Here is a 122,139-nt window from a genome sequence, read left to right on the forward strand (position 1 = left end):
ACTCCGTTGGAGAAAGTGAAAGTACTCTTCGTCTGAACCAACCGTGGTAGGGGCAAGAAAAAGATGGCGCGTAACAGAAAAATGTGACGCGTAACCGAAAAATGTGACGGTAAATTTTTTTCCAACGCCGATAAAGAAGTTTCACTTCAATAACAATACGTAACAAAACTATGTAAACAAAGAGTACCTACAACTTTAGTAGACGCAAGCGTAATCAGGAGCGAATAGAACGTAGACGCGGTGCGGGAGGGGAGGGTCGACTGACGCACCAATCGCGCGCTCGGAACGGTGCTACGTCTTTCCACGCGTCCCGCTTGACAACCAAAGAGACCTAAAAAACGACTTGTGCGCATCGAGCGACTCTTGCCAAGTTACGTTCCGGGGACTATACTGACGAGTTAATTCTGTAAAACCAATTCAATCCAAGAAAACAAAAAAGAAACGTGCGGTCGGGGGAACTCCCATTAGGAACGAAGTTGTTTTTGTGTCTGACGGCGAATATATTCCGTTGGGCTCACCATAAATATCTCGCTCGTACATTTTTGAGTATCGTAATTTGCTTTCGATTTTTTCACATCTTTTTATACTTACATATCTACTAACTTACGCAAAATGTGATTGTGCTTTACTGTGCAAGTACTGAATTGTATTCGATTTTAAAATATCGTTTTTAACACAGGTACTGTTAGAGAGATTTTTAAATATAATTTTACAGTAAGTACTTAATAGTACTAAATTGTATTAGATATTTTTATTTCGTCTTAATACACCGAAATTTATAAATATAAGTTTACAATACGACTTTATAGTAAACAATGCCTCGGATTTTAGTTTTTTATTTATTTATTGTATAGCTATCATCGTGAAAGTTGAAATTGGTGAATATGAGCTAAGTACGTATCATCTCAATCATCTTTAGAATAATTGGTACCTGCATGTGGCATTTGAACACTGGCATAGTTGCATCGCTCGATATGAGCACAATAGGCGTTATATACATTAGGCCTTCACTTCGCGACTTTAAATTTTGGTATTTGAAGATCTAAAGTCAAATTTTATGTTAAAGTCAAACCAGAGGCATCGTGGTCATCCGCCCGGTTCTCTCGGGCTGGGTGAATCACGACCGAGAACGTTTCACCTTCCGGGTGACGCAGGTGCTTAGAAAATTGTTGATTCGACCGCTATCTGCACCTCGTCGCGAGGGGATAATACGGACCCGTAGCAACGATGCTCGGCAGCAGTGAGTTCTACTCTGCTTCTGCGTGTCTGCCATCTCACAGAAGACGGCGGCATAACGGGAGAGGGAGAGCTGTTTTTTCGTCTCGGCGCTGTACCGTCGCCGCCGAGCCTGGGATCAGAGGAGGGCGTTCGCTCAGCTCTGGCTGCTAACTTGTTTACCAGATTTAAAATAGTCTTCTATTACTATGTCAAACCTCACGCCAAATTTGATTCTCTATCTGTAGGTATGTTCCTCGAAAGGTAAAGGTTTTGGTTAATCTTATATTGGGACCGAGTTCTATTAATCAGAGTTGAAATTCCGTATTTTTAGGTCTAAATTGAACATTATGTTCGCATTACCTATAACTGCGTGAATTTTTGCAAACTTGGCCAGATAAGATATTCCCCCAGCAGCAGATGGTGTTATTTACTACGACCATAGAATTTGGAGCTAGTATTATTTATCAATTTGTGGCTTACCTAATTGTGTAATAAAATATGAGTGAAAGTTCTGAAAATTGTTAAGGAACCAACAGCTATTCTGTCTCGACCATAGATAATACACATAAATTTCTCCACTAGCTATCACTAAACCATTTTTACGAATATCTGTATACATTCCCAATAACGAATTATTGCAATTATTTATTACGATCCTAAGGGTTGCTTGACAAGTTTCGTTTAAAATATAGCTTTCAGTTTGGTTCCTGCATCGCTTTTAAATATACCATATACCTTCTACTCATTACGCAATACTGTCTCAGTTAAAATGCGACTTAGAATTCTACTTTTACATGAAATATCTATATTATGAGACCTTTTAACCGCAGCTAGCCTTCGTTTAAAACTGCAAGTTTACAAACATTTGGCATTTATTATCAACCATTTATAACATCTTTTGTTTTCGTTTGACTATTACTTAGTGTTATGTCGGACTCATCAATGGGGAATTTTTCTCGATCTTACGGACCGATCGGTAAATAGTCGACGTCGCCCAAAGCAGCCCATTGAGTTTCTCGTCGGATCTTCTTAATGAGTCGCGTTTCCAATCCGGTGGTTCAACAACGTCAAGTTTGAGCCCCGCGAGCTCACCTATTAGTTCGGTGAATCTAGAACCTTTCGAGGTTACTAGAAAAGGAAGGAAAAAAGTGGATTCTTTAGGACTCTAGTTTCATTTAGCCGCATACAATAATAAAACTAAGATGGCAGTTTAAAAGTAAGATAACTTTATTAGCGCACCCGAATAGATTGAGAATATACTACTTTTATTAGTGAACCCGCCTTTAAAAATAGTGACCAAGAGTGTAATTTATAGAATTTTAGATCTCAAATCTGAAAATCAAACACGGCGCTTTTACTGAAAATCACTTTGAAAGTGGAACTTGATTGAAAAATAAAACGAAAGTAATCCAGATGGAACAATAATATATATCACATTCCTTGATATAACTGTACAACTACACTACAGACAAAAAACTATTACATACATTACATGTATAGACATTTAAATAAATTCATGTAAAACCCATTTACACATATTAAAAACAAGTCATATTCACTTGCTCACAAATGTAATCGTCATCATACTTAATTTGACTACGCCGTAGCAGTCTTTCAATAATGAGTACATACACGTGTAGACAGACATTTTCCACGCGACTACGTACCTTAAATAAGCAGCACAACAATTAATGTAACATAGATAACAGATCAGTTTTCCAAAAGAGAAAAATAATTTTATTACAATAGACATACAATCAATTGAGCCACATATATATATTTATATATTATAGTTTTATGATGTGTTGGAGTCCCATTCAATGAGGTAGGCAGGAGGCGCGCCCGGACAGAGTCGTCTGGCCAGTACACGGAAAGTCTGCTCTGCGCGGAAGTATGACTGGACACTCGACTTCAGAGCAGATAATTGTTCAGCGTTCACTTCATTTGCACTACTGTTCGATTTGTGAGGGCTCAGCTGCAGACTTTTCACACTGTTGTTATTACCCGTGTTATTACTATTCGTGTTCCGTCTAGCATTCTCGTAATAGTTTTTTTCCTGTCTTTGTCTCAGTCTTCTACCGTGAAATTTCACGTTATTGATGTGCCCTGTTTGAGATGGTGCTTCGACATTGTCTGTTGGCATCGGCGTTGGTGCAGTCTTATTACTGTCATCAGGCAGGGGGCATGATTTGTTTAACTGAAATTATACAGAAATAATACAATTTTACTAAGGGTACTGTTATTTTGTCAAGAGAGATAATCCGGTATGAATAGTCACAATAGTAATAAATAAATATAATTGGAATTATCAGTCCGACGAGCTGGGCCCTTGGAGGCATAGCTTCTCAGGAAGTGAAAATAACACAATTGAAGTTGTTGAAATCAAGATGAATCCAACAATCAACTTTCTCTTACTGGATCAAAGTTAGCTGACCCTTGTTCATTGTGGCTTAGAAGAAAGGAAGGAAATGTCAATGGAAATGAAGAATAATCTGGCAAAGAATACTAGGAAAATTATATGATAAAAGTATTTTGAAACCACAATCAAAAATAATAATAATAAGCAATAAGCTTAGAATCCTAATGAGGACTTTGATTCTTATTATTTATACAATGATAAAGGAAAGAATTACAGTTATTGGCAGATTTGGCCTACACTTAAACGAAATGGACTACTTTCGTGGGACAGATATTCTTGGCCTTCATTGTACAAAAAATATGTTCTTTGATTACTTACATGGCCTAGTTTATTCTTTTAATCTATTTATATTATTAGTTCCAAAAGTTATCAGATTTAAAGTATATTTGTTAATGATATAATAATTACATTACTTTAAACAGGTTAGAAAAATAAGAATATGCATTAAAAATATAACACTCACCTGCATTTGTAAATACTTTCTTGGTCGTCGATATTTTCTTCGCTTCACCTCTCCATTTGGTCCAATAACAATATCCTTTTCACTAAGTTTTCTTTTCGTAGGTCTTATTAATGGTCCCATTGTGGGATTGAACAGTACTGGCAAAGAAAACCTTGAGTGAAAATTGTTCACTTTTTTATTTGGTTTAAGGTAAATATTCGTCATTGACGAAAATGGTTTTTTTGATGATGTATTTTGCATCAAAAAAGGATTATTTCTTCCCTGAAAATTCTTCAGGGGCGGTATAATAGCATCCAAAGTTCCTCTACTTGAAGTTTCATCTCCAGACGATTCTAGGTCATGGTTAAAGCTAGTGTATGATGGTACAGTTTCCATATGTTGCAGTGACATTATTTTGGAATGTTCAATTATGTTTTTTGTGGACAGCTTGGATACTTCCAAATTCATTGTAGCTATTCTTGTTGTATGGGCATTGTAATTTAAATGAGTTTCTTCACTTTTAGAGATACTAGTCTGATCAACATTCTCTTTGGATATTTTATCTAACTTTACTGAACACGGAACTACTGATGGCACTGATATCGGAGGGTCTTCTTCATAGCTTAGTTTATCATTGGATCGGGTTTCTTTTATATTTTCTACATTATCAACTTTGGCTTCAGATTTTCTATTAGTTGTAGACACGGACGGTGAGTTTTGTTCATCAGCCTCAATAAGCTTGATGGACTCGTAGGAACTGGCAGAATCGTTTTCTGAATTTGAGTTTGAGTTAAGGTTCTCATGGAACCGTTTGCCCATCATTAAATTTAACCAGTGGCCATCAACGGGAACAATCATTCGTTGATGGTTACTTTTATAGGAACATTTTACAGGATTGCTGCTAGAGGGCTGAGAACTGAAAAAAAGAAAGTAAAATATTTAAACTGTTGGACATCACTCATTGTTATTAAATTAGTGGTAATTGGTGAATGACAGTTCTAAAATAACAATTCTATTAATAACAAATTACTATGCTGGTCTGCTTGTATGTATTCTATAAATCAGAAAAAAAAAATTGCATTATTGTCGTTTTCCAAGTAAGTTGGTGGCTTTGCTGTGTTCTTTGTATTACTGATGTCTTTCAGGGGTGGCAATGATTTACAATATAGTAGAAGAATTACCATCACGAATAGAAACTAAAAAAAATATTTACTTACCCTTCTGTATTATTATTTAACAACAAAAATGAATCATATCAAGGGGTGAAAGGCTATTTGGCTTAAGCGACATTTACCTTTGTAATTAAAAGTGCGTTTTATTTGGTATTAGCACCAACAATTCTATGTTTTTAATTGAACTTCAACTAAGTTTACTCCATCCAAGTATCTGGAGAAGTTTTTTTGTCATGATATTTTTTCCAAACTTTAAATAGTTCTCGCTGAATAATTGTAAAAATGTCGCTTAAGCCAAATAGTCTTTCAGCCGTCGATATAGAAAGAAAAATGTAGTACTACTTTAATATAGAAGGTGACTTATATGAACGTGAATATCTTATGGTAGACCACATAATTCAGGAAATGAAAGAAATAAAGTATATAATACCTATCATCAACAACAGATTTCGGTGTAGGAGCACGAGGTAGAAACCGGAGTCTGGGAGCGTGTTGTTGCACCAAGTCGTCCGTCAATGGTTCTCCCTTCTTTATCTAGGATTAAAGAAAACAATACGGTTGAACGGAAAAAAGTATGGAACAGCAAGTCCATGCTCACAATAAATATTATAAGGTCGCGGCGGCGACCAACATTAGGGTTACCATTAAGCGTTAATGAGTAATGGCTATAGTTGATGTTGTATTCAAGTTTCAGGCAGGCGATGGTCGTTTTTTGTGAGTGCACTATGACGTAGGAGCGGAGCGTGAGAGCTCTTCTGTTTCCGCACCGATCCGCATTCACCGCGGCGGGGGCAAAGAGCCCGAGATGCCGACACGTTGTCGCACTGCAAAAGATCAATCGAGTGACGGAAGGCCGCGCTCCCCGACCTAGGTTTTTATAGACCTAGTAGTAGTAGTATACTTTGGGTATGCACGTGCACCGTCTGTGCCACATCACCACTGAAGCTTGGTTCAGATTGATCGGTCTAAGTTGTACGTACGCATGTAGTTCGTATTTTTATTGACACTGAATTCGAGCAAAGGAAAGTAAAAAAGGATGACTTTTGGCGAAAACATCTCCATATGTTATCCTAAGCCTCAGCACATAGCAGTATTTTGAGCTCTGCCACTGTATAGCCAATTGCAATCAGACTTTGTAAGTTTGTGAGAAGGTTATAGGCATAGAACCATCAATCCGTTGTAGAGCTTTAAAAATACTTGTGTCAATATCGCAGACAGATACCATTTTTATTTACTTGCATACATAATTAATTACCTGTTCTAAAGCTGAAAGTTGCATCGGAGGTGGTGGAGGTCGACGGAGACGGAGACCCCAGATTGTAGCTCGTTTTTTCATCTCTCGACCACATTTGAATCTTTTTCGAGACGAAGTGAGTGCTGTTAGAATTTTCTCCCGTCGTTCATTTACGGGAGTTCGCCACATCTGTTTCACAACGTAAACGTTCAAAAAGTAAACAATTTCGCTAATACATCTTTGCATTTAAAATGTAAAGGAATTTTTTAAAGTTACGTACAGCATACTTAGCCTGTTAGCTGAGCACATGAACATCACACATAAGAAAGTCTCATTATATTGGAATAATTGGAGGTATGGCTTTTCTACCCTTCATACAACATGCTTGAATTGAAGTACGGACTGCTCTACAGAATTGTGTGTGGTTTAATGATAATTTTTTTAATAACGCATGTAAACATTTGACCATATGGCATACCTGATGGAAATACCATGGTGTGAAGTTTATTTTATAGCTGGATAGAAAATATCAAAAAAGATCTAAAAATGCACTACGAATGAATCCAGGGCGTCAATTTGCATTACGGCCCGGTGGTAAAAATTAAATTTTAAACTTACTTTCTCGGGTAACTGCAGGGCGTGCCAGTTGTCCATAATGTACGGCATGATTACATTATCGAGATCAAAGTAGTTGGGCGCGTTGTAGGCGGTGAGGTTGTATAGCGCAAGATGCGCCAGGTCCAGCCAGCATAACTCGAGCCGCCGTAGATACTCCGAACCACCGTTACAGCTAGCACAAGCGAATATATACAACCTGGAAGCCACTATAACATTTCACTACTTATACTACTATCACATTATATTAAATTTGTCGTCATGGCCTAAATAGGATAAGACGTCGGGTGCATTCGTATCTAGCGATGCACCGGTGTTCGAATCTCAGGCGGGTACCAATTTTTCTAATGAAATACGTACTTAACAAATGTTCACGATCACTTCCACGGTGAAGGAATAACATATTGTAATAAAAATCAAAACCCGCAAATTTATAATTAATAATAAATTAGTGGTGGTAAGACCTCTTGTGTGTCTGCACGGGTAGGTACCACCACCCCGGCTATTTTTGCCGTGCGTTTCGGTTTGAAGGGCGGAGTAGCCATTGTAGGTATACCGAGACCTTAAAACTTATATCTCAAGGTGGGTGGAGCATTTACATGTAGATCTCTATGGGCTCCAGTAACCACTTAACACCAGGTGGGCTGTGAGCTCGTTCACCCATCAAAGCAATAAATAAAGAAAAACATTTGTATAGTCACCAATTTTTCTCATAATCATTACTTTCTACTTTACAATTCTACTTATTCTTTTATGAAATATTCTAGTGATCAATTCTATTTAAAATAAATTGTGACTAATACAAAACATTAAAAAACCCATGTAACTATTTGTTTTGGTAATGAAAATTACTTTAAGTACATACTTATCTCCTGCATAGAGAGGATATTGTAGACTTGAAACACATCTTTGGTGAAACCAACGGCTGCAACGACAGCACAGCAACATCTGTAAGATACGACTATGCTTTTATTATGTGATTTTAAGGATTTCAGTGTTCGGTATGCATGTTGTAAAGTATAACAGCCTAATAATAATATATAAATAATATTTTTAACATGATTACGCCTAAGACGCTGCGGAATCGTCGGCGGTAGCAATTGTTATTTGTGTGCTTAGTGCGAGTTTTTTAACGTTCTCGATAGCGTAAAAGTTAAGTCGAATTTGTATGCAGTTGGAACAGCACCAGACAAGCGTAGGCAAACGTTCCAACTGCATACAAATTTGAATTAACTTTTACGCTATCGAGAACGTTAAAAAACTCACACTAAGCACACTGTAGTTAAAACATGGTCAGACTGTATTGTTACGATTGAGGCATTTTCTTGACTTTTTTATGGTTAGCACCATGGAGAAAAATAATTATTATGATGAGAATTTAGAGCTGAGTGATAGTGAATACGTATTTGATGTTCCAAGAGCTAAAAAAAATTGTAAAAGATAATGTTGATTTTAATTCTGACACTATAAAACGACTAATGGGAATGATTAAAAGTGAAAGCAAAGATTTGCTGGCAAACTTAGATAAATGGGAATATAGCAAATATCCAATATTAATCTATTTTGTACTAATGAAACCTGATCATGGTTGGAATAACAAACCTGAGCAAGCCAATCACTCTTTTCGCCACAATAACAATGTGCTTCATTTTGATCTTTTCCAGCTTCAGATGCGGTTGATGAAGTAGTGGATGCAGTCTGTCAGTCAGAGAAGTTAAACTCTGGTCAGTTTCTTAATTATGTATTATTTTGTTATGTATAAAATATCATACATAACATAACTAGGTAGGTTGTAGGACAACCACAAACCATTTCCTACATAGTGTTCGTCTAATCGCATTTTTCTTTCTTTCTTTACTTTCCTAGTAGTCTTTAGGGTTACATAAAGTCGTAATCAATTAATTACTTAAATTCAGATAAATACAATTTTTAGTATTATTAAGTGATAATTGGAACGGCAATAAACCTACATCACAAGGTGGAGTGAGCTCCTGCTGTTGCCTTCGTTGTTGTCCTCCTTTGAACCTGAATAGATCTGAGCGTTTCAATGCCCGGTTTTCTGCTGCTGCTACTCTGTATCTTTGGTCAACACACCTTTTACAATGCCATGATGCACCTGTAATATTAATTTTATTAAGTACACAATTATAACACATATTCTTGTAAATTATACTCCTAAATTCTTAGTTAGGAATGAATATCTAGATGTTTTAATTAAATGCTTAGGTGATGTAGGTTGTAAGCAATCATGGTTAATATCGCCTCAGCTGTGCGTGTCGTAATGATGATGATATGGGCAATGGTTACTACCAAAGCATGCTTATAGCCTTCGTGAAGTCTATGCAAAATATCCACCACATTCAGTTAAATATTTTTTTATTTGTTTGCGTTGAGACTAACCATTGATCCAGGCATCGACGGGGGGCGAGTGACATTTGGCGTGGTAGCCCCTGCCACACATGTCGCACGCGATGATAGCGTTGGTGGCCGGTCCAGTGGCAGGCCCCTCGCGTCGCTTGCACACCACGCACATGATGCGACCGTCATCGGCGGGCGGTACGCTGAGCAGCTTTAGCGACGACACTGGCGCCCATGAGTGCGTGCCGTCGCCGAACTTGACTAAGCATCGGGCCACGCTTGCGCCCACCTCACACAAGTCGTTGTCATTACTCGTACTTAACTCTATTATTGTTCCTGGACGAAGACGACATACGTGTTGATGTTGCTCAGTAAATAGGTTGCCCTTGCAATTAGGGTCTTTTCTTCAAACATTAAGATAATATTATAGGAAATTACTGTCCTAATATAACTTACTTTCCGTTTATCTTAAGTTATATATCTTAGCATGCAAATTGAATTAACCCAGTAATAGATCAGTTTATGAATATACAGCATCAGTTGTAATTTAAAAATCACCATTTTCAACAAAAGCATAGTGCAGTTATTTATAAATGGTTTTGGTTAATTCAAGATCAATGATTGTTAGCTTATTTTATTACTTTAATATACTGTAAGGTGGACCAAATGATGTAAGCCATGACAATTTAAAAAATTCTTTAGGATAGACCTTCTATTTGATTAAAAACATTTTAACTTTGTATGAATTTGAATCTTAGCTTAAAAGTAGCCCCTGTGTAGAAATAGTGTGGTAATGAATTTGAAATGATGTAAAAATTTTAACTTTACAAGAATATGCAATTGCAATTTAAACAAATGCAATTTAAACAGTACTATAATATTATCTACTACATTATTTACTAAGGGTTGAAACAAGATGCATACACACATACATAAATTGGGGCAGCCTAAAAGAAATTAGCAGTTTCAGATAAACACCTTAAAATAATCAATATGACATCCTGTAATATTTTAAAATATAGAAAACTAAAGATGAAAATAAATAAACTGAAAGCAATAGGTATCAAACGTATACTAAAACAATTTGCTTGCACTGTGAAGTGGCATTTTAACTCTTTTCTTAATCCCAAATTGACCCTCAAACCAGTATACAAGAATTGGCATCATAGAGTGGAATAAATACATTACAAATGGACATAAGTAGTCATTTTAATGAGGCTATACATAGTTTATACTACATTTATTTCTATATAGTATACTCAGCCACATAATGTAAGTTTTTAAAGTGAAGCATTTTCAAAAAAATTTATCATTTGATTTCATATTATTAAAGTTACATGTTTTAGATATACAATTTAAATTGTTTTCGCTTATAGTTCTGTTAATTTAAGTGTAGCCCATTATTTTGTTTTGTATGACAAATACAACTTACCTAAATAATATCTTCCATCCTTATTGGCCACAAGTACATCATCTCCGCAGTGGAATGGGTTAGCATTGTTTTTCTCGGTGCTAGTTGTTGAGTCTGGCATTGCATCCTGTGTTTCTTCTTCTTTTTTTTCATTCTTTTTACTTGCACATGGTGTAATCGTTTTGTCAAGGTCCCTTAGGAGTTCGTCTATTAGTGACAGTTGTTTTGAGACCTCTGTTGACAAAAGATATCCACTTATTCCAATATAATATTAAGTTACACATATGATTGTGTTTCAAAGTGACTTTTAGTGTTACTTGTGAATAATGAATGCTAATTTTCATAGTTATAATAAACTTCTTATTTTATTATAATGTTTAAAGAATTCAACTGATTATATTTTGTTGTTAACATCCAGTTTAAAATATTTAATTGTCTTAATTTCGTATGAGTGACTTCAGTTTCTCTTGAACTTTTGTATTTACGTCATCAGCAGCCTTTAAAAAATAAGTTTTTACATAGTTTAAATACTCACATGAAAATTACCATATCCATTTGATAGCCAAAATAAAAAATGAAGTTAAATTTTTGGTTTATAAATCTTGCAGTTAACACAGTAATATACTTATTAGGAGCATCATTTCAAAATTTTATACTTAAAATGATAGTTAGGTACAATAATTTAGTGGGGAAAGCAATTGAAATGCATTTTTAAGAAAACAAAAACATATAAGACCTTTATGAAAATATTAGTTAGCTATCACAATAGATCAAGAGGCTTTCAAATTAGCAATGCAAACAAGCAATGATACAAGTTCAGACATCACTATTGATGTTGTCAATAAGGATTTTTTTCCTGAAGTAAACAATTACATAAATACTTGTTAATTTGGTAATTTCATTTTGCAAAGCTGTAACCTAACAAGTGCAGTAGGAATTACCTCCTGTGTGATAAATGAGGCAGCAGATTTTACAAGTTCACTTATTCCTCTCATACGTATCAGAAAAAAACATTAATGAATATAGGTTTAGATTGCGATTTTCTGACACTTAAAGTGTTAGGGAATAACAGCATGATCACTTGCTTATTTTCATGGATAACTATTATCATGGAAAACTCTAAATTCAAGACACAAGTTGGGGCATTTTAATGAAAATGTGTGATGAATATGATTGACATAAATAGTAACTAAGATTAAACTGGACAGATAAATCACAAAGCTCAAATGTCACCACAAATGAAACTGCTCAAAAGAGGATAAAAATTATAAAAGGCATTCTTATTTGGAAGGCCGTAACACTCTTGCCAGATGCTAAGTGACTACAAATCTGCTAATATTTCATTAGAAATGTTATTCTTCAATTAAATAACTTTATATGCGAGCTGATTAAGCTAGTGCTTTACCTAATATGTTAGTTTCTAGTTTCACCAACTGTTACAAGTTTTTACTTTACTATATTTTTAACATTTTGAGACCTATATGTATTTTTCTCTTGTTTATAGCCAATCTTCAGGATCTTTACTGAAAGATGTAATAATATCTTTCAGTAAAGATCCTCCAGTTTCAAAGTAAATTTTGAACACGCTAAGTTATATTTCCTGAAAATTTTGTAACAGACTTCTGTATGATAGTACCTCTACTTAATTACTAGATTGTTTAGTCTTGAATTTCCTTGTTGTGATGCTAATGTCAATAAGTGATATTGATAACTCAGATTAAGTGTATGGATTATTTATATCCATAAAATTGAAATATGTAACTGCTATGATTTAAAATGAAATTTAACATTTTTCTTAAGCTGATGAATGAGAAGAATTAAAGATATTTATAGCTTGTTTCAATTACACAAACCCTTATTTTTGTTTGATATTTTGATAACAAAGTGGAAATGTTAAGAAGAATCATTAGCATAATATAAAGCATGAAAAACAAAAATAAATAAATTACTGAATATAGAGAGATGACTTAGTAGTTTATAATAAAGAATGAATATTTTTAATTGGTACACAATACATTGTTTTCAATTAATCACTTATTTTTGACAATTTCACTTTGTCAATTTTGTACATTAATTCTAAGCCCTCATAGACAGTTTGAAAACCTATTTTTAAAGATATGTATTGGTTTGGTATTATCGTGGCGTTTAATTTAGTAATAAAGATTAAAATATTTTAAGAATTCAGTTTAATCCGTAATAAATTCATCGACAATAAAGGAGTTGTCTTGGATCAAACCATATCCCATATCTTCGTAAGTACTTCGATTCATGTAGTTAATCCTTATGATTTTAATTTCAAAATGTAGTAATAGATTTTTCAACGTCCTTTAGAATAGCATACAAGTTAATAATCGGATAATATTTAATACTTTTATCTTTGCATCTCACTACACTTTATCCTTTGAAATTATTTAGATACACGTTAGGAACAGAAGGTGAAGCTATCGTATTCGTCCATGTAAGCATTCAATGGAAATTGCTCATAGTATTAACATAAAAGTTTGTTACGTACCAGCCTTGATGTCCATCTCAAGTATTGTCTTAATAATTCACACACAACACGGTAATAACATAATTAAATTTCAATATTTATAAGTTAAATCAAACTCTAACACTGGCGCTTCAGCGGCCATTAAGGTAGTCAAACGTTGCACAGTTTTCCCGCGGTTATGATATTTATCAAAAAAAAGGTAAACTTCATTGATAATGTTTAAATTAGATAATGTAATTAACGTGAATTCCTTAAGAATAAGTAAACCGACAAATTTAACAATTGACTATTCATTTTCTATAAATTGTATCTACAACAAATTAACCTAAAGAAAGACTATTTTGGACTTTCTTTCTTGGTTCTAAGAGTTCTAACATTCATTCAATTTCATTCGACAGTAGACAGAGACATTTTTCGATAGGTATTCGTTCAACAATCGACATAAACATTTTCGGAAGATCGAAAAAACTAATTTGATCGATTTTTTCAAGATTTAATTAATTTTAGCTTGAATAAAGCCGATATAACCGATTTTTGGTGCCTTTGAAGTCGATTTGATCGATTTTCAGATTTAAGTCACGACATCAATCCTTCAATTCATTTAAATTTAAAAATTAAAACGCTGCAATTAAATTTTTGTTGTAACGGTTGAGATAAGGTTTTACAAGGGACTTCATCTACCGAGCACCATGATACGACTTTCTGATGGCAAGCGTTTGTCAAACAAAAGTGTACGTGTTCCTTAATTTTATTTTATTTTGCGGTTTAATGGTAAAATGAAACTTCTTCTTTTTTATTATTATTGCAATCGGTTTTTTTAATGTCCTATGTGTAGCTGAACTATTGATCCGATTGTGATGAAACATAGTATTGTTGTGCTTGGCACTCCAGGATATATTTTGTTTACTATCCAATCAAAGTATTATCAACGTACGATATACAGTGCATGCATAGTTTAAAGAAATCGATGTTTTCATTTAATAAGGCAATGTCACAACGAAGTTTCCTTCGTCAAAGGTCCTTGGTGTAAGCCACGCGTCTGGTTATAGTTTTGACCGCGGTCACCCAGGAGGGATCATCATTCTCGAGTTCTATTTTGGGCAATAACGTAGGGGAATCGTGTAGTGGGTGGCTACAATAGTGTCTCATACCATGTGCGAGCCCACGGCGGGGGATCTCGAGGGGAGATTTAGTTCGCGGACCGAAAAAGGCTTTTTGGTTTAATATTGGATTAGGTCTCATTGAAATCTTAATAATTTCAACTGTTTTCCATCATATAATTTCACCTTGATTCCTTCCGTTTCAATTCAATTAACTTTTTATTGAACAGATTGGACTGATTAATACAATACAATATTAATTATTTGGTTTAAATGTCTCTTCTGTCTGTCGACAAACTGAAACCACTGTATTAGCATCTATGAAAGTACCTACATAAGTTTAGAAATGTCATAAAAACTTCCTGAACATGGCTTCTAGCCTTCTAGAGTAATTCCAAAAAGGTTCCGTCGAACTATTAAAAATCTCATCTTTTACAGAGATATTATTTCATTTTATCTCATCCAATACCTACGACGTTATTTTATCTCGCCTCATAAACATAACTCTATGGCATTTCAAAAAATCGGAATTGACTGTATGGGCTTTATTTTCTTGAACGAATGAATCTAAAAAAAATTACATGTGTCTGTCTGACATGTTGTGACAGTACATTAATAAATAGAAAGTGTCTACTTATAATTTATATTGATTTATATTCCTTTAAAAGTCTATCTTTTAGTGTTGATTAGAAAAGACCTTTCTTGCTAGCCCACTGAAAATACGCCAGAGCTAACGGAATTTTTCTTTTTTTGTTTATTACCCACTAAAAGCCGTGCTGTGAACGAAATCTTGAAACATAAGGGTCCAGGATGGGGAACGCTGGTTTAAAACAACATTATGAAACTGCATCGAAAACTGGTGTATTGCAAATAGCTGATTGTAAGCTTAAAGAAATTCCCATCGACGTATTCAGTTTATGTGATGTGCTACGAAATCTAGATCTGTCAAAAAACAAACTTTCTGTTTTACCTGACGATTTAAGCAAATTAAAACACCTGAAACAATTAAATTTAGATAGTAATAAACTTCAAGCTTTACCTGAATCACTCATAAACTTAAAAAAACTTGAAGTTTTAAATATATCAAACAACTTTGTACAAACACTCCCAGTTTGTTTGAAGAATTTAAATAATTTAAAACAGGTTTATGCAAGCAATAATAAATTACAGGCTTTTCCGAAACAAATACTTGGATTACAGAGCTTAGATGTTTTAGATCTGTCACATAATAAGATTACAGAGATTCCATATGGAATGTCAGAATTATATGTGATAGAGTTAAATCTGAGTCAAAATGAAATATCTTTGATTGGAGAAGACTTACACCAAGCTCCAAGATTAAAGATATTGCGATTGGATGAGAACTGTTTGAGTTTGGATGAAATCAAACCAAGTTTGCTTCGAGATTCCAAGATACACACTGTTAGTGTAGATGGTAATTTATTTGAGCCTAAACAGTTAGCATCACTTGAGGGCTATAATGAATACAGTGAAAGATATACTGCAATGAAGAAAAAAATGTTTTGATTTCTTATTAGTTTACCTTAGTTTTTTAACCTTAGTTTAAATAATAATGTGTATATATAGACTGTTATGTATAAATGTTTCACAAATTAAAGTACATTTTGTTTATTTTGATGAATTTAATTAAGTCTATTCATGTGTGTGCTGTAATAATGACAGATACTAAAAGTGTAAGAAGAATTGCAAAATGCGTTAGCAATCTTGTCTGACCATTTTACTGATAGAAAGTACACTTTTAGGATTAAAAAGTACTTCTCAACACAAAGTACTCTGTCTGGAAATTATATAAATGATACTGTAATGTAGTTCTGCACTCTTGATTTATTACCTCATAGTTTGTCTATTGTAATTGCTGTATTATCGGCATTGCAGAGCTTCCTTTAGGCTTTGTTGATTATCTCAAAACAAAGTAAGAAATTGGTTACTCCTGTAGACTCACTAGCAATCTCATTCTGCACCGAATATTTAGTTTAAAATTCATCTATCATTACTAAGATATAATAGGTTAATCAGTGTAATTTGCAGTAAGCACACTTGCACACGCATTAACTAAACTTTTGATTGCTAACTATGTTGAAACCAATAAACCTGCTGTTCCCTGTAGACTCAGTGCTGTTCTCTAAAGAGAAGGTGTAAAGAATCCAGGCTATATCAAGCAACAACATGGGCTACCTGAGATTTGTGTGCTTCAGTTTAGTTGATTAGTTGTATGTACCTTAATCAATATTGCTGTAGGTCTGCTTGTTGTGTTGTGTCTGGTGAGTGGGTCAATGAGCTCACAGCTCACATGGTGTCAATTGGTTACCAGAGCTCATAGATATCAACAACTCAAATGCCATCGTCAACTTGATTTATGACTTGTCTCAGTTCTATAGAAAAACGGCTGCCCCACCCTTCACACCGGAACGCATTACTGCTTCACGGCAGAAATAGTCAGGGTGGTACCTAACCGTGCGCGCTCACAAGACGTCACAAGAAGTCAGGCTCGCAAAATTTGGTTTCTGTCTGCGGGATTCGACCACTGGTGCAGTAGTTGCTCTGGATACGAATGCACCGGGCATCCTATGCTTTAGGGCATGACGCCTTCAATAATTGCCTCCATGCCTTTTGTTTCAAGCTACTAGTAAACGCAATTAAGGCAAAGGCAACGGTACACGTCGAACTCGGCCAAGAGTTTGACGTTAAAGGCATTAGCCCGCTATAGATGCATTTGTAGACAGTTGCTCTGTTAGGCCTCCTCTAGGGGTGCTCTCGTATTTATCGTCCCCTCTTGGGGATGGTAAATATGCCAAGATGCAAATGGTGAATAATGCATGGGTGAAGGCGAGACCTTGTGTTCACCCATGCATCTTGGCTAAGTGGCAATGGCTTCCATGATGAATGGATAACCAATCGCAATCCTCCTATTTCAAAAAAAACAACATAAAAAGCCTTGAAATATTACATATTGAAAACTCCTACCTAAATGCGTAAATAGACGCATTACTTGTGTTCGAATTCTAAACTCATTGTTGAGAACAGCTACAAAAATCAATTAAGCAAAATATCGGTTACCTACGCATAATTTTCGGTCATTGGTTAATGATCATAGACTCATAGTCATAGATTATACACTTAATATATTTGAATCATAGTTGTTATTGCTTATGTACTTCGTCCAGAACAAGTTAGGTACTTATTGAGTTGCAATTAAAAATGTTATGTGGACCCGCTTAAGTACTTTTTAATGATGTTAGAGCTTATAAATAGGGACACAGATAATTATATCACCATAGTTTAGATCCCAAAGAATATGGACAGTAAATCGTTTTTTTATTACCTATTTTCGATGGACAGTGACGCTCATGGTCCACCATGGTGTTAAACTGTTAAGTGGTTAACAGAGTGTAATTACATTACAATGTGAGTGCTGCCAGCCCCCTTGAGATATAAGGTGTTCAGCATTAATTTCTCAAAAGTTTGAATTATATTGCAACGGCTGTTTCATCCATAGATTATAACACTTAATTTAAGTTTCATCCTTCAAGTTTTTTTTTTATATTTTATGGCTTGGTAAAGCTTCAAAGAGTGAATGTTTGAAATAGAAGAAACACGCAAAATAATTCCAAATCAAAAATATTTTTGGCTCGTAACTCCAAAAAAATCAAACTACAATCGAAAATATTTCACATCCTAATTTTTGGGTTTCTCGATTTAACATTAATGTTTGTTAAAACCAATATAAATACTTCTAACGTTGAGTCTAGACTCTAGTCAACGTCATAGTATAGATACACTCTCTAGACCACTGAAGTAGGAAACCTACTATATAGGTCTATGCTCTAGACTCTAGAGTGTATCTATACTATGATGTTGATTTGAGTCTCTTTTTAGAGTTCTTAGTTCTTAATGTGATTCGTCCTTTGGACTGGTAATAGGAACGTAGCTCATACAGCCAAATCTTTTAATAACAAAGGTGGAAACCATTTCTGTTGTAAAAAAAATGAAATGTAAAGGAATAAAATGAAGTGTAACTGAATTAGAATGAAATTGAATGAAACGAAATCAAAAACGAAAAACAACGTAATATAGATACATAATTGACAGGTTTTGCCTGTACAGACCGAACTACAGACCCCACATGGGACTAAGCCCTAACTCTAATTTATAGATCATAAAATATATAGTTCTGTATGAATATGTCCGTCGCTCAACTTTCCAAATATTTATTCATCAAAAATGGAATACTGTTGAATGTGTGAACTATATTCTCAAACTCGTGAAGGTCGCGGTATAAGAATGTGCGAAATGGTAACTAGATAGGAGGATGGACTAATTTACATTTTAAAGTTTACATCATCGCTTACTCTATCGTACATATCATCTATCATTCATCTATCATATTACCAATATCACAAAGTAAAGCATTGGTAGGCAACTAGGCAGTATTTGCGAGTAGCCATATATATACATTTGAATAGGCAGTATTTAATTGGGAGTTTGGCAGCTTGTGAGTTTGTGAGTCAGGAGTCAGGAGAGTGGCGACGCGCTTGGATTGTGACTTGTAAATTTGTGGAACCACCTATCTACATATTTTGTGTTTAGGCGTCGTTCCCTAGCTCCATCGTCCATCGGTCGCCGTTCGACTCATTTTGAATTCATGAGCAGACCCAGTGTTAATGTAGATCGCTTTAGAGCCGGACGCGCGATCGAAATTCGAATGCGTTTTGTTTAATTCATTCTGATATTTACCCATTTCGGGTGTTTAGCGAGTGACAAACTTATGTTAAAGTTGAAGTTGTTGGAGTTTGAAACATCATTTAATAATTTTTTTTAGGTATGTGTTTAAATTACATCTTTCAATATCTGAAATTTTAGTTCAGTTTCATTATGGAATGTTAAGCGTTAAATTTGCCGCGTTTTCAGTCTATTAAGTTTTTATTATGTCGTCTTCCGAAATAATAGCTGAACTAAAGATTTTTATGCATTAGCTGATACATAATGTTCTTTTAAAATTCAATATATCAATAAAAAATATATCTACTATGTTTTAAAACGAAGTTAAAGACGGATAAAATATTTTCTCCACATTTTCTTGCATTGTCAACAGATTATGTTCAAATTTTCAAGTTCATCAGGAAGTTAGCTCTAAATAAACAAACGAACAAAATTCCATTCGACTATATTATGCACCCGAGGGAATTTCTGAGTTACAAGTTTTTGAAAATGATAAGCGTCCCACCACATTTAAAAAATAATAATACTCTTATAAAGGCTTAGATTATTTGCGGCTTCTTTTTATTACTTAACTAGCGACCCGCCCTCGCTTCGCTTCGGAAACATTAAAACACACATGAAACCAAAAAAAAAAAAGTAGCCTATGTTCATCAGGGACAATGTCGGCTTCTAATGGAAAAAGAATTTTTCAAATCGGTCCAGTAGTTTCGGAGCCTATTCGAAACAAACAAACAAACAAACAAATCTTTCCTCTTTATAATATTAGTATAGATAGGTAGATAGGTCCACCTGATGGTGAGTGTTGGTGACCACTATGTTCACGGATATCGGCAATCTTAGGGGCACAAATCAGTCGTTTCCTATCGCTTGGGGCTCTTTTCAAACTACGTTTGAAGAAGGACATGTCATAACGCTCAGAAAATAGTGTGGCAATAAAATAATAATCTGGAAATAAACGGTAAATGAGCGCATTATTTTCAAGCAAGGACGCACTCTTCAACAGAGCACTCCACATGACGATACAAAAAGTCGAAAGAAAAGTTTTTTTGCAACGAGTTTCCGAAAAAGGTTAAATTCTCAGGTTCGACTAAGTACTACCTGTTGATAGATTAACTTACGACGAGTCAACTACGTACGTACGAACAACGTATAAGTTATTACTCTGCCTATTTGTTTAGATTTTTTTAAGTAATATATTCACATAGAATGTTTCCCGGCTGCGAAAACTACAAATTTCAGCAGTACCGAAATTAAATATACAAAGGAATATTTTTAACCTACCTATTTTTAACCTTTTTTTGCCTACGCGTGAAACCCCTTTTTTTTTCATTACTTAGGTGCGTGATCCATTCCACGGTCCCACGGTTCACCTAATTTCAAATGGGTACCGGAGCCAATAGACATCACATTGTGAATGCCACCACCCACCTTGAGACTTGAGGCCTAGTTATTACGCAAATTATAATTTTTGGGTGAAAGTCATTCGTGAACATTTGTTAATAACGTCACTAGAAAATGACGACCTGCCCGCTCGATATCCCGATATGCAATGCCCGCAACGCTCCAGAAGAATGCACCTTATCCTTTAGACCACCATGACTTTTTCCAAGTATGGCATATGGATTGATGGAAAATAATTTTTTTGAAGCTTTTAGTTGTTTATGCACGACACTAAAAACATGAGAGTGAATTTTTAGGAACGGCGCGCAAAATTTATTTATTGAATTATCATTGAAATATCAAATTGCTTATTGATATTTCAAGATTACATAAAAAATACTGGATAAACAATAACAAAATTTACAAACTTATTAGCAGACAAAGTCCAAGGGGGTCCAAAAAAGGGCATCCTGGTGTGCGTAGTAGTAGCAACCCTTCTGGTCATCTGAAATAAACAAAAATAAACTTTTTTTTTCCTACCTCAGCTGATAGCCTTGAGAGGCTATTTCAGCGTAGAAAAAATCAAACTAACTCTTCATTAGTATAGATGTAGTTATAGCACGAACCTTGGTCGACAAAAAAAATATATTTACAAAATCGTAGCCACTTGAAAAAAAAAACACATTTAGCTTGCTTTTACAGCCAATTCCAAATTTTTTTGAATAGTAAAATTCAAAAATTTAATTTTTTTGACACCAACTCGATAAAGTAGTTTCGAGAAAAACACGTTTAAAGCTTCGAGAGAAGTTTTAGGCAATTTTATTCATAGAATGTTCTCGATGCGTACAGCATACTTACGTATTTTTAATCGGCGATCCCTGTTCCATTCAAAAAATCTTTCTTTACTTCAAAATTCTGATTCACCAAAGTTCTTTCGTCCTGCCTTCCTGCCTTCCTGCCTTCCTGCCTTCCTTTGATGTCTATGAAGCTTGAAGTTGAGAGCGCTCGATACGATACGATCATCGTCTTGCCTCACTGAGGACGCATGAGCTTTAGGGCCAATCCTGATTCCCTTAACACTCAACATTTTTAATATGGGTTTAAAACTTTCAATAAAAATGCACGCTGCGAGGAAAGAAGCAAGTTCAATAGTCCGGTTTCGAGCGTGAATGAGCTTCGGAGCAAAAGTTCATATAAGAATAATATAAAATGTTGTGATTCGTTGTTTGAGTTTTTGAACCCAAACAACGTTCCAATAAGGTTCCAATAAAGTATCACTATATAAAGTTTCATAAATTTGTTTTTATAACTTTTAAAACATTGTTAAATTAGGGAAGATTAGCAGATGCATTAGTGGAAGAGGTTTCTTCGTCGATATTTTATGTTGATTACCGAAAAATGTTCTTTTCCTCGGTATGCATGCCCGTTGTGAAGTTGATCTTGAATGTTGTTTAAAATCTGAATTTATAAAACAATTTTTACTTTATTTATAAATTTATAAATGTTTATTATACTTATGCAGAGTTACTAATTTAAAATAAATACGAAATATTTTGAAAAAATACGTTTTTATGACCTTGAATGGAATATGTAGGAATATATTATACGGGATACGATACAAAACAAATTTTATGAGAGGTTCATCCGCAGGTACTCAGAAAGGGTCTACCGTCTATTGTTTGTTCATTTATTCTGGGCAGGCCGGAACAGACGCCACGTCACAAAAATGGCTATAATTCATTAAGTTATTGAAATTATGAAAAATTATTTTAAGGACACATACCCTTGAATGTCTAAAGCTTAGAAATATGAAGGAAAAAAATCATTTTTTCCAATTTTTAGACTAGAATACCTCCTTATGGTATTGCAGGCGGGGACCAGCTAATAAACATTGAAATTATAAATAAATACCTATACTTTATTGTTTATCTGGTGTGAGCTACAGTTTCACTCTCATTCAAATTTGATTGTTTATGATTAATTTTGATGAATGTAACAAATAGTATTAAATTTTTTCGCTATTATCCATATTACAAAACGTACTAGAAAGAAACAGAATTTTCTACTTCTAATAGCTTACCCGCACTCTTCATTATTTTTCTCCCTAACTATCGCCGGTAGCCTAGGAGACTATTCTAGCTACGCCCGGATGGATAGGTCAGCTCACGAGCTCAACCTGAGGGAATTTTCTAATACTAGCCTAACAAGAGCAGTGCTTTGCAGAATCTACCACCGGTTCTAAATCGCGACCCACTGAGAAGATCCGGCAAGAAACTTAGTGGGCTCTTCGTTCTACACGTGCTTTTGTGGACACTTGTAGCAGCGTTGAAATATCGGAAACTCATTAAAATGTTATGTCTTCTTCTTCTTATTTGACGTTATTTTTATAGCTGAATATCATGTCTAGATAAAAAAGTCCAAATCGATTCATGCATCAAGCTTTACATATATCCATGTCTTTTTTAATGCCTGAGGTATAGGTAGATAGATTTGTCAGGGGAATAATTCAAATGCCCAGTGCATTGGCGGTCACCCGTATAATCGTTACCACCGAACCTGTCCACTACAATAATCCTTTATAGGCTATCGGAATATTCATGAGTAGCACAACCAAAATTGCTCAATTCATTGCAAAAAGATAGTTGAGAGGAAAATCGTGGTAGGATCTCATTAAATAAAATTCGTTTAAAATGAATAATAATAAACTTATTTATCCTGCATCCCTTTACTGTGTGTTGTCTGACACGCACTTGTCCGGATTTATTGTTCCTTTCGAAGGCTGCAGCTGAGTTGAGACTTTTTTTAGGAAGTTTGACGCTGTAAGATCTGATATCTCGAAGGTTCAGATATTTTTATTGTCATCAAAGACCGGCGATCGTATTCCCCTTTGGATAGGTGTGACGGTCATTGACGTAACTGATTTTAGACGCATAGATCACTGCGAACCGCTAAGTTTCGGATTGTACCTAATGTTTCCAAAATGTAAAGTAGGCAGGGGTGAAACTTGCGTCGGAGACGGGCGGTAAGATACTTAATAATAATAACGGGCTAATCTTGACTCAGCAGGAACATCCTTAAGGAACGCACGCCAAAGAATACATACAATGAAACAAAGACAAAGGGTTCTAAAAGTGTCTAAGCTAAAATATTGCGTAAATGCATTGTAAGTCACCTCCCATCTTGAGTCATTACGTTGATATCACTGGAAGAATCAACTATTCATTGTCATTTCTGTGGAGCTAAGCCCGTTGAATTTAGTTCATTGAGAAATTAGATTCCCGTTTTCAGAAGAGAGTAAAAATCGAAATCAATAGATTCTCAATTTTAATGTTAGTCATATAACAATTAACTTTAGTTAAGAACAAAGAACAGAAAATGATTACGCACATTCGCACTGGAGGAATCGTGTGTGAAGATATAATTAAATTAACATAGCAAATTGTTTGCATATGTATTTTAATTGATGTATGATTGCAACGTGCTCCTTATCTACTGTTGTCGTAGTTTGTTGTCGTAATATTATTATGGTCACTGGGTTATCAAATGTTATCAATTTTTATCTAACCATATCCCATGCAAAGAAAAATATAATATTATAAAAAGTGTATAGTTTATTCTTTAAGAGGAATTACTTTATACGGCGTCTAATTTAACTGAACTTGTCTTATAACTCACGGAGAATGGAAACTATTACTCATTTTATTAGAAGAAATTCAAATTTTGTGTATCCCCAATGTACTAAAATTGACAATGAATGAACTATTCATGTATATAGAGGTTTTTGTGATTAGTATAACTTATTTTAAAGACTAGGCATGCAAATTTATTCCTGATTCGGTTTCGGAAACGACCTGTTAAATTTATTATACTTATTTACAGGTGCACCCTATCCATATACGCATATTATTCGTAATAAAACATTACGAATAATATGCGTATATGAATCTAAAATACTATTCTTTTTAGTTTATTATGTAGCTTAAGAAAGACAATAATTAATATTTTTAATTAGGGGCCATCCATAAAGTACGTCACACGTTAATGGGGAGGGGGGGTATCACCGAAGTGTGACATCGTGTGACAAGGGGCATGGGGGGGTCAATACTTTTGTGACGTCACATGTTAAAATTTAAAATACTAAAACGCAAAGTTTGTATGTGAATTAAAATTTTAAAAATTTACAAACTTGATCTATATTTATTAATAATTTAGCATTCTTGCTATGCGATAATCTCTCATGCAACGTCATTTAACTTCTAGAGCGGCGTTGTAATGCAAGTGAGACACTCAAATTAGGATGTTCCTGACGACTTTATGTTGATTTTATTAGATTATTATTTAATAAAAATAAGTAAAAAATGAAAATAGCTGTTTTCTCTCGATTATTTTTAAATACATACATAAATTTAAAAAATGTGTGACGTCACATCAGGAGGGGGGGTTATAAAAATGTGACAACCTGTGACAAGGAGGGGGGGAGGGGTTCAAAAGTCCTAAAATTCGTGTGACGTACTTTATGGATGCCCCCTTAGGTGTAATATGAATACCTAAAACATATTTAACTTATAGTAAACGGTTCTGCAGTGAAAATTAATGTTCAAGGTTTATTTCCAAAGTAAATACTTAATAGTAATGGGTGAAGTCTAAATTATCTAATGACTAAACTATCTAATGACTCAAAAGCTACACAAACAAGTCTTGTTCAGACTGCTTTTGAAAATTGATTTACTGATAACCCAATTTATTTACTGATGGTAGGGCGTTTCGAGAGCCTACACGTGTAGATACCACCACTCTGCCTATGTCTGCCATGAAGCAGTAATTCGTTTCGGTTTGAAGGGAGGAGCAGTCGTTGTACTTGCCGCCACCCACCATGACCCATGACTTAGAACTCATGTGTCAAGGTGGGTAGCGGCATTTACGTTGTTGATGTCTACGGGCACCGGTTACTACTTAATACCAGATGGGTCCTGAGCTCGTCCACCCATCTTAGTAACAGAAAAATATTTATTGTCTACTGAGTAGCCTAAAAGTTATAGCAAAGGACATTTTTATTATTACTTAAAAGAGCAACTACGTGTACTCACCAACTATTTAAATAAATAAAAACCGTATTGTCACCACGATTCCATATTGACTGTCTAATAATCCACATCCTTGTTGAACCCTGGTATAGCTACGTCATACTAATATGGGGTCTTATCTATTAGGCCACGGATGTTTCCTATAGCATCTCATTTTTATTTTGAATTTTAAAACGTTATCTACCCTCAAACTTTAATTTATATGTTTAGTCACATACGAATGGTCTCAGAAGAGGTTGATGAAGTTATAATGGCTGCAGAACCTTAAAATAACAGGCTTTTTAAGAAACCAGTTTATTTCACGGCTAATGGGTTATTTCTAAATAAAATTTAAACGCTGTTTTTAAGCACAAAATGTTAAAACGACTTTAGTTTTGATTCTCACTGCGTAATTAAAATTTTGTCCCAAAAAATAAAATTGTTACTTGTGGCCGAACGTTGCCCATGGTGTTTTCGACTTCCTAAATCCAAAATAAATTAGTTTTGCGTTACATACGTGACGGCTATGTAATATTTAAGTTATGCAACAAATGGTCTATTTTTATTTACTTTTTATTATGCATATTATATTTCCTTACGAGTCTTTATGTATATAGTGTAGACAGATGAACTACCTCACGGTCTACTTGGGGGATTACGTGGTTACCGGAGTCCATAACGTGAATGCCACCTTGAGACTTGAGGTATATGTCTCAATAGTTTCGTTTTTGCTATAAGATATTGTTCGTTCAACTCGGAAGGAGATCCGGCGAGAAACTCAGTGAGCTGTGTCTATGGGTTAATTTACTCGTCGAGCCCTTCGTGCGCAAGTGACGGGTTCGGCGAGGACGGTGACCGGTTGGTACTTGAGGTACCTAAAAGCACCGTTAATAGATCAGGAGGATCCGTAATGACGTGTTTAGGGCGACGTCGACTGTTTACCATTCGGTCCACAGGATCGAGTATGATATGGTTCTACGAGTATGTACAATGTATGTGTCACTATTCATACGATAAGACGTATACTGCAAATAAACGTGCAGGACAATGCCGTGTGAACCCGGCCTCAGGCTAGAACAAATTTAATTATGAGAAACATGCCCTGAGAAATAAACAGTGGCTCGGCTATACCCTTAACATTGCTGATGAATATGAGCGAAGGTGATCATTCACTGTTAGACGGGCCGTTCCGTTGTTTTGGAAGCCAGATTAAAGCCAGAGTTTAAAAAATTGCTAGGTCTATTTCTGTGAGTCAAAGGAACACAATGCGGATTTAAAAAAAAAAAAGCGAGTTATTAGTTAATGTAACTAGTTGTTTCACTTTTAGCTAGTTATTTTGGTGTGCAAAGAAACATAAAGATCATCAGGTTATTCAATCCCATCGCAGGTTTTTTTATTAATTACAGATTTAACGAGACTACAACAGTTAAGATTATTAATATATTGCTAGGTTTAGGTGCGTACTGCAGTGTTATCTGTAGTCAGCGGATAACCCATTGGTAAGAAAACCGGTTCACGATAATACTGTAGTAATTTTGGACCCTTATCGCTTTACACATAATAGGAACTTAGTCATCAGAAATTATGTTACTTAGGAATGTTGGGTAATGATTATGGAACGCTGAAAAAAGCTACACATCAAATGAATTATGTAAAATGGCCTTATTTAAAAGTGCTAAACGACAGGAGAGAATGCAATGTTACTGACTGGTGTAGAAGACAGAGCGAAACGGAGAAGAAAATTAAAGAAAGCTGACCCCACCATCATGTGGGATGAATAGCTAGGAAAAGAGAGAGAGAGAGAGGCCTTAACTATAAATTTTATTTCCAAAACTTACATCGTAGATTATTTTGTCTTTTATTCACATGTTAAACTAAACACAATGCGTGATATGCGGATTAAGGTTGTGTATTAGAGTGTCGTCTAAGATTTCCTTCCTGTGACATTTTGGCCCCAAATGACGTAACGATTATTGAAGTTATGTTCGGCTGAGATTCACAGAATAAAAAAAAAATACTGTTCCCTATTGCTATTACAGTAAATATACAATATTATCCTTATATTACGTTCGATCATCAATGACACCGTTAGTCATGTTAAAACACTAAAGCTGGACGTAAAATGTGACCTAAAATCGTAAATGTGCATCGTGTTTCTGCGAGTCATGCGTAGGAGTGGGTGATATAAATCGTATCTAGATTCAATATCTATATATCGCAGCAATATCGTTGAATCCGATATCGCCCCGCACGAAATTTATATATCGATATCAGCCGATACACGATATTGCTCGATGTGATGCGCATCGGCATATCGTACCGATTCGTGTATCAGCGATATTCGTTTGGTTCGTATCGAATCGGCCAGAGTGAGTGAGCGCACGATAGGGATATCATGTGATGAATGAAACAGAAACAGGCATTATCCATACAATTGTAAACCTTATATTTAAGTACATATGTCTGTAGATTATTCTTAGCGTATCAGCAGGATACAATTTAGGAAAGAAGTTTCAACTTTCGACCCTAACTTGAATGCAGTATAGCCTATTTGCATCGTTGAATTTAATTTCACGCGCTTTGACCTTGAACTAGAATTTTTGGACAAGTGTTTATAAATACTTAAAAGTTTTATGTGTTTGATTTTTAAAGTACACATTTTTCTATTTTTAGTTGAATCCAAATAATTGAGTTTATTTCTTGTGTTTGTATTAAACTTTTGAAATCTACACTCTTTTGGTATATTTTGTAATTTTAAATTAAGACACAAAATACTAAAAACTGAAAATAATGTAGCCAGTCCTAAGCCTGATAAAAGCATGAAGGAAAGTTTTTTGATATTTTTATTTTCATGTTCTTTTTATTACTTTAAAATCATATTATAAATTGATATCAGAAAACCAACCGTATAACGTTGACTTAAATCTATATCTACTACGATATTATATCAGCGTATTGTTTCAAATCTCAAATATCATGAATCGAGAAAATCTACTAGCATCCATCAATATATAGATTCAGAAAATATATAGATTCAATATCCGATATTGATACTCGATATATAGATACGATTCGATACACGGCAAAACCGATATAACCCACTCCTAGTCATGCGTATTCAATTTAAATCCAACAAAACATCACTAACTACTCGTAATAACTTTTATATCAGTCATACATTTGTCTTTCAGAGGTATTCGAAAATGGCGGCTTTTAATGTTGTGTTGGGATGTATTATGGTCCTACTACTCATTCTCTTCGGGATCAGTTCTGCGGCAAGGTATTATATTAAGGTAAATTTCTTTTTTTTATATAAACCACACACTTAAATACTATTTATTACGCGATAGTGTAATTTTAAATAAGAATTTAGTATAAAATTTTATTAAAATTTACAGTTTTAAGAATTGTTCATATTTGCTTACGTCAATATATCACTTGAACGCGCCAAAGAGAATGAAAAATATTACCTAAACCTATTTGTTTTTGCAGTTCACGTTGTTCATCGTGCTGTGTTTGACATTTGCGACCGCACCTGTTCCGCTTATGTTACTGAAGCCGTTCGATCCTAGAAATGCACTGTAAGTAAAAGTATTGTGCAGAAAAATTATTATTAGAGATATGAGAAAAAATGGAATTTTATACGAATGTAAATCGAGCTCGATGTTGGGATCCTTTTTTTATTACATGAAAGCCAATAGTTTTTAAATCGATTTTTTGTCTTTTCTCATATTTAGTGTCATCTCCAGGATTAAATTGTCCACCATACTCCCGTTATTCCCCCACACACGGTATGGGGTCACTCTCTATGGAGACACATTCTTTCCGCCCACTGTGGGTGGTCCACTCCCCCGTCTGGTAAGTGCACTTGTTCCCTCCCCGCATCGGGTCGGGTGAGTGTCAAAGGACATGGGCCACTCTCCATACATTGCACGGCCCACTAAACGAAGTTCAAGGACAGTAATGAAATTAAGTTTAAAACCAGACTATAGGTATATCCCTTTTATTATAAACAAATTAAACTCATTATTGTTCATTGGGATACAGAGATATTTAAAAAATAAGATAAGAATTTTAGGTTATATCATATGATTTGGCTGTCAATACACTTACAATTGTACATTATTATCAGCTTAAATATTATTTATATTATACTATACTTTATGACACAGACCTAATTCAATGAACGCCAAGACTCAATTTTATGCACAACTAATTATAATACGCAGGTATATCGCAACGAAGCACTTAATATAATATCCACAATTCACACGAGTGCGAAAACGAATGATCAAATGTAAAACGTCAATAAACATTAAACAAGCGTAGTTTTTTTTTTTGCTTAAGCTCATTAATTATTCATCAATGTAATGATTTATTCTACGGATTTAAAAGTATAAAAATAGATTTTTGCTTAGATTTAATATTCTATATTAATTTTAAAATCCATTAATTAAATATTTTAATATAGTTTGCTAGTTTTTTGCAATACAATGTTTTTTTAGGAAAATTTTATGTGAATTGTTTAAAATATAAATATATTTTACCTATGGCAACTCCTTCAATATTATTAATGTACCTAGTTTAATCACGTAATTATTTTATTTATTTATGATTTTAATTATCCAACCATGAAAATACCCTTATATTTTAAAATAAGTATGTAAAAATGAAATGTTTTTTTTATAGATATTTCATTCATGTCCTTGAGTGCACGAGTAGCTGAGCCGAAAATGGCCTATGTCCTTTAGTGCAGTTGCCGTTCCCTCTTTGGGGCTACGAGGACCCCTTCTTCTTCTTTTTTTGTTATTGTTAATATTCTGTATCATTTTAATAGCCAATAAACCGCCGCATAAAGATTTTTGATTATGAAACTGTCACATTATGCTTACTCGGTGAACGAAAATGACTAGCACAGCGGTAATGATTAAAATGCAAAGATTATGAATAATTTACAATTTCTTTAATTGGGTTTCAGTGTTGTAATATGTTTTATTGTCTACTAGTGATGTCTGGGCACGCCCCGTTGTGATAACTAAATGCATGTAATACAGCGATTTGTTGAAACGACACATGCATCACTAATTTTGCTTTGATGGTAATGTCATAGAAACTTGAAGTGTCAACAACAACTATACGAAATTTCATCATAAGTGGCCTAAGAGTGCATAGAGACAAACGTAGAAAGAAACATTTATTTTATAGATGTACTAGCTGACCCGGCAGACTTCGTAGTGCCTCAATCGATAAATAAAAGACCTAAACTTTTGTTTAAGATAAACTTAAAACAAACAAAAGGAATCCGTCCGACGGGGGACACATCAAAGGAAAAACAAAATTGTTATTTTTATTTAATTCCGAATATTTTTATATTTATCTAACCTTTTAAACCTTCTCTGGACTTCAACAAATAATTCAAGACCAAAGTTAGCCAAATCGATCAAGCCGTTTTCATGTTATGTCGTGACAACGGAAAACGGCTTTCATTTTTATATATATAGATTGAACGTTGATCAGTTAGTCACATATTGGCTTAAATTGGTATGCTACTCCGCTACTCGATGATTACAGTGGACTTAACTCTTTTTATAACTTCGTTGTCTTTTAGACATGGCATGAAGGTCATGATGACGCATGGTGAATTGTTATGTCTGAGCACTATCCAATTGATTTTTTTGATTTCTGTACGTCGATTTATTGATCATTAGGCTGCTATTCGGATTCGTTCAACACTCTACTTTCAAATTGGGCCAATCGAGGGTTCAGTGCCAATATTCGTTTTAGAGAATTATTATTATTAGTATTTTTTTTTTATTGCTTAAGCGGATGGACTAGCTCACAGCCCACCTGGTGTTAAGTGGTTACCGGAGCCCAAAGACATCTACAACGTAAATGCCACTACCTACATTGTGTTAGTAAACTACGTACCTTGAGATATACGTTCTAAGGTCTCAGTACAGTTACAACGGCTGCCTCACCCTTAAAAACTTCAAACCGTTTTAGCGTTCAAAACGTATTAGCGTTATTAGTATTGGTGAACCCGACTTGTATATATACAATCGGGGTATCTTTTTTCGATACCCCGAATTCCTTCAATAGGTCGTCATGTCTGTTTATATTGTTCGATTTTTACTATTGCTAGCCGATCGATGTTGTATTTATTACAACTTGTAAAATTAGTGACCACTACCTACTATAAATTGATAATTACCATAGCAAAAATCCCTTTAACGTTTTTTTTGTACGTTCTTCATTTTCCGTCCCTGTTCCCATTATCTGGGGTCGGGTCCCCTCACTCTACGGCGCCAGATTGATCTGTACTGGGTTGTCGGTTTTAGCAATTGGGCTTTCTTAAGGTCTCTTTCGATGTTTGACCACCAGGTCGATGGCGGGCGGCCTCTACCTCTCTTTTGTTCTGGCAAGTTTAATGCGATTTTTACTACATGGTTTTCGTCCCGTCTCATGATATGACCATACCATCTAAGGCGATTTTCCGTCATTTTGTCTGTGATTGACGCGACTTTAAAGCTTTAAAGTTTTTTCTTGTACGTTATAGTTAATTTTTTTTAAATAATTTAAATGGCTAATAAAGCTGAGACATTAACGTTTCAAGTATTGTTAACGTGAGTCAAAATTACACAGATATTTTTTACACATAGATAATTACACATAGATATTACAAAATAATATTTTGTAATATCTATGTGTAATATTATACAAATATTCGTGTAAAACGTTTATAATGTATTCATTTCTAACTAAGTTTCAATTTTATCGGCTCTTTGTCGTTAACTTTTTATGTGGCAATAAAAAATCAGTCAACATAAGTCTTTATATATTAAGCCGCGATTACGTCGCAACAGGAAGAAGCAGAACTTTGTTACAAATAGTATAATACCAGACTTTGCTATGGGCGGCGTTCACGTTGTGTCTTCTACGGGCTTTTGTAACTAAATTTTTTTTTTGTCAGGAGGAATCACCGGACTTCCGGCCTTCACTGGGGATGGAGGGCGGGGCATGTCGGAGTTGAACCGACTAAAACCTCCTGTCGCTCAACAACCAGCATCCAAACCTCGCATGAGACAGAACTCATGAAAAAGCAAAAGGGGGGAAAGTGAAGCATTTAGTGCGGAGCACATCTCTCCCATCACCCTCCCCCTCGGGACGCCGGACTGGCGGTCGTCGGCACCACGACCACCAGCCCTCTCGGTCGGCAGGCTATCCGAAGCCCGCCTAGATGGCGTCGGTTAGAATGGTCTACCCTACGGAATACCCCGCTGGGTCAGAACCAGTGTGGATAGCCGGCCTTCCATCACCCGGATGCTCTTGCATAAAACGCGTGCAGAGCAGATTGCACGTCGTCTTCTTAGGTCCCCTTCGCCGGTCCCCAGGCCGACATGTGAGGGAGACCCGAAATACTTAGAGGGCCAGGCAGGGGAAGCAACCATGCCCAGTGAGCACCTGCCTGAGCCGGAAAGCGAGGCGTCCTCTGTCACGATTCACCCAATTCACAAAAACACTGGGGCTGGGACGTGCCACGCCCCGGGCACGAAGGTCAGTCCGCCACTGATAGTCAGCGGCGAGCGCCTCGGCTTCGAGAACCCAAGGCGGCATCCCAGCCAGTACACACGCCGGCTCGAAGGAGATGGTGCGATAGCCGCGGATGACCCTAACCGCGATGGTGCGTTGCGGCCGTTGCAGCAGCTTCGCTACCCCCACGGCCAGGGACTGGCCCCACACGGGCGCCCCGTATAAGGCCATTGATCGCACCACCCCTGTATAGAGACGGTGCGTCACCTGGTTTTGTAACTACATAACATAAAAGGGGCTGCCGATCCTCTGCCTAACTACTTTATTAGGGAGGTTATACCTCGTCGCTACTTATGTCTAAAATAAGGTTGTTACTTTCCTAAGACTAGAACTAAGAGGAGTACTTTCGAATTTAAAAACCGCATCTATCTGCCTGTTGTTCATAATACATAGAGTACACAAAGAAAATAAGTGCAGCTTTGATTTGGGTGTAGTATGTTCGTATTACAGATCAAGAGATACTGCGAGAGAAAGTGTGCTCGATTTTATATTGTGCACTCTATTGTTGCAGCCGTTATTAGGGTAAAGTCTACAGTAATCGACGGTATGAATAATATTATGAAGCTGAAAAAATCCGTTGAAATCTCAGTGAATTTACTCCATATTACTAACTAGCTTCACGTTATTACATTACTCTTTGGCCTCACAAGGGCTGTCTGGACTACGTTCTCTGGACACGGTAGTTAAATTTTAGGTTTATTGGGGAGGGTTCATTTAAATGATACCATCTCCATATTGTGCGTACTAACCACGACGTGTCTTCGTATATTCTGTGTACCGGACATTAAAGTTGACTGTAGCCGCCCTGCAATGTGTAATGGAAAAGGCTTTTTCTTTATTGTTGTATGCATAGACAAATAATGAAACAAAAAAAAGTTCAGATAATAAACGCAACCGGCATAATACTCAAAACATATCTTATATTATATGATAAAATCGATTATTTAATTTAATTCTAATTCATTTTTATTGAAAACATAACGCTTTTGTAAAGGTTCCATATTACTACCCATGAGAATTTTTCGTATAAGGATCTCTAAATGAAATCTATTCTTATTAAAGTCATAAATATAAAGTAGGTGATATTTTATCTAATGTTATTAGTTAATAAAAAATATTAGAACTGCATGATGTATTATTTATTTTATTTGGGGGTAGTTCGATATTTATTTTGAAGAATTTCAACCACTATTGTTGCATACTGATAAATATAGTTTCACTTCGATAGTAAAATAATTACGACGTAATATGGTAATTATGCAATGAATTCTAAGTAACACTGAAATTTAAACAAAATCGAATCATGTCAAGTATAGTCGTCGGGATAGATTATATTATTTAACCTTGTTAAGTATGTTTGGTTACTGCGTTGTTGAATTTAAAAGTGGTAGATCTAGTTACAACTATGATCCTCGGTCTGAATAGTCTATGTTGTGGATGACGGTAGATCAGATAAAATAACGTTGTCCGCTTCCGCAATTATTTCCATTGTAGGTACATAGTTTACATCGTATCGTTCGAAACAAAATCATTATAATCGCGTTACCTTGTAATATAAACTGCTTGATGCCGCTCCAGGCCCTGTTTGTCGCGTCGACCTTAAAATTAGAATAAATTTTATTAATTTTGATCGAACAGTTTTATTTTAAAAGTTAAAATAACTTTATATATTTTTTATAAAAATTACTCGGATCTCATTTTCGAAGGCGGCTTTCTTTTCATTTTATATCGTCTCTGAAATTATTGAATTTCAAAAAATTTTCCGCTCCTCAAATCATGCCGCCTTAGGCCCGGGCCTTGCAGGTCTAGGCGCAAATCCATGACTGGATGCACGTGGTATATGTTTGTATTTTCCCCAATTTGCCCTTATTTTCCTCTGCTATTCTTGTTTTATCATCATTACTAGCGACCCGCCCTCGCTTCGCTTCGGAAACATGAAATTTTATTATTGATTATTTACGACATCACATCAGAAACCTCAAAAATAACAGTATTTTTCCACTATTTAACGGATGTTATTATGCATATAAACTTTCCTCTTCAATCACTGTATCAATTAAAAAAAAAACCGCATCAAAATCCATTACGTAGTTTTAAAGATTTAAGTATACATAGGGACAGACAGATATAGGGACAGAGAAAGCGACTTTATTTTATACTATGTAGTGATATTGTAACGGATACATATACAGATACGTTGAAGTTATTTATAAAGGACATTATAATGTTGACGTCAGATGAATCTGGGTAGTTCGATGCCACATTATCGCGTTATATATACACATATAATTGGTTCTGAACACACGATTATAATTTGATTTATTTTTGTAGGATACCGGCGGCGCTGTTACGACTGTCAGCGCGAATGTTGGGTATCCGTTGGGAAGTTCGGGGTCTAGAGAATGTGGACAACTCACGTGGAGCTGTCATATTGCTCAATCATCAGAGCGCATTGGATTTGTATGGTACGTATTCTACAGTCTTCTCAATTTTTAAGCTATTGCATAGCTTTGAAATTCCGTAACAAAAAAAACCTTACACCCCTCACTCCGCCTACCATGTAGCTCGCGTTCAACACATTCACACGTTACGCTTGTGTAGTGTTTGTGAATAAGCGCGTGGCGTGACGTCACACTGCATGCGCATCATGAAAAGTCTGCCCATCTCTCTCTCGCGCGGTCTAGCTTATGAGTGTGAAGGGGACAGTTAAGTTAGTGTGAAGGGGACGCAGTTAAGGTTTTGCTTTTATTAATGTTTAATATAGCGTGGTCTTGTTTTATTATTGTTTTAATATTAAATTATCATTGTCTAATTATAATTCCATAAGTTGATAAAAAATGCTATGCAATAGCTTTACCGCGGCAGTTCCCAAGTGCCACACGTTTGTTTTTATTTTTTATTTATTGCTTATATGCGTGGACGAGCTCCCGGCCCACCTGGTGTTGGGTGGTTACCGGAGCCCATTGACTTTTACAACGTAAATGCCACCACCCACTATGAGACGAGTTTTAAGTTTTCACTTGTAACAGTACAACGGCTGCCTCACTCTTTACACCGAAACGCATTACTGCTTCACGGCAGAAATGGGCAGGGTGGTGGTACCTAAACGTGCGGACTCACAAGACGTCCTACCACCAGTAATAGCCATCCACCATCGTGCCCATATCCCAAATTATGTGGGGTCGGCGCGGCATGACCTCTTAACGTGCTGCATAGGGGTTTGGCATGAGTTTTACGACCGACCGCCTGCCTTGAAGTCAACCCTATTTGGATTGTACATAAGTATATTCATTGCATATATCCATTGCAACGTGCCAAAGGAAAACGACTTTTTCTATTTCGTCTTTATTTTTTTTACTTCACCCGTTTTTGTTTGGTTCTAATCATTTAGGTACATTTCATTATTATGAATATTTAAAGTAAGACTCACAAATACCAAAAAAAAAAATATTACGAAACTAAAATTCCCACTAATTCATATTCTACCTAGTCTGTTATCTTATAGCAAAACTAAAACTATAAACTTCCTTCCCTTTCCTTTTAAAGCTATGCTAAACTAAAATATCATGTTTCCTGTTTAAATTGGATACTTGAGGTCAGTAAAGGCGTGCGCTGTTTACAGTACTTGAGCTAAGTACTCTTTTCGTTTCTATTTACAATTAGCGACCCGCCTTCGCTTCGCTTCGGAAACATTAAATTTTATTATTGATAGGCTAGTCCCGCCATGTTGCGCGCGGTACGACAATAACTGAGGGTGACGCCGCGGGGCGAAGCTAGTCTAAAAAGCCTAGTGGCCTAAGTTACTCCTTATATCATTAGCTACCTATCAGTGAAAATCCCGTCAAAATTGGTTCAGCCGTTCCAGAGATTAGCCGGAACAAACAGACAGACAGACAGACAGACAAAAATTGTAAAAAATGTTATTTTGGCGTATGTACCGTATGCATGTAGTAAAAAGAGGCTATTTCAATATTACAAACAGACACTCCAATTTTATTTATATGTATAGATGTCCAAAGGTCAAAAATGTACTCCGCACTTGCCTCGAACTTTCTGTATCCGTTTCAAAAACCAAATCTCTAACTTAATTGGTACAAGTCTTGTTTCTTTACTATGTATTTCTTAGAATAAATACACGAAGTTTTCATTTCTATACGTTACGATCGATAACGCTTTAAAATATATGATTTTCGTACTTATCTTGTTTATTCTTTATCTGGTTTATTTATTGAGTATACATAGCGTATCACAAAGCTAAGATAAAAAATTTATTAGTGTATTTGCTATTCGATATTTGCCGAGATTAAAAATAGTCCGAAATGAACTTGTATGTAGGTAATACAGGGTTTAGCAACTAAGGGGGAAGTCGAAACAGGAATAACTCACTATAGCGGCCGAAGATATTAATTGACTAAGCACGGGTACATACATATCCGTGTTATTTATTTAATATTTATTATGTTTGTTGTTATGTTTATTAATTTAATGTTTTCTTGTAACTACACGCTGCTGGCAGATATCTCGACGTTTCCTATAGAGCGTAGATTCCGCGCGTCCACATAGTTTCAAGTAGATACATTGCGTATAATGCTTTACTGGATTTCCTGCGTTCCGGTTAGAGGATAACATAGTCGTGATATAATTTAATTGAGATATCGACTTTATCGACTCATCCGCAGAACAAAGTCCGATGTGATCATAGAGCAAAAACGAGTTATATAGCTAGGCGAAATAAGGGATACGAACTCTACGGACTTGTGTTTTTGGAATTTTTGTATCTCATTTAGTTTCGGAAATATATAATTGAATAACGTTCTATCTGTCGTTAGCTCCGCATAAAAACGTACGGAGTGATCAAGCGCCGGCCCGCACGGAGCGGCCGCACTGTTCGTTCGTCAGTCCGGCCGCTGTTCGTTGGACTTGTTGGAGAGAGGGCGTCTTTGTGACAAGCGCTTAGGTTTTTACTGTTTGATTTTAAATTAATAATGTAACACGTATTTTGCTCGATAAAAGATATTTTTAGACATGTCACGATCACGGAAAATGTTGAATATGCTTAAGGCTGACACAGAAGACCCTGACCTTAGTTCATCATTTTTTAATGTAGCCGCTGTTCAAATGGAGAAAAATGTAAATAATATTAAGTTGCCAACTTTTCAGTTGTATTATTTCATAATTCACACGCTATTAAGTTCTAAATTAAAAAAATATTATCTATATTGCTTTTTTGTTTCAATAAGTGCTTGTAGTCGACCGATGTTTTTATAAGACGTTTTTTGACGAATAGGTAATGAAACGCATTTTTAATGCAAAAACACAATTGGCGTAATGCATATTCACAGGAGTAATCAATCTTTCTATAATAATTAACTGTTAAAAATAAAAGCGTTATGAAATATTAGGACGATATTTTACGAACACTATTGAACCTCTAAGCGTTCTATGTGAATATGGGACATTTTTTTACGAACTCTGTGACGCGATTTGTTGGTTCGTTAGTAAGATGAGACGTTGTTACTGGGATAATGAAATCAGTTAGGACGTTAATCGTGTAAAAGTTGTTAAATATAACGATTTTTTATTTAAATTTTGTTAAATTATTTCTGTATAATTAAATTGTTTTGCAAAACACATAAATATAAATAGTATTTTATAAATTGTCATAAAAATATGAGTTTTTTTTAAATTTTCAGTTGTAAATGATGATAATACCTGTAAGACATACAAACGTCACCTTTACCTCCTAGACCAGTAGAAATCAGTCAGGAACTAGCTGATGTATTGGAAAAATGCTACATGAAGATAGTGGGACCAAGGAAATTACCTGCGACAGCTCAGTACCTAATCTCGTGCCTGATGTATCTGCCTTGGATGCTTACAGCAACCAACCTAGTATATTTTCTTTGAAAGTGCCTTTAAGTTACGAAAATTTACCACATATACAGCTTGAAGATTTAGAAGATCACCACAGATGTACTCCGTTCAATTTGGAACTGTCAGTACCAGCACTCATGCAATCTCCTACTAATATCCATTCGATCTGCAACACCGTATTCTGCCCTAATCATGTATCATGACCCTGAAAAATACAACACTAAAGCCATAAAAGAACGCCAGTATCGTGACATTGTCAACTCAAACTTCAATCTAGGTTTTCATACTCCCAAAAAGGATTAGTGCGAGGAATGTCACGTTTTTCGATTGAATAAAAATCCAACTGACCAAGAGAAAGAAGCTTTTCAATAACACCAGACAAATAAGAAGGCAAGGCATTTAAAAAGCCTAGATAAAAAAGATGCTGAGGAGTCAAACGGAAACATGGTTACTGCTGTTTGATTTTGAAAAGTTTTACAGTGTCCTCTAAGCAATATAAATATATTTTACTATAACAGAAAGCTATCTTCTTTTAACTTTACGGTTTTTGATATGGGTAAAAAGAAGGCCATTTGCTATTTGTGGGATGAATCTGTGGAAAAACGTGGAGCAAACGAGGTAAGCAGTTGCCTCTTAAATTTTATACAGACTAATGTTGAACAAGGGACCAAGGAGTTCCGCTTTTGGTCAGACAATTGTGCTGGCCAAAATTGTAATCGCTTCGTATATTCATTATACATTTATGCCGCAAAAAAGTTCAACATATACATTACACACCGGTTTTTACAGAAAGGGCATACCCAAAATGAGGGGGACAGTATCCACTCTGTCATCAAGAGAGCTTCTCAAATCAAAACTATATAGGTATATACCCCTCATTAATGGCGTTTATTAGTAAAATGGGCCAAGAATGAAGGAGAACCCTATGTTGTTCGAAACGTAGCCCAGGATGACGTATTCGACTTTAAGACTAAAAGACTTTAAGACGACTAAAAGTCTTGTTAATAATAAGGTTTGGATCAAAGACATTAAGGGCAAGAAGATTAACTGGAATAACATCCCAACAAATTTGTTTTTTAAATAATGATCTAACTCAACCTGATTATGATATTTTAGTAATTCGTAGTAATACGAGGAACTCGGTACAAGCTGAACTAAAAGCTGCATATTCTGGACCTATTATGATTCCTGCTGCGAAGTATAAAGATTTAATGGATATGTGCCGCTCAGAACTTATTCCCTTAGAGGAACTCCATACTTTAACTCTTTGCCACATCACATAACTGTTACTGCTTCTGAAGAATCGGATGATAATCTATCGGAATAATTTTATCTAGTGTCTGCTTCCTCTTTTTAGAGCTGAATTCTTCCTACTAATTTAGCGAAGCAATGTTAATTATAATATTTAATGTTTGTCTACATGCCATTTCATTGCTATTAAGTATGTGCACCAGTTATAAGTCTAGGTTACTATGTAAGACTGATTGATTAATTATGAAGGCTGATTATTATAGATTAGTGATTAGTAGATTAGTTCTACTATTAGTGAGTAGATAGTTTACTGGTGGTACTCTTGTGAGTCCGCACGGGTAGGTACCACCACCTCGCTTATTTCTGTCGTGAAGCAGTAATGCTTTTCGGTTTGAAGGGTGGGGCAGCCGTTGTAACTATACTGAGATCTTAGAACTTATAACTCAAGGTGGGTGGCGCATTTACGTTGTAGATGTCTATGGGCTCCAGTAATCACTTAACACCAGGTGGGCTGTGAGCTCGTCCACCCATCTTAGCAATAAAAAAAAGCTTTGAGACTGCTGATTTTAATGTTGTTATTATAAAAAAAAATAGTTTTATTATCTTCGTCCGCGTCTGCGTCCTGCAATGTTCTAATTGATACATGAACCTGTAAGTGTTTTGTAATTTTTAGTGTTATGATTGCTGTTTATGATGATTCTTTATACCAGTTTTGAGATTTTTTCACTTAATAAACGATTTTAAATAATTACTATCTTTTTTATTTAGTTATATAGGAGGGCAGTGATGATATGAGGAACGTTATGTTTAAATATTTCAAGGTTGTTATTTACGTAGGACTCATTAGTAGTTAGTAATTCCAAAGAAAACCGACTCATGTTAATATAGAACGTCATTTAATTTACATGTGTCCATAAAACAACGTGTAACGTTCACTAAGGACCCTCGCTGTTTTGCCATAAAACGTCTTATGTTAATATAGAACTCACTATCTCCAGAAATAAAAGAATAACAGTTATAAACTACACAGTATTTAACAAAGCTGAGACGTAGTAACAACATACCAAAAAATTTAATCAACAAGTCGCACCGTTTAAAAGTTACACAAGTCAACAACTTCTTTAACCTCTACTGAAAACTATCAATCCTACAGATAGGACTATATTCTGCGGATGAGTCGTTATGTCTGTGGAGACTGGTACTCAGGTTGTGACGTTTGTGGACTCAAGCAATAACACCGAAATGTTTGACTGCTTCGTGGCAGTATGACTTCGTGGCCTACTCGATTTACAGTCCTATTACCAGTGAGAGAACATCCCTATTTGTTCTCTGGGAAATCTCTTAGTTGCTTTTACGACACTCACCGTAACAGATAGGGGGTACAGTTCTAGCCTGTGACCTCATTCTCCCGTCTCGTAAACTCTTTGCATTGAAAAAAATTGAATACATATTTGCAAAATGATGTTTCTAAACTTAATATATACCTAGTTAGTATTTCTGTGTTGATTAATCTAACCTTAACTCACCCTGTATAAATAGTGTATGCATAAAATGGCCTAATATGATCGATTGTGTCATTTGCCGATTAAATACAAAACTAAATTAGCAATAGCTGGCAAGAGCGTACCGCATTTTTATTCGCTTAAATTTTGTAATTGTAAATAAGTAAAATACATATCGTTTATATACGAGATAAGAAGTATATGTAATTTTACGCTTCACAGACTTTGTCTTTACAATATACCGGTTTATTTTACATGTACTTAACATGGAGCAGAAATGGGAAATTCTCAATTTGAGAACAAAAACAACAAACATTATTAGACTAAATTACTCATATCAGGTCACCGGTTTCTAGAAAGAAATTGTTCTTCGTTTTTGTAATGCAAAGAAAAGGTCGGTCTTGAATTATATTATACATGTATAATATGTTGGGAGCTTGTGCGCGATTACTTGTTTTTTTTTTTTTTTTGTAAATGCGATTCAGATTATTTACCTCCTCTTAGTTTCTGGATCTCTGAAGATTTTCAGAGAATCAGACTTTAACTTAACTTAACTTTGTGCGTTTACCGGTGAGGAATCGGTGAAGATTTTTTCTAAGTAGCACAGAAGTAAATTAATTTAAATATGTAATGGGAGCCGTAGTAAATAGTCCATTGTATTGAGTGAATCAAAGTTCTACTAGATTGTTCATTGTTTCTGTATATTTTCGGAAAATAACGTGTTTAACAATGCTTCGATTAGTAATAATGAGATGTATCACCATCGCATCACCCGCCACCGGAGCAAAGTTTTCAGTCGTCTACGCTCCTCGTTCTTTATATGAATTTTCCAGAACGTTATACTGTAAAAAAATCAATGTTTTTCATTAGTTTAGTAGTGCCGTAACTTTATTGGTTTAATAGAGGGCCCAACAACATGATTAGTTGAAATGATTTTTCTAGATACACCTGCTGCGCTGGTGCTAAATAGGAAAGATTGCATATTTAAAGAAAATCAAGTATGTAACGAAAGAATAAAAGAATTTCTAAATTAATTACGAAACCGAACTTTGTTTAAAAAGAATTTGAATTTAGGACTAAAAACAATTGCCAGTATTTAGATTAGTGACATTACTGTCATTGGTAACACGACCTATTAGTTCATCATTGTTCTAATTCCAAAAAGGTGATGGCTAAAAATTAACGGTTTTCGAAACATGACACTATCAACTAAACAATAACAGCCTGTTCGCCAAACAAGTTCAAGCCTGGCACAATCTTTGCGAAGTAATAAATGCTGTTGACTATCCATTTTCATTGTTAACAAATTCATATGATTTGCTTTTTAAAATACCTATTAGCTATGAGCTAAAGTGCGGATCATAACAAACCGATTACGGATATATAGAACAGACGATGTCTAAATAAGTTACCAGATTGGATCACTGAAATGTTTATTCGCCGCTCTGACTTTTTTCTAGTGCTGGCTGTGATCTGGCCACTTATGGCGCGTTGTACTGTCGTCGCAAAGCGTTCTCTTCAATACCTGGTGCCCTTCGGAACAGCTACTTGGCTGTGGGGTACGGTATTCATCGACAGAGGAGCCCAGTCTGCCCGTAACGCTCTGAACAAACAAGCTGAAGCAATCAAAGTTCACAAGGTCAGTTTCTTTTAACATTATGATGGCTAATTAAATTGTATTTTTAACCGACTTCAAAAAAGGAGGAGCGTCTCAATTCGACTGTATTTTTTTATGTTTGTTACCTCATAACTTTTGACTGGGTGAATCGATTTTGATGTTCTTTTTTTATTAGAAAGCTGACGCTTCCCGTGTGGTCCCATTATAATTTAATTCAGTTCTGATAATGGTAACCATGAGCTATATAAGTCTTAAATTTGGATTAAGTACTTGCGCGACAAATAGATGAATAACTCAATAACTCAATATCATGTCAATCGATGATTATTGTTTTTAGTGTATATTAATTTGTTTTGGAATATCTTTTTTTTTTTTCTATTTGAAGTCGGTTTTTGTTAAAGCATGTCTATTATTCGTTGTCAACTTCTATTCAATTTTTATTTATAACATCGACTTGATAAACGACGCGTGAACTCACAAAATACGATCAAGCAAAGCCACATACTTTTTATCAATACACAATACTAATTTCATATATTTATCAATAAAAACGGCCATTAGGTTTGAGCCCCGTGAGCTCACCTACTAATTCGACGAATCTATAATAGAATAACCCCTCGAGGTTACTAGAGTAGGTAGGAAGAAAAAAAAACGCGTCATTAATCGCTAAAAGCAGTTTAAATTTATATCCATTGAGATCAAGTTCTTAATAAAGTTCACAGACCGATTACAGTGAAAAATATTCATACGTTTAGTGATATAAAAAATAAGATATCATAATTCCAATGTCATTGTGATAAGAATACGGAATTTAATTCACGAGTTTCTGAGTAAATGTATATTACTCATATATACCTACTAGTTGTTACTATAATCGTAAAAGAGTAACAGAAGTATTAAACATTAAAGATTTTTAAACATTTGCGCTGGGCCTGTGTTCCATTTCGTCAAATATCTGGTCTACTGGTGGTAGGACCTCTTGTGAGTCCGCGCGGGTCGGTACCACTGCCCTACCTATTTCTGCCGTGAAGCAGTAATGCGTTTCGGTTTGAAGGGTGGAGCAGCCGTTGTAACTACACTGAGATCTTAGAATTTATATCTCAAGGTGGGTGGCGCATTTACGTTGTAGATGTCCATGGGCGCCAGTGACCACTTAACACCAGGTGGGCTGTGAGCTCGTCCACCCATCTAAGCAATAAATAAAAATAAAAAATTTTACCCACAAAAATTCCGTTCAATCAATAATTGATAACATAAAATTCCTTTGTGATCTATCGATACATTATTTTCAGTTAAGATTTGTTTTCTTTCAAATTACTATGAGATCGCAAGAAATGTCCCTAAATCTTAGGAGTGGGCGATATAAATCGTATCTAGATTCAATATCTATATATCGCAGCAATATCGTTGAATCCGATATCGCCCCGCACGAAATCTATATATCGATATCGGCCGATACACGATATTGCTCGATGTGATGCGCATCGGCATATCGTACCGATTCGTGAATCGAAATCTATATAACGATATCAGCCGATACACGATATTACTCGATGTGATGCGCATCGCCATATCGTACCGATTCGTGAATATCGGCAATATTCGTTTGGTTCGTATCGAATCGGCCAGAGTGAGTGAGCGCACGATAGGGATATCATGTGATGAATGAAACAGAAACAGGCATTATCCATACAATTGTAAACCTTATATTTAAGTCCATATGTCTGTAGATTATTCTTAGCGTATCAGCAGGATACAGTTTAGGAAAGAAGTTTCAATTTTCAACCCTAACTTGAATGCAGTATAGCCTATTTGCATCGTTGAATTTAATTTCACGCGCTTTGACCTTGAACTACAATTTTTGGACAAGTGTTTATAAATACTTAAAAGTTTTTTGTGTTTGATTTTTAAAGTACACATTTTTCTATTTTTAGTTGAATCCAAATAATTGAGTTTAATTCTTGTGTTTGTATTAAACTTTTGAAATCTACACTCTTTTGGTATATTTTGGTTTGGTATAATACTAAAAACTGAAAATAATGTAGCCAGTCCTAAGCCTGATAAAAGCATGAAGGAAAGTTTTTTTGATATTTTTATTTTCATGTTCTTTTTATTACTTTAAAATCATATTATAAATTGATATCAGAAAACCAACCGTATAACGTTGACTTAAATCTATATCTACTACGATATTATATCAGCGTATCGTTTCAAATCTCAAATATCATGAATCGAGAAAATCTACTAGCATCCATCAATATATAGATTCAGAAAATATATAGATTCAATATCCGATATTGATCCTCGATATATAGATACGATTCGATACGCGGCAAAACCGATATTACCCACTCCTACTAAATCTACTACATATTTATTTTAAAATTTTTATTCATATGGGAAGAGCTCAGCGCCTATACATATCACAATGGAAGTGAATGCTGGAATCCACGGAAGTGTCAATTGTGTGAATAGAATAGAATAGAAGATATAGAGACAGATAATAGAAAATAGGAAAAAGATGGTACCTATTCTGTACAAGTGTAAAATACGCCCTACTAATGATTATACTCTCTTACGACGTTTGAAAGGCAAACGTGACTAAGCGACAATAAGTACTTTATACATAAATGATAGGCAATAACATAGGCATATTCGATGCGCAAAAAATTTATATTTCTAGGTCTATTAAAATAATTTCAATCCTACAACTAGATTCGTTAAATTTTTTTTTTTCCAGGTATTTCAACTTTAATTGGTCTACTGTAAAGTTCACGCATTGCCGCTTAGTCACGTTTGCCTTTCAAGCGTCGTTATATACTTAGTAAAATTTATACTTAAGAGACTTTCAAAGTGAAAGTAAATAATCACACTATCATAATATATTTCGGGCTACCTTCTTTATTTCATACCTTTGTAGCAAAGAAACACGATGAAATTTATCACCGCGTGTGGTCCACGACTTCTTTTTCATTGTATCAATTACCTTCTTTTTACCTTCAATAACAGTGTCAAGTTCACTAATCGCAGTAAATTCAACTATTTTATTCTGCAAACGTATTTTCCCCGTGTTTAACCAACGTGTTGGCTCTTATAACAACAAGTCCTTGTGTCGGATATGGCTTGTTCCAACATTGATATAAGTATCGTTGAGACTACGTGACGCCTTGTCTTGTGGATGTATGAGCTAATCACAAACAATAGGCCACAGTTTAGATAATGCAGACACCGTTAACCTTAAATATGTTGGGGCTGATTTGATTTGTTTGCTGAACAATTTTTAAAATTGTTCATTATATCAAAGAGTTTACATTGTACGTTCACTATTTAAATTTTTTGGTGGTAAGGTGTTCTCAACTATTTCTTATCCGGTAATTAGGCCAAACGTTTGTTACTGGTGGTAGGACCTATTGTGAGTCCGCACGGGTAGGTACCACCGCCCTGCCTATTTCTGCCGTGAAGCAGTGATGCGTTTCCGTTTGAAGGATGGGGCAGCCGTTGTAACTGTACTGAGACCTTAGAACTTATATCCCAAGGCGTGTGGCGCATTTACGTCGTAGATGTCCATGGGCTCCAGTAACTACTTAACACCAGGTGGGCTGTGCGCTCGTCAACTCAACTAAGCATTTAAAAAAAACTTTTGTTTTCCATTTTGAGCTATCGTGATTTGAGCGCTCCATCTGGGGTTAAGCAACTAAATTAATTTAGATAGTAATGATGTGTTATAATATAGAGCAGGAAGTATTTTCTAGCTCTGGGGGCGAACAATATGTTAATCAGTAGGTATAGACATTTTAACACAGTTCCGAGAGACTTTAAATGAAAATATTGTTAAATAAATTCGAGTAGTCGAACTTTTTTTTTTTTTATGATTGAATGATTACTGGTGGCCCGGAGGCCTTTCCAGTTTCACCAGGACAGGTGGGCGAGCAAAGGCTCAGCCAAGAGGGGCGGGATTTGCTAACAACTGCCCGAGCGCCTCCGAAGGAGACCTAACAACTCAAGAGCAATTGTTTTGCGAATGAATCTACTACCGGATCGGAATCGCGACCCGCTGAGAAGATCCGGCGAGAAACTCAGCGGGCTGATGCATGAGTTAGGTTGCACGTCGACCTCTTTGTCGAGTTCGACGAGTACGGTTACCGGGGTCCCTAAGCCTGCCCCTAGTATTAGAGCTGAAGGCATCTAATGCAACGGTTATTGGATCTGATGGATCCGTAAGGACGTGTCTAGGGCGTCGACGGTGACTGGCTCCTGCATGATCAGGATTCGGGGAGTAGTCAGCGGCGGCTACGATAAGGCGATTATCATGACGCATAGCCTTATCGAAGTACCGTTCCGACGCTGACTTCATGTATTTCTGTATAGATTCGAGGCCCAGGTCGTCGTGTAGGTCAACGTTCCTCACGAACCACGGAGCTCCGACGGCTAACCTGCAAAAGCGAGATTGTAGAGATTGAAGGGTGTTTATGTGTGTGCGGGCCGCGTGAGCGAACACCACACTCGCGTAAGTCATGACGGGCCTTATGCAAGTTTTGTAAAGTGTCACCTTGTTCCGAAGGGACATTTTACTCCGCTTACAAATCATGGGGTAGTAGTCGAACTCTTAGATCACCATAACAATGGTAAACAAACAGAGATTTACTGATTTACCTACGTATTATTTATACACATACACAATACTACCTATTTAGTACTATATGATTTTTTATATCACCTTTGAGGTTATTATGAGTTAGCTTATCTATTGTGGTCTATTGTCTATTTATTTAAAGTGTAGGTCGGTATTTATTTTAAATTAATGTTCTGCAAATTAATGACAGTATGTAACTTTAATAGCGTGCAATTGACAATGTTTACGAAAAACATAAGTTTAATTTAAATGTAAATGAGTAATTTACAAGTTTTATATTATATATGTATTAATTTCTGAATTACCTACTTGTTTGTAATGAATATTTATAAACATTAAAACATATAAATTCAGCTGGCGGTGTATATGTATGTACTTCGTGGATTTATATGTGTAGGAGTCATTTTGTGCTTGCTTGATTTTGTCCCGTTTATTAGTGATTTTGTTGTACATATATTATAACAAACAAGTTCTTCTTCTTGTTCTTACCCTTATCCCATATTATGTGGGGTAGGTGCAACATGTCGTTTTTTACTTCTTTTCTTTTCCTACCTATGCTGATAGCCTTGAGAAGCTATTTCAGCTTCTCCTTGACGTGTAGGTGAGCTCACGGAGCTCAAACCGGGAGTGTTGCTAACACTGGCCCTAGCAAGAGCAGTGCTTCGCAGAATCTACCACCGGATCGGAAACGCGACCCACTGAGAAGATCTGACGAGAAACTCAATGGACTGCGGCTATGGGTTAATTTACTCGTCGAGCCCTTCGTCGCAAGCGACGGGTTCGGCGAGGACGGTGACCGGAATATGTCGTCATAATATCATGCTGCATAGGGATTTGGCATGAGTTTTACGACTGGCCGCCTGCCTACCTGACGTCAACCCTCTTTATATACATATATATTTTAAGTATCTCCAGTTTTTTTTTATGATTGAAAGATTACTGTTTGCCCGGAGGTCTTTCCAGTTTCACCAGGACATGTGGGCGAGCAAAGGCTCAGCCAGGAGGGGTGGGATTTGCTAACAACTGCCCGAGCGCCTCCAAAGGAGACCTAACAACTCAAGAGCAATTGCTTCGCGAATGAATCTACTACGGGATCGGAATCGCGACCCCGCGTTATTGGATCTGAAGGATCCGTAAGGATGTGTCTAGGGCGTCGACGGTGACTGGCTCCTGCATGATCAGGATTCGGGGAGTAGTCAGCGGCGGCAACGATAAGGCGATTATCATGACGCATAGCCTTATCGAAGTACCGTTCCGGCGCTGACTTCATGTATTTCTGGACTGATTCGAGGCCCAGGTCGTCGTGTAGGTCAACGTTCCTCACGAACCACGGAGCCCCAACGGCTAACCTGCAAAAGCGGGATTGTAGGGATTGGAGGGTGTCTATGTGTGTGCGGGCCGCGCGAGCGAACACCACAGTCGCGTAAGTCATGACGGGCCTTATGCAAGTTTTGTAAAGTGTCACCTTGTTCCGAAGGGACATCTTACTCCGCTTACAGATCATGGGATAGAGTCTGCCGAGAATAAATGCGGCACGGTCGCGGACTGTTTTTATATGCGGGCGGAATGTCATGGATGCATCCAGGGTGACACCCAGGTACTTGACTTTCCTGGCCCAGGGTATAGATTGGCCGAAGAGGGTGATCGGGGGAGTGATATTTCTCCTCCTAATGTGGGAGGAAATAAGCGGTGAGTTTCCTCTTTGAAATAACTACTGTGCTTTTCGCTGGGTTGAAGTCTATGCGCCATTTTCTGAACCACTGTCCGAGGGTTAGCGCTGCGCCCTGGAGTTTACTCGCGGTTAGGGACTTTTTTCTATTTGTAAAGTAGTAGTAAACGGTTGTGATATCTCCAGTTGTACCTACCTACATACGTCCATTGAAACGTTCCATAGGGAGGGAATTTTTATGTTTCTTCTTTTCGTGTTTCTTTTACTTCATTCGTTTTTGGTTCTATGGTTTGTATTTTATTATTATAAACGTTGAAACTAAAATTTAGATTTTCAAATACCAAAAGAAAAAAAAATATCACAATTTATTCGTTTTTCTGTTTTTTTTTCATGATAATAACATTAAAATAATACCACACAAACAAACAAGTTTTGTTATTTTTTTATTGCTAACATGGGTGGACGAGCTCACAGCCCACCTGGTGTTAAGTGGCTACTGGAGCCCATAGACATCTACAACGTAAATGCGCCACCCACCTTGAGATATAAGTTCTAAGATCTCGGTATAGTTACAACGGCTGCCCCACCCTTCAAACCGAAACGCATTACTGCTTCACGGCAGAAACAGGCAGGGCGGTGGTACCCACCCGCGCGGACTCATAAGAGGTCCTACCACCAGTAAAAAGTTCAATACAATTACAAGTAATGAACCAAATTATAATTTTTGCGAGTTTGTTTTTTATTAAACCATGTTATCCCTTGATTATGAGAGTAATTCGTGAACATATTATGTATGTTAAGTACGTAGTATTTAATCGTAATCGCTCGATATTAATGCACCCGTCGCCTTATCTTTTAGGCCACGACGACTTTAAAATGTTTGTATATAATAAAGTGGAATTATTTTTTATTTTGAAAGTGATATTTTGATAAAATGCTCGCATAGTTACGAGAATACTTTAGAATCAATTGACACAGTTTGAAATGTTGAAATAAATATTATCCAATTAAAACTAATAAATTAATTACTTAAATGAATTCCCATTAAAAAAATATTAGGAACGAATATAAAACAGTATGTATGATTAATATTTGAGATCGTTTAGGTTGTCCAGAGATAAGTTCACGGCCCACAACCAATAGACATAACAACGTGAACCGCCTACTTTGAAACATGAGACGGCGCCTCAATTACATTTTATTAACTGCAACCGCATCCTACAGACTGGAAGACACGACTTTTCTATTTTAGAAATAATTAGAAGTGTTTATTCTAAAACACTAGAATATAAGTCGCTTTGGAATGTAACTTTTTTGTTTCATTGCCTGCACCATTACAACGGTGTAAAGTTTTCAGTATTTATGCTCTTGAGTCATAAACCTCAAGTCTTAAGGTGGGTTGAGGCACTCACGTTCTGTGGTTATTGGCTCCAGTAATTACTTAATATCTGGTAGGCCAGAGCTCGTCAACCCGTCCATGTTCCAAAAATTTCAAAAGGGTATCGAATCGGTTCGAATTTTTATATCAAATAATAATTCAACGAGGATTTAAAATTCACAAAAATCAACATTTTTATCAGAAACCTTCAAACGCTTGAAGGAAGCTAGCTACACGTGGTGCTAAGGCTGGCTGGTACTTTGCACACAGAGTGAGTTTGGTCGTCCAACGAGGTAGCGCAGCCAGTATCTTGGGAACTGTGCTTCCTTCAAGCGCATTGGAAGATTTGTTCTACTGTACGAATTGATTTATGTTAAAATATTTTGATTTGTTAAGATTATAGACATAAATTACATTTTTGTTAACATCAAATTTTAACTTATCCATATTTATGTTTCGGCAAAAACGAAAACGTCTTTCAGTTAATTAACAAAAGGTAAATTGTTTCTCGTTTGATACATTTATAATGTTAAATGAAAATTTGTCACTTCTATTCACATGGTCCGTTTTCAACAGGCCCAAGGTCGAATATTAAATAATATAATTAATATTAAATAGTAAGAGGTTCTCAATTTCAGAACTAAATTGCTTTGACAACCGTGATTACAATTAAGATTTTTGCTTATAGGTAGATGAAAGAGATATGAATGAAAAAAAAAGATTAGATTTTTGTATCATTTTCTCAGATTTTTCCGAGCCATAGGTTTGATTGAAAGAATTTTAAATTGATCAGGCTTTTTAATTGCTATGTTACGATAATTTCGCAGTCCAGGTGATGTTAAGTGACTGTTGGACTCCATAGATACGACGCTAATGCCGCCAAGAGCCCCGAGATAAGGGTTATCATTTTATTGCTAAGCAATTAACGCGGCAACAAACAATACATTGTTTACGCTGGTTTTTTTTTTATTGCTAAGATGGGTGGACGAGCTCACAGCCCACCTGGTGTTCAGTGGTTACTGGAGCCCATAGACATCTACAACGTAAATGCGCCACCCACCTTGAGATATAAGTTCTAAGATCTCGGTATAGTTACAACGGCTGCCCCACCCTTCAAACCGAAACGTATTACTGCTTCACGCCAGAAACAGGCAGGGCGGTGGTACCCACCCGCGCGGACTCATAAGAGGTCCTACCACCAGTAAAATAATAGTGGGTAATGTATAGCGGAGGAACTATTCAAGTATTCCAAATATACTTTTGTGGGCCAAGTTATAAGGGCAAGGAAACCGTTGGTTGCCTGATGCTCCAGGCGCAGTTTGTTGCTTGCGCACTTAGAGGCGGCCAATAATAAGATGCAAGAAATTGACAAAATTTATTATACACTATTATAATTTCTGTTAAATCGACTTTCAGAAAATAAATCATGCGTGCAGTATGCATAACGTGACCTTTTTTTTCGTGTCAAAGCGGGACGCCTACGGAATTTTGTATTTAAATAAAAACATATGCCTGCAGGGTACGTAGGGGGTAAAATGTAATATTTTAGTGCAAAATAAAAAAGTGTGGCTTAAAAAATGACTTGAAATAATGTATTATAGTATCTTACCCTCACTGAAATCTTAATTTTTACACCAACTTGCCCTTAAAATAATATTTATAATTAATTTCGCAACAAAAAACTACTTTTCTACAGCAAAATTAGAGTTACGTAAGTTTCTAATAAACACATGCACAACAGATATTTAATAAATGAAAGCGGGACATTTTTGTTCTCGTTGGGGACAACGAGACGGACAGCCTGAAAGCGGGACAATCCCGCCCAAAGCGCGACGTATGGTCACGTTAAGTATGCACGACATTATTATATTAATATGTGAAGCGAAAACTTTGTATCCCTTTTAACGAAAATTGCGCGGACGGGGGAGTATGAAATTTTGCACACTTATAGAGGATATAGAGAAGAAGTGCACAAAACTAATATTTTTTTAAAATAATGCATAAAAGATACATTAAATCAATAAAGAAAACATTACACATACTACATACCGTGTATTTGACGCACACACGCATGCATTGTCAAACTTTTGTTCTTGGCGTCTGTTGTCTAATTGAGAATAGAAATATTGTTTGTTAATTATTTTATAGTGTAGTCTTGGCGAAATTTGCGATTATAGAAGTATAAAATACAATCATAATAGTGTACAAACTTACAATTCCAATTAATTATAGTCGAATTTCGACTACTGCGGGACCTCTAGTATTTTAAAATCAACGTTCTTATTGTTAGCCCATTAGCGGTTTAGATTGCTTGTTCAGTTTTCTTGAAGCTATACAAACAATAATATATTTAAGCTTAGTTTAGCAAATTAATATTGTTTTTAAGAACGTAGGCATTTTATTTTATTTTTGGTTCCGCGATCGACATTTCATTCACTGTTTTCATTTGATCCAACGCTAATGTCCGTGTTTTTATGTAAGCTATTATTATTATAAAATTTTAGGATAACACATACATTATCGGCACCTGGTAAGAATTATGCGATAATCGCAATGTCCAGTGGATATTATACGATACTAGGAGGCACCCGCGGTTTTGCCTCCGTTAAATTTGCAATTTAGATCGAATTAAACACTTGGCGTTTTCTCGGGTTATTGAGTTACTTGTATCATTATCTGTCCGTTTAAGTCCGTTGGTACGTAAAATCATGAACCAGCGAATACACTGTCATATTTCTGATAGATACTTAGCGTTGTCCGGGTGTAGTCATTTACCACGATAAAAGTTTTCTACGTGTTTTTCTGTACGTTTATTGTTTTATTTTGGTCCTAATGTGATTGATACTTTCATTTTCAGATGGGAGTAGCCACTGTAATAACTGTTTGAGTAATAAACAGAGAAACTTTCAAATTTATAATACATACTATATTATATACATTAGATTATAAATACTTGCCCTCGGTACTCGGCTTCCTTTCCAAAAAATAATTAAAAGATATCGGTATACTCGCATTACCAATGCTCCATTCATTAAACCGAAATAAACCCCTCCCAAGGTAATAAAGATAGCGTGTCATTTTTTAATTTTGTCACAATTAAGTCGCTTTGAATAGCGACCGACTGAGAAGATCCGGTGAGAGGATAACTCAGTAAGCTGTGTCTATGGGTTAGTTCGCTCGGACGGTGACAGGTGCTTGTGGTGCCTGAAAGCACGGAGAGTGGATCCGGGGCGTTCCGACTATATAATCTATACATTTGTATATATAGTCTATATCTATTATATAGTCTATATCTATTATAGACATGCTTCGGGCGACGGCGACTTTGAGTTGCCACGTCCCCTGGATTGAATATGAATTGTGCGTATTTTAGGTCATCGTTCTCGTCGAACCTGTCGAAGGGCTCGGCGAGTAAATTAACCCACAGATACAGCCCACTGATTTTCTCGCCGGATCTTCTCAGTGGGTATCGGTTCCGATCTGGTGGTAGATTCTGCGAATCACGGTTCTTGCTAGGATTTTTGTTAGCAACCTCATCAGGTTTGAGCCCCGTGAGCTCACTTACTAATTCGGCGAATCTAGAATAACCCCTCTAGGCTACTAGAATAGTAATTACTGATGGTCGGGTCTATTGTAATATGCGAAGGTATCGTCCACCTGACTATTTCTGCCATGAGACAGGCCATGTCGGTTTTAAGGGCGGCGCACCAGTTAAACAAATCAATTGAGATTTCGACGTCACGTACCAAAGTGTCTGACGGAAATTACGTTGTGATTTCATTGGGGTCCGGTATCCACTAAATATCCAGTAGGTCTCGAGCTCGTATATATATCAATGAAAAAAAAACAACGTAACCTGTATGAATAGATTCTTCGTTTGTCAGAATGTTTGGCATACATAATTATGTAAGTCATAGTCGGCAGTTGGCAGAGCAGTCGTGATCATGTGGAAGCCTTGTTTATTAAAGTCTTGATAACTGCTCTCCATAGTTCGCGAACTGAGGCTTGGTGCACGCACTCGTCAAGTGGGGTTTTGGTAAGGATTTTTACTTGATCAGTCCAGGGCATTATGTAGATACTTTATTAGAAAATTAGCTATGAACGTGATTAGCAGAACACGTGCAACTGATTAGTGTTTTTAAACACGGAAGTCGATGTTATCAATATAATAAATTACTTGTTTTGCTATCGTGTGCAAATACTAATTGATTCGAAACCAATAACACGCGTCATAACTTAACTTACTCGAATAATTTATTCAGATAAATTTCTGAACAGTTAGTTAGCTATGTTTAATTAAGCTGTTATTGTCGGCAATGAATAAATTGTTTCAAAGGCACTTTTATGCGTGGTTCATTTAACACGCAATCATCAAATTAAAATTAATTATTCTAAGAATTTATATGCACTGTTAATTATTATTTTGTTTTTTATTGCTTAGATAGTTGGACGAGCTCACGCCCACCTGGTGTTAAGTGGTTACTGGAGCCCATAGACATCTAAAACGTAAATGCCGCCACCCACCTTGAGATATGAGTTCTAAGGTCTCACTATAATTACAACGGCTGCCCCGCCCTTCAAACCGAAACGCCTTTTTATGGTGGAAATGTCTTTTTATTTTAATCTAAAATTTAATATTAGTAGATTTTATATCTGCAACCAGTTCCCAACACTGCAGCTTGCTAGAATTACGGGTGTTATTTACGACATGTTACCGACCCGCACGGTAATACTATTCGAACTACCACCCGCCCCACTCTCTCCTAAAAACCATACTAGTCAAACTATTCGAAGAGCTCGACGTGAAACCTAACTCGTGACATCAGCAGTTGACGATTCTGAACCGGTAGTAGATGCATTTACTAAGCAGCTGCTTTTGAGCTGATATGTATCTTTCGGAAGCGCTTGGGCATCCGTTAGCGAATGTTAGCAAACGTTAGCAAAACCCTTCGGGCTGTGTCCGTACTCGTCCACATTTTCTGGTGAAATTGCAAGGACTTTGGAACATCAGCGACACTTTCTCAAAAAAAAACCAACCATTTGTGTTGTGAAGCGATTTACAATTTTGTAAGTTAGCAGAGCGGTTATTACAACTCGATTGTAACTTCGAGCTTATGGGCTCCTTAATTAAGTACTAGAGAAGTCGTGAACTCGTGTTCCGTGTCAAATAAGAAGTACAATAATAAATATAAATTTTGGTGACCTTATTTTGCAATATAATATCAGGTCCTCATTATTGACTGGATTTTGAAGTTTTATTTTGTGTGTTCATGTACTTGGTGTAAAGTTTATTAAGAATACGAATCTACATTGTGTTTTTAGCGTAAGTTATTGCTGTTCCCTGAAGGCACGAGACACTCAGGCGATAAACTCCTGCCGTTCCGCAAAGGAGCGTTTCACGTGGCGATGAGTGCAGGCGCTCCCATACAGCCAGTTGTAGTCTCTAAATACCACTTCTTGGACGACCATCGATTCGGTTCAGGTGAGGGAAATGATTATCTTAACAACAACAAAAGTCGAACAAGTGTAAAAAAGTAGGTACGCTGCTTGTACAGCACTATAATAATATAATATATTTAAAGCAACATAAAACAGCTGACTCGCAAGTTCAACGCCCGCGTAAGTACTCGGTTAAGTGAACTAAATTGAAATCGTGTGTTTTGTACGTTTCCGATATCATTGTCATTCAATCAATCATTCTGATATCATCCAATATTTTTTATTGCCCTTGTAGGCAGACGAGCATGCGGCCCATGGACATCAGCAATGCCAAGGGCAGAGCCAAGCCGCTGCCTACCGTTAAGTACTCTCCATAAGCCTCGTTTGAAGAAGGATATGTCATAGCGCTTGGGAAACACCATATTCAGAATGGATTGGCAGAGCCCGTCTACTACATAACAAATAAATGAAATTATTTAAAAAATATATATATTTGTTTCAGGAAATATTATTATAACTATACTTCCTATGATTGAGACTGAAGGTATTCAGAAAGAAGAGATCGATTCTTTGGTAGAGAAGACCCAGTTAAGAATGCAGGAAGAGTTCAGTAAAACGTCGTCGGAGACGTTGCCTCGCTCATTGCGCTCGAAGACAAAATGAACATTTTACTGATTAGCAGTAAACATACTTAGATATATTTAGGTTTGTACCTACGCTTTATTTTACGACAGATATTCATAAGTAACTTAATGATTTCATTATAAATATTATTTTTTCATTTGAAAAGTATTTGTTGGTAAAATAACACGACTTTTTTTCCAAACCAACATGCGAACTAAGAAATCACATTATTCAAACAAACTTTAAATTAAAAGAACCGTATTTACTTACTAAAATAATACGTCACAAAAGTCACGTACGTGCTCATACGTGGCGTTTTCCGATTTACAAAATAAATAAAATTACTCGAGGTCGGTTCCGGTATTTACGTTGTAATGTCTATGAGCTCCTATTTTTTTTATCCCTACCTAAGCTGAGAGCCTTGAGAGCCTATATCAGCGTAGCCCTAACTAGTAGGTGAGCTCACGGGACTCAAACCTGACGACGTTGCTAACACGAACCCTAGCAAGAGCCGTGCTCCGCAGAATCTACCACCGGATCGGAAACGCGACCCACTGAGAAGATCCGGCGAGAAACTTAGTGGGCCGTGTCCGAGGGTGACGAGCTCCGCTATCCACTAAACACTAGGTGGCCGGTGAGCGCGTCCAACCATCTAGGCAATAAAAAATTATGACGTAACCCATTCCGTAACTACTTTATACTAGGTGTGCTTTTTTTTTATTGCTTAGATGGGTGGACGAGCTCACAGGCCACCTGGTGTTAAGTGGTTACTGGAGCCCATAGACATCCACAACGTAAATGCGCCACCTACCTTGAGATACAAGTTCTAAGGTCTCAAGTATAGTTACAACGGCTGCCCCATCCTTCAAACCGAAACGCATTACTGCTTCACGGCAGAAATGGCAGGGTGGTGGTACCCACCCGCGCGGACTCACAAGAGGTCCTACCACCAGTAATTACGCAAATTATAATTTTGCGGGTTTCATTTTTATTACACGATGTTATTCCTTCACCGTGGAAGTCAATCGTGAGCATTTGTTGAGTACGTATTTCATTAGAAAAATTGGTACACGACGACTAAATGCTGTGACCGTGTTTGCCAAACTAAAACAATAAAAATAAGAATTAGTTTAAAATATATACACTTAAAGATGTAACACGAATCTTCTCCTTTCAGGTAACTATGGGAACATGATATGGCTGATACTAAAATGCTGTGATAAAATTGAAAAATAAGACAATTACTCTAAAGAAATATTAGATGTAAAATTCGACGTTTAAATGTTAATTATTTATTTTAATAAATATTAAGGGTTAAAATATAATAAAGTTCACAAAACCAATAACGATGTGTTTAATTTTTTTTATAATTAAAATACGTGGGATACGTAAAACAAGTTATATTTTAAAATTCATATGGTTAATCCATTAGGTATAATAAGCATTTCTCATATGTTAAATTGAGCTATGACATTGATTGGTGGTAATATTGTTTATCGTCCTTATTACTCTGGTATACTTCGATTACAAGTAGTGATCGGATAATCGGGTGCGTAACGTAACATAAAGTAATTTTCGGCTAACGTATCATATTATATTGATTTTAGTACTATCAATTAATTTAAAAAAAAAAAATATCTTAAAAAAATTTTAATTTGTTTGTACATACAGAAAATACACAAAACAGAATAAATAATCTCGGGATTATGTCGATAAAAAGCGCTTTTCATAATAGACAACATTTTTTTTTTTCAATCCTGTGGTATTCGTTTATGGATACAAGTTTGGGCATAATACAAAACACCTGAACTTTAGGTAAATACGCATCCGAATATAAGTATCATACGTATTTAATACTATCGTATTTATCACATCCACTGAGTTTATATTGGTGTATATTAAACGTGCATCGGCTTGAAAGAAAAACAAGGTCATTCCACGATTCTTATTGCTTTTATTACATACAAATATATTTCTAGACAAAAACATCAAAATTGATAGAAAGCAATTGCACAGATCTGGTATATATCTATACTTTACAGTTGAGACAGGGATTAAGTAGTCTTTATAAATTTCGTGAGATTTCTGAGTGAGAACATTCATATAGAATTAAGTTTCGACTTAAAAGGACCGGTTTTATATAGAAACAATAATCCACTTTGATGGTAAGCAATTACTAGATCTTTCATCTAGATCAGATAGATGCAAGTAGAAAGCTAAACAAACATAGATTGATAACACAAAAAATACCGATTTTATTCTATTTTTCGTAATTTGTTTTGGTCAACCATATTAATTTAGGTTTTATTATAATACACGGAAAAAAAAAATTATATAAAATGTTTGACTTGAATTCCAAAAGTTTCGTTCGAATCACAAGAATATTGCAAAATTATTGAATGAATTTGGCAGATTCACTACAGAAAATATCACTGTCATTTTATATAAACTATGTTACCAACACAAAAATGATATTTAGGTTAGGTTTATTTAGTTAAAAAAATGTTTCATTGAAGATTTCTCAAGCCTCAAGTTCTCCTTAACCATCTTGAGAAGGTATATATTATTGAAAATTCATATTTTCGTTATTATTATTTTTATAAATTTCGTACACATACACAAGTACCTAAACTATGAATTTGATAGTTTTTAAGCAGTTCTACAAAATCTGAATATACTCGTACAAAGTTCACTATATATAATATGCTTACAAAAATATATAGAATACTCACAATATGTTTACAATATGCCTATAAAGTAAACGGTGTTGATTATATCCTATAATATTTAGGAGTTTTAAGAATATCGTGTAAATGTGTATGAAATGTAATGTAACGTGCTATATAAAGAAGTATAGTAATCAGCACGAGTCGTGAGCTCTGATCTAGACATGCGCAGAAGTCCATTTTTGGGTCTGTTTGGGGGAACGAAGCAAGGTGGGGAGGGGGGGGGGGGGGGGAAGGTTGCACCGTCCACTTTGATGACGTGATTGGATTTTTCCACGTCACGTCACATGCCGTCAGTTGTGTATCACTGCAGCAAACTACATTTGAACGAAGTTAATTTAATTATAAAACAATATTATAAAATATGAGTGAACCATTTATTTTGACCCTATGTGTACGATGCGCAGACGGCCCGCCATTCTTTTATCGAGAGCTCAAGACTCGTGCCGATTAACATATTATATAAAGTCATACTATTTAAAACCAAAGTATCTTGCACATACAAAATATTGATTATATCATTGAAGTATCAAATAAAATCAATAACATTTTAGCATAATCTTATATATTCAATAACGAATATTTCTATTAGATCAGATTGTTAAACGTAGAGTTATAAAATAAAATGAATATAAAACTCTACTTACATTATATTTATAATATGCACTAATACATTTTAGGGAAATTTTTGATACCCACTACGAATAAAAATATTTCATAGCAAAAAAAGCGTAATTTTTAAAGCAAAAATGGCACTAATATTTTATATTAAACGATAAAAAGCAATTTATTTTTAATACTTATCATAGGATTTTAAAAATATATTAATATTGCAAATAGTTTTTACATCGACTGTTTCTAATTCAGTGTGCTTGGTGCGAGTTTTTTAACGTTCTCGATAGCGTAAAAGTTAACTCAACTTTGTATGAAGTTGGAATAGCGCCCCTAGCGGCAAACGTAGGCAAAATTCTAACTTCATACAAATTCGAGCTAACATTTAGGTTATCGGGAACGATAAAAACTCCCAATAAGCAGACAGGTCGCCTCCTAACGTCATTTTGATTATCACTATATCACTGGATTAATGCGATTGCATATTATTTAAATTATTGCTTTACATAAATAGTTGAAAGCGATACTAATACATTGTCGCTTGTAACTTAATAACTTAGCATTGTATTCAGCCCTTATTTCAGATCATATCATATATTTGTTTTTAGAGTTTCTTAATGTAGTCTTAAGTAGTAATAATAATAATAATACTAAGTAAATAATAATAATACTATTTGACACATAAATGAAGTGTTGGAACAAAAAAAAACCATAAATCATAATCATACAAAATAATATTCATGTCAAAGAATATATATATAAGGTTTACCAGTTTTAGGTTAATATAATATATAAGGTTTACCAGTTTATTAATGTTGGTAATACACTTTGTGAGAACTAAATTACAGATTTATTGCCTTATACCCACTCATATTAGTTCGAGAAGGTTTTTGAAGAGGAACTTCATGTTTCTTGAAAGATTTTATTAGCTATTGTCACAGTTAATGTCAAATTTTATAATACATGTTAAAAGGTGATTTATAAGGGCAGACACACTTCACCAACTGTTTTTTTTAAATCTTTTTCATCTTACTAATGAAACGTGCATAAGTGGTTTTGTTTTTCTGGAATGCAATATACGAAATCGAAAATTGCTTTAGGATACGGCAGTGTCTAATTAATTGTATTTGCGAGGCAAAATACAAATCTTTGTCGATTTTTGTATATGTGAAAAATACATTATTGAATACTTCAAATATATAAACATATGAGACATATCATTTACGAATCATGCTTGCAATTTCAAACGGATTTTAAAATCAACTTATTATTGTCTTTTAATTTGTCAAACTATTTAAATGTAACATCATGTTGTCTTTTTTATGAAAATTGTGTTATTTCAGCGTCCACCGCCTTTTAAATATTTCGAGTTTGGCTTTCCGAGCTGACTGTCATTGAAAAAACATGATTCGATGTAATTAGTTCTCTTATAACATATTCATACATATTAAGTTTAAATAAACCAAAGCTTATTTCAAAACATCGTCAATGATAGCATCCAAATTGCTTCAAGTTTAGTTAATATTAATTTAATGAAACACTGGATGTTTAGATTTATCAGTCAACTTAAACAAAATACATGATTTGAGATCACTACTATCGCCAATTTAAATTTCTACTATTGCACTGGGTTTTTTTTTATAGCAAAACATGGCAACATTCGAAGATTAAAATAATTCTTCCAATTATTAAAGTAACAAAACTAAATAATCAATGGCGCCGATTATAAATTAATCCTTAAAACTAAGTTCACATTGAATACTGATTTAAGCGAAAAAAATTAATTACCAATAATTAAAGAAGCATAAAACTAATAGTAATTATGGCATTTAGTAATAAAATCGTTAGAAGCGAAATTAATTAGCGAGTAAAAGGCAGGCAATTCGATTTCAAACTAATTGAAATGTACACTGCTGTTTAGAGAATGATTAAAATTCAGCACGTAATGGAATTAAACGATTACGTAACAATGCATTGTGTGTACGGTTCGAATTTTACTAACAATACTACATGGACCATTTTTAAAAATCGAATGTTCAATAGATATGTTTTGAAAATAAATATTTTTTCTATATAGAAATTTGAGCTAAGGATTCAGATATTTTTTTAATTTATGGAAGGCTAGAAAATTAATAATGCCATCTTTTAGGGTATTATATTTGTAGTCAACTATTCCAAAGAAAATTGTTTATAAATGCTCGCAAAATATTTGTCAAAAAATTATATCAATTGAGCATATATATTTCTATTTTTTAAGTATGCTTCAGAACAAAGTCGGGTGTTAAGCAAGTGTGTCATTATATCGATATTAATCGATTTAGCCAACCATGAAACTATGAGTGTTTACGGTCAGTTTATTTCAATTGATTCGTGATAACATAAATCTAGTGTTTAATTAAGATAATGAACTAGGGTGGCCTAGGATAATAAAAAATTTAGCTTACACTAAAATACTTGGTTTTCCCTATCGAATACGAATATAGGAAAATAATTTTCCAGTTTTCGTACAAACTAGACATGTAGTTAATATTGATGGGTGGTTATAGTCTTATACCTAAGTACATTTTAGTTGTCAATCAATAAAAAAATCAATATCAAAGCTTATACTAAAATACTTTCGGTTAAAATCGTGATATCTTTGCAATTTCTAATACTTCCGAGGTTCCATTAATTTTATAATACATTTAAGGTATATATTTAGAATAGATTACGTGACAATTTTTTCTTGAATTCATTGTCGATTTAACAACTACACAATTGTAAAAGTACAAAATACGATAATTAAACTTTATGGCAATATCGATACTTTCACGAGTATCGCACTAAGTATTAGATAATCGATCCCGAAAACGCGAAACAATTACATAACGACTTAACACGAATATAATACCATATTCGTTTGGGTAACTAATTTAAAACAAGAATATCTCGGGTAAGCCGGCTTGAACGTTAACCCCAGGCGTCAAGTGAGTGATTCTTTTAGTAGTCTTATATTGCGTGTAGCTTAATTAAAAATTTTTAAATATTAATTTTACTGCATCATTAACTGCTTAAGTAGTCATGGTTCGTGTTGAAGAGTAGGGAAGATGCAGTTAGTATACGATAGATAAGCAAAGAGCATACGGAACATAATGTGAATGCTCCTATTCGTCTTGAGGCATGAATGAGTCTCAAACGTATTGTTTAACGACTGTCCCCCCCTTCAAACTGGATAGCACTACTGCTTCGTAGTAGAAGTATAATACGACGTTCATTAATTGGTACCTGCCTGCAGGATTTGAACCACATCATTTGACAGGAGAGCACTTGGCGTTTCGCTTAATAGGCCAAGATGATTTCCGTTCCCTGACATTATATACCTCATTGGGATTTTTAGCACGTAAGCACGTTAGCACGTACATACCGCGCAAGCCTAATAATTTTAAACGTGAAAAAATATTGACATCGCACCAAGAACGTACTAGTATTTGTGAGGAGAAAAAAAATACACCCGAATGAGCAGTTTACATGCTCATCTACGAGCCTGTTCCACTTTTGATGGTTGATTATCAGTGGCCACTCACTGGTGATAGTCCATTTGTCTGTTTTCGGGATCGATTTCCTTAAAAAATAATAATGTATCTTGACATCAGAGGCATAAGGTTCAATATCGGTGATTGCAACTTTTCACATTAAATTAGATTTCAATTCGATACTATCGTTTTAAAAAAAAAAAACCGTATGCTTCTGACTTCGAGATAATAAACTATTCGAATATAATGTCACAAAATAAAACAATAATCACGTTGATTTCATATCGATTAAAATATCGATATGAAACACGAAATAATACTTGTATGTTGACATACGTGAATTAATATGACTTAGTAGTACCGAATATTGCGGTGATGTTCTGAGATCAATCCGTCGTAGCGAGCGGGTAGTTAGGTGGGAGTGCGCTCAGTACCTATAAAATAAATAAAGTTTGTGTTCAGTACTATAATTAAATCAGTTTGGTCTCGCAAACTTATAATGCAACACTATAGATATCGCTTGTGAAGAAAACGCGACTGCTATTTAAGTGTGTCTGTTGCTCTATTATAATAGGTACATTATAAAAGTTAAGCTTGGCATAGACTTATGTTATTACTGTGAATGGTTATAGGTTTTTGTTTGAAGGTTCATATGATTAATGTAATTCCTTTGCAATTGAAAAACTTTGATCTCATGTCCCGAGTGGTGTCTGTGGTATCCAATAACCACCTAACATCAGCTATGTGCATGCATATGCATGGCATAACGATCTGTGCAATTAAAAGATAATTAACTCACACCAGGCTTAATATTTTTAGTGTATGTTCTATACTGATGGTAAGTCCGCACGGGTAGGTACCACCACCCTGCCTATTTCCGCCGTGAAGCAGTAATTCATTTCGTTTTGAAGGGTGGGGCAGCCGTTGTAACTATACTGAGACCTTAGAAACTCATATCTTAATGTGGGTGGCGGCATTTACGTTTTAGATGTCTATGCGCTCCAGCAACCACTTAATACCAGGTGGGCGGTGAGCTCATCCACACACCTAAGTATGCAAAAGAAAAAAAAAATGAGTCACTGGGTGGAATGGAAAAGGTTTAAGAATTATGCAAATGAATGTTACCTCTTTCGAAAGTTCTTTGTATGCGGCGTCCATCATGTTGCGCACTCGTTCGATCAGCTCGGGCACGTCCCGCATCGTCAGACCTTCGGTGGTTACCGGCTCTAGGCACTGAATTATGACGTGACCTGAAAATCAATTTTACAAGAATTCTTGGCTAATGTCCTCTATTGTTTCTGAAAAAGGCGGAAATAAAGAAAAAAAAATAATTGAATGCAGCAATGTGTACAGTAGTTTCATTAGGAAAAATATTAGAAATATATGTTTAAACCCTAAAAGTAACTATAATTTATTTATTTATTTTAGACCTAAAAGTGAATTCAAGGGTAGATAGTAATTAATAAAATTAGTTGAAAATTGAAAAAATTTTTTAGAAATTGCATTTTAAGTAAAACTTGTATTTTGTATGTGGTAAATGTATGTATTTCTTCATTCTACTTTATTTCGTTGCATATAATTTTTACCTTTATCAAAAATACATTTTCTTCTGTTGATAAAATAGTACGGTGAATATATAACAGGTATAATTGGAACTTGTGCGGCTACTGCAATGTTGAATGCTCCCTTTTTGAATGGTAACAATTTGGTAAAATCCTTATTCCTTGTGCCTTCAGGGAACAACCAGATCTTTGTCTAACAGAATAAAACTGAATTAAAATTTACTGTGTTAAATAACACTTAAACATTAAAATACTTGTTATCATAATTGGGTGGATCATGGATCAGTCATATTCATGTAGACTCATAACAAACTATATTTCAAATAATTATTACTTTTATAAATTTGCAGGTTTTTATTAAATGAAATTAAATTTTTATTTTAGTAGAGTTGTGGTCAAACAATATTTTTTTAGTACTAAGCAACTTAGTACTCGGTAATGAACACAAGGAAATAAATTTTAGTTTGAACCTATTTTTCCTCTCTTATAAGTAAAAAAATAAATAATGATTAGTAAAAACAGCTAGATACAAATAAATAAAGAAATGCTTACTTTATTCTTCACCATGACTTCAGAAGTGATTTCCAACTGTTTGTAGGCATCTTTAGAATTATTTCGGTCTATGAATACAACACCAGCCAAATATGCTGCTAAGCCGAATGGCCAAACATAAAATATCTCTTTCCTTGCAACTGCTGCCACTTTATCGGCAACATGCCAAATATTGAACATTCCTAAAACAGATATAGCTGCATCATAGATACTAAAGATATTAGAAAAAATAATATGACCAGAGGAACAACAATATGCATTGTAGTGACATTTGTTACTTATCGTTTATTGATGGTATTGTGCCATAAAAATTTCTACAAGTACCAAAAACACTTTCATTTTCATGAGTAAGTATAAAACATTTTTTATTTTCTCATTTTTTGCATTACAGGTAAACGGAATAAAAAATATAAAAATTAAAAATGGAATGTTTACACGATTTTTTATGTATTTTTTTTAATAATTTAATACATAAAGACTGGGCATGATTGTTCTTATGCCTAAATTGTACTTACTTATACTAATTGTAATAATTTACGGTTATTTATTATAACAAAAAAAATAGTTTAAAGTGTAAAATAAAGAAAAAAAATTTGGAATGTAATCAATTTGCTTAGATAATAATATTAGATCCTAATTATTACATTAGAATACATGTGAAAATATAAACTAGGTACACAACAAATAGATAAAAAAATAATTATCTTTCAATCTAAGGTTAATTTTATAAATTGGACACATAAAAGCACTATGCTCATTGACCACTACATTGGCCCCTGAAAACTCTATTTTTGTGACAGTATTACAAACTCTATTTCTTATACTCCATTTCTTCAAGTACTCAGGAATGCGGACCATATACCTCATAATCTCGAAACTTCCATCAAATAGATATAAAATGCAAAAATGTATAAACGTATACACTAAAATGTGTAATAGCATTTTGTTTCAATATTTACTTGTGAACATTGCTTCTAGCTCAGAAGAAATAAACAATATTAATTGATGTATTGCTTACCCAATATGTCAATAGATGATTGGTGATTTGAAACTACCACTGCACCTCTGTCGTCTGCAAGGACTTTACCATTTCTTAAATGCCATTTTACTTCTATTATTTTAGTAACATGTTTTACAATTTGAGATGCAAAGCTGAAGCAAAATTTAAAGTTTGTTAACATGTATCCCAAAAGCCATCGTGGCCTCAAAGATAGGAATATCACCCGCAGTATTCGTACCAAGTATCAGCCAACTATAATTTTTTTTAAATGTTTTACTAGTGGTAGGACCTCTTGTGAGTCCGCGTGGGTAGGTACCACCACCCTGCCTATTTCTGCAGTGAAGCAGTAATGCGTTTCGGTTTGAAGGGTGGGCAGCCGTTGTAACTATACTTGAGACCTTAGAACTTATATCTCAATGTGGGTGGCGTATTTTACGTTGTAGATGTCTATGGGCTCCAGTAACCACTTAACACCAGGTGGGCTGTGAGCTCGTCCACCCATCTAAGCAATAAAAAAAATATTAAAATATTTAAATAAATAAATAAATTTTAAAAGGTGATTATATTTTTATAATGACCGTTTAGGTTGGTGTGTGATACAAAATGTTTTGTATTTTTTTTATCACTTAATTTTGTATACATGAATCTATCATGATTTTCTGAGGTGCAAAAAAAAAAAACATTTTTTAAACTTTTTTGAAATATTATATCTTGTAAATCCACGGCAAATTTACAGCGTTATGAAAGCTATGTATTCATGAAGGAAATACACACATCGTTCAAGACATAAGACTGATTACCTGGGTTGAGTCACAGTTTATTTATTATTGATCATGTAAGACATGACCACTTGTAGGTAGTAAGTACTTACAGAGAATTCTTCACATTTTTGGGATTGAACACAAAAAACGGCAGTAATACTATTGCTGTAAGAGATGTCCAAATGTAAAATATGAGAAATTTGGATTTAAACTTTACGAAGTTAGGCGTTTCCGAAATTAGTTGTTTTACCACATAGGTCATAAGCATTAACACAATTATATAAATTATTTTATCGATCATTTTTGGAACGATTGCATTTAAATAATAAAGAAATTAGCGGTTACTTGCTTAATATGGAAAACACATTATTATTACAAACAAAGCATTCTAGCACTAACGGATGAAAACAAAACGGCAGCCATAGACTACATAGACATACAGACATACCACAACTGCTAATATTATGTGATTATCTATGACGACAATTAAACAGATTACACCGATACATACCTGAACCAAACTAACAGATAGCAAGCAACTATGGAGGCTAATGGAAGAGGAAGATTTTCTTATCATGGAGAGCAGAGATAAATGAGAATCATCTTATAGGGATCAAACAAAACAATGGCAGTATGCCATTATACTGGAAATTTGTAGTACGGTAGCCCCTGTAATGTAGGTAGATGACATTTTAAGATCTTTATCGCCAGCAGAATATCTGTAATAGAGTTATCCACCTTCCCAAATATTATTCAATAGGAAATCTTATTCGTAGATAGGTTTTCAAAAGAAAATAAGGACAAGAGTATAGATTTGTTTATCTTTGGGAAAAGAAATAGAGAGAGAGTGATAGCGACTAAACAGAGCAGTTAATCAGGCCTCGGGCGCTACTCATGAAGGAGCACCAAGTGGTCAATATTTGTTTATAAATATGTAAAATAAATATTAGATATCTTTTGAACTAATTCTATATGATCATATACATTTCAAAATCTAGTCTTGTTTTCTCTACTATTTTAATTGTTTCAAATTGAAAGCCTAGATTTAACTTTATTTATTTATAAATTTGTGAGTATATTTTACATATTATATTATATTATGGTTTTCGAAAGGGGTTGAGTCCAACAAAAACGTATTGTGCCCCGGGCGCGAGCTAAGATTGCCATCCCACTGTAAGAGAGTCGTCAAACTATTCCTCTTTACTTTGAACATTAATCGACATGCTTCGACTACGCACTTCTCCCAGAATCATCGGCCTCCAACAGTGATCAAGCATTTTTTTTTCCTACCTTTTCTAGTAACCTCGCGGGGTTGTTCTAGATTCACCGAACTAGTAGGAGAGCTGACGGGGCTCAAACCGGGAGTGTTGATAACACTGGCCTTAGCAAAAGCAGTGCTTCACAGAATCTACCACCGGACGGAAACGCGACTCACTGAGAAGATCCGGCGAGAAACTCAGTGGGCTGTGTCTATGGGCTAATTTACTCGTCGAGCCCATCTTCACAAGCGACGGGTTCGGCGAGAAAACATACCTGACAACTCATGCTTTATCAACAGCCCGGTGTCATTACCATAAATAAGGATGTTAGTTTATTTTAAAACGTTTTCTGAGTATAGGCTGTTTGCCCTTTCATCGGGTCTCGTTGAATCGAGCTATGAAACGACAGCTAATGATCTCATCAAGACTAAAACGTATTTTTTATTATTATGAAATCTGACATTGAAATAAGAGTAATCAGATAAAAATAATTTATTTACATTAGAAAATTGCGACATAGCATTTAAAAGCTAGCAGGACTTAAATCTAATTTAAAACTAATTTTAATTTAAATCTAATTAAAAAAAACTGCTATTGGTTATCCAACAGGGCTGTAAGCATAATCTGGAGGTAAATCGCTTAAGACTTCCTTGGATAGTTCTTTATAGGCCGCAGTCATTTTTTCGTATACTTTTTGTATTAAAATAGGTACATCTTCCATAGTTAATCCTTTAGTGGGTATTGGCTCCAAACACTGCATTATTACGTGACCTGAAATTTCAAAATAAAATCTATGTAAGCAATATAATAGAATTCAAGCTCAATGTTAAACGTAACTAGTTCATAACATTTTTTTTGTATAACGGACAGTGTGATTGATTAAAAATTAGGATCAACATTGGGATTTATCCAGATATAGTATGTACATATGAATGTTCTCGTCGCCTAGTTGGTATGATAGGGATACCTTTTTTCCCCTATCTATTCGCTGTAGCCTAAGGGGCTATTGTTCGCCCGGACGGGTAGGTGAGCTCACGGGTTCTACCCGAGAATTTTTTAGCATTAGCCCTAGCAAGAGCAGTGCTTCGCAGAATCTATCACCGGATCGGAATTGCGTCCCACTAAGAAATCCGGCGAGAAACTTAGTAAGCTAAAGTATTCCTTTCCCTCCCAAAGCTCATTAGCACGACAAAGCGTGCATAAATCTAAAACATCGGAGACAAAAGGACAAGTTCTTGAAGGAATTTCACATCAACCGCTTTTATTGTATGTGGATTGTTATGGTTACATTAGCGATTATAGCCAAACATGTAAATTGCTGGTTTATAAATATACTCTTAGACAGCCAATCTGACAGCAAAATGTAAGTTGGAAATGGTCACAGTTCCATTGAATTTCAGGCTCCATTTTACATTTTTGTGTAGCATCAACGTATAGGTAAGTGTGGCGAACGATTTAAATAATCAAGGGCTTCAGACACAATGACGTAGTGGATTAGCAGGCAAGGAATTGTTCGAACCTGAACCAATTTGTGTCCCTATCGAATTGCATTAGCAAATTTACGATATATCCCACTAAGAAGCCTTGACATTATGACACGTAATGGTACTTACTGGCTGTCTGTCTACAATTTAGACTAGAGGGCTAACCAAATTTATTAACCACTAATAATGGAATGAATAGGTGCTTTTGTTGGTGGGTGTCCCTTTAGTTTTTTTTTCAGTTTGAAATATGGGAGTAATAATATAATTTAAGATTTTCTTGTTTGTTTGCCAGTTTTGTAAATTATCATACGATTTTACTGGTGGTAGGACCTCTTCTGAGTCCGCACGGGTAGGTACCACCGCCCTGCCTATTTCTGCCGTGAAGCAGTAATGCGTTTCGGTTTGGAGGGTGGGGCCGCCGTTGTAACTATACTTGAGACCTTAGAACTTATATCTCAAGGTGTGTGGCGCATTTACGTTGTAGATGTCTATGGGCTCCAGTAACCACTTAACACCAGGTGGGCTGTGAGCTCGTCCACACATATAAGCAATTAAAAAAAAAAACTACTTAAAATTAAAATTTGATGTTAAATAGAATAAATACCTTTATTGAAGATATGCTTCTTGGGATTGATGAAGTAATATGGAGAATAAACCACAGGTATGACAGGAACTTGAGCAGAAACAGCAATGTTAAAGGCTCCTTTTTTAAATGGTAGGAATTTTGTAAAATTCTTATTTCTGGTGCCTTCAGGGAATATCCAGATTTTCGTCTGTAAGGAATTATTTTAGACATTACGTTCTTACTTACGGTGTATCATAAGTTATTCCTTTCTAAGGTGTAAGGGTTAATGTAATACATAATACATATTATTATACATTAATGTGGGCGTTTTAGCTTGCCGAATTGGGGATGTTAGATTTGTTGCAAATATTGCATGAATTCTTAGAGGTGTATTTAGTATTTAGGGTGGTAATGGTTGTTGTACACGATAGCAGTGTGTTTGTAATATTCTTAAAAAATAAAAAAAATACAGAGGTACAATTTTTTTAAACTAGAAATTCAATAACGAACTGACTCCACGATTTCACGAGCGATTTCATAGTTCGATCGTGTTGATTCGGAAATAAGTCCTTCGGAACTTTTCGGAAAGTATTATACTTTTTTAGGAATAAAAGCACATGTGTACTTTTATGTACTGACGACGTATAGGCAAAACTTCGATTATTTGATTCATCTATTTATGACGTGACAGTCTAACTAATAAAGTAACATTCTCATTACTTATTTACTTTTAGAAATGAAATATTTCACTCGTGTAACTTTAACAAAGACGACTTATTTTATAATTTCTCAATTTTCCGATTGCAATTAATCTCAAAATGTTGACTGTTTTGTTTGTGCACAGAAAAGTATGGGTGTATCTCGTTAAGACTTTAAGTCTACCTACGGGCACGAAATTTGCGATGGCTGAGCGATGGCGGCAGCGGGGCGACGCGACACGGAGCGGGTAGGCAGCGATATCTCGCGCGGGCACGAAACAAGCTGGCGGGCAGTCGCGCTTGAGCAGTGTTGTGCGAATCATGAGTTTACGTCGAAGTGAACTATTGGAGCCTAGTCTCCTATTGAGAGAATTATTATTACCTACAGATGGTGTTCATCCAATAAATCAACGAAGACGCAATTTGGGAGAATTTTCTACGCTTTATTACGAGCTAAGGTGTCATTCAATGAAATTTTAAATTCCTTGTTAAATTATAAATTCCTCATTATCAATTTCCATTACTAAAATAATAACTGAACACAACACTGTGTACCCGCGCAAGCAACGAAACCAAAGTAGTTTGTTCTCGTCGCTTCCGCGTCGCCGTCGCCCCATCATCGCCCGTACATCGCTCGATCGCCCCGCTCCGCCATCGCCCGTTTCGTGCCCGTCCCCATACTGTGCAATGCTTTTGTATACATCGCCGTCGCGGCGTCGCGCCGCTGTCGCCATCGCTCGGCCATCGCAAGTTTCGTGCCCGTAGACTAAGAGCGGGAGTGGTAGATAAAATCGCGATTGTGGGGTAGTGTAGTAGTGATGTTTTAGAAAGGGCCGACTTATGAGTCATGCCTGGGGGGATCTGTTAAGATCTATCGCGCACTTTATCTATTGCTCTTAACGAATAATGTATGTATCGACAATTCCTTCAATCTATCTACCTACTAAAATTTACTATACAATAAATGCATTACAATAATATTAGTGTCCGTTGTATTTAAAAGTAGAGTCTATAGTTAATACTGACCTTGTTCTTTGTCATAACTTCTGAAGTGACCTGAAGCTGTTTATAAGCTTCCTTGGGATCGTATCTGTCTATAAAGACTACTCCGGCCAAATAGGCAGAAAGACCAAATGGCCAAACGTAAAACAGTTCTTTTTTGGCTATCGCTGAAATTCTATCAGCCACATCCCATATATTGAACATTCCTGGAAACGAGAAAAGGTAATTAGATCTGATCGGAAGTTCGAACTTTTGTTGATCTGAACTGATACAAAATAATTAATGGCGTTTAGATTAGCGCCGGTTCTTTTTGTTGTATTAAATGCCGTGCAAGAGGAGTATTTATATTTTTTCTAAGTGATCCAATGTACCGATAATGGATACAAAGGAATTTTAGAGAGAATTTCCCGTAAAGCAGTGTAACCGTAATAGACCAGATAACGACAGAAGTTTTTATTCCACAAAAGTAAAATTTTGAATTCCACTGCCACAGCCAGTCATTAGAGGTCTAGGATATCATAACTTAATTATTATTTCTTTTTTGATCCAAATAAATGATTAGTATCGATCGATATGTATTACATAATTCTTCAGCGTAAATGTAAGATATCCAAAATATTCCTTTGTTTCGTTTCTGGAGTTTACAAGCTATTTCAGCAAAAAATACCAAGTCGATCATGACACACACATTATCTATTAGCTATGTGGAGCTATATAATTTACTATGTATATTTATATTTATCGTTATGGCTGATATACTCGTAAATGATTATTGGTCTGTTCATAAAATTGTATACTATTTAATAATATTAAAATAGACTTGTACTGCGTTGTATGTTGTGTGAATGTATGTATGCTGAATGTGTTCACTCATTTTTTTCCATAAAGTAATGTACGACACTGTTCACGCCACTCTTTGTTCACTAAGCGAGAATGTCTTAGGCATAGAAATTATTATGCGTTCGGTTTTTACGTCACGTTTACAGTCAGACTTTTTACGTCCGAGACTGTACTCAGGGTACTGACGTGCTGCTAATGGGCTCTGGCAATCACTTAACTCGAATTTTATTTTTACTGGTGGTAGGACCGCTTGTGAGTTCGCGCGGGTAGGTACCACCACTCTGCCTATTTCTGCCGTGAAGCAGTAATGCGTTTCGGTTTGAAGAGTGGGACAGCCGTTGTAACTATACCTGAGACTTTAGAACTTACATCTCAGGGTGGGTGGCGTATTTACGTTGTAGATGTCTATGGGCTCCAGTAACCACTTAACACTAGGTGGGCTGTGAGCTCATCCACCCATCTAAGCAATAAAAAAGGGCTAAAATCCTGCATTTTAAGCCTAAAGTTTTATTTACCTTGCTCTAGTTTCCAGTCTTTTATTTCAACAACGTGAGTGTTGAATCGATAAATATTATTCGTATGAACGTTTAATTACAATAAAATTTGATACCGTCCATGATATCGAGGACGCGGATGCGGAAATAAATTGTTAAAATAGATAAATGCTTACACCACGGAAATTATAGTTTATTAGTAGAAAAAAAACAAACAACAAAAGCGCTTTTAATTAGGACTGACTCGGTGGTGCAGTAGTTAGTGGTCCTTAGTCTAGCGCCGAGGGTCACATCGGGCAAATATAGTTCAGTGTGCTTAGTGCGAGTTTTTTAACGTTCTCGATAGCGTAAAAGTTAACCAAATTTTGTATGCAGTTGGAACAGCGCCCTTAACGGCAAACGTAGGCAAGCGATCCCATTCCATACATATATGAGCTAACTTTTACGCTATCGAGAACGTTAAAAAACTCGCACTAAGCACACTGATGAACAGACTTGTTTACTCTTTGTCCGGGTGTCTATATCTGCCATATATGAGTCGTCTATTATCAAAGGTGGCAATCTGTACATTTGGACAAATTTTTTTTATTGATATGTCAATACAGATTTATTTGAATATAATCGTCTCCTTCAAAGAATACGGTTAACCTGCATTAAATAAAGGTTAATAGTTAACCTGTTATTTATCTAAGATGTCGTTCCGAAGAGTTTTGTGACTGCCAATGGAATACAAAGTCAATAATTCGTTTTTCTGATTTACCAATCATTGTCCAAAAGTCAGATTGCCGCCTTTGATAATAGTCGACTCATATATGCAAGGGCGGATCCAGCTTTGGCGCCAGGAGGGAGTCACATAGTCGCGGGCAAGTTAAGAACTTATGATTTAATTTTGATAACAATAGATAATAAATAAATCATGATGTTCTTCAATTAGTCCAAGTTAGTTCAAGTCCTGGAACTAGCTCGGGGGGGGGGGTCATGGGGGTCATGACCCCCCCCCCCCCTGGATCCGCCGTTGTATATATGTCAGTCTCTGGTACCAATAACACGGGGAATCCTAATTAGAGACCAGATGACCGTGCGTTATTTGTTCCCAGTTATTAATTAATTAATTAATTATTATATTATTTACTAGCGACCCACCCTCGCTTCGCTTCGGAAACTGTAATTTATTATTGATTTCTCCACTATTTAATGGATGTTATTATATATATAAACCCTCCTCTTCAATTACTCTAGCTATTAAAAAAAAACCGCATCAAAATCTGTTGCGTAGTTTTAAAGATTTAAGCATACATAGGGATATAGGGACAGAGAAAGCGACTTTGTTTTAAACTATGTAGTGATTTGATATCTCGAGTTTGCTACAATCTCGTACCAACTCTTCTCGATCCGTGGCTGATCAAGAAATTAATACGGGTGTTCTTTGATCACCAGCATGCTAAGACCGTATTTACTAGCGGTAGCATTTATAAGGTCCAATGGGATTACTCGTATATACATTCGGGTTTGATGCGACAACCGTTGGACAAAATAATTAAGGTTTTGATCTCGTGTTCGACATGGGTAAGGCCATTCGCGTCATAGTATCTCTAACGGTAACTATTCAACATCGAAGGAATTCTACAACTAATAAAGCTGGTGTAATAAAATCATAGCAATAATAACATCAACAAGGTTACTGAACCAGAGATTATCAGTTTTAAATTTTAGTTCAAGTACAAATTATTACTAGGTTGTAGATAATGATTATCATTAATTTAAATTTAAATCCATAATCGGTCGAATGTTTGCGTGTGTGCGTGTGCGTATTCAAATAATACAAGCTACGTATAGCAAGAACAACTCGTAAATAACAAAACATCTTTTTTATTTATTGCTTAGATGGGTGGTGGTTTTTTTTATTGCTTAGATGGGTGGACGAGCTCAAAGCCCACCTGGTGTTAAATGGTTACTGGAGCCCATAGACATCTACAACGTAAATGCGCCACCCACCTTGAGATCTAAGTTCTAAGGTCTCAAGTATAGTTACAACGGCTTTCCCACCCTTCAAACCGAAACGCATTACTGCTTCACGGCTGAATAAGTAGGGCGGTGGTACATACCCGCGCGGACTCACAAGAGGTCCTGCCACCAGTAAAATTTGATTTTGTAGTAATAATAGCTTTATCTTCAACTCGTAACTCGTAATTATGAAATCGATTTACCTAAAACATCCAATGTGTACTGATGATTTGAAACGACAACTGCACCGCGTTCCTCGGCCAGGATCTCACCGTTTCGCAGCTCCCATTTCAAGTTCATTATCTTTGTTACGTGTTTTAGTATTTTCGCTGCCCACCTTAAAATGATACAAGTTTACGGAATTTAATCTTATGCTAGTGGTTCCGCAGTAGTCGAAATTCGACTATAATTAACTGAAATTATAAGTTTGAACATTATTATGGTTCTATTGTCAAAGACTTTATTATACTTATATAATAGCAGATTTCACCAAGACTACACTTTAGACAAATATTAACAAAAACAAACAATATTTAATCTATTCTCAATTTGACCATAGACTTTATGCAATAAGAAAAGTTTGACAATAAACAAATAGTATGCTTGCGTGTGTGTGTGTCAAATACATGGTAGTGTGGGTAATGTTTTCTTTATTGGTTTAATGTATCTTTTATGCATTATTTAAAAAAAATATCAGCATTGTGCACTTCTTCTCTATACTCTCTATAAGTGTGGAAAATTTCATACTCCTCCGTCCGCGCAATTTTCGTAAAAAGGGATACGAAGTTTTTTCTTCACGTACCTACTAATTTATAGATTAAACTTTGTATTTACAGTTCAACTATCTTAATTAATGTTTTGCTTTGATAACGCCAAGTCTTACCGTCTAAATTTATTTTTGAGTCGTGTTCTTTGTGTAAGTCTTTGAGTTGGGAATTCGGGTGTCTGGGAATTTTATTTGTTTGTTCGTTCTATTGTTTTAGTTATTATAAACACAGTGTGTTTAATTAAATGTGACATACGATTACATGACCACTTAGGTGCAAGCCGGCTTAGTTTGCTTAGCTGTCAATGTCAGAGCTACTTTCAGAGTTCCTCTAGATAATTTGGTACTAAAGACGTCAAAATACTCGGAGCTGTCAAGATTATAAGTCGATAACTAAGTTTAGGGTTTTTTAGAGAGGGACTCTATCTCCTAACAAAGTGTGGTTGGTACTTTTTTGTATTGCGTATTTGGGTGGACGAGCTCACAGCCCACCTGGTATTAAGTGGTTACTGGAGCCCATAGACATTTACAACGTAAATGCGCTACCTACCTTGAGATATAAGTTTTAAGATCTTAGTAGGTATAGTTACAACGGCCGCCCCACTCTTCAAACCGAATTGCATTACTGCTTCACGGCCGAAATAGACGGGGTGGTGGTACCTACTCGTGCGGACTCACATGAGGTCCTTAGACCGACACCTTAGAACTTACATCTCAAGATGGGTGGCGCATTTACGTTGTAGGTAAATGTCCATGGGCTCGAGTAACCACTTAACACCGGGTGGGCTCTGAGCTCGTCCACCCATTTAAGCAATAAAAAAAACTTTTATTCGCCAAAATTCTGTATTTATTTATACACATGTTGGAGGAAGTACTATTTTGAATATCGTGATATTTATATTGCTTATTTTTACCTCCACTGCTTATAGGAGGATATGGACAAATAAATGATGCTGTTGTAACGGGATAAATATTAATGACTTTTTCACTGCAAGTAATGTAATGCAAATGAAAATCTGTTTAAGCTCATTCGTTGGGTGGTGTCTAAATTGAGGTTTTGTGTATTGTGTGTTCAATGAATTCAACGTAGTCTTGAATTTACAACTTATTTATTAAATTAGCGCATCGAACAATTATGAACTATTTATTTTAAATCTTATCGAATATTTTACAAATTGTAAAAAACAATTTCAAATAAGCTGTTACGCATTTATAAATCTTATAAATATGAATTAATTTACAAATCATAATTTTGTTAAAAAAAGTACCTACTGTAGAAAAATAAAATTTTCAAACAGCACTAAGTTGTTTTTCTCTCCAAATTTAAAACTCATTGTTGAATATTCGAATGTCTCTAATATGTATGAATTTGAATTCGTAATATTATCAAATATAATATCGCGATTAATGTTGTACTGAGCAGACTTGGATTGTTGCTAATACTTATTAATCATTTTTTATCTTAATAACAATCGTAGTATAACCATTCTCAGCTCACACTATGTTTTTTCAGATGATCTTTTTATAATAAAATGAAAATAGTATATTTAATAAAACATTTAGTAACTGAGACATCTTTTGTTTTTATAATATTTTTAGGACATATTTATAATTGAATGGAACATTTAACATCAATTTGTATGCTGGATTAACTTCAATTAGTAATAGTAAAAAAAATACACTTTACACTCATAATATGACTTTTAAAATAATTACAAGACAGTCCTACGACTCTGCTGGTTCAACTCTGCAAATCTACCTCATCTGACATGATATCATTGTACCACGAGCGTGTTAAAATAACAAATACAGTGTTGTTCACGTGGTGGTAGGTACATATTATCTGATGCATTGTTTAACGATTAATTACTTGTTGACAGCCATAGAAGGTGGAAAACAAACAAATAAATAGATAAATTACGATAAATGTAATCTGTAATGTAATGTAAAATGTAATGCTTTTATCTATACGTATCCTATATTTCTGTGATCTTATTGTGTTTTGTTTAATTTTTATTTTAACTGGAATTGTATGTATTGTATTGGCCATGGCCTTAAATCCGCCCGTGTACAATTATTTTGAGGGCTGAAAGTTTATTTGGTTTAAATGACATTTCTGGAACATTCCAGGAGAGCTCTCTAAATTTTAAAATTTGGAAAAAAGCATCATAACAAAAAACTTCTTCGGCTATCTCAATGGGGTGGTAAACTTTAGTGATATTCAATTAAAAAATCGAATTGTTGATACTAATACTAAATAAAATGGACTTTTAATAAAAGACGTAAATGTCACGAATTAAGCGAAATGTCGCTTAAGCCAAATAAAATAGCCTTTCACCCATCGATTTGTTTAATTCAGCTAATAAATTGCAATAAAATATAATTTTATATTATGTTTGACAGTTAAAGTATAATTAATTCACAAATAAATTTATCGAGATAAATAACAAACGCACATTTTTCCGTGTTATTATAATTTTTTTTTTTTTTTTTTTTATGTTATTTTGAATTTTATGAAGAATTTGGGCCGGGTTGTTTTAGATGCAAAAAAAAAAACAAAAGCCTTTACTTACTTGGTATTCCTTACATTTTTTGGGCTGAACAGGAAAAGCGGCCACATCACCAATGCCAACATACAACAAGAGACATAAAATGATATGAAATAAAAATGATATTTAATTTTATTCGGTTCCCTGTCTGTTATTTTTTTAAATAAATACGCGAATGTGAATAATATTGAGGACATGAACAGCGCGTGCCACATTTCGACCAGTTCGTCTTGTGGTTCGATCAGGACTGTTTGTGTTATTTATTATCCGTCGCGCCTTATCGCACTGATATTGTTTTGTAAAGGATCCTGAGAGTGTGAAGAGAATCATGGCGCATCTGCTTATATATTTTACTATGATCTCTACGCCGCATTCTTAAGTTCCGTGCTTTGATTGTTCATAATTAACTAAATATTTTTGTAGTAACAGGTTTATTTTTCTTGATGAACTTTGTCCTTAGTGATAATGCTTCATATGCTGAAGTTCATCCCTTAGGTGTTGAGTGTCACAAATGCTTTGACCTCCCTATAACAAAGGCCCAGATGAAGATGGGATTCACTCATCCGTTCAGTTTTAGTATTTAATTATGATGTAAGCAAATAAGGTGACGAAGCTACTATACCTATTATTGCAGACGCTTAGTGAATAATTACTTTAGCGTGAACAGGCTGCTGTCGTCCTCGTGAACGTCGACCTCCATGACGACCTGGACACGAGAACCCTCTCATCGTGGCCGCCGGTAACTACATTCCTGATCCTGCGGACCGAATAGTAAACAGTCGACGTCGCCCAAAACACGTTATCTTGGATCCTCCCGATCTACTAACAGTGCTTTTAGGTACCCCAAGCATCGGTCATCGTTCTCGTCAAACCCGTCGCTTGCGACGAAGGGCTCGGCAAGTAAATTAACTTCTCGCCGGATCTTCTCAGTGGGTCGCGTTTCCGATCCGGTGGTATATTCTGCGAAGCACGGATATAGCTAGGGTTCGTGTTAGCAACATCGTCAGGTTTGGGCCCTGTGAGCTCACCTACTAGCCCGGTGACACTCATATGGTCTCTCTGCTTTTTTGTATTTCATATTTTGCATTCTTATTTATTTTGTCTACCATAAAGCAAACTCTCTCTCTCTTTCTCTCTCTCTCTCTCTTTGCTTAGGTACAACGATAAAGAACGAAATAGACAAAACGATGAACTGCACCTGAGTGTATTAAGCAGCATAGATTCCGTTTGCTTCAGTTTTGGCAACTATGGTCTCTGAAAGAGCACTGTGAATTATTGAATGCAGCGTTTCCGCATAGTATAGTGAAGTCGTCGTGGCCTCGTCGGGATAAGACGTCCGGTGCAGTCGTATCTTGCGATGCACCGGTGTTCGAATCCCGTAGGCAGGAACCAATTTTTTAAATGAAATACGTACTTAACAAATGTTCACGATTGAGTTCCCCCGAAATGTCATGATTGACAGGGTGGTAGTAGATATCACCGTCCTGCTTATTTCTGCCGTTAAGCGGTAATGCGTTTTGGTTTTAAGGGTGTGGCAGCCGTTGTACTGTAAAAATTGAAACCTTAGAACTCATATCTCAAGGTAGGTGGCGGCGTTTACGTTTTAGATGTCTATGGGCTCCGGTAACCGCTTAACACCAGGTGGGGCCTGAGCTCATCCACCCACCAAAGCGAAAAAAAAGAATACTAAGGTAAAAAGAGTTGATGGTGTCGTTTCATCTTAAATATTTCCTCAAGATACTTGCCATAAACATACGGTATAAACCCAGGTACCACCAAGTTTCTTCACAAGCCTAGAAGGTTCCAGTATCGCCATTATTACCATTTACTCTGAGTTATCTTACATATTTGATTGGGGAATAGACAAAGAGAACACCAAATAAAGAGACCGAAAGATGATTTGTTGAAGTTGGACGGAGAAGATGGGCTCAGGATAGATAATTGTTGAATGAACTATATAGTTAGTTGTATCGATGGACCCAATCTGAGAAGAAAATTGATTGGTGAAAAAAATCTACTTATTATGTCATGTTATTTAATTCAGTATTAGAGACTGTTAGTCAAGAAGTCAATGTCAGTGAATACAGGTTTATCTATCTGTTTGTCTGTCTGTCTAACAAATTTGGCTAAATTTAGCTGGAAAATGTTAATACATACTATTTAATGCCAACAAATCATTAATTGCATAATTAAAGATCAAAAGTATCGTTCAGAAACTCGTTGTACAAGGTTTGTTATTTTATAATAACAAGGTTAAATCATTGATATTAAAATATCCTATGTAATCCATAAAGGCTATTGATTCGCTTAATATTTTAGATAAATGAAAACAGGAAATGTTATTCATGCAAACGGGGTCGAATAATAAACCTAAAACTTAAAATGTGATTTACAATAATGCAAACAATAACATAGTAGCTACAATAGTTAAAGAAAATGTTTCGATTTCGAGTTCATCTATACATATAAATAAAACTAGAGTGTCTGTTTGTAATATTGAAATCACCGCTTTTTACTACATGTATATGAATATATATACGGTACATACACCGAAATAACATTTTTTACAATTTTTGTCTGTCTGTCTGTCTGCCTGTCTGTGTTTGTTCCGGCTAATCTCTGGAACGGCTGGACCGATTTTGATGAGACTTTCACTAATAGGTAGCTGATGATGTGAGGAGTAACTTAGGCTACTTTTTTTAGACTAGCTTCACCCCGCGGCGTCACCCGCATTTATTGTCGTACCGCGCGCAACATGGCGAGACTCGCCTATCAATAATAAAATTTAATGTTTCCAAAGCGAAGCAAGGGCGGGTCGCTAGTTTGTATATATAATATTTTTGAGTTCACTATTTGTAAGTCATAGCTGTACATATATCTAATAGGACTACATCTTTCCGACAATTCGTCTTTTCGCATTAAAAGTGTACAATTTCCAAAAATATTCGAAATTGAGTTAATATGCGGGATCATTTGGTATCACCAGTATTTTTCTAATAAATACTGTCAAAAGAGCGTAGTTTAGTTTTAGTTTACTAGTTTTTTTTTTAGTTACCTATTTTTTTATTAACAAAATTAATACATAATTTTATCTTACTTTAAAAGACAGAAAATGTAACTGGTATAAAATAATTAAATTAAATAATTAATATTAATAATATCACATGTTAAGCCTTTAAAACACTCTCCTGTAAAATTAGTAAGTTTTGAGATTATACAGTTTTAATGCGAGAAGACGAATTAATTACTCTTTTCATCGAACGTGTATTTGTTAGAAATATCTTTGAGCGATAGGACCGTTTATTGTTATTCATTTACACTTTACACTCGCATTTATTGCACTAGTTTGAATGCGCATTAAAGTAATTTATTTAAATTAATTTATGAAGGCTCTTTAGCTATCTTCGAACAGAAACAGGAAAGAATTCGAAGCAAATATACAATAAGAACATAAGGTCGACTCTCGTCGTTTTAATAGCAAAGATACTGGAAAAATCGCAAGGCTTATAAGACATATCAAATAATCATCATTCACCAAATCCCATCGATATCGCAACGTGGGCGTCTTCATTGTATTAGTAAACTCTTATCCCACCGTCTACATTAGAATGCATGACAGCTTTGTGGCAAAAGTAGACAAAATGGCAGTAGCAGGTCCACATGACCTACAATACGTCCTATCAATAGTAATAAACTACCAATATTTTTATTTATTTTATTGCTTAGGTGGGCGGAAGAGCTCACTACCCACCTGAAGTTAAGTGGTTACCGGAGCCCATAGACAACTACAACGTAAATGCCACCACCTACCTTGAGATATGAGTTCTAAGGTCTCAGTATATTTACAACGACTGCCCCACCCTTCAAACCGAAACGAATTACTGCTTCACGGCAGAAATAGGCAGGGTGGTGGTACCTACCCATGAGGACTCACAAGACACCAATGTTATAAACTTTGAGACTTTGATTAGTTTACATAATATTATTGTGGAAGTTGTTCTTGAACATGTGTCAAGTACGTATTTCCTTATTAAAAAAAAATGAATCCATAACGGCATAGTGGCATCTATTGACATGAGTGTGCCGGCATTATCTTTTAGACCTCTACGTCTTCAATCCTTTGAAATGCATCGTCGAATAAGGCAGCGGTTCTAGGTAGAAAAGATAAATCTTGTACATATACGGGTGGATGGTGGCCAACCGAAGGATCAGTCGCCTGGATTATGCTTTATTGGACTACTGAGATTATTTCATTTACTAGGCGATTAAAAAAAACAATAATGGAAGTGTGTCGGCATATTCAACTCTTAATAAAAAAACATACAAGTTGTTGTTTTAAGGTTCCCGACTCTAATTCACACCATTTATTACGTGTCTATTCGTGGCTGTTATTTCTATGTTATACTAAAACTAGTTGGGTGATTTTATTGTCATATTTGTATGTATAAGCTTTTGATAAAATTCACAAACGAGATAATATTTAATTTAGCCACAGTGACGAAAACTGGAGTTATAACGGCACATTTTTTTTTACGACCTACAGCAAACATAAGTCCAAGAAGTATTGTCTAGTTTGTTTGATATTTTTTAGTTACATATAAAGTAAAATAAAAAAAAAGTTTTAGTACAATTACAAAAAGCCTAAATATCCTACAAATCAGTTGAAGAGAGGAACGCAGATATTTATAAAACAATAAATTTATTAATTAAAGTCGCTTTGATTTAAAGAATTAATAGTTTGCTAAAATTTTTATAAAATTGACTTAATACAACGGCGAAAAAATTAACGGTCAATGAACTCGTTTTTTAATCCTTTGCTAAATCTGAATTTAATCAAAAAACTTTTTTAACTTTCTTTTATTAAATTCAATATATTATAGTATTACACTCATATGTATTATATCTTCCTCGTATTATACTATTTTTTTACCTATTAAACAATATTAGTATTAATGTAATATAAATGTCTATAAATATTAAATGGTTGTTTTTTTATAATATAATCTATGTGAAATGTTATTTTTAATGTATGTAATATGAATGTAATGTCTGAAATAAATAAATTAATAATGATAATAAACAGTATCGTTAGGTTTTTTAGTGTTGTTCAAGTTTAGACTAACAACCTAACTCGGTAAATTGGCTTAGGTTTAAGTTGAAATGTAGGCTAATTGCGTTGGCATTTTTCAAAATAAATTAAATGCCACATTATTTTGAATTCCATATTTAAAATCAGTGAGGCTAAATCTATTCTAGAATATAATTTGGAACAGATTTGATTACGTGTAGTACTAGTAGGATAATAAATAATAATATTACGTGGCCATTATCAATGATGTTAGTTTATGATAGCATATGATATTATTGACAGGTGCTATCAACTAACTTTATACGTATAATTAGTTCAAGATAACGAATTCTTTATAAAAAAACGCGCGCAGTATTGACGCCGGTACTGTTTGTTAATGCTTTGGAAAAATGTGTTTTTTTATGATTGAGAGATCACTAGTCGCCCGGATGCCATTTCAGTTTCACCAGGACAGGTGGGTGAGCAAGGGCTCAACCAGGAGGGGTGGAATTTGCTAACAGCTACCCTAACGCCTTCAAAGGAGATCTAACAACTCAAGAGAAGCTGCTTTGCGAATGAATCTATTACAAGATCGAAATTTCGTCCCGCCGAGAAGATCCGGTGAGAAACTCAGCGGGTTGATGTTTAGGTTAGTTTACACGTCTTTTCCGAGTTACCGGGGTCCCTAAGCCTGCTCCTAGTGTTAGAGCTGAAAGCGTCTAATGCAAGGGTTATTGGATCTGATGGATCCGTAAGGACGTATCTAGGGCGTCGACGGTGACTGGCTCCTGCGTGATTAGGATTCGGAGAGTAGTCAGCGGCGGTAATGATAAGGCGATTTTCATGACGCATAGCCTTATCGAAGTACCGTTTCGACGCTGACTTTATGTGTTTCCGGATTGATTCGAGGGTCAGGTCGTCGTGTAGGTCAACGTTCCTCACGAACTACGGAGCTCCGACGACTAACCTGCAAAAGCGGGATTGTAGGGATTGGAAGATGTAAGCGTAAGCACGTGTGGAATGTGAACTGTTGATGATTAATGTCTGTTTATTTTCCATGTTGTGCACACGTTCTTAGAGCGCGTGAACAGAAGTGAGTTGTTCATAATTCAATATGTACTCAAGGACAACTTTTTGCCTTCCGAAAATCGTCTCGATAGACTGCAGTTTTTTTTAAATTAAATTACATACATACACACATATAGTACATTCTCTTTCGAATCATTTCTGCAGTTGCCCACATCAATTAATTACTTAATCATTCCATCTATCCCTTAATTATTGTAATCAACCTATTCATGGATAGACCAGTGGCTAGCCTCTGGCTATGGATAAGATGACCTTTTAACTTTTTGAAGTCCCGGTTTTCCCAATACCTATAAACCCTAGGCTCGTCAAGTCAACCCAGTGATTTCCAAGCTTACTGGTATTGCTGCGTTGTATCTTCACGGGCGTAGTAATAATTTACTAGTAATTACGTTTCGTCCGACAACATTAAGGTCTGAAACGTTCCCCTGTGCAAATGAATGTGGCTGAAGAATAGGACATCGGAAGGGACCCGTCCTCATTGATGGTGACCTCTGGCTTCACGTAGGCTGCCCTGGCTACTAAGCTGTTTTCTCACGAATTACTGACAACGAGGAATCCGGCAACCCTAATCTTTTCGTTTTCTAGTTTTTCATTGCATCACATAACAGTTTTGTTGTTAAAGATAATTACATATTGTATTTAAATGCTTACCTGTGAAGAAGTTTAATTACCGTTTTTTATCGAGTAGGTAGTATAAAATTTTATTTAAGATATGCTATTTTTATAGAAGGCTTTAATGTTTTTCTTTTTTTTTTCTTGCTTCTTCGCTAATAGCCTAAGCGGCTCTTCCGGTTTCTCGTGGACGTGAGCTCCGTGAGCGTAGGTGAGCTCATGGGCTCAACCTGAAAAAAATTGTTAACACTAGCCCTAGCAAGAGCAATTCTTCGCAGAATCTGCTACCGACCGGCATCGCGACCCATTGAGGAGATCCGTCGAGAAACTTAGTTGTGTCTATGTGTATTTTTAATGAGTACTCCTTTGAAGCTATAATAAAGTTAAAATTTAATAGTGCTGTTTTAAGAATTTATTGGGCCCGTGCATTGTCAATACGCGAAATGGGTTTGTAAGTATGCGATTTGATTAATTTATGTTGAAATTGACTTTTGATGTTGAGGTCATTGGACGTATTGTGAGGATAATGGTTACTACCGTCTTTCTTTGTTGTTGTCGTAATCTATCGTGTATTATCATACATTAGGGGGTATTAATGTATTTTGTTGCAGATTTAGGTAATATTATATGTGTAATAAAATACCACAGTTATTGCGTGATTTGTTATTAATCAATGAATGAAAAGGTAGGTACATGGCGAGCATATTGAAAACCGTCATCACTCGTGAACATGCATCACGTTATTGTGCACTTGATGGTGGAAGGGCGTATTTCGAGTCCCCACAGATAAGTACCACCACCCTATTTCTGCAGGCCTGCATTACGGCTTGAAGGGTGCGACCCTTTTGTAATAAAAGGTTGACATTTAAACCTCATGTCTCAAGGCATGTGGCGGCATGTACATCGTGACGTGTAGAAATCGGAACACAAAGTGGGCTGCGAGCTAGTTCATCCGACAATGTAATAAGAATCAATATGTTTTTTTTTTATTATAACATAGTAGCTCGTATTGAACTGGTAACCTTTAACGTGAGAAATATCAATGACATGGTCGAGTCATGAACGTAATATGGATAAAAATAGATTAGTAATGAAAGATCGAAACTTCTATGTTTTGATTTAATAAAGTAAAGGTTAATGGCTAAAAATGGCGATAAAGTTGGCTAATTTTTATGGTAGTTATTCCTTCTTTGTACGAGGAGCACTGTTGCTTGAGATGCAGGTTTTATCACCTAGTTCAAGCACAGATGCAAATTATGATTGTGTTTCTACTTCTATATTAACAATAAATAAATTCTTTCACCGTGGAAGTCAATCATGAACTAAGTACTTATTATTTCATTAGAAAAAATAGGCAGGGTGGTGGTACCTAACCGTGCGGACTCACAAGAGGTCCTACCACCAGTAATTACGCATATTATCATTTTGCGGGTTTCATTTTTATTACACGATGTTATTCCTTCACCGTGGAAATCAATCGTAAACATTTGTTGAGTACGTATTTCATTAGAAAAATTGGTACCCGCCTGCAGGATTCGAACTCCGTTGCATTGCTAGATACATTAGAGTTGATTAGAGGTATGCAAGGAAAAATATTTTAGTTTTATTTTTATTTTTGTTTTACTCGCAACAAATGTGAAGAGTCAAGATAATTTTCATGCACAAGTTCAAGGTAAACTTACAAACGGTGACACTTGCAATGAAAAAAGTGACAAGTTTTATCGCAGCTTTTTTTCGTAGAACAAATACTAATTGGATGTAGTGTGTACCTACCTGTTTCTCACTGAATAAAAGTTCGTTTGTTAATACGTTTTTACCTGCTTCTTACTGAATAAAAGTTTGTTTGTTAATTAACAAATGCCATGTAACTATCCACCAAATAATGAAACTAACGATCGGTAAATATCGGTATCAAATTGAATAGCATTTGTTGCTCCAATGTTAGAATAAACTTATCTTACAAAGTCTACGCGATTTCGGTCAATTTCTGTACTAGAATAGATTAGGGTTTCGTCAAGTTTTTGTCAAACAAAAGCTCATCTATTAGAGTCTGACTCGTGACTCAAATAGTATAGTCTTTGTAAATTCGCGCCCTCGGACGTTTTAACCTATAGGCCACGACCACGGAATAGATAAATAAGGTTGGAAAGGCCTTTGCTCTGATTTTGTATTAGAACCCGTGTCGCCGCTTCATCCCCACTATTTTAATTTCTACACATACACATACTGTGATTACAAGTATTTCGCAAAAACGCAATAAAAATGTTCATACACGCTAGTGCTTGATAAAATCGACATTCTTTATCGATAAATTATCTGATGAATGAATGGAGAAAATGAAACATGAAATAAATATTGAAAAAGAAAACTATTTTACTTTTATTAATTACAAATAGTCACTGTTCCTGGAATAAAACGTATTTGTTAAGCAGTTGGCGCTTGCTATTAATTGCGAATGAATTTTTCAAAACTAAGTGTATTCTGATTTTTTTACGTGTCACGTCAATCCATTGTTCCCTGGCGTTAGGTTCTTTAGGAAAACTAAAATTTTTAATTTACTGCATAAGTCAAATAGCATTTTACTTAGAGTTTAATACGTCTTAGACAATATAGTAAATACCCGTAAATGAGAGGTCTACATGTCCCTTTATATTATACCTTCACATTAATTCAAGGATAATAATTCAATAATAATAATACATATTTATTTTACTCAAAATACGTCTCACTAAGAATATACTAGGTATCATTAATTAAATATAAAATAATGCAAAAATTATCCATGTCAAATATAAATATAGTCGAGAATTCTGTCGATGATTTTATTTCACCACATGGTCACCTCACTATCGACAAAATGCACCACGGCCAATCAGGGCAAAGGCCGAAATTTCAAAGATTGAAGTGTAGAGAACGCAATGCATGTAGTGCATTGGAAGCTGACTTGGTCATTGCGTTCATTGGGCGAGTACACATCGCGCAATGTATGCTATTTATAACTTGCTGCAATAATATTGTTAATGTTTGGAATTTCATAATGCTCAGTATATTTTTATGTTTTAGACAAATAATATTGTAATTAAATGGTAATTTCGACTTACCGATCGAAAGATATACCTCCTCGCTCTATACTTGAGGTCTGATTTTTTGTTTTACTAGTTATAATTGCACAACACGGCACTATAAAGCGGAGATCTGTTCGCCCAAGTAGTCCGAAGCGCACTAAACGCGGTGAATGAAAGAATCGGTCGAGTTATGTTTGTATAATCATAACTGTGGCACGCTTGCCCCGCCTACATTACCATTCCAACCTTATTTATCTATTCCGTGGCCACGACGACTTCAAAATTGAAACCTGGAATATCGGGAAAAATGTAATACACAAAAACAAACGGTCATGTAGTCCGGCGTATTCACCCCTTTTTTTTAAACTATGTAATATAGAATAATAGTCTGTATCACTCTTTTGTCCATTGATAGTTTGCTAATATCACGCTGGTGATTTGATGCCAAGGACATGCTTAGCACCAGATGGAAGTGGAACTAACTGCCTTAGGCCATATAAGCCTCTAGAAAAATTTAACTAGTAAAACTAAAATTGCATTTACCGCGTAAAAGAAATTAATCACACACCAATTAGCTTTCTTAATTTAATGACTTGGTAATTCGGTTTAATAGTTTTATGTACCGCTACTTTTTTTTTTTGCCCAAGAGAATATTTTTAAACATGCTCAGAGTATATGTTTTTTGTTATTCTGTTTTAGGTTGTGTTGCGTTTTTATCTATTAACCGAACTGCGAAATACGAATATCCTTTGCTTTTTAGAGATCACGTATACCGCAACTTGAGTGAAAATGGCAGAGAAATATTCTACGCTTTGAACATACGTATGTATTTTTTATTGGACTAAGCTCACAGTCCATATGGTATTGAATTGGTACCTTTACAGATCCTTCGTGTGTCGAAAAGAAAGGCCAGTGCATACGGCGTGCTCAATGTGTAGAGAAGAAAATGTTTTACATTTCTCGGGCGTGCTACCGCCGAGACTTGGTTTGTTGCTATGATGACACAATTAGATTCCCAACGGTCGAAGGACGCACTTCAACCACGGTAGCTGCCACCAAACTTTGAGATAATCAAATTTAAATTGGTTCTAAGTTGAAACGACTATTATTTCAAAACCCTTTATATGTCATATTAATTCTATTGTACACGTGTCGTAGGTAAAAAAAGTAAGTTAATACAGAGCATCGATTGTTTATTATTTTAATTGCCCTTGTAGGTAGACTAGCATACTGGCCACCTGATGGTGAGCGGTTACCGTCGCCCATGGACCTCAGCAATGCCAGGGGCCAGCCATATCGTTGCCTACCCTTCAAAGTTCGTTTGTGCGGTTGTCCTACTCTTCTAATTGGAACTCAAGACTGCTTTGCTGCGGAAATAGGCAGAATGAAGGTACCCACTCACGCTATCTTACAAGTCTCTCACTATTAATAACCCAGTATCTAATAACGATTTCCATAGTGACTGTGGATAACGCTTTGTTGTCACTGACGAAGTTTCCGGTATCGTTTTAAATGTTATTACGACCAAATAAGATTTTATCATAATAGAAATATATAAATAGATTTTCCAGAAGTCCATGGGCGACGGTAACCACTTACCATCAGGTGGGCCGTGTGCTCGTCTGCCTACAAGGGCAACAAAATAAATAGAAGCTACAGTCCAACAGCTTAGCGGTAGCATGGCGGGTGTATCCAAAATCCCTCCTTTATAAAATTAATCGAAGAAACAACACTTAGATTGATTGGGCTCTCACTAACTACCACACAATTGAAATTGTTAACCCCGACAATGTTGCCCTTTTTGCACTGTCCAGAGGAACGCACATGTTTTTCATATTAATCTCGTGTCAACAACAGAAAAAGGATTCAGGCATTAAAAAAAAAAAAGTGCGTGCTACAAAGTACACATGTCAGAAGCGAAACTTTTTTGGCGAACTAATTTATAAGTCTTGCTTATATTTATATACAAATCTAAAACTTTAGATTTCCGAGACTTAGAGGAAGGGAAAAGGAAGATATGTTCCCGCCAAAAGTCTGTCAAATGTCAATCTCAAACCTCAGTGTTGACAGTCACATTATGTTTTGATTTCTAAATTGTAAATGACTAATATCTTGCCAATTGAATTGACTAATTTAATTTCATGCTATTTGATTAATGTTCCAAATTCTTTTCATTTCATTTCAATTCCTATTAACATTTTTCACAAAAAAATTATAAAATATTAGGCTGTATGGTATGATAAATTTGCCTTTCCAGTTGGAAAAATACAACAACGACTACTACTGACATTTGACAAGTACTTAATTTCAATAGTAGTTTGATGTCACTTCCGTTGCATACCTGCGTGACGTTCTGTAAAAATTTTACCCCCATGCGCCTAAAGAAGTTTCACTTCAAAATACAAGTTATTCCTATTTATAATTTCATAGCTTTGATTCCTTTGTTTAATCGAAAATATTTTTGAATTGTTATAAAGTGTAAATTTAGTTATTAACATGAAGATTCTTTTCGGGTTACAAAACTCGTGTTTCAATGCCTATGCAAAAAACGAACATAATAAAAAGAACCAGTTAAATTTGTAATTAATAGCAGAAACTTGTATAGCATGTTTTGATGAACAGTTCGTGTACCCACTTCATTTATGCTAAAAAAAAGTTTAAGCTACATGCGTCACTGTTTTTTTTAATACGCTTTTATTAGCTTCATACCTATGTTATTAGTATGTAACAGAATTTTTGAGCATGATTTTGACCCCCTTCAAACCGTCGGATTAACTCGAAATTTGGCATACTTATTAAGGACCGATGACAATTCAATATTTTAAGCAGTTTGATCCGTTATCCTTACTATGATAATCAGGATTAGCGATTTTTTGTTTTCCTGAGACCCGGAGCGTCTGCGTCAAGACCAAGAAGGGAAACTACCAGGCGCGCCGATCACCTATTCCTCGGATAAGTTACCGACTTAGAATAATCATCAATGACGGCTCAATTTTATTGAAAATAATTGATTTTAATAATAGTTTAACAATAATAGTTAAAAAAAAACTAAAAAATATTTTTTATAGCAAAATCAACTAAAAAATGAAAAATCAATAATAGTATAAAAAAACAAAAAATACGCTTTTATAGAAAATCCAACTTTTTTTTTATTTTTTTTATTGCCTTTGTAGGCAGACGGGCATACGGCCCACCTGATGGTGAGTGGTTACCGTCGCCCATGGACTTCAGCAATGCCAGGGGCAGAGCCAAGCCGCTGCCTACTGCGAACTAAAAAATTTAAAATAAATTTTAATAAATTTGAATTAAAAATAGTGTAAGAAAAAATGATTTTATTGTAAAAAAAGCGTGGGGTGCATGATATCAATAGTTATAAATATTTTATGAACAGATATGAGTAGAAGGGTTATTTTGATAATATCCTGAAAAGCACTATTATGCGAATATTCTTCATCCTTAGACTGCTATCGATCAGCCTTGCTTTTATGTAAATTTTTTTTGTGTCCATAACTTATGACACTTCGTCTAAAATGTTACCAACCTAACAATCCTGTTTTACCCATCCATCAAATCACCTTTTTCATCTTATGTTGATTGATTTGACTGGAAGCATTAAGGCAAGTAGTAGTAGTATTTTAAGTATCCTAGAATATTCAGCTTTTCTGCTTCTTGAGTGCCCGGAGTCTGCTGCAGTCGAGATTACCATTCGTTATTTATTGTGATATCGCTATTTAAATGGAAGCCGTCGTTTTTTGCAGCAAGTTTTGTAGTCGTCGTGGACTAAAGGATAAGACGTCCGGTGTATTTGTATGTAGCGATGCACCGGTGTTCGAATCCCGCAGGCGGGTACCAATTTTTCTAATGAAATACATACTCAACAAATGTTCACGATTGACTTCCAAGGTGAAGGAATAACATCGTGTAATAAAAATCAAACGCGCAAAATTATAATTTGCGTAATCACTGGTGGTAGGACCTCTTGGGAGTCCGCACGGGTAGGTACCACCACCCCACCTATTTCCGCCGTGAAGCAGTAATGCGTTTCGGTTCGAAGGGTGGGGTAGCCGTTGTAACTATACTGAGACCGTAGAACTTATATCTCGAGATGGGCGGCGCATTTACGTTGTAGATGTCTATGGGCTCCAGTAACCACTTAACACCAGGTGGGCTGTGAGCTCGTCCACTAATCTAAGCAATAAAAAAAAAGCGTCAATTAAGCACTTTAAATTTGACCAGTCCTTATTAAATGCGCCTCCAAACTATGCGAGTAAGAGTACTAATAGTTGTAGGAAGGAGCCGACTACTTCCAAGTCCAAGGTCGTGTGACCTGTCGTGTTTTTTATCACCTATCTACTACTACCTAGACAGACCGGTGTTCAGTATGAAACAAACAACTGGTGAAGCTCAGTAAGACCGATTGAGACTATCGCTACATTTTTGTTAAATATCGATCACTTGAAGCCAAGCGCGGATCCAGCTTTGGCGCCAGGAGGGGGTCACATAGTCGTGGGCAAGTTAAGAACTTATAATTTAATTTTGATAACAATAGATAATAAATAAATCATGACGTTCTTCAATTAGTCCAAGTTAGTTCATGTCCTGGAACTAGCTCAGGGGGGGTCATGACCCCCACGACCCCCCCCCCCCTGGATCCGCCGTTGCTTGAAGCTACTCACACGACGCCTGATTATATTAAATTAAAGCCTTTTTGTATTCCGATATAATATAAAGTACTATACTGTGAAGTATCATCAAAATCTGTCCAGTAGTTTTTCCGGGATAAAGTAACAAACCTCGTTTTATCCTCAGAAACCCTTCTCATTTATTTATAAAATTAGGATTACCTACAGCTTTGTTTAAAGTTCGGACAGATTAATGTGGTGTGTCGTCCTCAGGTTTTTGACAATTGAGATTCTTCTTCTCAGTCGAATACTTCATTGCTGAAGGTAGTGTCCTTGAAAGCCCTTCGTGGCTCTTTGTACCCTCAGCTTCCATTTGCTTCGGTTTTCGGCTTCTCTCAGGGCGGTTGCAACAGAGAGTCCAGTGAGTGCAGTTATCTGATCCGACCAACGGTTTGGTGGCCGGCCGGCGGGTCTTTTCCCTTCTACCTTGCCCATCACAATCAATCTTTCAAGGTTGTCTGGTGGCCGCCGAGCAATGTGACCAAAGTAACCAAGAACCTTCTGGTAGCAAATCGTCGACAGTCTCTTTTCTATACGAGATTACCAAATTTTTTTTAAAACTTATGTTGGTGTTTTCCTAAACGCGCTAAAGAGATATCGACTTTATGTCTCACGATGTGGCGTTCAAGTTATGATATCTGTTAACCCCGGAAACATTGGACAAACAGATCGGCAGTGAACTCTTCCTATTCGAAATGATGAAAAGAAATCGTCACAACAGACAGTTCTTTAAGACAAAGTTATGATAGTATTTTTCAATAATTTCCTCAAAATAATAACTGAAGATTAAAAATGAATTCAAAAATATATTTAGTCAAATAATATAATAGTATATTTAGTCAAAGTGGAAACTGGCTGTTAGCCTGTTCCTTTAGTGCATGTTAATATCAATGATGGCCGAATCAATTTGCTTCCGGTTTTCAATTTTATGATGGAATAAACGGTAAAGCAATATGAAAATGTTTCATTCGCATCTGTTGAGGTATTATGAAAATTTACGTACGTTATATCAAATTTAAAACGCGTTCAAAAATGCATCATCAACATTTTCTATAGAAAATTGTGCTTTAGAACTGTAGGTATATGTATTTTCTACTTAAATCCAACATGTCTAACTATGTGAAACTCGCTTTATGCAAAAAACTGATTAGGAAAGTTAAACGTCCGCTTTGATATTTCTCACAGTTAAGTGCAAAATGCATTTTGCTAGAACGCCCCACAGTTGTCAAGCAAAAGTTTTGAATTTATTACATTACAGCTACTGATATCTTTATCAAATGTTGTGGCAGTGACGTCACCAACCAGAAAGTTACCCCCCGTGGGAAAACAAACTTATTACTAGTTCTGAGACCGAGTTTGCGGTTCCAAACTGAAATGCTATGAAGTATATGAAGATAAATTGATAGACGAGGAATTGGTTAATATTGATTTGGACAATATCGTAAATTGCATATTATTTTCTTGTTTGTTTACAATTGTACTGGCTTCTTGGGCTCAGATTTTTTTTATTTTAAAAAAGAATTAGCTCTAATCGATGAGAGATTTAATTGTGTTACTGGCTATTACCACAAATAAAACAAAACTTTGTTGAACCTACTCGTACAGGTGTTAGGTGTTGAAGTCAAAATATCCATTCATTAAATTGGATCTTAGTTTACGTTCAATTCTTTATCTCGTTTGTTTATTATGATGTGTTTTCGGTATGGCATTTTTTAATAAAAATATAAACCAAATTTTTTTTGCGACAAAAAGGTATTAGGCCATTAGATGTTTCGTTGATGTACATAAAAACAACAACTTGATAGAGAGAGCAGAGAAAAACAGATGAAATCGCCTAGACTAGATGGACATATATCTACATCACTGCTCATATCCGGCAGACCTCCCTATCGGAAGGCACCACTTGGAGCAAGACTCAATACTTAGCTCTCTATATCCGGACTGGGTTGTCTGTTTTTTATTTGATGGCTATAGAAACAGAATGATGATTATCTGATAGTTAAGCTTGCCGCCAAAGTGGGTCTTTTTTATTTTTTGTGTACTATTTCTGCTACATCTTTCACTATAACTTCCAAAACAGAGGCTGAAAGTCGGATGTTTTAATTGGTTCCAATGGAAAAATCCAATAGCTTGTACTGTATTTACAAGAGAAAAGATATATTTGAAATGTTTTTTTAAACTGAAAATAAAATCTAGAGGCCTCCAGAAAACTACAAAAAAAAACACCCACGATTTTTGCAAAAACTGTATGTACTATTTATTTGTGAGAATGACAATATAAAATATGCCTGTGACTACGAAACTGTAAAGTATTTGAGATGTTGGAAAAAATACAATGAAAACAAAAAAAATGCGATGGAACCGTAACCCTAGTTTTAATTAAATTATAAAAATGTTAAATTATGGCCAAGAGTCATTTACAACGGGAGCGATTTGTAAAAGAATATTGTAAAGAACAAATTCAAGTTCACAAAATTTAAATTAACTGTTTAAATATTTAAGCAGTCGTCTAAGTGAAATTTCTTGCCCTGCAAATCCTAAGTGACGAGGGATAATTGGGCCGCCCATTTAACTATCCGGCTTTATCACTAATAGAACCCCTGATGGCTTTGATTGGCAGCGATTTGATAGATTAATAGGAAATTATATTAGTAAGCATAAATATTATGGTTCACAGAAACTAAAGACTTGAAAAGTTTTTCTGTGTCACCAATGTCTGCTGAGCCTATCTGTTTCTTCCAGTTTCGGTGGGATGGTAAGATATTATTTGCACCAAGACCAATGCACTTGATGCTTCTTCAGGTCAGCAGCGGTATTTGCAGGCTATTAAGTTTGGTAGCTGCCTACGGGATTGAATAACCACTGATCATTAGAGTTTAATTTTCTTTTATTAGGTAGGTATGTCATTGTATCTGTTTTGGGAATATTTAACTTACCGTGTAATTACAACAATTACGACAATATACAATTCTTTTAGAAACGGCTTTTTGTGAAAATTTCCGAAATAATTAAATTTCATATTTATTTTAATAAAATAACAGTACAATTTTTTAATGCATATTGTAATTAGATTTATTATTGTATATTTCGCTTACAATGTCAGATCAACGACCAACAATGAATTAGAAACGAAGTGCCGCAATGAATTAAATCAAAATTAGGGATTAATGGATTAAATCAAAATAAATTTCGTAGTACGCGATTTTAGTTTCAAATTCAATTTTATATTTTCATATGACCTTTGGGACTGAATTTAAAAGCCCATTAACATAATTTGAAAAGCGCTCGTTGCACGTGAGAACGTAACGTGAAATTTCACGAAATACAAAAGCTGCACAAGTGGTGCGAAATTGTACTAGAATGCTATTTATCGTATAAAGTCGTGTTTCGTTACGGAAACGAGAACGTACACACGAGAGAAATTCCCGAGGGCTTGTTGAGCTCCAACTTACTATGCAAAACTGCAAGAATCATTTCTATACATACGCATTCAATTGTTATGTTTATGGCACCTAACTACTTCACTCTACGTGGAAAAAGAGAGTAAATTATGTTTACTTATAAAATAACAAATAGAAATGGTGTAATATGTAGTTTATGCATTGTGTTCATTGATACGGATCTAATGAGTTGTATTAGATAACATTACATTATTCTTCTTACTCCTGGTAGGGCGTCTTGTACGCTGGGTGTTTACCACCACCTTGCCTCTTTCTGTAGTGAAGCCGTAATGGCTTTCGGTTTTGAAGGGTGGGGTAGCTGTTGTACTAAAAACTGAGACTTGGGACTCATGTCTCAAACTGGGTGGCCGTATTTACGTTGTTGATGTCTATCGGCTCAATTGTTCGGAAAGGTATAACGTGGTCATCATCCTGCGTCAACGATGGTTTGGTGGGGCGGGGCGTGTCTTATCAAAGAGTCACAAAACTAAATTTTTGTGAAAAAGGAAAGAAAACTACAGTCAAAGTGTATCAAGATACAGTCTTGGATCATGTTGTGAAACCTCTCAGCAATACACTTTTTAAAAATACAGCGTGGACTTTCCAGCAGGCCTCTGCTCCTGGTCACAAGGCACGAATTACCCAAGCTTGGCTTGAAACCAACGTTTCGGTCTTTATAAGAGCTGAAGACTGGTCCTAATCTAGCCAAGACCTCAAAGCTTTATACTTCAAATTATGGCCAGTTTTAGAGGATATGGCCTGCTCTAAACGACACGGTGACATTTTTAAAAATGTTAAAGCAAGCAGTGGCGAAATTTCCCTTGGAAACAGTGCGTAATTCCATACATTCGTGGCCAAACGTGATTAAAGACCATTATAAAAGCCAAAAGTGGCCATTTTGAATATAATATTTTTTAATTTTTTTCTGAGACTAATAAATATGTAGGTATACATTTTAATAATATAACATTACTTCATTAGAACAAAAATTCATTTTGATTTGTAACTTATGGCTGGACTAGGTACAATAGTGTGGAAGCTTAGGCTTCAAATGGTGGTCGTGTTCAAACTGATTATAAACTCTGATCACCGGTAGCACTTTACAAGACCAGTCATCTCAGGTAAATAAAAAAAATGTTACTCAATAAATATCTAGTCACCGCACTCACACACAGAAACACAGTTCAGGAAATATTCACTTTGTTCCCACACGGGAAAACACTCGCGGACTATTGGAAAGTAATTTACTTTTACTTCGGCTGATATTTTTTTCTTGTTTCAATTACACAGCTGAAGCGAACGTTTGTTACTGTGAATTTAATTCGCTTCGACCGCCGCTTTTCCCGTGGGCCTTTGACAAGTTAGTTTCAGTTTATTGCCTTGTAGGGTTTATTAGTTGTGCTGATATTGTTGTTGTATGTTATTATGTTACGGGATAGCGGCGTCGCGAATAAAACTGAGTGCTCCAACATGTTTTATGAGCTTTGAACGTAACACCTTATACATATTTGAAATGGAGGATTTATGTAAAACAGGCAGCTTTTACTGTATTATTGATTTTCTCAGGTGGAAATGCTCAGTGAGGCCTGTATTGGTATTTGTTTAATCGTTGTGGATCACAATAACTTTGTTGCGATATTTCAGAATATTATGTATATGTGTGTACTGTTTTATATTAATTATGTTGAAGTTGGTAATTTTGTTACGAATTGAATTGAAGTAAAGTTGTCGTCAAATTTATTATTTAGCTGTTCGGTTTCTGATTTAGAGTAGTCGTGACCGTGCAGAAGGGTTCGCCCCGAGGGAAACCCTTCCGTGCCCCCGAAAGTGTGTACGACGACCCCTTTTTCTTCTCTTCTAGAATAGCACCCTGTTTATGTGTTTTTTAAAAATCTACTAAGGGATTCAATGGTGAATGGGCAGCAGCGAATTTATGGTAATGTGGTAATTTGTGGTCGGGTGCATTGTGAGTCAGCACGGGTTAATCTATAAACTCGCCTATTTCTGCTCCCAAGCGGTCAGGGGTACCGGTTTTTCTCCTTGTTTCTCGCCTTGATCGGTGATGGTTTACGGCCTGCCCTCCGAGGGCTGTTTAGCCGGTGCCTCCGTGAGGGCAGGTTCCCAGAGCCATGGGAACCTGGCTCGGCTCGTCCTTATCCCTAAGGAGGGTTGGCCACGTGACGAACCGAACGGGTACCGCCCAATCGTCGTGCTGGACGAGGCCAGTAAGCTCTTCGAGCGCGTCATCGCCAAACGCGTCCAGCACCTGGAAAGCGTTGGGCCTGATCTGGCTCCTAACCAATACGGTTTCCGGAGGGGTCGCTCGACCGTGGACGCGGTCTTGCGCGTCCGCCATCTCTCCAACCGTGCGTGCTCCGAGGGGGGCGTGTTGTTGGCTGTGTCGATTGACATCGCCAACGCCTTCAACACGATCCCCTGGAGCACGATCGTGGAATTCAGTTTCACCGCATCCCCAATAGTCTCCGCACCCTGATAGAGGACTACCTCTCAGGGCGGAGCGTGATTTTCCCCGAGAGAAGGGGATGGGGACGAAAAACGGTGTCATGCGGGGTCCCACAGGGGTCGGTACTGGGACCACTCCTGTGGGACATCGGTTTCGACTGGGTGCTCCGCGGTGCTGGCCTGCGTGGCGTCGACTAATAGAATACTACTTTGATAGGAAAGTGCGGTTTCACGATCGCAGGTATAGAAACGACCATCTTGGAAGGGTCTTCTTCTTCCTAGCGTTTTCCTGGTCTAGTGCCAGGGGCCGCTTTCCTACTTAAGCTCTTCTACTTGGGCCTACGGCGGGATCTTGGGTCTAGTAAGTAAAGGTTAGGGCATATAGATGCCAGACTATGTTGGAAATGTATCTGCTGTCTGGGGGCCTGCTTATGGAAGGGTAATAATACTATTAATTCATTTAAGGAATAGTTTTACTGATTTTTTACGTTCCTTAACTCAACAATTCGGAGTATCCAGTCAACTAATGTGCGAGTAACCTGTGTCAAGCTTATCTCTAGTCCCTTTGTGTTGGTTTATGTCCCGTGATTACGTAACCCTGGCACTGTCATAAAGACAAAAGCGGGCTTACTTTTATCTTTACAACATACGACGTACGAGTTGATCCAAATAAGAGGCAGACCGATGAATCCAGAATCATAATGGTAGTACGAACAAACGACGCTAAAGTCGAAAATCGAAGTAAGTCAGTTGAATGTCTGTGAGGCTAAATTACAAAGTCTAAGTCGATGACGTCGGAGAAGATAGCTAGCGATCTTGACTTATGATTTTTTTTTTATTTCCTTTGTAGGCTGCATACGACCATACGAGCATATGGCCCACCTGATGGTGAGTGGTTACCGTCGCCCATGGACTTCAGCAATGCCAGGGGCAGAGCCAAGCCGCTGCCTACCTGGAATTGAATACAGAGAAAAATAATTAAGGTTTTTCATTTTAAAAATGTTTAAGTGTAGTAAATAAATATATCAAAACACACAATATAAAAAAAACGTAGCAATGGAAATAATATCAATGGTGAAAACAGTGAAGAATAACAAAAATATTAAAATAATTAGTGGTGCTCCTTTAATTGATATACGAGTATTTCAAGTAACATTGTAATTAATATAATTGAATAATGTTTTTAGTTTCACAAAAATTATATTGAGAGATGGCCTTGAGGTGGAATTTTCGTTGAATTTCTATAAAGAGAATATTTTTTTCTAAATACCTAATTATAATTCATACAAAACAAGTTTTAAGATAAAAAATTGTTTATACTCTTACGAGCAAATAAAACAATGAACAAAACCTGACCGTAATTCCTGTTAGGACATGTCTATCTGTTAAAATGTATATTTTTAGCATGATAATATTCATTTATATCCGCGGAAGTCGTTCATTAAAATGTGCGAAGTATGTAAGTATTTTTGTTGCTGCGGGAAATCGTCTCGGCGCTGTTCCCGGAGGAGCGGGAGGGATTTGTCGCTTCCGCTATGGACGCGCCGCCGGAATACGACGGCGAAGTCCCTGCTGAGGTGCCCCGTATAACGGGGGCGGAGCTCCGTGTGGCCGTGCGCAAAATGTGCGCGAAAGACCCGGCCCGGATGGCATCCATGGCCGGGTTTGGGCCTTGGCTCTTGGTGCCCTAGGGGACCGACTCTTGAGGCTTTACAACTCCTGCCTCGAATCGGGACGGTTTCCTTCATCGTGGAGGACGGGCAGACTCGTGCTGTTGAGAAAGGAAGGGCGCCCGGCGGATACTGTCGCTGGGTACCGTCCCATCGTGTTGCTGGATGAGGTGGGCAAGCTGCTGGAACGCATTCTGGCGGCCCGCATCATTCAGCATCTGGTCAGGGTGGGACCCGATCTGTCGGCGGAGCAGTATTGCTTCCGAGAGGGCCGCTCAACAGTAGACGCGATCCTTCGCGTGCGGGCCCTCTCGGAGGAGGCCGTCTCTAGGGGTGAGGTGGCATTGGCGGTGTCGCTCGACATCGCCAATGCGTTTAACACCCTGCCCTGGTCCGTGATAGGGGGGGCGCTGGAACGACATGGAGTGCCTCCCTACCTCCGCCGGCTGGTGGGTTCCTACTTGGAGGACAGATCGGTCACGTGTACCGGACACGGTGGGTACTGAGAGGTGCCTTCCTACGGGGCCTGAGCGTAATCTGTTACGCAGACGACACGTTGGGCCCAATCTCGGCGGTCCCTGCTGGAGTCATGGTCCAGACGGCTGGCTGATCCTTCGGCCGGTCGTAGGACAGTCGAGGCGATTCGCCCGGTCCTTGTGGATTGGGTGAATCATGACAGAGGATGCCTCACTTTCCGGCTCACGCAGGTGCTCACCGGGCATGGTTGCTTCTGTGAGTTCCTGCACCGGATCGGAGCCGAGCCGACGGCAGAGTGCCACCATTGTGGTTACGACTTGGACACGGCGGAGCACACGCTCGTTGCCTGCTCCGCATGGGAGGGGTGGCGCCGTGTCCTCGTCGCAAAAATAGGAAACGACTTGTCGTTGCCGAGTGTTGTGGCATCGATGCTCGGCGACGACGAGTCGTAGCTATGCTCGACTTCTGCGAGTCCATAATCTCGCAGAAGGAGGCGGCGGGGCGCGTGAGAGACGCACAATCCCGCCGCCGTCGAGCGAGGGCCAGGGAGGCGGATCTCGCCAAAGCCCTGGCCCTCTAAGTGTTTCGGGTCCCCCTCAACTGTCGGTCTGGGGACCGGCGAGGGGGGCCTAAGAAGGCGACGTGCAAGCTGCTCTGCACGCGTTTTACGCAAGAGTACCCGGGTGATAGAAGGCCGGCTATCCTCGACCCACGCTAGTTCTGGTCCAACGGGGTATTCCGTAGGATAGTTCACTCTAACCGGCGCCATATAGGTGGGCTTCGGATAGCCTGCCGACCGAGAGGGCTGGTGGTCGTGGCACCGACGACCTCCGGTCCGGCGTCCCGAGGGTGAGGGGGATGGGAGAGATGTGCTCCGCACTAAACGCTTCACTTTCCCCCCTCTGCCTCTTCATGAGTTCTGTCTCATGCGAGGTTTGGACGTTGGTTGTTGAGCGACAGAGGGTTTTAGTCAGTTCGACTCTGACATGCCCCGCCCTCCTTGTTAACGCTTCGGGAATGGTTGTTTCGTATTGTTATTTTGTTATCGGTTATTTGTTATTGGTTGGTTTTTGTTATGGTTTGCGTCAGGTAGTTTTAACAATAACAGCAATAAAAATAGTAACTGAAAACAACTCATGCACGGCCCCAAATTAGGATTCCCTGTGTTATTGGTACCAAAAACTGACATACATGCTTATATACGTTTAAATACATACATATCATCGTCATCATCATAGTCGGTTACTCTTGGGAGAGCAGTCGTCGTCATGTGAAAACCTGTTTATTAAAGCCTTGACAGATGTTCTCCATGGTTTGCGAACTGAGGCTTGGCTCCCACACTTGTTAAGTGGGGTTTTAGTCAGGTCTTTCTCCTGATCAGTCCAGCGCATGGGGCTTCGTCCACGAGATCTTTTACCATTGACCCTACCTCGAACAACAAGTTTCTCGATAGACTCTGTTGGCCGTCCAAAATATCGGAGAATCCTGGATTGCTCTGTTGACGACAACCTATAAGAGATATTAAGTTCTTTTAGGATCGAGGCGTTGGTGGTGATATACATATATAGATAGTAAGCGCCCAGACAAAGAGCAAACAGAGCTGTTCATCACACGAATGTTTGCTCGATGTGGGAATCGAAGCCACGACCCTCGGCGCCACAGTTTGGAGCGCTAACTATTGTACCACCGAGTCAATCAAATTGTTGTTTTTTCATACATCTAACATCCTCATACATCGATGGTCAGAACGGAATGGTATTTACATAATATCTGTGTGCTTAGTGCGAGTTTTTTAACGTTCTCGATAGCGTAAAAGTTAGCCCAATTTAGTATGCAGTTGGAAAAGCGCACCTAGCGGCAAACGTAGGCAAACGATCCCATTCCATACAAATATGAGCTAACTTTTACGCTATCGAGAACGTTAAAAAACTCGCACTAAGCACACAGATTTATACTTTACTAGCTGACCCGGCAGACTTCGTAGTGCCCCACTCGATAAATAAAAGACACATCAAGGGGATACATCAAAGGAAAAACAAAATTGTTTGTTTTTATATAATTCCGAGCTTTTTTATATTTTCTTCCACGAATAATTCAAGACCAAAATTAGCCAAATCGGTCCAGCCGTTCTCGAGTTTTAGCGAGACTAACGAACAGCAATTCTTTTTTATTTATAGAGATATAGAAGTATACATATACTTTATCGTGCAAGCGAAATTCATGCAGGTTTTTTTTTTTTTTTTTTTTTTTTTTTTTTTTTTTTTTTTTTTTTTTTTTTTTTTTTTTTTTATGATTGAAAGATTACTGTTGGCCCGGAGGCCTTTCCAGTTTCACCAGGACACGTGGGCGAGCAAAGGCTCAGCCAGGAGAGGTGGGATTTGCTAACAGCTACCCGAGCGCCTCCGAAGGAGACCTAACAGCTCAAGAGTAGCTGCTTCGCGAATGAATCTACTACCGGATCGGAATCGCGACCCGCTGAGAAGATCCGGCGAGAAACTCAGCGAGCTGATTCATGGGTTAGGTTGCACGGCGAACTCTTTGTCGAGTTCGACGAGTACGGTTACCGAGGTTCCTAAGCCTGCTCCTAGTGTTAGAGCTGAAGGCGTCTAATGCAAAGGTTATTGGATCTGATGGATCCGTAAGGACGTGTCTAGGGCGTCGACGGTGACTGGCTCCTGCGTGATCAGGATTCGGGGAGTAGTCAGCGGCGGCTACGATAAGGCGATTATCATGACGCATAGCCTTATCGAAGTACCGTTCCGACACTGACTTCATGTATTTCTGGATAGATTCGAGGCCCAGGTCGTCGTGTAGGTCAACGTTCCTCACGAATCACGGAGCTCCGACGGCTAACCTGCAAAAGCGGGATTGTAAAGATTGGAGGGTGTCTATGTGTGTGCGGGCCGCGTGAGCGAACACCACACTCGCGTAAGTCATGACGGGCCTAATGCAAGTTTTGTAAAGTGTCACCTTGTTCCGAAGGGACATTTTACTCCGCTTACAGATCATGGGGTAGAGTCTACCGAGAATAAACGCGGCACGGTCACGGACTGATTTTATATGCGGGCGGAATGTCATCGATGCATCCAGGGTAACGCCCAGGTACTTGACCTTCCTGGCCCAGGGTATGGGTTGTCTAAAGAGAGTAATCGGGGGTGTGAGATTCCTCCTCCTAATCCGGGAGGAAATACGTGTGGAGCTTCCCCTCTGAAATAGCACCGCAGTACTTTTCGCTGGGTTGATGTCTATGCGCCATTTTCGGAACCACTGTCCTAGGGCTAGGGCTGCGCTCTGAAGCTTCTTCGCGATTAGGGACTTGTTTCTACTGGAATAGTAAACAGTCGTGTCGTCGGCGAATAAAGCTAAATGGGTCGGCGGCGACCGGGGAATATCGTTAACGAATAAGCTAAATAGGAGGGGTGAGAGGACAGAGCCTTGCGGGACTCCAGCTGTGAGAGATCGTGGGGAGGAGCGGGTTCCCTCGACTCGATATCGAAAAGAGCGGTTCGACAAGAAGTCCCGTATGATGAGCACGAGACTATCCGGCACGCCCATGTTGAATAGTTTGAAAATCAAACCGTTGTGCCAGACTTTGTCGAACGCTTTTGCGACGTCGAAGAAGAGAGCTCCCGTGTATAACGGTTTTGGTCGATTAAGCCCCACAAGAATGTGCTCCGTGAGGCGGTGCACCTGTTGAACGTGATAGCTTATGCCTATGTATAGGTATAGATATATAACACAAATGTATAGGTATAGAAATATGTTAGTAAATTAAGTAATAATATATTTATAAATAATTGCAGTAAATACAATTTTAAATTAAAGCCAACGTTCGAGCGATGACAAACAAGTATGACGCATAGTTGTTTGTCACCGCCTACAAAAGCCCCTGCGCCGACCAATCTCGATTCATTTTCGGTTGAGACGTCGGGCGGTGCGGAGCTCTCTCTCTGGCTTGATACTGTGTATAAGTGTGGACATTGTGAATTAAAAGATAAGTATAATTATTACGTTATTAAATAAATATTATTATGTATGTAAAATGTTTCTATTTGCCATTTATCATAAATAAATGAATATACAATGATTATTACATAATGGTATTATTATTACTCAATAGATAGATGTTCCTGATGAAGTAACTGTTTTGAACTATGCTTTAATATGCAATTCAACAAATATATAGTGTAGAATTGATAAATTGCTGATTTATAGGTTGTTGTCAGTTTAGGTTGTTATTATCAGAAGTGGGATTCGATAATCCATGCTTGTTAACTGATATTTTCCTTTTAGTTTCCAGATGGATTTACCTAAGAGTTTCTGAAGGCCATCAAAGACGCAGTTTCCGGTTCCCGCCAGAACGACAGCGAGGTCGCTCTGCCAGTATTTGATCCAGCTAAGTGACCTTGGTGCTGAATCATGGTGCAACAATATTGAAACCCTCATCCAAAGAGTTTGGATGGAGTAACGCCGCAACAGTCGCCAAAGCTGGTAAGGCCCGTAAGGGATCCGCCTTATTGTGGTTTGAAACATGGGACCCGGCTGAGGGTCGTTCGTGGGACAATTTACGTTTAGAGCTGGTAACTTTATTCCCTGAGAAAAAGATTCTAGCAGAAAAACTTCAAAAGGCAGTACTATACACGTCTGAAACTGCAGATTCTTATTGCGAGTACGCAAGAAAAAAAAAAAAAAAATAGGTTACTTAAGAATACAAAAATTACATTTACGGAATTATAATTGACTGAATTAGTCTGTGGCAGTATATGCGATGTTAATGTAAAAATGGCTTCGTTTAACAGCAATGTTAAAACTACTTCAGAATTAATTGCCCTATTTACTTCTTAGGCGAAAACAAAAAACAAAAAAAAGGCCAATAGACAGTAAAAACCCTTACAATTCGCAACCCCCTAAGCGCTTTAAGACTGATTCTAAATCCGATGACATAGTGTTTTAACTGTGGTAAAATCGGTCACACCAAACAACAATGTTACGGTAAAAAAAAAAAGTTTTGTACTTATTGCAAAAAACCCGGGCATTTAGATTCTTACTGTAGATATAAACCCAATACGGACCCTTCTAAAATTGAAACACCGAAAAATGGGAATGGGGCATTGAACAAGATAGAGCACGAAAGAATGTAATTGATCATCTTACCTCCAAACCTCTTTTGACAATATTTGACCCACAGCGTCCAACAGTTACACACCGATGCTAGTGCTATAGGTTATGGAGCAATATTATTACAAGTTAGGTAACGTGAATAAGGTGGTCGCTTATTATAGTAAACGGACAAGTCCAGCAGAATCCATGTACTGCTCTTATGACCTAGAAACACTTGCCATTTTTAATGCTTCTTGGCATTAAATTTACAATAATTACTGATTGCAATGCAATAAAATCAACCATGGCGAAAAAAGATTTGTCACCTAGGGAAGCACGTTGGTGGACCTTTATGCAGGATTTTCAATTTGATATTCAGTATAGAAAGGGTACATTCATCAGTCATGTTGATTTTCTAAATCGCAATCCTGTTTCCGCTCCTTCAGAACGGCAGCATTATCTTAAAGTAAATCTTATTGAAGCCGATAATATAAGTCCCGAGTCTTGGTTAAAAATCGCGCAAACAAACGACCCCGAAACTCAGACCTTAATGTCGCAATTGCAAGTCGGTAACTGAGACACTAACCAATATGTAAATAAAAATAATTTATTGCATTATAAAACTAGTCCTGATGATGAGCCGAAGTTGTTTGCGCCGAAGGGATGTAGATTAAAAATCTTAAAACTATTTCGTGATGAAAATTGTCCTTTGGGTTTCGATAAGGTTTTACATAAAATCCGACAATATTTTTTGGTTCCCAGGGATAACATCTTTTATCAAAAAAATATATTAACCATTGTCTTACTAGGGTTAAAAAGAAGGGATTCTCTGGTCCTAAACAAGGGTTATTACATCCGATCGCTAAAATTGCTGTACCATTCCATACCATACATTTAGATTGCACAGGGCCTTTTCCAACAACCACGGAAGGCTTTAAAAAATTTTGTCTCTTAAAATCCCTTAAAACAGTAAGGGTCGATTCGACCAAACAAGAGTAAATCTTATTCTTAGAATAACTCCTCAGTTAATCGAGAGTAAATCAATTTTACGTTTTACCATCTACAATTCTAAGGATAGTGGGCCTATTCGGAAATTGTTACTATACCGCCGTTGCGCACGGAATAACGGAGCTATTCCTAGAATGGCGTCAGTCAGTCCATCTAATTTCTGTCATTTCATAAATATTTATTGTTTTAATTTCAAGTCAACGCAATGCACTAAATTATTATTAATAGTCTGGCATTGTATAATGCAACGTTTAAACGAAAAAAGATAAAACTACGCGACAATACTTGACAATTCCCTCAAATAAACAACAAATAAAATTAATACGTTTGACAGCTAGATATCTTGATAATGTATCGAACTGTTTATTTGTTTTTTTTGGTGTACATTAAAGAATTCTCTCTCTCTCTCTCTTACACTTCAGCTACTTTTTCACACTAAAATACGGCAAAATCGAGTTGACACTATGTAAGCTTTTACACTATGCCGTTGTACAACATTTATTTGCCGGATTTTATTTTCGTTCACCATTCACTCTGCTATTCGCGTATTGCTATTCCTAGCGCAAGTATACTATCGTTTACGTGGAAAAACGACTATGGATTTACTCGAGATTAAAATCATGGAAAAGGTTATTCTTCGTATAGTTACTATCATTGGTAATAACTGATCGTAGTACGAATTTTAGCTCTAATCAAATCCAGAATTTTAGCTCTAATCAAATCCAAGACCTTTTTAGAGAACTGAATATCGAACACTACATGATAGCTACTGGTACACCTAGAGGCAATGGTCAGGTTGAGTGTTATGTGGCTACTGTAGTCAATATGTTAAATACTATGTGCGAGGAGCCGTCAGAGTGGCCGAACGTTTTGCTAAAAGTACAGCAGTAAATTAACACGACAGTACAAAAATCGACTGGTTTCACCCCCATACGTTTACTAACCGGTATAGAAGCAAATATACCTATAGTACAATCTCATTTAAACGGAATTATTAATGATGAGTATTTACACCCCAATATTGACGTCCAAGCTGATCGTGAAATAGCCAAACAGAGGCTAAAAAAAAAAAATTAGCAGAAACATTTAAGCAACGATTTGATCATGTTAGGCGGAATACTAAACAATACAATATAGGTGATTTGGTCTATGTTAGCCAGGATCATAGGCGTAATGATAAATTAAGATCTAGATTTATGGGCCCTTACGAAATTCAATCTATCCCTCCAAATGATCGCTATACTCTGAAAGGCAACGGGAAAAATTACGGTTTTGGCCAGGAGAATGGGTTGATGATAATTTGTGATTGCTTAGATTTCAAGATTATAATTGTTTGATGATTATATTTATTTTTCAACTATATAATGTTTTGTACAACTAGATTGGTTTAAATTAAAGTTTTTTTTTTTAGGAACATAGGTTACCTACATAAAATGTTACTAAAAATATATACATGGTACAAAAAGAAATTGAGAAACTCACGTCATATTGTGAATGAGTAAAAATATTTGGCTTTAACTTTTATCTGTCTGAGTACCGCTGGTCGGCCTACTATTTGGTGTCAATTATCTCACAGGCAGCGGGTGAATGTGATTGACATGTCTATGTAGTTGGCATTACTCAATAATTTTTCAATCCGAGTACCGCTGGTCGGCCTTCTATTTGGTGTCAATTATCTCACAGGCAGCGGGTGAATGTGATTGACATGTCTATGTAGTTGGCATTACTCAATAATTTTTCAATCCGAGTACCGCTGGTCGGCCTTCTATTTGGTGTCAATTATCTCACAAGCAGCGGGTGAATGTGATTGACATGTCTATGTAGTTGGCATTACTCGAAGAGAGTACCGCTGGTCGGCCTTCTATTTGGTGTCGATTATCTCACAAGCAGCGGGTGAATGTGATCGACATGTCTATGTAGTTGGCAAAAATACTCTGTTACTTATTTAAAGGGGACCATCGTGTCTATGCAAATGGTTGATTCGACTTGTTTGAAAACTTTTGACTACTTTCTTTCTTTTTTTCTGTGCCATGTATATTATGTTGATTAATGAATCGAATATACCTACTCATCTATTATAAATAAAATAGTAACACAATACTTCGAGGACGAAGTACTGTCAGTATGGCCGTGATAGCTTATGCCTATGTATAGGTATAGATATATAACACAAATGTATAGGTATAGAAATATGTTAGTAAATTAAGTAATAATATATTTATAAATAATTGCAGTAAATACAATTTTAAATTAAAGCCAACGTTCGAGCGATGACAAACAAGTATGACGCATAGTTGTTTGTCACCGCCTACAAAAGCCCCTGCGCCGACCAATCTCGATTCATTTTCGGTTGAGACGTCGGGCGGTGCGGAGCTCTCTCTCTGGCTTGATACTGTGTATAAGTGTGGACATTGTGAATTAAAAGATAAGTATAATTATTACGTTATTAAATAAATATTATTATGTATGTAAAATGTTTCTATTTGCCATTTATCATAAATAAATGAATATACAATGATTATTACATAATGGTATTATTATTACTCAATAGATAGATGTTCCTGATGAAGTAACTGTTTTGAACTATGCTTTAATATGCAATTCAACAAATATATAGTGTAGAATTGATAAATTGCTGATTTATAGGTTGTTGTCAGTTTAGGTTGTTATTAAACGCATGAGTGATTTGTACGGAATCCGAATTGTTCATCGATGAGAATGCCCTTGGATGAGACGAAGTCTCTGAGGCGTTTGTAGAGCAGACGCTCATACAGTTTGCCTAGAGACATGAGGAGGCTAATCGGGCGGTAGCTCGTCGGATGATTTTTTGGTTTACCGGGTTTATGTATGCCGATAACGTCTGCTTCTTTCCACACCGCGGGAAAGATACAGTTTGCCATAGCGGCATTGAAAATAGATGCCAACATCACGATGAGTTGGACGGGTAGAAGTTTAATAACGCGGTTGGATATACCGTCGGAACCGGGAGCCTTGCGAGGACGTAGGTCTTTGATCAAGTCTTTAACTTCCATCGGGGTGACGGGTGGTAACGCATCCAAGGGTGGCAAGGAGACTCTGCGTTCTACCTCACTGTCTACTAATTCTACATGAACAGGGTCCACGGATTGAGTGCTGGGCGTGCACTGGGTTTGCAATGTATCGGCCAGCAGCTCTGCTTTTTCGTCATCATCGAACGCCGCGAGTCGGCCTGAGGGGCCTACGAGGGGGGGCATAGTTACTACCGTATCCGATTTGAGAGTACGAGCTAAGCGGTAGTAAGACCTTTGGGAGGGCGCGAGTCCTTCTAAGAAATCAGACCATCTGGCATCTCGGACTTCGGCGATGCGAGACTTTACGTCGCGTTGTAAGGCACGCATTCGAATACGATTTTCCGCGGTAGGATACCTGTCGTAGGCGCGTATCGAGGCGTTCTTAGCTCTAAGGAGCTCCCTAATATCGTCGAGCAACCCGAAGCGGTAAAGGAAGTCCTCCGCTACAACTTGTTTCGATGACCTATCTAATTTCGAGGTTATGTGTGACGTTAAGATGTCTATGGCTTCAGCGGTATCCTGAGGAGACGGGGTAGAGTCCGAGCTAAACGGGAGCGATGGTGGATCAGATTCAGCCAGGCTGATGCCCAGCGTGTGCCAATCCACCACAGTCCTCGTGACGGGAACGGAGTCGGGAGCGCGACCGAGCTTCATAACGACGGGACGGTGGTCTGAATCTAACTCTGAAACTACTTCGATCGAGTGTAAGCTCAGAGTTACGTTTTTTAATAACGCTATGTCGAGTATATCCGGGCGATGTGCGATATTTAGCGGGTAGTGAGTCGGGGTTAGCGGAGCGACGATATCGAAGGCGAGATCATCGACTAACGCGTCAAGCCGCCTGCCATTCGGGGTTGTGGTGTGTGAGTTCCACCTGATGTGTTTACAATTTAGGTCGCCCGCCAGAATGACAGAGCTCCCCATGCCGAGCAGCGCCTCGATATCACTGCTTAGAACGATCTTATCCGGTGGAAGATAAACGGACGCGATAACGATCGGCGCGTGTCCCGTCAGTGAGATTCGGCACACTGATGCTTCGATATTAGCGAGCGCGGGAGGATCGAGCGGGACGCAATGCAGGGCTCTTCTATAGTAAATGACGGTACCACCACCACGAGCAGAGAGCCTGTCGTTCCTGACCATGTTATAGTTCGCGATTTTAGGGTCACGGCGCGCGGGCTTAAGTAGGGTCTCCTGCACTAAAAATATATCAATTTGATGGTCACGCAAAAAGTCAGAAACCTGATCACGTTGATTTGCGAGACCGTAAGCGTTAAAAAATCCTATCGTTACGGATAGGGGCTTTACTCTACTTATATACGCCATTGATTACCGGCGGAGTGAGGGGAGGACGTACGTATTTAATGACGCGTATACGTCAGCGTATTCTTGCACAACGGCGATAAAGTGTTGTGCAGTGGAGGCAGCGCGAATGGCGTCGCCCAAAGCGTTAACGCGCTCAAAGTTGATCGACTGAAAGAAGTCGATCGCTAAAGCGAGATTGTCGGACGCGGTCGGAGGGCAAGTCGCGGGAGAGGGACGAGTCGCGGGGGCGGATTCATGCAGGTCTCATTCATTTCATCCTACGTGGAATTTCATAAAAACGTTCCCGTGGAATTCGGTAGTCGTACGTGCTTTCAGCGGGTTTGACTTTAAATATTTCATATGTTATGAGCGGCTCTGTTGAATAACCGACCCGGCGATCCGTGTAATGGATTTTTGTGATTAGTTCGAAATAAGTTTGTTCTTTTAGGTTATTATTAAAACAAACCATTTTAACGCACATATACTCGTTCATTACGCCCTTTTTAATTAACTTAAAATGCTACGGGGAGAAAGACTTTTTTTTTTTTTTTTTTTTTTTTTTATGATTGAAAGTTTACTGGTGGCCCGAAGGCCTTTCCAGTTTCACCAGGACAGGTGGGCGAGCAAAGGCTCAGCCAAGAGGGGTGGGATTTGCTAACAACTGCCCGAGCGCCTCCGAAGGAGACCTAACAACTCAAGAGCAATTGTTTCGCGAATGAATCTACTACCGGATCGGAATCGCGACCCGCTGAGAAGATCCGGCGAGAAACTCAGCGGGCTGATGCATGGGTTAGGTTGCACGTCGACCTCTTTGTCGAGTTCGACGAGTACAGTTACCGGGGTCCCTAAGCCTGCCCCTAGTATTAGAGCTGAAGGCATCTAATGCAAAGGTTATTGGATCTGATGGATCCGTAAGGACGTGTCTAGGGCGTCGACGGTGACTGGCTCCTGCATGATCAGGATTCGGGGAGTAGTCAGCGGCGGCAACGATAAGGCGATTATCATGACGCATAGCCTTATCGAAGTATCGTTCCGACGCTGACTTCATGTATTTCCGAATTGATTCGAGGCCCAGGTCGTCGTGTAGGTCAACGTTCCTCACGAACCACGGAGCCCCGACAGCTAACCTGCAAAAGCGGGATTGTAGGGATTGGAGGGTGTCTATGTGTGTGCGGGCCGCGTGAGCGAACACCACACTCGCGTAAGTCATGACGGGCCTTATGCAAGTTTTGTAAAGTGTCACCTTGTTCCGAAGGGACATTTTACTCCGCTTACAGATCATGGGGTAGAGTCTACCGAGAATAAACGCGGCACGGTCACGGACTGATTTTATATGCGGGCGGAATGTCATCGATGCATCCAGGGTAACGCCCAGGTACTTGACCTTCCTGGCCCAGGGTATGGGTTGTCTAAAGAGAGTAATCGGGGGTGTGAGATTCCTCCTCCTAATCCGGGAGGAAATCCGTGTGGAGCTTCCCCTCTGAAATAGCACCGCAGTACTTTTCGCTGGGTTGATGTCTATGCGCTATTTTCGGAACCACTGTCCTAGGGCTAGGGCTGCGCTCTGAAGCTTCTTCGCGATTAGGGACTTATTTCTACTAGAATAGTAAACAGTCGTGTCGTCGGCGAATAAAGCTAAATGGGTCGGCGGCGACCGGGGAATATCGTTGACGAATAAGCTAAATAGGAGGGGTGAGAGGACAGAGCCTTGCGGGACTCCAGCTGTGAGAGGTCGTGGGGAGGAGCGGGTTCCCTCGACTCGATATCGAAAAGAGCGGTTCGACAAGAAGTCCCGTATGATGAGCACGAGACTATCCGGCACGCCCATGTTGAATAGTTTGAAAATCAAACCATTGTGCCAGACTTTGTCGAACGCTTTTGCGACGTCGAAGAAGAGAGCTCCCGTGTATAACGGTTTTGGTCGATTAAGCCCCACAAGAATGTGCTCCGTGAGCCGGTGCACCTGTTGAACGCATGAGTGATTTGTACGGAATCCGAATTGTTCATCGATAAGAATGCCCTTGGATGAGACGAAGTCTCTGAGGCGTTTGTAGAGCAGACGCTCATACAGTTTGCCTAGAGACATGAGGAGGCTAATCGGGCGGTAGCTTGTCGGATGATTTTTTGGTTTACCGGGTTTATGTATGCCGATAACGTCCGCTTCTTTCCACACCGCGGGAAAGATACAGTTCGCCATAGCGGCATTGAAAATAGATGCCAACATCACGATGAGTTGGACGGGTAGAAGTTTAATAACGCGGTTGGATATACCGTCGGAACCGGGAGCCTTGCGAGGACGTAGGTCTTTGATCAAGTCTTTAACTTCCATCGGGGTGACGGGTGGTAACGCATCAGAGGGTGGCAAGGAGGCTCTGCGTTCTACCTCACTGTCTACTAATTCTACATGAACAGGGTCCACGGATTGAGTGCTGGGCGTGCACTGGGTTTGCAATGTATCGGCCAGCAGCTCTGCTTTTTCGTCATCATCGAACGCCGCGAGTCGGCCTGAGGGGCCTACGAGGGGGGGCATAGTTACTACCGTATCCGATTTGAGAGTACGAGCTAAGCGGTAGTAAGACCTTTGAGAGGGCGCGAGTCCTTCTAAGAAATCAGACCATCTGGCATCTCGGACTTCGGTGATGCGAGACTTTACGTCGCGTTGTAGGGCACGCATTCGAATACGATTTTCCGCGGTAGGATACCTATCGTACGCACGGATCGAGGCGTTCTTAGCTCTAAGGAGTTCCCTAATATCGTCGGGCAATTTGAAGCGGTGAAGGAAGTCCTCCGCTACAACTTGCTTCGATGACCTATCTAATGTCGAGGTGATGTGTGACGTTACGATGTCTATGGCTTCAGCGGTATCCTGAGGAGACGGGATAGAGTCCGGACTAAACGGAAGCGATGGTGGATCAGATTCAGCCAGGCTGATGCCCAGCGTGTGCCAATCCACCACAGTCCTCGTGACGGGAACGGAATCGGGAGCGCGACCGAGCTTCATAACGACGGGACGGTGGTCTGAATCTAACTCTGAAACTACTTCGATCGAGTGTAAGCGCAGAGTTACGTTTTTTAATAACGCTATGTCGAGTATATCCGGGCGATGCGCGATATTTAGCGGGTAGTGAGTCGGGGTTAGCGGAGCGACGATATCGAAGGCGAGATCATCGACTAACGCGTCAAGCCGCCTGCCATTCGGGGTTGTGGTGTGTGAGTTCCACCTGATGTGTTTACAATTTAGGTCGCCCGCCAGAATGACAGAGCTCCCCATACCGAGCAGCGCCTCGATATCACTGCTTAGAACGATCTTATCCGGTGGAAGATAAACGGACGCGATAACGATCGGCGCCTGTCCCGTCAGTGAGATTCGGCACACTGATGCTTCGATATTAGCGAGCGCGGGAGGATCGAGCGGGACGCAATGCAGGGCTCTTCTATAGTAAATGACGGTACCACCACCACGGGCAGAGAGCCTGTCGTTCCTGACCATGTTATAGTTCGCGATTTTAGGGTCACGGCGCGCGGGCTTAAGTAGGGTCTCCTGCACTAAAAAGATATCAATTTGGTGGTCACGCAAAAAGTCAGAAACCTGATCACGTTGATTTGCGAGACCGTAAGCGTTAAAAAATCCTATCGTTACGGATAGGGGCTTTATTCTACTTATATACGCCATTGATTACCGGCGGAGTGAGGGGAGGACGTACGTATTTAATGACGCGTATACGTCGGCGTATTCCTGCACAACGGCGATAAAGTGTTGTGCAGTGGAGGCAGCGCGAATGGCGTCGCCCAAAGCGTTAACGCGCTCAAAGTTGATCGACTGAAAGAAGTCGATCGCTAAAGCGAGATTGTCGCGGTCGCTGGACGCGGTCGGAGGGCAAGTCGCGGGAGAGGGACGAGTCGCGGGGGCGGGACGAATCGCGGAGGAGGGAGTTGTAGCCGTGTTCGTGTACGGCAGCGGTTTTGCCCAGGCCGAGACACTGGGCACCGCCGCCGGAACGAACGCTGGCTTAGCCTGCGACGCAGAGGGTGCCGAGGCTTTGATGTCTGGGCCGGAAGCTCGGAGGCGGTTTTGGCGGGCGACGCGGCGATTTATTTTAGGGGCTCGGGGGCAACCACGGTTATTCGCGGGGTGACCCTGTGTTCGACACAGGACGCAGCTAGGCGGTTCCGTCGCGGTTTTTTGGTCGCGAGCGCAGAGGGCCGTGGCGTGATCGCCCAAACACTTAACACATCGGGGGCGCGCGTGACAGTTACGGGAAGAGTGCCCGTACAATTGACAGTTATGGCACTGGCTAGGAGTGCCTTTTTTATGGGGGGCTTCGACAGCGATACCAGAGAGCCTACAGACGGTCTGTGTGTTAAAGATTTTCTTACCCTCGGGGGTAGGCTGGAGAGCGACTAGAACCATATTATATGGCTCCCTACCGCGACCGGTGTGCATACGGTGCACAGAATTCACTGGTAGGCCTTGTTCTAACAGGTCGGCTTTTACGAGCTCTACATCTAACTCTTTAGGGATTCCGCGTATTACAACGCGGAGTTCGCGCTCCTCCTGGAGCGTATACGTATGGAAACTTATACGCTCCTTACGGAGGTAAGAAGAGAGGGCCCTATGGTCGTCGGGTGTTTGAACCTTAATTTGAATGCCATTCGCGAGGTTACGAGCATTCGTGAAATTTATATTTTTGGCCTTAAGGGCCAGGCAAACTCGATCCCAAGCTGCCTTCTCCTGAAGGATAACCGGGGGAGGGGTCTGGGTTTTATTTTGTGCCACCGGACGCGGCGACGGAGTGGCACGGGCTGGGGGCGCAACGGGAGTCTGAGGGCGGGGGCGCGACGCGTTCACGGCTTTGCTAATTTTAGCGGCCGCGGGAGCTCGAGACTCCGCGGCACGCTTCTTACCCTTCTGTACCAGGGTGAATCCATCCGTCGATGAGGCGGGGGCGAGGTCGACCTCCATGTCCGAGTCAGAGTCGGAGCACGAGGAGGCGGGTGCAGGCGACCTACGAGCAAGTGTAGGTGTTTTAGAGGGCGCGACGGAGGCCGCGGATGATCGCTCAGCTGAAACGATGGTCACGGCGGACGACGCAGCAGCTTTTCTCGCCAGTATAGGCGACACGGGAGCGGCAGGCACGACAGAGGCTGCGGTGCTCAATGCAGAAGCTCTGCACGCAGGTACAGGCGACGCAGGAGCAGCGAGCGCGGCGGAGTCCTCGAGAGGGCTCGCAGTGTGATTGGCCTTGAAGGCCAAAAACTCCGAGGCGAGCTGTGGGTGGCGAAGTCGGAGGAATTCCGCGAATACAGCGTCCATGATCGCTGAGTACCCAGGTGGGGCGGCCCCGGGTCTTGAAAACACTCGCCTTGCGGCGAGGCCCCAACTTCTCGGACCTGAGCGGTTCTATTGAACACAGGTGGCAATGCGGCGCGATTACTACAGGACAAAGAAAAAGCACAACAAAACAGAAATTACGAAAAGAAACAAAACAAATAAATACTTGCAGGAAACCACTTTGTCGGCAGATGTACCACGAACACAGAAACAACAAAAGGAAACAAAACAAATAAAAACTTCCAGAAAGAGCACTTAGTCGGCAGATGTACCACAAACACAGGCCGCGCGAACAATGGCCGGGCTAACAAAAGCCGGGCGAACAAAGACCGGGCGATCGAGTGGACGATGAGCACGTCCGCACGTGACGGGTGCCTCTATCGGAATTCGGAGAAAGACTTATGAAAGGAAAAGAGTTTGAGGTTAAATATTGAAAGGTTTCGTCGACATCTTGGCTTATAATAATTAGCAGTGTTAATTAATTTACTTTGGTTGGTTTGGTCTTTGGTTTTTGCGAGTCGTTATGTCTAAAATTAAAACCAGTTTCACGGTTTGTTCTTGCCTTTTTATTTCATTATAGTATTTCTAACGTTTCGAATACTTAAGAGTTTTCTTGATTATGGACGACCGACTTTTACTTTTTAAGTTTAGTCTGTTACTGTATTTCGTATTGACAATACGAAAATGTGGTATAATTTTATGCCTAACATGGGGTTAGTTTATTTAAAGAAATGTAACATATATAATTTTCTCAATTTTTTATTAGTTATAGTATAACTGAGTTGCCAGTCGCAACCGCCATTCGAGAAGCTGAGGACCGGACGAGATGGAAACAGCTCACGAGACAGGCCTCGGTCAAGTTTCAGGGACACGACCTTCAGCAATGAAGAAAGCGACGAAGAAGAAGAAGAAGAAGAATAGTATAACGCTAAGAGTATTGTTTTAACAAAGTTTTCGGGTAAGTTGCTTGTGAAACTAAATGATTTTCGGATACTCTACGAGAGTGCAAATCATTTGAAAGAAAAGGTGATGACGTTTTAGAAAAAACAATAAAAAAAAAAGCTTAAACATAAAAATATCTCGCAGCCTTCATTCCGCAAAGCAAATTCGATTCTGTTCAAATTTGTTTAGGGCGAGTGGTCGTGTCTGATAAAGGAGTGAACAGAGCTATTCTCACTCTCGTTAAACCACTCTCTGGTTTATTTAGTGGCTTGAAAAGACTTGAAATTGACTCAAATATTGAATAATTTAACCGGAAAATTATTTTATTTGAGCGACAAAAAGTGTTTTGCCTTTGACATTCACTCAATAATCTGATGATAGTTAAGACAGATGATTACCGTAGAATTGTATCTATTCTATTTGTTTATTATTTATTAAGATTACTTAATGTACTTGTAACTTAACTTGTACTTAGGAGTCCACTAAACATTAATATAAACATAGTCTTATAATAGAGAAACCTGAACTTTTCGTAGTCACTGCCTTTACGAAGCATTCTTAGTATGCGCCCATGCACGAGCGGCGAAAGACGCTGCTTAATGCAGAGTTCTTGAAGAATAGAGATATTGGTGTGAAGAAGTTCGGTCTGAAAAACGAAGCATTCGTTTCCAGCACCACATCTCCAGAGCATCCACCATTTTTTTATCGACCTGTCGCAAAGTCCACGTCTCCGCAGCGTATAAAAATATGGGGAAACCAAATCGAATCGACAGTTACAGAACAATAAATAGTTCGTACGAGCCGGATCTTTGTGGCTTTGGTGATATTTCTGTTCTTTCATATTTTCTTCAGCCTGTCCACTGCAGTTCTTATTATCGCCATATGCCGCTTTATTTCATCTACGCAACCGCCATTGTTCGATACTAAGACTCCAAGGTATATTATGTAGGATTTGACGCGCCCACAGTTCGCAATCTGAGTGATGTCTTGCGAGTTGTTTTGGGCTCGGTCTACGGTTTTACTGCGATTAAGTTTCAATCCGAACTCTTGACTTACGCGCTCTATATATATAATAGCTGTATAGCGCTTCAATTAAGTTGGATAAAAGACGCCCGACCGCGAATAACTCGAAAAAACAAACATGCAAACATATTCTTATTATTCTAGAGATAAATATCGCCAGTTTAGCAACATACGCATTAGACACTTGCTAATTAAGGGCAATAGATCACTTGTGTTTGTTATGAAACGTTTATTATATAAACATGTTTATATTTATGGATCAAATGTATTGATTTAATGATTAAATGATGTGCCCCCTTCTTGTCAGCTTACGTAAATTAATACATGTTTACTAGCTGATCCGGCATACGTTGTTTTGCCATATAAATGATTTCTAGGAAAGATAAATAATCTAGATACCGACTGCAGCGCCATCTGCCGGGCTGATTTGTAAATCTAAACCATTCTCGAATCCACCCGAAGGTACACAGAAAATTTCATTAAATTCGGTCCAGCCGTTTAGGAGGAGTTCCGCGACAAACACACGCACAGAAGAAATACACACATATATACTTAGTCAGGTCATAAGTATTGTCACACAGTAAAAACTTTTCTTTTAGAATGCTGGCCACAAAAAAGTTTATTGAATTCGAATTTCGAATTGTTCATGAAAATAAAAATGTATACTTTTAGAATTTTACTCATTTTTAAATATGGAGTGGACGCTTAAAGAAGACCGTTTTGCAGTTATTGCGTTGCATCGTTGCGGTTACGCGCCAATTCAAATTTTTAACATACTGAAAAATTTGAATATAACCAAAAAATTCGTTTATCGTACCATCAAACGATACAATGAAGACTCTAGTGTAGATGACAGGTCAAGAAGTGGTCGCCCTCGGTCTGTTAGGACTCCAGCAGTGATAAAAGCTGTGAAGGCGCGAATTCAAAGAAATCCCAAACGTAAGCAGAAACTGTTGGCCCTTCAGATGGGGTTAAGCAGAACCACGGTGAAAAGGGTGTTAAATGAAGACTTAGGGCTTCGGGCATATCGAATAAAAACAGGACATCGTTTGAATGCTCGTCTAATGGACCTGAGACTGAAGATATGCCGCGCTTTGTTGAAGCGGTACGCGAGAAAAAAATATCGGGAAATTCTTTTTTCGGATGAAAAAATTTTTACCGTAGAAGAGAGCTACAACAAACAAAATGATAAGGTGTACGCACACAGTAGTGAAGAAGTGAGCAACCGTATTCCGCGTGTCCAACGAGGTCATTTTCCATCCTCGCTCATGGTATGGTTGGGAGTTTCTTATTGGGGCTTAACAGAGGCACATTTTTGTGAGAAAGCTGTAAAAACGAATGCAGTTGTGTTTCAAAATACAGTCCTGACGAACCTTGTGGAACCTGTTTCTCATACCATGTTCAATAACAGGCACTGGGTATTCCAATAAGATTCAGCGCCAGCTCATAGAGCGAAGAGCACACAAGATTGGCTGGAGGCGCGTGAAATCGACTTCATCCGGCACGAAGACTGGCCCTCCTCCAGTCCAGATTTGAATCCGTTAGATTACAAGATATGGCAACACTTGGAGGAAAAGGCGTACTCAAAGCCTCATCCCAATTTGGAGTCACTCACGACATCCTTGATTAAGGCAGCCGCCGATATTGACATGGACCTCGTTCGTGCTGCGATAGACGACTGGCCGCGCAGATTGAAGGCCTGTATTCAAAATCATGGAGGTCATTTTGAATAAACTTTAGTGTCATAAGAATCTATGTTTTGTTAAGTTCATTTTGGTATATGAATGGTTACATAATAAATAAACTTGTTTCAATTATTTTACATTAAACATGTGACAGAATTTATGACCTGACTAGGTACATATATATTAAGATAACCAATGAAACATTATTAAAGTGAGCAGATATTGAATAAAGAAAATATACTAAAATTGAGTTCAGTAAAATTAAGAAAAACTGATTTATTGCATTGTAGATTTTTCTAGGCGAAAACGTAACGGTTTGAATTTCTAGAATTCTGATTATATAATATTTACCGAATTTGCTGATAATATCCAAACGAGTTATGTTTTTGTGCTTATAATAGTCAAGCGGTAGTTGATGGTTAGGAAAGTACTTCAGAATTTCCTTGACGCTTAATACTTCACAGAAAATAGCCTGGTTTATAATACATTTGAGTTCGGACAAAGATATTTTATTTTAATAT

The 122,139-nt window shown here is 37.3% G+C and overlaps 5 protein-coding genes, 2 long non-coding RNA genes and 1 other non-coding gene across 12 annotated transcripts; 4 read left to right on the forward strand and 4 right to left on the reverse strand.

The window, feature by feature from the left end:
• Positions 1 to 2,626: 2,626 nt before the first annotated feature.
• LOC100862749 (polycomb protein Pcl) lies at positions 2,627 to 13,754 on the reverse strand. Of its 3 annotated transcripts, none has more exons than XM_038016097.2 (11): positions 13,382 to 13,754; positions 10,891 to 11,103; positions 9,501 to 9,794; positions 9,071 to 9,216; positions 8,703 to 8,798; positions 7,966 to 8,048; positions 7,104 to 7,275; positions 6,507 to 6,674; positions 5,682 to 5,785; positions 4,101 to 4,995; positions 2,627 to 3,415 (listed from the first exon to the last, which is right to left on the reverse strand). In XM_038016097.2, exons 1-11 carry the CDS (start codon positions 13,395 to 13,397, stop codon positions 3,014 to 3,016), a joined length of 2,589 nt encoding a protein of 862 aa, XP_037872025.1. In that variant the 5' UTR covers positions 13,398 to 13,754; the 3' UTR covers positions 2,627 to 3,013. The 3 variants fall into 3 exon arrangements, with proteins under 3 accessions (XP_037872025.1, XP_004928551.2, XP_062528460.1); XM_004928494.5 differs by having other exon boundaries at positions 7,104 to 7,299; positions 13,382 to 13,745; XM_062672476.1 differs by lacking the exon at positions 13,382 to 13,754 and adding an exon at positions 11,405 to 11,561 and having other exon boundaries at positions 7,104 to 7,299.
• Positions 13,007 to 58,567, forward strand: AGPAT2 (1-acylglycerol-3-phosphate O-acyltransferase 2). 2 transcript variants are annotated; one of them, XM_062672295.1, is made up of 8 exons: positions 13,007 to 13,121; positions 28,835 to 28,936; positions 29,136 to 29,224; positions 35,565 to 35,698; positions 43,321 to 43,499; positions 56,481 to 56,640; positions 57,100 to 57,302; positions 58,399 to 58,567. In XM_062672295.1, the coding sequence occupies exons 2-7, from the start codon at positions 28,847 to 28,849 to the stop codon at positions 57,258 to 57,260; spliced, it is 813 nt and encodes a 270-aa protein (XP_062528279.1). In that variant the 5' UTR covers positions 13,007 to 13,121; positions 28,835 to 28,846; the 3' UTR covers positions 57,261 to 57,302; positions 58,399 to 58,567.
• LOC101741815 (leucine-rich repeat-containing protein 57) lies at positions 15,271 to 15,987 on the forward strand. The gene has a single exon (XM_004928493.3). It carries the CDS (start codon positions 15,271 to 15,273, stop codon positions 15,985 to 15,987), a length of 717 nt encoding a protein of 238 aa, XP_004928550.1.
• Positions 20,887 to 29,960, reverse strand: LOC110385639 (uncharacterized). The gene is made up of 4 exons (XR_009974995.1): positions 29,818 to 29,960; positions 29,114 to 29,222; positions 21,439 to 22,038; positions 20,887 to 21,085 (listed from the first exon to the last, which is right to left on the reverse strand). It is a non-coding gene; the product is annotated as an uncharacterized LOC110385639 (long non-coding RNA).
• On the reverse strand, positions 42,543 to 68,409 carry AGPAT3 (1-acylglycerol-3-phosphate O-acyltransferase 3). 2 transcript variants are annotated; one of them, NM_001279376.1, is given in 7 exon segments: positions 42,543 to 42,702; positions 64,433 to 64,505; positions 65,197 to 65,321; positions 65,658 to 65,826; positions 66,186 to 66,367; positions 67,204 to 67,337; positions 68,057 to 68,374. In NM_001279376.1, coding segments are annotated over 6 exon segments (849 nt in total). In that variant the 5' UTR covers positions 68,248 to 68,374; the 3' UTR covers positions 42,543 to 42,702; positions 64,433 to 64,457.
• Positions 68,410 to 69,712: 1,303 nt separating this feature from the next.
• Positions 69,713 to 79,913, reverse strand: AGPAT5 (1-acylglycerol-3-phosphate O-acyltransferase 5). Its single transcript, NM_001281895.1, is given in 5 exon segments — positions 69,713 to 69,976; positions 71,294 to 71,462; positions 72,979 to 73,160; positions 76,496 to 76,629; positions 79,632 to 79,913. Coding segments are annotated over 5 exon segments (849 nt in total). The 5' UTR covers positions 79,823 to 79,913; the 3' UTR covers positions 69,713 to 69,803.
• Positions 79,914 to 90,104: 10,191 nt separating this feature from the next.
• Positions 90,105 to 90,253, forward strand: Mir3217 (microRNA mir-3217). The gene has a single exon (NR_107501.1). It is a non-coding gene; the product is annotated as a microRNA mir-3217 (primary transcript).
• On the forward strand, positions 90,111 to 90,533 carry LOC134200184 (uncharacterized). The gene is made up of 2 exons (XR_009974996.1): positions 90,111 to 90,263; positions 90,326 to 90,533. It is a non-coding gene; the product is annotated as an uncharacterized LOC134200184 (long non-coding RNA).
• Positions 90,534 to 122,139: the final 31,606 nt, after the last annotated feature.

This window comes from Bombyx mori, chromosome 15 (assembly GCF_030269925.1).
Source record: "Bombyx mori chromosome 15, ASM3026992v2".
Taxonomy (NCBI): Eukaryota; Metazoa; Arthropoda; class Insecta; order Lepidoptera; family Bombycidae; genus Bombyx; species Bombyx mori.

Coding starts and splice junctions, on each gene's coding strand:
- LOC101741815 (XM_004928493.3), top strand. CDS start 15,271: ATGGGGAACGCTGGTTTAAAACAACATTATGAAACTGCATCGAAAACT.
- AGPAT2 (XM_062672295.1), top strand. CDS start 28,847: ATGGCGGCTTTTAATGTTGTGTTGGGATGTATTATGGTCCTACTACTC. Junction 28,937..29,135: donor CGGCAAGGTATTATATTAAG/GTAAATTTCTTT, acceptor TTGTTTTTGCAG/TTCACGTTGTTCATCGTGCT. Junction 43,500..56,480: donor AAGCAATCAAAGTTCACAAG/GTCAGTTTCTTT, acceptor TTGTGTTTTTAG/CGTAAGTTATTGCTGTTCCC.
- LOC100862749 (XM_004928494.5), bottom strand. Junction 8,799..9,070: donor AGCTCACTCCACCTTGTGAT/GTAGGTTTATTG, acceptor TCTGACTGACAG/ACTGCATCCACTACTTCATC. Junction 3,416..4,100: donor GAAAGTATTTACAAATGCAG/GTGAGTGTTATA, acceptor GTATAATTTCAG/TTAAACAAATCATGCCCCCT.
- AGPAT3 (XM_012692280.4), bottom strand. CDS start 68,247: ATGATCGATAAAATAATTTATATAATTGTGTTAATGCTTATGACCTAT. Junction 65,827..66,185: donor AAGTCATGGTGAAGAATAAA/GTAAGCATTTCT, acceptor TTATTCTGTTAG/ACAAAGATCTGGTTGTTCCC. Junction 65,322..65,657: donor AAAATGTATTTTTGATAAAG/GTAAAAATTATA, acceptor ATTGATTTTCAG/GTCACGTCATAATTCAGTGC.